The 125,097-nt window shown below is 39.1% G+C and overlaps 7 protein-coding genes and 1 non-coding gene across 11 annotated transcripts; 1 reads left to right on the top strand and 7 right to left on the bottom strand.

Annotated features, from left to right (window-relative positions):
• Positions 1 to 47,964: 47,964 nt before the first annotated feature.
• dhps (deoxyhypusine synthase) lies at positions 47,965 to 56,808 on the bottom strand. Its single transcript, XM_084743714.1, has 10 exons — positions 56,669 to 56,808; positions 54,115 to 54,314; positions 53,655 to 53,810; positions 53,439 to 53,560; positions 52,335 to 52,431; positions 51,841 to 51,927; positions 50,538 to 50,643; positions 50,337 to 50,440; positions 49,756 to 49,881; positions 47,965 to 48,214 (listed from the first exon to the last, which is right to left on the bottom strand). Exons 2-10 carry the CDS (start codon positions 54,307 to 54,309, stop codon positions 48,119 to 48,121), a joined length of 1,089 nt encoding a protein of 362 aa, XP_084599840.1. The 5' UTR covers positions 54,310 to 54,314; positions 56,669 to 56,808; the 3' UTR covers positions 47,965 to 48,118.
• A 1,789-nt stretch (positions 56,809 to 58,597) lies between these two features.
• On the top strand, positions 58,598 to 59,956 carry LOC146310054 (guanine nucleotide-binding protein G(I)/G(S)/G(O) subunit gamma-7-like). The gene is made up of 2 exons (XM_084744561.1): positions 58,598 to 58,743; positions 58,869 to 59,956. The coding sequence occupies exons 1-2, from the start codon at positions 58,651 to 58,653 to the stop codon at positions 58,992 to 58,994; spliced, it is 219 nt and encodes a 72-aa protein (XP_084600687.1). The 5' UTR covers positions 58,598 to 58,650; the 3' UTR covers positions 58,995 to 59,956.
• A 102-nt stretch (positions 59,957 to 60,058) lies between these two features.
• fbxw9 (F-box and WD repeat domain containing 9) lies at positions 60,059 to 66,003 on the bottom strand. The gene is made up of 7 exons (XM_084744560.1): positions 65,301 to 66,003; positions 64,053 to 64,200; positions 62,452 to 63,463; positions 61,723 to 61,871; positions 61,397 to 61,600; positions 61,240 to 61,305; positions 60,059 to 60,228 (listed from the first exon to the last, which is right to left on the bottom strand). The coding sequence occupies exons 1-7, from the start codon at positions 65,411 to 65,413 to the stop codon at positions 60,154 to 60,156; spliced, it is 1,767 nt and encodes a 588-aa protein (XP_084600686.1). The 5' UTR covers positions 65,414 to 66,003; the 3' UTR covers positions 60,059 to 60,153.
• Positions 66,004 to 67,657: 1,654 nt separating this feature from the next.
• On the bottom strand, positions 67,658 to 73,412 carry LOC146310052 (deoxyhypusine synthase-like). The gene is made up of 10 exons (XM_084743715.1): positions 73,275 to 73,412; positions 71,761 to 71,954; positions 71,027 to 71,191; positions 70,736 to 70,857; positions 70,456 to 70,552; positions 69,444 to 69,530; positions 69,091 to 69,196; positions 68,905 to 69,008; positions 68,100 to 68,225; positions 67,658 to 67,947 (listed from the first exon to the last, which is right to left on the bottom strand). Exons 2-10 carry the CDS (start codon positions 71,947 to 71,949, stop codon positions 67,864 to 67,866), a joined length of 1,080 nt encoding a protein of 359 aa, XP_084599841.1. The 5' UTR covers positions 71,950 to 71,954; positions 73,275 to 73,412; the 3' UTR covers positions 67,658 to 67,863.
• A 3,219-nt stretch (positions 73,413 to 76,631) lies between these two features.
• On the bottom strand, positions 76,632 to 84,045 carry LOC146310051 (deoxyhypusine synthase-like). Its single transcript, XM_084745209.1, has 9 exons — positions 83,691 to 84,045; positions 81,530 to 81,694; positions 81,272 to 81,393; positions 80,784 to 80,880; positions 79,138 to 79,224; positions 78,961 to 79,066; positions 78,779 to 78,882; positions 78,538 to 78,663; positions 76,632 to 77,282 (listed from the first exon to the last, which is right to left on the bottom strand). The coding sequence occupies exons 1-9, from the start codon at positions 83,880 to 83,882 to the stop codon at positions 77,190 to 77,192; spliced, it is 1,092 nt and encodes a 363-aa protein (XP_084601335.1). The 5' UTR covers positions 83,883 to 84,045; the 3' UTR covers positions 76,632 to 77,189.
• Positions 84,046 to 84,737: 692 nt separating this feature from the next.
• On the bottom strand, positions 84,738 to 108,662 carry LOC146310049 (transportin-2). 3 transcript variants are annotated; one of them, XM_084745206.1, is made up of 26 exons: positions 108,514 to 108,662; positions 105,423 to 105,522; positions 104,919 to 104,994; positions 103,918 to 104,067; positions 102,731 to 102,837; positions 101,219 to 101,352; positions 100,701 to 100,782; positions 100,043 to 100,165; positions 99,688 to 99,806; positions 98,740 to 98,800; positions 98,453 to 98,624; positions 97,812 to 97,964; positions 96,922 to 97,147; positions 96,557 to 96,728; positions 95,820 to 95,906; positions 94,444 to 94,551; positions 94,132 to 94,290; positions 93,958 to 94,045; positions 93,300 to 93,398; positions 92,627 to 92,662; positions 91,681 to 91,776; positions 91,506 to 91,581; positions 90,358 to 90,457; positions 90,198 to 90,272; positions 89,017 to 89,165; positions 84,738 to 88,648 (listed from the first exon to the last, which is right to left on the bottom strand). In XM_084745206.1, exons 2-25 carry the CDS (start codon positions 105,519 to 105,521, stop codon positions 89,058 to 89,060), a joined length of 2,706 nt encoding a protein of 901 aa, XP_084601332.1. In that variant the 5' UTR covers position 105,522; positions 108,514 to 108,662; the 3' UTR covers positions 84,738 to 88,648; positions 89,017 to 89,057. The 3 variants fall into 3 exon arrangements, with proteins under 3 accessions (XP_084601332.1, XP_084601333.1, XP_084601334.1); XM_084745207.1 differs by having other exon boundaries at positions 108,439 to 108,585; XM_084745208.1 differs by lacking the exon at positions 92,627 to 92,662 and having other exon boundaries at positions 108,514 to 108,661.
• LOC146310050 (small nucleolar RNA SNORD41) lies at positions 105,646 to 105,713 on the bottom strand. Its single transcript, XR_014772541.1, has one exon. It is a non-coding gene; the product is annotated as a small nucleolar RNA SNORD41 (small nucleolar RNA).
• A 2,706-nt stretch (positions 108,663 to 111,368) lies between the features above and the next one.
• On the bottom strand, positions 111,369 to 123,814 carry il12rb2l (interleukin 12 receptor, beta 2a, like). 2 transcript variants are annotated; one of them, XM_084744214.1, is made up of 15 exons: positions 123,684 to 123,814; positions 122,505 to 122,603; positions 120,133 to 120,286; positions 119,884 to 120,035; positions 119,566 to 119,702; positions 119,189 to 119,330; positions 117,421 to 117,497; positions 117,069 to 117,306; positions 115,815 to 116,009; positions 115,508 to 115,612; positions 115,264 to 115,398; positions 113,657 to 113,818; positions 113,408 to 113,474; positions 112,987 to 113,065; positions 111,369 to 112,045 (listed from the first exon to the last, which is right to left on the bottom strand). In XM_084744214.1, exons 2-15 carry the CDS (start codon positions 122,575 to 122,577, stop codon positions 111,668 to 111,670), a joined length of 2,094 nt encoding a protein of 697 aa, XP_084600340.1. In that variant the 5' UTR covers positions 122,578 to 122,603; positions 123,684 to 123,814; the 3' UTR covers positions 111,369 to 111,667. The 2 variants fall into 2 exon arrangements, with proteins under 2 accessions (XP_084600340.1, XP_084600339.1); XM_084744213.1 differs by lacking the exon at positions 115,264 to 115,398.
• Between the last annotated feature and the right edge of the window lie 1,283 nt (positions 123,815 to 125,097).

The following is a 125,097-nucleotide window of genomic DNA, read 5'->3' as shown; positions in this document are numbered from 1 at the left end:
TGAATACAACAAGCAGTCCTTAGTCTGCTCCGCCTGTGCGTGTGTATGTGTGTGAAACTCTTTCTGCAGCTCTCAGCAGAGGAAAGAGACCAAGAATGCAATATAACCGTTTGTGGCTATGTTTTTATGGAGTTCAGACCTCAAAACATGCACATTTTATTGGCCGGTAGCTACACACCACTGCCAAAGAAACATCCCAACTGAAGTAAAACATTACAAAGTAAGGAAATACTGGCAGAAAGCTGCAGGGTTTCTGCAGATACAGACACCAACACACACTTCTAAGAGGTCATCAGTGATGATTTATAGGGATTATATATATATATCAGTGCACATTAGGAGTCTGCGACCTTTACTATCCAAAGAACTGAAGTCTCTGGAGATGCAACTATTAAATTCTATCTTTTCCTGAGAGACTTTTATTTTATTTTGGATTTGGAATCCATAAAAATTTAGAGGAAAAGCCACTGGCTGTAAACAAAGGCTATAACGGACATTTTAGTCGATGAAAATTATTAAACTTTTTATTTCACTCTGTGTAGACTACAGAATGTAATTAGTGAGGAAAATTAAAACAATTATTGTACATTGCAGTTCAGTTGCTGTCCACCCATCCACACATTTTTTTTTTTCTTTTTGGAAAATGTTGCATATTATGCCTTAAAATAATGATGCAAATTAGGCATCTGATGGTAAATCTCCAGAAAAAAAGAAAAAAGACAACTTACGGAGTAAAAATAGCCCAAAAATCTCATGACTAATGTATAAAAAAAAAGACAATCTTTTTGCCTGTAGTGTCTTGTCTTAAGCTAAGCTAACTGGTCGCCCACAAAATTACAGACTATCTCTTTAAAGGACCAGGAACTGGGGCCAGGAAAGAACGATACAGCTAACATATCTGAGGCTCAGGTTGGAGTGAAGGGACGTGATCAGTCACAACATGAGCAGAGAGTCAGCGGGTTGCGGGCGGCGGAGGGAGCGCGGGAGAAGCACACAGTGAGGTCAGAGATGCTCCAGCGGATCTAGCGAAAGAGACTGTGGGAGCCATGGAGCTTACTGAGGATTATTACACATACGGGGACAGCTGTCATACACATGCTCGCACACATTTGGAGCACAATGTGTGTGTGTGTTTGTGTGCAGAGAAGGTATACCACACTGCAACTGAAGCTACGTCGAAGTACCGCAACGAAACAACAAGAGGAACTGCAAGTTGGAGAAATGTCAAACGTCTATGTGGACATCTTGTCTCTTTTTGGACACATTCACACAGTCATTTGTACTCACACACTAACAGAAGTGTCTTGATTCATCTTTGAACCCAGTGTGCAGTCGGGCTCATTCTGTATGTTCTGACAGTTGCAGCAAAAACACTATGTTACCATGGCTGATGTATATACAGTAAAAGCATACAGTATATATGGCAGGTTGCATTTTTTTCAATAAAGTGTGACAATGGCGTTTTTGAATATATTGAATTCTTGTTATCGTCTCTCATGACTTCTCTGTTCTGTCCCCTGTCTCTTGCCTCAAAATTTTACTCTCCGTCGCTCTCATTTTGCATTTGTATTTACTTCTTTACTTTCTCTTTGTGTTGCTACAGAATCACTCATTTGCGCTCCCTCTCAACCCCTGCTCTGTCTGTCTCTCTGCGTCTCTGTCTGTCTCTTGCTGAGGATTATGCCGGCGTACAGTTTCAGTTTCAGCCTGTTCTCAGAATTCTCCACCAGCCAGCTGCTGCTGTGAGCTTTCGGGCCACACACAGGTCAAACAGAGGTCAAAAGTGTATTTGCGTGCAAAGACAAGTGTGTGTGCATGTGTATCTCCATTGTCTGCACTGAGATGTAAGATATGTGGTATTTTTTTGTTTGCGTCTGTGTGTATTTATGCTTAGTGGTGAAAAAAGTACAGCAGTGTAAAAATACTCCATTACAAGCATATAAAATCCCACTTATGTAGAAGTTTAAAATTTTATCAGCAAAATGTACTCAAAGTTTAAAAAGTAAAAGTTAAAAAATGTCCCCTTTATTGATATATTTTGTATGACTTTATTCACTAATGTGTTAGCAGCATTTTACTGTTGTAGTTGGTTGAGGTGGAGTCACAGTCCAACTACTGTACAATCTGAAAGTTTAGTCCAGTGGTTTTCCACCTATGGGTCGGCCCCAGTGGTGCAGACTTGAGTCACGGGGCATTAATTATAAAATGGACTTATGATCAGTTTTAGTATAAGCAGTTATTTAAAAACCTTACTTTTTGATCTTATATCTAAGCAAAATCTAGACTTGACTTACATGATCTTGGTTATGTTTTTGAGGTATTGAAGTCTGGGACAAATATGGGTCCAAGCCTGGAGTGGACTTGCAATAATACGTGCTGCTTGGCTTCAAGCCCTTCCACCAAGAAGCTGTTGACAAAACCCTCAGTTGTGCTGCATCTTATCAGGGGAAGTCACTGATTTTAAACCAGGTGCCAACAATTTTAAGTTAATTTGAGATTTATAGATCACAGGTGCACATGGGCCCTGCTTCAGCCAGGTTTTTATGCTCAGCATCTTTTATGAATTACAATTTAAGCACAACATTTTCCCCAAAATTGTCTTCAAAAAGACTTGTAACTTGATTTGGACTGGAGCCTTTTGACTTGGAAATACATAATACCTTCCACCAGACCCAAACATCAAAAAGAATGTTATTTTAAAAAATGTGTCACTAATCAGTCAGTTTATATTTACACTATTCTCAGCAAGTTGGCATTTAATTCCACAGATCCGCTTTCTGTCCAATCCAACAGCATCCAGTCAAGTTGCAGGAGAAAACCATGAAGCGCCACTTGAAAGAAGAGATACCAAAGGTAAATTTGTTGGATGGATACACATCTTCCAACTAACTTTAACAATTGAAGTTGCACAAAGAACAGTAAGTTGAGGCTCTGTTGTTCAAAAGGCATTAAATTTGATGGAGACTGCATTATGACTTGTTTATGACTCAACTCAAAGTTTATGACTTGGGACTAGTCAGTCTTGACTTGAGACATGAATCAGGACTTGCTTGTCTTCACTTGGGACCTCACTCAGGTTTTGTGAGTCTTGCCTTGAGTCTTAACTTGGGACTTGACAATCTTGACTTGGGACTTTAGTCTTGACTTGTCAGTCCTGACTTGGGACTTTACTCGGGACTTGTCTGTCTTGACTTGGGCCTTGACTCAGGATTTGCCTGTCTTGACTAAGGACTTGACTTAGGGCTTGTGACTTCCAAATCAGTGACTTGGTCCCACCTCTGGGAGGAACCCTCTAAAGCCAGGCTGAAAAAATCTGAGGGGCTCAAAAACACAAAGTACTGTTACACAAGTGTGAATGTTTGTTTTGTAGTTTTCTTTAATCTTAGTTTTATTTGTGTAGTATTGCGTGATTTTAACTCCTTGTGCCTTGAACCATTATTTAGATGAAACCAACTAAGAAATGTTATTTTGGTGGAACAGCTAACAAGTCAGACATCTGACATGTGTCTGTGATCAGTGGGTCACAGTCATCACATACTAGTTCACATGTGGCTCAGTAATCCAATTGCCTTTATATAAAAAAAATGACAACAAAAATACCTTACATCCACTAGGTGGTGCACCACCAGCATTTAGCCTCCAGGAAGTAAGCCAATCCTGGGTAGCGTGAGGCTGTGGGTACATCCAGTGCCCTACCTGATCTTTGTCAAAATGTAATGCCACACGTGTGCACATTATCAAGCTCCCTGGAGGTTATGGCAAGGCCGAGCAGTGACGCCAGCACATCAAAGGACGGGCGCAGTTCAAAGCAGTCTGCAATTTCAGAGCAGTAAAAGCAAGAGAACAGAAGCAGAGAATAGAGCCACAGGTGGGCACTTTCTGTTTCGCCTGTCTCAGCCAATGCAGGGATTTCTACTTACTATTGATGATAGATGATTGCTTGCCTTGCGCCCAAGGTTTCTGTTCTCCCGCAGGCTCCTGGACTTTAATTTAAGTTTTTCACACAAACAATTTTTACCTGTTTTTTTTTCCAGCCTTACTTTTATTCTGTTTTTGTGTCTCTCAATCTTTACCCTGTCCACTGAGCCCACTCAGTATCCCACCCAAGTTAAAGTGCCACCCATGTAACAGTGCCAGGGCTGCCTGGGATGCAGCGGTTCCCGCGAGGAGAGAGAAACCAGAGACTGACAGCAAGGGAAAGGGGGTGGGGGTGGGGGGGGGGGGGGTGAGTGCGTCCCCATGGCAACTGTGTGTTTTTGTTAGCGCTCGTGAGTCAGACAAGCAGTGACTCACAGTCAGGAGGAAACACACACACACACACACAGTCACATTCATACTCACACTCCCACTCACTCCAAGGGAAGCCAAATAAGGACAGCTACACCAACATGCACAGAGAGGCAGAGCGAGAGGGCAGGAAAAAGAAAAGAGAGGGGAGCCAGTTGGATAATTTGTGCTAACCCAGAAAAAAATCAAGAAAGAAACAAACAAAAGGAGAATGTTGCAAGCAAGGAAGATGAAAGGAGTGAAGACAGAGAGCTGGGACAGGAGAGTGCATGTGCCAAAATGGAGGGAGGCCGATGAGCCAGAGGGCACGAGTGCGGGCAAATACCCTCTCCCAAGAGCACCCTTCGCATGGGTGGGGGTAGCGGAAACACACACAGACGCACCCAGTTTGTGCACACCTTGGCTTAACTCACTAAATCACCCATTTTTGTCTGACGCCTACACATTTAGGAAGGCCACCTGGTTTTGCACAACAAACTTTCCTTTTATTTGATTTTGTAAATCTTCTAGGTGGGAAAAAGGGAAAAAAATTACCCACTAAACAAAGATGAGCTGGTACAAGGTTTATCTTTAAAGTTCCCATGAAGTCAAAACTGATGTTTAAGTGCTTTTATCATATGTATTGTACTATACATCACCTATAGAGCCCAACAATGACAAAAAAAAGTTGTTTTGTAGATATTTTCAGGTATTGGTAATGGTATTTCAATCTTTGTCTTTTCCTAAAAAATGATTAAACCTGTTGCTGACAGTACACTTGGGAGTGTTACTAAATTGTCATCCAATGAAACGCTGCCTTGCTAATGATGCTGCTGGAGCAAAGGAGAATAGAGCTCAACAGTGAGGTTCCAGAAAGGAAAATCCCATTCATATTCTGCATAGAGGATTATTAGTCATAATGTCGTAACCATCCAATGTGGATTTGCCATGAGCAATGAGACTGTCAAACAGTGGCATGTGCTCCTGTAGATGACACAAGTCTGCATGATATCAACCTTGTTTTAAGAAAAATTAGTTTTATTCATGATGTCATGGAGAAGTACTACACTACCCGCAATCCTAAAGTCTAACAGCAAGGTCTGTGATTGGTGGAGCTCGCTTTTACCATGGAAACCTTCCCTGAGAACAGGTATTTCCGCGAGCAAGCTGGCTAGCTTGGTAGCTGAGATGAATCATACTATTATTGTTGTTACACTGCAGTTTATATACACCCACAACCCAAACTGCAATATATTACAACACTTGTATTAACAGTATGTAATAACCACAAAAGTTTAATTTAAGAGGAAGCAGTATCAGTCACAACTGAGTAAAATAGTTACAATCTTGTACCTTTGTCTTTTTTCCATTCCCCATCTTTTTTTGCTCCGAATCAAATGTTTTTATGGTCAGGGTTCATCTTGGATGGTTTGGTTCCAGGCTTAAAACTTGCTAAAGTAGCTTGCCATAACTGTTTGCTGCTGTTAGCGGGCAAAAGAACTGGGCTCAAGATTCCTGAGACCGACAGGGACAACAGTACAGAGGTCATTTGTGGATTTCTCTCAATGGGAAGATAGCTTTACTTGTTGCTAACGTAACTTAGCTAACCATTAACAGCAGTTGGCTCAGTTAGCTGTGAGTCAGCCATGGGGTGCTGGGGGTAAAACCCTGAGAGAAAACCACCTCTGTACACTGTAGCCTATTCCCTGATGTCAAACTAGCCTCTGTTGGTCTTGGAGGCTGCTTTGGTCCCGGTCTTGCCGTGTTCACTGAGAGCCCGGGAGGAGTCAGCTAAGGGGAATGCTCTCCTTCCTCCATCCCTCTCTAGCTGTTTGTTCTACAGGAAACACGTAAGCAATAAGCGCTCTGCTAGCCGTTTCATGGGAACTTTGACTACAGAGAATGTTTTTGCATTTTGAAAATGAGCAGTTTGATTCTTGTGTTCGTCATCTCTGTCCCCTCCTGACTAATGGGTTTATTTTCCCACGGCCTGTTGTTTTAGCAGAGGAGTCCTTTAGGTGGTGGAGAGAGTGACTTTATTTACACTGACGAGTGATGCACATACAGTTACAGACCATCGCTCATCCCACACTAAATGTGTGTTTTGGCTACCGCTGACCCTGACAGAGTGGTTCTTTGTGTGAGTGAGACTTCCCCACATATCTTGGACAGCAGCGGAGCACCACGCGGACCCCTCATCCTGCAGAGATGTATCTGTGTGTTTTTACAGTATCATAAAACCTGATATACTGCAAGTTCCCAGCGCTGCACTTCACAAAGCTGACAACTAACTTCCATTCAGTGGCTTTATGGCGCTGTCTGTCTCCCACCTTTTTCTTCATTCAGTTCAATTCAGTGAGCTTCAGTGACATTAAAAAGCATTGATACTAATACAGTAAATAATGACCCAATTTAGTTTAAACCCCAATTTAAAAAAAGTTGGGACCCTGTGTAAAACATTAATAAAAACAGAATGCAATGATTTGCAAATACCTGAAGACCTATATTCAACTGAATACAAAATCTTAAAATATAATAAAAAATATTTATTATTAACTGATTAACTTTAATGTTTTAGCAAATATACACTAATTCTGAATTTGATGCATGCAACATGTTTCAAAAAAGCTGGTACAGAAGCATGTTTAACACTGTGATACATCACCTTTTCTTTTAACAACATAGCCAGCGTTTGGGATCTGAGGACACTGATTGTTGAAGTTTTGAAAGTGAAATTCTTGATATTCTTGCTTGATATACGACTGCAAGTGTTCAACAGTCCAGAGTCTCTGTTGTCGTATTTTTTGTGCTTCATAATGCATCACACATTTTCATTCGGAGGCAGGTCTGAACTACAGGCAGGCAGGTCAGTCTAGTACCTGAACTCTTTTACTATGAAGCGGCACTGTTGGAACACATGCACACTTGGCATTGTCTTGCCGGATGGGAGCATATGTTGCTCCAAAACCTGTATGTACCTTTCAGCATCAATGGCGCCCTCACAGAAAAGCCATGCCGTGGGCACTAACACACCCTCATACCATCCCTGGCAACAATCTGAATGGTGCTTCTGATCTTTAGCTCCAAGGACATTTTAAATGTGGACTGATGGACTAATTTGCGTCAGTCCGTCTCAGATTAGCTCAGGCCCAGACAAGTCGGCGGTGTTTCTGGATGTTGTTGATGTTGTGGTTTTCTCTTCGCATGGCAGAGTCTTAACTTGTATTTGTAGATGCGGCAGCAAACTGTGTTGACTGACAAAGGGTTTCCAAAGTGTTCCTGTGCCCATGTGGTATCCTTTATACAATCATGTGGGTTTTTAATGAAGTGCCGCCTGAGGGATCAAAGGTCATGGACATTTCAGCCTTTCCTCTTACTCTTCTCTGAATCTTTTAATGATGCTATGGATTGCAGATGGTGAAACCCCTAAATGCCTTGTGATTCTGTTTTTTGAAAAGTTATTCTTAAACAGCTGGACTATTTGTCCACGCAGTTTTTCACAAATTGGTGAATCTCACCTCATCCATGCTTGTGAACGTCAAGGACGCCCCTTTCATACCCAATTGTGATACTGTCACCTGCTACCAATGAACTAGTTTACCTGTGGAGCGTTCCAAACAGGTGTTTTAAAGCATTCCACTACTTTCCCAGCCTTTTGTTGCTCCTGTCACAACTTTTTTTGAAAAATATTGCAGACATCACATTAAGAATGAGTGTATATTTTTACCAAACAATAAAGTTAATCAGTTTGAATAGTAATTATCTTGTATTTGTATTGTATTCAATTGAATATAAGTAGCAAATGCAAATCATTGCATTTTCTTTTTAATCATGTTTTACACAGCCTCACAACATTTTTGGAATTGGGGTATGTAAAACTTAAATATGCAGTAGAAAGTATACTAACAATATCTAAAGTATGACAATGGAAATTCAAAGCAAAACAATGTCTTTTTCCGTCTCACTTTCGTTTGTGTGCAACTCTTGCAGACTTTCAGTCTCTCTCTGTACTTCTCCAACAACTGAAGTTCAGTTCAAAACAGCCAATCAGAGGCTGGTGTTGATAATCTTTCTTGTCAGGTTTATCTCCGCAGAGATAACACTCAAAACATCACCTGTCCTCCAACGGCTGGGAGCTGTTACACGTACTTTTTAATTTTTTTTTGAGGGGGGGAAGAGAGTTTCACAACACAGGTGCAGGAAAACCACATCCCACATTTCAATATCTAATAAAAGTACAATTAAAAGCAGGATGTCTTTTGCATTTTTTCTCCAGGCATGTTTGAAGATTCTCCCTCGTCTGATTCCCTCCATCTCTACTTTCTCTCCCGCCTCATACGGCAGGTGAGCAGCAGGTGGAGTAAGCGTGGCACGGGGATTTTACGGGGGGAGAGGAGGGTCAAAGGTCACCGCTAAGTGGGCAGGCCAGCTGGGAAAAGAGAGCTGGAGCCGGGAAGCTAACGAGGGCGGGCGGAATGTGGTGCAGAGCTGTAAAAGGGTACAGGAATTGGGGAGAGTGTGTGCGCCTGTTAACACACAAGTGATTAATGAGACGCAGGAAGTCACCCGGCCGTGTGTCACTCCAGATGATGTCAGCGGTTGAATGGAGGAACAGAAACACCATATGGCCACAGATAGGCTTCCTCTCTCCTCGACCACCACAAACAAACACAGAGGATTACTGTCTCATGCGTACAGTATGCTACTTGTAATCAGTTCCTCAAAATGAAAAAGACAAATATATTAACAGACCAGTTGCACAACGATATTTCATTCTCATCAATCCTCCCTGATGTTTCACTTCTGTTTCTTCTTATAGCCACAGTGCCATTGACATCATGGCTACCAACATTTGATTCTTAATAACTTGTTACTGCAGACCTTTTTCAATCTTTATCCTCCAACTGACATTGAAGGGTGAAAGACAGAAGACACTGTGATGATAATTATTGGTTTTTAAAGGGATAGTTCACCCCCAAAAACAAAAATTCCCATTTTTCTATTCCTATTTATACATCTAGATAGTTTTGGTGTGAGTTGCTGAGTTTTAGAGATGTCTGCCTTCTCGCCAATATAATGGAACTAGATGGTGCTCGGGTTGTGCTGCCCAAAGTGGCAAAAGGTCCTTTTAAAAAACTCAACAGCAACACCTCTTTCCAGAAATCAGAACCTGGTTGCTAAAGATAATCAACAGAATTGGTTGTGAGCAGTTTCTTTTTATTTTTCTACCATCCCACAACCGTATCACCAGTCAGAAGGAAGTGCGCATCTCCTCATGGATAAGAGGCTCATGCTTGTAACAACATGGAATATTAACATTAATGGCGTCCTCCTTGGCTGAGCTGCAGCTTCTCGTCCATGAGTACATGCATGCTTCTCTCTGCAGCATCATGCAGTTTGTGGGTATAGTTCTGTAGAAAGAAAGTAGGTCCTCTGTGGATTATCTTGAGTTACTGGGTCGTGACTTCAGGAAAAAGACATTGACAAAACTCAGCAACTCACAACAAAACAATCTAGATCTTGAGTTTTCTGAAATACACACTCACTTAGTCACTTAGTTACTGTGGCTGTGCTTTCCTTTCCATACTTGCACTGCACATATGCAGTTTACAGTGATAACGGGGGCTGATTTTACATCAAAATTGGGAGTAATTGTTGAAACACACTGTCTTTGATTCCACAGAGAAGCAAAACAAAAGCAGTTCTTCATTTTTACCCAGTTACCATGGATTTTGTTGGCTAAAATGATGACTCACGCTAACAGATTTCATAAGTGTAACTGGCTAATATAAGCTAAGGCTCATGCTTAAACTCTGAGTAAGCTGAGAAGTCCTTATCCAGCTGAGTTTTTGATGTTTCCATAGTACAATTTAAAACAAGAAGACAGTAACAGTGTATTAAATATGCAAAGTTACTCAATGGCTGTGTACATGTGATATAACATTAATGCTAAAAGACTGAGGCTAAAGCTAGCTCTCAGCAAACATTGGTTGGATGGTGAAAAACGACACGTAAATGTATATGATAGAGGACAGAAACACACTGATTAACATGACAAAAGGAAGCGCTAGGACTGGACTGCCATCGCCTTCGAAGGAGAGACTACAAAAAAGACGCCACCGTCCAGACTCATGAGACTCAGAGAATTGCTTGTCTTAGAGCCCCATGCACACAGCTTCAACATGTAGTTAAATGCAAAGCTTGACAGGCCTCTGGTACCCTAGTAATGGTTGCTAATCTACAGTTACTGTTTGCAGGAGGGGCTTAGCAAAGGGACAGTTTAACTGTTAGAAATATCTTCTCCTTCTAAAAGTTTATTAACAGTTCCTTATGACTCAGAAACATGCATTCAGCAAATAATCTGCATTAATTTGAACTCTAATTAATGTGAAACGAGCAAACAAAAAATGTTAATCCAGCCCGAAATGGAAATTTTCAATTGACAAAAGGCTACCCAAGATGGCAAACTAGTTAACTGCATGGTATTGAAACATGTTGGCTACTCTGTGAGCCACAATAGATGTTTTTCTCTTCATGAGAACCACCAGTAAGGGAGCAGAGGGTTACCTAAAGGAAAGGAAAAGTTCTCAGTAAGATCTCGTCTTTGTCTAGCCATTGTCTCCTAGACATAAATGAGCTCAAACTAAGACTCATACTTCTTAAATTCAGCTCCTGAGATAACAGTGAGATCAAAACAAAAACTTGCTTTTCTTAAACGAGATCTTAAATTTGTCCCAGTGATCAAACTAAAGTCTTGTTGTTCTATGCAGTTGTCAAGGAGAAACCTCTGAGGCACTTATGAGCTCAGCAAAAACTAAAGATCTCCTGCTTTTCTTTTGTTTGCTCATTTTTTTTTTCTCCTGAGGGGGCGTTTAGGAGAAACAGGTGAGACTTCAGTAAGCTCAGTATAAGAATTTCATTTATTTTTCATAAGACAAAGAAGAGACGATTGTGACCTTGGGGAGGCTAACTAAACCCCAAAAATATTTAATTTATGTACTTTTTTATTTTTGTTGTAACCTGTCGCTTTAATCTTCCCTCCCCTTGATTTGCTGGATGAGCTCACTGTTTCTTCTGTGTTGGTGTGTCCCGTGAACTCATCTGCTCACCGTGTTTCACCACCGCCCAGACCCCATTAGCTGGACCGCTCTTCATCTGGCCAGCTGGGTGGTCAGCTGGTTGGTCAACAGACTTGTTGGCTGAACGTCTGATTGGCTGTCTCGATGGAGGGATGGATGGACGGAGGGATGGATGGCTGTCTGTGTCAGCAGAAATGCCAAGCAGCCATGAGGGACCGGAGGGAGGGAGGGAGGAGGAAGAGTGAGAGGGTGGGAGCAGAAAAGGGAGTTAAACGATAGGAAAAAGAGGAGTGAGTCGTATGAGATAATTAACTGACGTAAAGAAGTGAGAGGGGCAGCAGTCAGGCAGACAGAAAGAAAAGTGAGCCAGGAGGAGAGGGGGGAGTGTAAAGGTGGTCTTGGCTGGATATTTTTAGCATGTGGAGTGGGAGAGGGCGGTATCTTCTCAAGGGGTTTTTCCAGAGGAGTATATTTAGAGCCGGGATGTGTAAAAAAGACAGAGAGCAGGAGAACAGGAGGGATGTGCACTGTACACTAATGCCAGTCTGATGTAAGAGTCTGCAATAAGACCACACACATTCCTTTGATTCCCTCTGTGGCCCTGCCCTCGCTATATCTGCCACTTACTCACTCACTTCATATATAATCAGATCATATAGAAAATACACATACAGAATGTGTGTAACCTTATACCCTCATACATATAACCAACCACAAATCTACACTCTTAGAAATAAAGATGCTAACTAGAACCATAAAGGGTTCTTTGTCCTGACCTTTTTGGTTTCTGAGAGCTTTGAACCCTTTTAGAAAGTTCTACACTAGAACCCAACATAAATGGTTTTACCTAGAAACATCTGTAAAATGTTACAACCAGAACCTCCTACTATAAGCTCTACCGAGAACCCTTCTATGGTGTAATGGTTCCACCAAGAACCATCTCTGGGGGTTTGATCAAGATTTGACTTTTGACCTTCTAAGGGACACTAACAAGAACCCAGCAAGCTTTTTTTTTTTATATATTCCAAGGGTTTTATTTAGAACACAGCGAGGGGGGTTCTATTGAGAACCTTTTTGTGTTCTAGTAGTTTTATCTAGAACCAATCAAGGGGGTTCCTATATTCCAAGGGTTTTATCTAGAATACAGTCAGGCAGTTCTACTGGGAAACTTTTTGCATTCCAATGGTTTTATCTAGAACACAGTCACAGGGTTCTACCAAGAACCTTTTTGTATTCCATTTGTTTTTGTCTAGAACACAGTCTGGGGGTTCTACTGAAAATCTTTTGATATTCCAAAGGTTTCATTGAGAACCAAACAAGGGGGGTTTTAGATTCCAAGGATTTTATCTAGAACACAGTCAGGTAGTTCTAATAAGAACTTTTTTATATTCCAGTGGTTTTATCAAGAATACACTCAGGGGGAAGAACCCTTTTATATACTAGCACAAAGGACCCTAAGACTCTAATGAACCCTTGATGAAAAAGTTCTTCAAGGATTGTTGAAATTCTTGGGGGGGTTCTTTGGATGAAAAAGGTCCTTAATGGAACCCTGAGTCACTGACAAACCCTCTATTCAAAAGGGATTCTTCAGAGGTAGCTGGCTGTGAGTAGAACCTCAGTCCTTCAGGAAGAACCATGTTGGAACCCTTATTTCTAAGAGTGTAACACACGCTGACTTTTCTCACCTTCACAGGCCTCTCACAAACTCCAAAAGCATACACTCCACACACACACACACACACACACATTCTTGACCCAGTTTTGGAACAGGGGAGTAGCTTCTCGACAGTGAACGCCCTGTCGACAGGTCGAACATTTCAAACGCTCAATGCCCAACAGCTTTTCAGCACATCAACTAACACCAGGCATTCCAGACACCGCAAATCAGACAGCGATTTTCCAAATACTAAAGCAGCTAATGTGGTATAAAGTCGAAGAGAGGGAGACACAGCTGAAAAAGCAATGCTAATAATAATGAGAGAAACGAGAGAACAGAGAGAAAGACAGAGCGGTGTGGTCTCCATTTAGCTTGCTAAGGATAATAGCATGCACGCTGGCCGGGGCAGACACAGGGAGAGAGAGGGAGAGCAGAGCGAGCGCAGAGCCGCAGTGACGCCATTGTGGTTCCGCAGCACTTCCTGTCTACCGCCACAGTGTTTGTGTGTCTTGTCTCCATGGCAACTACCAACACATAAATACCAGAGAGGTAGGAGAGAGGGGGGAGAGAGAGAGACAGAGAGAGAGAGAGAGAGCATAGGAAAGACAAAATAAGGACAGAGCAGTCAAAGTCAAGTGGATCTTTTCAGAGCCTCCTAGCTGGCTGCTCTGAGCTCGGTTAAGACATGCTGGTCTCTGGGTGGACTTTGTGACCGTTGCTCTGGACTGGTTTCCAGTGGCATGGTCCAGCATGGATGAGGTGGTGTAGAAAAGTTATGACCTCAACTGTCCCAGGACTGGGTCAAGGGTGGAGCTGAGGATGAGGAGGAGAGGGAGGACAGACTGGCAGGTTAATTCCAGAGGCCACCTACTAGCCGACAGGTTGCTGGTTCAGTCGTCCCCAGCAATCCTATGCTACAGTATACTGCCACCAGGGCCGACAGCTCTATTAAAGTTCCCATGAAGTCAAGTGTTTTAATCACATCTTTATTACACGGCTTTGTTAAATACTCAGTTCTGATTGGTCAAGTACAGCATTTTAAGGTCTGTTATTTCTGAACGTTGCTATGTATAACAGACTGTTGTTATGAAGAACAAACAGTGCTGTGAACACAGTGCTGATCATAGACTCTGGAGGAACAGTAAAATCATTGTTAAATCCCTAAAAATCATTTTAAAAATAATATTTTTTGTACACAACCATGTCACAAGCAGGATAATGTACAGTGAGCAGGTCACTGATGCAAGAAAATCCATAAAAGCATTTTAAAATATTAATGTTTTGGGTCATATAAATGTGTGCCAAATATAAAAACTACAATCTTTGAAAGCTTGTAGTTTTCTGTATTCGTTTGATAACTAAGTTCAGAGGGAAATATTTGAATTTTGCATATTATCTGTATGAGGTGAAGGTGTGCTGGATTGTGTTGCGCAGTGTTTGGCTGTGAGAACAGGCAGAAGACATGCACATGTACTGTTCTCCTTGAATGCAATAACTTTTTGAGTCTTTGGGCAAGGCAGCAGGAGAACACTTACATGTGAATGTGTGTGAGAGCTGTTCTCCCTACACAAACTGCTGCTGATAATAAGAGAGCGCTCTGAGACGGCGTGTCTGATTAAATAAGAGTAACGCTGATACCTCACAGATCAGCTGGCACAGACAGCAGCTCTTTCTCTCGTTCTCCCGCATTTCTTTCTTTCTCCAAAACCATTTTCCACTGCTTGTTGCATAATTGGTTCTGACTCACCATGACAACCAAATGGGAGTTGATTTTTTTTTTATGTTGTTGTTGTTGTTACTCCCAGGCCCTGTGGCCCTGATTAGAGTCGCTTACTGTTGTCTGACTCATTGTCTAAGATGGTCACTCGGCCGAATGTCCTGTGTGACCGGTTGACGCACGGAATTCTACTCATGCACATGCACAAAAGTTACGTGACGACACATTTTTACGGACATCTGTATGAAAGATCAAACACAGAAAAGCATGTTTGAAATACAGCAGAGGAGGCAAAAGTGCACATATCTTTTCTCAAGTAGAAGGACAAATCTTAAAAAAGATTAAGATAAAAAAAAGATTCAACTTCTTTACTGTAAAAGTGAAAAACTACAGGCTCTGACTGCACCTTCTCTCACAGTCAAGTCTTCCTCCCTTGTCTGTTCAATCTTGTTATGTCTTTTATGTCATTTTTGTCTTGTTTTATCTGTTGGCCATGATATGCACTGATGGATACAATCTATAATCGATGGAATCTATATTTTATTGTCCATTCTGTTCAGATTGAAATCGGTCTTAATTCTGGGAAAGTGGTGCGCAGTGATCCATATTCTTTATTGGCATCCATACAATAACCTCAAATAATATATGAGAATAAACTACTTTCATTTGGCTAATGCAGGGAACTACTGCAAAACAAACTGGCAAAAGTTGCATTGTTACAAGCCAAAAATGTGTTATTTTACTATTTTTCACCAGTAATGAGTTATTGTTAATGTCAGTGACTTTTTCCATTTGATTCCTGGTGGCAATATTATATGAAAAAGCGGGTTCATTTGTTCAGGAGTTTTACAAATCAGCATTTTTCGTGTGGACATCAATTTAAGATGGCCTTGGCAACATCAAATATTCACAATTAGACATCATTAGGGTCCTGAAAAAACTAGACTAGATTAACCCTTCATAAGTCTTTGCTCTACTGATTGTTGAGTAAATTTGGTACCTCAGTCAACTTTCTACTTTCTTGTAAAAGCAACATATAGGGTCACATCTTCATTTAGCTAATGTTAGCAAAATGCTAACAACAAAATTAGATAGCTAATATTCAGTGTAGTACTCAATTAGCTAGTTGTTTCTTTATATTTATATTTTTTAAGATGTGATTATATGCTGCTTTTAGTGTTTAGTTTAAACATACACCATGATGAGTGTGAAGTTAAGAAAACTCCAAATTTCAAGGAAACTTACTGCAATAGAAGCTCAAAGAAAAATTAATTTTCTTCTTTAGATAAACTTGAATCTTTGAGTTTTAGAAACCCCCCAAAACTGTTTCAAAATTATTGTGTAAACTCATTGAAGTGAAAGTGAATATTCTTCATTATTCTTATATTCTTTATTTTAGGCAAATAAGGTTCAGAGCTCACTGTGAATTTTTGAAATACATTTTCTTTGACTCAAAGATTCAATCTAAATCTAAAAAAGAAAAATAAATTCAACAAAAGAATACGTTGCCAAAACTTTCTTTTAGTATTTTTCAGAACTTAAGAGTCTGAGTTTAGCTCAAAGCTCATCACAGTGATTTTTTCAGTGTAAAAAGCGTAACACATAACATATTTAAGTACAAAAAACAGATCAGAAGAATTTAACATTGCTCAACTGTCATTGCAGCACATAGCAAAAAGTGGCAGGACTTAATAAAGTTGACAGAAAAATAAATTCTCAAGTACAGATACCTGAAAACTTAAATACTTAAATACATAAAATAAACTTTCTATTTACGACATAGAGAAGGACACAAACATACACACTGTACTCTGACCTCTGAGGTAAACCACCAGAGCAGAACATACGATGGTGCATATTTCTCAATGAACTATTAACCATGACACATGATGACTCCACAGATTCACACACTGAAGCTCATGATCTGCAGTCCAGTGAACTAAATGTTCACGCACACTGCACACAAAAAAAACGTATATTCTCGCAAATGCAAATACACACACTGCTATGTGTTCATCTGTCCCTGTTATCTTTTGAAAACTGACTCATCACACACACACACACACACACACACAGAGGGGGACATTTACAACCATGCTTACATATCATTACACTTTACATAAGTAAAGTTGATAATGTTTTACAGAATCATAAAGAACAGGCCTTAGGAGAAAGAAGAAGCACACTAGCAACTCTTTCAGCACTGTTTTGCACATACTGCTACTCTCACTGCCAGTAGGAATGATTGCAGAACATTGCACACCAGAGTTCGCTCTCAATAAATTGGCATTGGTGGAAATGTTGCAAGATATGGCCTCCTCTTTTTACAGTTTCATACCAAGATTATTTGGATCATATTTCACTCAGACTGAAAGGACTGGTGTTGGTCTGAACCGAAAGCTGACTCAAGTTTTCTCATGATGAGTAGTTTTTGAGAATATCTTTGTATCGTCTCAATCATTACAGTACTTGTGTTGCGTGCGGCTATGCTAATTGTGATCTCTGTAGGGAGAGTGCACGGCACGCATCGAGGTTTAGACCACAGAATGAGATGGAAAGTTTTTCTTTTTTGTTACAAGAGACAAGTTTATCACAGACGACCCAGTTAACTCTGTCTAACTCTTGATTGCTTACATAGACCTTTTGATTTGAACAGACATACAGATACACTGTAAAAATAAACTATTTGCTGTGTCCAGGCAACAAGAAATATGTGTTCTGAGTTTGTCACACCAAAGAAATGTGTTATTAACCACCTAGCTAAATTTAAATGCTTAAAAAAATCAGTAGGTGTACAAAATTAGGTCTCAAAATCATGAAAAAATGAGCTGTTCTCTGCTCTGAAACACTGGGGGTGTGTCCACTCTGCTGTCTCAGTGTCAAACACCGCTATGACCTGAGAATGACCTTGAATATGGACTCTCCATCTAGCAGCTTTGTTGGACATGTCAACACATGTTTGAACCACCAGAGCCAGAGGACGGTGACAGGACGATTTTTGAAGTGAGCTGAAGTGAACTGCTGGGCTGATTTGGACTGAGAGGGACGCTGAAGGTACGTTTGTAACCGACCATTAGGGAAGGTGAACCATTTGTGTGTCAGTTAGTGGGGCTTATATAGTGTTGGGGGAACATGGCTCCGGCACGTCACCGAGCCATCTTTCATGTCCACCCAAAAAATCCAACACAGAAATCGTGAGCAGCAGTTTAACAGTCAAACTCCAGAATCCATTCCTACGTAATTCTCAGTGTTTTCACATGTTTTAAACTACTATGTTCTAACATATTTCGAAGAATTTTTTTTTTTTTTTTCCATTACAAGAACTTTAAAACTTTAAGTTGACAGAAAAGTCAAGTTGAGATAATTTTGTAATGATTTCAAACAAACAAACTGGGTGAAAGGCCTGCGTTTGACCCATCCCTTCCTACACAGGCTTTCTTGCTCTATAAATTTCGCCACCTAACAAGAATGCAAAGAAGCTGCCTGCACAGACGACCTATACGGCCATTATTCTGGTGAGGATGGGCTGAAACCCCCTAGCATGCAGCTCTGAATTCGCAACCTCTAAGATATCCTGATTGGCGATTTTATGATGTGCACAGTAAGACTTGGGGCAAAATGGATTACATGTAATGGGATTATGTCATCAGGATGCCAAAAAAGGGTAACTGTAATCCATTAAAGTGACAAGAAAAAAACTGATTACAGTTACATTTATTAAAGATGGAGATCACATAGCAGGATTATTTAAAATACATTTTAAAATAAAGAATAACATACTATCATGTACAGCGCACACACATTACAACACTTATGACACCAGTCTGGTCTTAGTGAAACCACCCAGTCTTACAATCAGTTCATCATGGCCTCTTGTGAAATTTTGCCATTATTTTGTCTTTAAATCAACAACCTCACGGTACAGTGACGTTCTGCCTTCAGTTGTGAAAATGCTGTCATCATTCAATGCAGTCAACATCTAATTAAAATAAACATTTACGGGTAAGACCAACAGCTAACATTAGCTACAGAGAAATCCAGTTAATATAATATAAAATATTTGGGGACTGAAGGTGGTGATGCTGGTGACCAGGATGGTGTCAGGGTAAAAACACAAACGCCAGACTGGAATAAATTTATGTCAGTTTACTATGAATCTAAATGTGCGTTCACACACAAAGTATAGAATATGTAGAACAGCAATTAACAAATTATAAACCTATTAGGCAAAACAATTTCAGCATTTGAGGCAATACCAAAGTAACTAAAAATAATCAATTTACATTACTTTAATATTGTGATACTTGAATATTACATTTTTAACAGGTATTCAATAATTGTATCGGAATCTATTTTAAAGGACCAGTGTGTAATAATTACAGGAATTTATGTACATAAATGAGATATATTATATATAAGTATGTTATTATTATTATCAATCAACGTAAACTCATAATCTATATGTTCCCGTTACTTAAGAAATAGCCATTCATAGTTAAATACTGTCGGGTCGACTTACGGAGATCATCATCCTGCGCCGTCTACGGCAGCGCAGAGCGGACAAACTGCACTAACGGTGAGTCTTGGGAAGCCCATGGCGACCTTACGTAGACGCCGCAGCGTAAACACGGAAGTAGACGGGGAGGATAGACGCGGGTGAATGCTGGCAGACCATTTAGCGTTGTGAACCTTGACTGGCACAGTTTTGACAAATGGAGGATCATACATACACTGTACCAGAACAGAAAGCAGCGGACAGTGAATCCCCGTCATCCAAGAAGCGGAGACGCGAAGAAAGTAAACGCAAGCATGACAGGAAATGGCAAAAACACGAATCAACATCGGCATAGCGTTTACATGATGGAAATCGCTGATGGAGGACAAATGTTTTCACAGTGACGCCGAGGTTGCCTGTTTTCTGCTGGACAGGTAATTCATCCTACACACATAATTGTAGTTTGTTGTGAGATAGCTTTCGCTCGCCATTTTGTCCGCTGACGGCCACCGTACTCTTGGTGAGAGAGGGGCGGTGTCGGGGTAAATCCTCTTAGTTGCAATCTAAGGTTTGAACGCTAGATGCCACTGGAAATCACACACTTCTCCTTTAAAGTAACCCTCCCAAACATGGATGTGGGAAATTAGCATTGTCGATGTAGGGGGGGTCAGAGGAACAATAAGTGACAATTGTGTGTCCGAAACTGAGTACAGTGGTCCAGATAGTGAGTTGGAGTTATAGACTGTATATTAAATGGGTTGACATCCTATTTAATATATGATATATGATTGAATCAAGGTGCTTCCCGCCATGCACTCCTGTCCAGATTCAAGGAAGCTGAGGCAGGCTGCAGGAACACTGCAGGAGCGCAAGACGAGAGCAACATTGTAATTCGACAATAACAAGTGAAGACGAGTCTTCAACCGTAAGTTGATCGACTGTTTATAACTGTCAGTTGTTTCTTAATGTAAAGTTAAACCTGTTATCCTGAAAACAAAAGCCCACTGCTGTGAAATACACACTCTGGACTTTATGTCCGATAACTGCCTGCCAGACTCCATTAACATATTGCTCAGTTTAACTGTTATAAATACCTACTCAATGTAAAAGATTGTTAAGCATTTGCTATGACTCAAAAACAAACACTTACTCATTCATTGAACATTCGCCATGAATTTGAACTATAATTAACATGAAAAGAGTTAACAAAAACACACGTCACGGGCTGGAATAGAAATTTCAAATGAGGGCACAGTGGCTGTGGTGGCATTGTTGTCATGTTGGCATGTTGTCATGTTGGCATGTTTCCTTAATATCTGAAGACATATCATGTTCTGTCCTTTAAGGTCAGGCTACTAAATGCCTAAAATGCAATTAGTTTGTACATAATATACTTTTGTATTTTCAAATCACAAATTACCTGCATTTTAATGATATACATTTCCCGCACCAGTAGTTTGTATTTTATTTCAATACATTTAATAAGACAGTATTTGTAATTTACTTTTTGATGTATCTGTGCCCATCTCTGTCCACTGTATCATAACCAAGGTCACTCATACCACAAGAGGTTTTTGCTATAACTAACAATCAAAAAGTGAAGGTATTCATTATGTTTCATTTAACTTTGGCTGTTATGCAAAGTTGTAAATCCCCTCTGAAGACAACATAGAAACTGCGTTTCATAAACAAAACATTATCCCATCAGAAGATAAACGATGTGTCGGCGGTCATGTGTCTTACTGGCACAGTCATTTCACTAAGCTTGGAGTGTCTGCGTTGCTAAGAGACGCACAAGTGTGTATGTGTGTGTGGAATGTGTGACGTCCGCTCTCTCACAGGGGCGAGGTTGTCTGTGCGGCTCTTCGCCACTCACACACACATACACACACACTTAAACACACACACACCCAAAGGCTTCAGGGGAAGAAGGGGAAGTCATAAAGCCTCTAATAGCCCGTCTCTGAAGCTCATGTTACTGTCTCTCTGTGAGTGTTGATCGGGGGGGGGGGGGGGGGGGGGGGGGGGTCCTGTGTTTGACAGGTGCAGATCAAACCAAGCTTGGACACAAATACGTCACACATGCACACAAAAAGTTGCAAATGTGTGCATGTGCTTCTGCTGTTTTCTTCCTGTTAGGAGTCCTGAAACCGCCATGACCGCTGAATGCATTATTGATGACTTAATATTCATTGTCAGTAAAATGCAGGGAGGAAGACTTTATTTTGCTATGACAGGGGCCTAACGTCACCACAACAAGAGTCCCACAAACCAAACTGTAACTCAAATTTACACTTTTAAGCACATCACTTGACTCACAGCTGCGGATCTCTTTCGCTCTGAGAATTATTTCCATATTGAAATAGTGTCTAGCTTTAAGTGATCTGGAAAAATCAGCCGCGCTTTGTCTCGTTTCGCTCAGATTACTGTAACCCTGCACTCCTGCCCCAGTTAAAGTCCCTGTCTCAGCATAAAAAAAGAAGCTTGAGGTTTCACCAAAACAAGAGGCAAGACCACTCTACAACATTACTACACTGACATTAGTGCACAGAAGCGATAAGGTGTCAAACACTGTTTCTGCATGGATGCACATGTATGTGGTGTTAAAGCATCGGCTTCTGACTGACAACAGACACATTTAGATTCAAAGCAAGATTCACAGCTTTTATTTGACTTTAGCTAAATATGCCTTCTTTCAAATCACTCCTTAACACTCAATTTAGAGATGTGCTTTAGTATAACAAATTTCTATTACTGTTTCGGGGTAAATGAAATTACTTTCACCATGGTTTTATATTTGCTCTCTGCCTTTGGTCATCATTTTCTCCATTCAAGTACTTTTAAGTGGTTTCAAAGTGCTGTAAAATAAAAAGAAATTTCATTAGATGAATACACTCTGCACTGTAAAAAAAATCAATAAATGAATTACCTTAACTTAAATATACAAGTGTTCTTTGTTCAGTTTAATTAAACGTATTGGCATACTTACTGACATACATATTGGCAACTTATAAACATGACTTCTTTTAACTTGAAGTCTTTTAAGTTGAAAGGCTGTGCTGAATGAATGTCCGGAGTTCAAGCAACTCATTAAATTACATTTCTAAAGTTCACAATCAGCATATTAGATTTCCCAGCATGCATTGTGTCAGAGTTAATATTCACCTGACAGCCTCTTTTTTTATAGTTGGAAGGAAACATACTGAAAACTAGTTGTGTGTCTTGTTTTGTTTTATAATAAAACACAGTTGCCTGTTTTTTAAGATAATGAAATGCTGCAAAGAAAAAATGATGAGGGTTAGCATTGAATTATTAAAATATCATAATTTTACTGGGAGCAGTTACACATGTTGTCTTTGTGCTGATGTTGGAACAAAGTAGTAGAGAAGCTGGACATTCTTTACAAGAAATGAAGAACTGACTCTTCAAACTGTGAAAGAAAATTAATATTAAATATATATTTATATAATATAAATTTAATATCAACTTAATATCTTAGGCTTACTGAACATGTTTTCTCAAGTGTGACTGAATTAATATCCAGTTCATTCGACTAAAAAAGGTTTATTTGTTTTGAATTTATTTCAAAATTACCTTAACTTGTCTTTTCAAAGTCAGTCAACTTAAAATTTTAAGGCAGTAGTAATAATTTGCTTTGTGTTAAAGTAAATTTTAAAAGTGGATTTTTACAACACAGACGTGTACACACAAACATGCTGTCTTGGATTAAAGCTCAATAACAAACATCTCAAAAAAAGTTTTAAAAAGCAAAATAGTAGTGAAAGCATGTTCAGACATCTCAACAGCTGCTACACTGGGAAAAAATGCCACTATAAACATAAGTTTGAAAAAATGAATACAAGGCCTGTAATAAGTAGAAAATCTGCCAAGAAGTAAAAAATTGAGATATTCAAGATCCATTGTTTTAAAAGGAGAAATTGTGTCTTATATGAAAGGGACAGTTCACTTCAAATAAAATGCATGTTTATTACTACTTTATCACCTGTAGTAGAATTTATCCATCAAGATATTTTGGTGTGAGTTTTGGTGATATCAGCCATAGTGATGTGTCCCCAGTGTCTCTTTTTAGAAATAATCCACATACCTTCTTGTGAGTAGTTTCATGTAAGAACTAAAGTAGTTCCAGTAGATTTTACGTCAAAAAGAAAGCTCAGTGCCGACTAGTTCTATCATATGAGAGGTCTCTAGGGCCGATATCACAAAAACTCTGCGACTCATCGGTGGAAAATTGTGTTTCTCACAATCATCTTTTATTTGTCTTATGAGGAATAAATGAGATTCTTATTTTGAGCTTCTCGAAGTCTCATCTGTTTCTCCTAAATCCTGGCAAAACAAAAGAAAAGCAGGAGATCTTTAGCTTTCGCTGAGCTCATAGATATTTCAGAAGTTTCTCCTTGACGACCGTTAGCAACAAGACTTTAATTTGACCACTGGGACAAATTTAAGATTTAAGACAACCGAGTTTTCTTTTGGATCTCACTGTTATCTCAAAAGCTGATTATGTAAGACAAATTCAAGACAAGTGCAGTGAGGCAAAGAGAGAACATTCTAGGATTTTTAGTTGGGCTCAAAAAAGTCTCAGGCTGAGACGAGACAGGAGCCGAATTTAAGAAGTATGGGAAAATGCTCAAAGTCTCATACTGGTCTTAAACTGAGCTCACTCATCTTGAATTAACAGTATCTTCAGGCTAAATGTGTTCACTCTGATCACTGTCAGATGAAGAGAGGAATGATCACTATCTTCTGGGAGGGATTATTTAAAACATGCAACAACTCTGCACAGAACATCTTCAGCACACAAAAACAGCGTCATAAACCAGCTCAGTGTGTTTGTCCACCAAAACACTGCACATTTAACTCGGCCCTCTTCCTGCCTGCTATTGACTCAAACAGCCTCTGCTCATTTATTAGCAGCTGTGCAGCCAATTATCTCCCTGCCCCCTTTCCTGTGTTCTAGCAGCAGCAGCAGCAGCAGCAGCCTCAGCCATACACAGGGGAGGGGAGGGGGAGAGAAGGAGGCAAGGAAGGGGAGGGCCTCGTCTCCTCTGACATCGTCATAAAGGAATCCCCTGCATTGGGGCTGGGCCCGCCCACTCTCTTACTCTCACCCTGTCTGGCTCCCAGACACACTCGCGTCCACACACACTGCCGTCTGCACAGTCGAAGGAGGAACAGACCCACGAGAGAAGACGGGGGAGAGTGGGAGACACACTGGGAGAGCAGAGAAGGGGGGGACGACAACTGTGAAGTTCAACTTCGACCATGAGAGCAAAGTAGAGGAAAAGTGAAACAGAGACAAGAGGAAAGGAGTAAAAACTGTTGTCTCAGGTAGGTGCAGCATCGCCTCTGCCTCCTCTCGCAAGGCTTTTTACTGTTTTATGACTTTATGACCTGGCAAATCTGTACGCTTTTCTTTGACTTTCTTCTCCTTTTTTGTCTGGTGTCCCACAGAGAGGCACTTCACGCTCACTTCACAGCAATTCCTGCAACCTGTTGATCAGGACAGACATTCACACGGAGCGACAGTAACCTGTGCCTGCTGTTCTAATGTACTGTAATATTGGCACTGGAATATTGCCCTCATCTGCGGTGTGCCACTGTGGACCGGCTCCATTACAAAGGTCAGACGTAAATAGTTCCTTTGAATGGGATGGCTTCGTTTCTGTCTGTCCAGTACGTCTGTTTGATTTATATCCGCACCCGTCTGAATGACTTAAAGTGCTTTGCCTCTACCTGTTTGTCCGCCTTCCTCTCCAACCGCCTGCTCACAGTATGTATGTCATCCAGCCACCCGTGTGTGTCATCTATCTGTCTTCATGTCCATCAGTCTGGCAGTGCAGAGTGGGAACAGAGGTCATAAAAAGTTCTAGAAAAGCAGCTGTAATGGTAGTGGCGAAGCGAGGCCGGAGCCGCTCAAACATTCCTCTCATTGTTCAGAGGCCCTGTAAGTCTGCGAGCTCCCAAACCTCCATGAAAGGAAGGGAATCCAGCAGCTACTGTAGCTAACCCACTTTCAGCTGCAGTTCAGTCCAGGGACCGGCCGTGTGTCTGTCCTCTCCTGTCTGCCGGCCGGCCAGCCCGTCCTGTCTGTCAGTGTTGGTGTGGACCTCATTGGGCAGTGGAAGGCGAAAAATAGAGTAAAGACGAGAGAGGAATGATTTGATTTCTGACTTTAGATTGACCTCCATGGTGAGAGAGATGGGAGTTTTGTTCATCTGCCTTTTACAGTGAGGAATCATTAGATGAATGGATGAATGGATGGAGGAAAGAAGGAACAGAAGGAGGAGAGACTTCTTGGCTTTTGTGGGGTGGGTGGGTGTGCCCAGCAGCAATCTGTAGGAATGGGCCCCGGCTCAGGAAACCGTGGCGTAGTGGAATAAAAGTGTGTGTGTGTGTGTGCGCGCAGAGTTTCTGCATCCATTTGTGCATGTGTGGTTCAGTGGCAGCAGGGCGGCTGTACACTAAGTACAGGGCTGGTGGTGGTAAGGGTGTTTGGCAAAGAATCAGGCCGAGGATAGGGTTACACGCATTGGTCTACAGGGAGCGGACCACGGGCTTTGGGCTGGGCTCTTCACTGCTGCTGAGGCTAGCTTTACAGCCCGAAGAGACTTTGAGCTTTTCTCTCTTTTTTTTTTCTCCCCCCTTTCTCGATCTGGAGCTGGAAATACTTTTTTATTCTCAGACTAATGTCCCACATGTGGTGGTGCGTTCCATTGATTCCAGGCCAGCCAATGAACGTTGGTCTTTGATTCAGGAAAAAGTACAACAGAGAAAAGGCCCATAGTAGAGCGCAAGTCCTTGTTTGAATGTCACTGAATGTCACGGGCTCAGCAATAATTACGCCCTCACACGAAACACGAAACAAATACAATCTCACATACGCACACATACCCAGACGCACACTCTGTCTGGTAGAGACACCGTCAGGGTGTGGTGCTATGCAAGGTGTGTGGGTTCAAAGTGTTCTGCGTTTTCACTACGGTGTTTGCAGAGAAACTGACAGCTCTGAATAAGCATCCATCCGTCCAGATTTTAGAGAGTTTAGCTCGTTCTGCCACTCTGCCATTGAGTCTGTAATTGCTCAGATTAAAGGGACGGTTCACCCAAAAATCATAACTACATATTTCTCCTCTTACCTGCAGTGCTTTTTATCCATCTAGATAGTTTTGGTGTGAGTTGCTGAGTTTCGGAGATAACAGCCTCCTCTCCGATATAATAGAACTAGATGACTTGTCAATCAATCAATCAGTCAAACTTTATTTGTATGGCATCTTTCATGCAGGTTAATGCAATTTAGAGTGCTTAACAAACGACAGAGCAAGTGAAAACTGTAATAGAGCAGAATAAAACTAAAAACTATAGAAAAATAGATTTAAAAGCAATATTAATAATAAAGAGTTAATCAATAGATTACAACAGACAAAACAAAACTGATAAAAAAAGGGAAAAAACAACAATACTGATAATAATAAAATAAAAGCATTCTTAAAGGTTGAAGAGTTGGGTTTTAAGTTTGCAAGTTTGAGAAAAAAGTACATTTGAAGAACCCAGCAGCAATGTTTCTCTCCAGAAATCATGACTCAGTTTCTCAAGATAATCCACAGACCGTTGAAAGAAAGAAAGCAGTTCTGGTGGATTTTACTGCAGAAAGAAAACAGCTCTTACATGAATCTGCCCGCAACAAGGTCTGTGGATTATCTTTAGCAAACGGATCATGATTTCTGGAAAGAAGCAGATTTTTTTGGCGCTTTGAGCACCACAAGCTGAGTTCCATCGAGTCCCATTATACTGGAGAGAAGGCAGACATCCCTGCATATCCAAAAAAAATCCTCTGCAACTAACACCAAAACAATCTAGATGGATAAATAGCACTACAAGTACAAGGAAAATATACATGTTTTATTTGGGGGTGAACTGTCCCTTTAATATAAGACACGATCACCAAACAAGTACCATTTCAGTGACTCATTTTTAGACGGATCTTGGATTAATTCTTCAAACTAATTTTTTACTTAAGTGGCGTTTTTCCAGTGTAGCAGTTGTTTCAATGTCAGAACATGCTATCAGTTTGCAAACTTTGTTATTTAGCTTTTATCCAAGAATACACACTTGTTTGTGCACATGCGCACTGTAAAAATAAACTATTTGTTTTAACTTAAAAAGGTTAGTGTTTGGGGTGCCTTAAGTTTTTACAATGACTGGATTTAAAGAGGCAATTTGAGGTAACTTTGTAATAAATTCAAACAAATAAACCTTTCTAGTGAGATTTGATATTAATGCAGTTGTACTTGAGAAAATATGTTCAATAAACCTAAGATATTAAGTTGAATCAACAACTGAAATGAAGAGACGTTCTTGATTCTTTCAAATGTATCACATGCTGAGTGCTGTTTAGCTCCATTATACTGGAGAGAGGGAAGAAAACTCCAAATCTCAGCAGCTCACACCAAAACTATCTAGATGAATAAATAGCACTACAAGTAAGAGGAAAAATATGTAAAGCTGCCCCTTTAAAGACTGAAAAAATAAGTTGCAGAGGAAATGCTGCCTCGGTTTCTGCTGCGTCAGCCATCTTTCCTCACCTCACGTCTCTCCACCTTCTTGGACTCAGGTGATCTAGTTGACACGGTCACTTTCCCCTCCACGCTCCGCACCTTTCGGGGCGAGACTGTAATGGATACGACGGCAATTATGAAAAGCAAATGTGGCGTATTTACACTTGACTTCAGGTGTTATTATAACCCCTGTGCTCCAGTGTTGACATAATGTCTTGAAGCATCAGACTGATGTATCGATTCCACGCTGGAAACAAACCGCCTTCTGTAAAATTCTCTGATGCAATGGAAAGATACAAAAAAAATATGGCCTCAGTTTGATATATAATTATTAATGAAGTGCACAATACGAGCACACAGCCAGCCTCCCCACTCACTGTTTGCTCTGTGAAGCAGTTCACAACCTGGGGGTGTGAATGATGTCAGACTGGTATGTATTTGTACTATTCTTGGTTTATGAGACAGGGTGAGAACCCAGCTAACGCACATGCCATGTTTGCCGGGCAGCCCACTGACATAACTGTGTTTGTTTATTGATAGCCGGCATATTATTGCCTGCGAGCATGTGTGCATTTCTTAGTGCATCTGTGTGCGCGTGCACACACATACAAGGGCACAGGCAGAGAGAAGATATGTGTTGAAACAACACGGGGTTGAGATCCAGCTGTCTCAACAGAGGCTTTTCCACTTAACTGTGTGCCCTTGTGTAAACGGCAATGTCAGCTCTGAACTGCGGCTGAAGGGGAGAGAGACGGTCTGAGAAAACAGCCAGTGGCCACGTCCACACTTGGGCCTCCATACGTCGCGCGCACTAGAACACACACATAGCATCAAGCGTACACCCTAAAACCATCAAAGCGCCCGCATGCAAGCCCGTGCGCCCTCTCTGAAAACATTTTGACTTCACCAGGGTACATCTGCTGGCGACCATCACTCTGTGATACTAATTTTCCTACTCTACGCCTCCGTCAGGATGCAACACGTTGGCACAATTATGAGCTGCCAATAAGTCGCGGCCCACATGGCAGAACCTTATGATTATTCTAAACCAGAATAAACATCCAATCTGAGTGTAACAACAGGATCGCCTCAAAAAAAAAAAAAGCACGACTGCAAAAGTGAGACATGTTGAGCTCCTTGCAGCGAGCGTTTGAGGTGAGGTGTTGGACAGCGTGCGTCAACCAGAATGCCGTCATTACAGGGAAAGGGAAGGAATGAGCTCATGGACATTAACGGCTGCGGGTTCGACGGGAGGAACGCTGAAAGGAGGGGGGGAGAAGAGAGAAACCGATGGAAAAGATGAAAAGGCAGAGAAAATAACACACGAGATGAACCGCTGCCAGATGAAAGGATGGCGGGATGGAGGGTTTTAGGTTGATGGAGGAGAGGAGTTAAAGAGGAGTTAGCACGCTGTCTTTGATGGGTGCTGGGACCTTAAATGACCTTCGTTCTTGCCTTATTGTCACCATGTGGAGGACAGAGGGGTTCAATGCACATGCCACAAAACATAACTGAAGCTAACAGGCTGCCTACAACTAAAACCAACACAGCATGTGTAAAGATTCACTTTTATGCAGATAGCTTAGTTTTCAATGACAGAAAAGAGAGCTAAATCCAAGAGGAGATTGTGTCTTTAATTTATCACAGATGCAAATTAATACTGAGGTGATGCTTTTTCTACTGTTCACAAACACTCAAATAATGTTTATCGCTCACTCTTGAGAATTGGGACAAAACCGTATTTTCAGGGGGTTTGGATTTTTACTCTTCAATTATGCTGGGAAAAAATATTTTAAAAGATCAAACTTTGTAAAGGGCGAAACTCCCTGTGATTTAATTTTTTATTAAATGTAGACGTCAGCTCTGTCAGATGGATTTATTAGCCATGATACACATAAACCACAATTCTAATTTATTTTAGGATTTAGAAGGACTACGGTGTTAACAGGTTATGGTAGCAACATTATTAATGAATTTGTTGAAAAATAGAAAGACTACCAGTGCTCGAGCAGTATTCCTGCCTTTCTTTTTAATTAGGAAGTGAGACAGGGGTCCCTAAGGTATAGCTAACCCTTTTCTTATATTAAATTATTATTTTTTGTAAAAATCTGAGGGAGTTGAAAGAAAATCTCAGAAACAACTTTAAAGGGTCAACATTTTAATTGATTTTAAAGCAAAGATGATCATAATAACACATTTTATATCAATGTTATTAGTGGTTGTTGTTGGTTTTAGATTTTGAGGGATTTTAACACATTTTTAAATTGTTTGAAACAGTGAATTCTTGTCTGGGACAAGGCTGTTAATAATTATTATGAATACACTACACATATATAAACATATAACATATATATTATAAACCATACAAAGAATCATAAACACAAGTTCAGCTTTACAGTAACCTCTCAGATAATGTTCATAGACAAGACAACATGTTCTTCACTCCCACCTCGTAAAAAAATATGGCGGCTCGGTCAATGGACCTACGCTTCAAACTATGACACTGTAGATAAGCCTCGAGCGCCAGTTCTGCACATACAGGGCTCCTCGGTCGAGGTAGCAATAAAAAAAAACATACAACACCCAGGTAGACTTTCAAAATAAAAGCACAAAAAATACTTGGGTAGGTTTAGGAAAAGAACACACTTTAAAATAGCTACTCCTCTAAGTTCACGTACGTAACATAATGTACTTATTATAATTATGAATTGCAACAGCATAATAGCCATCCAAATATAGACGGTGAACAAACTTATTGACATATGAAACTAATGATAAAATAGCATGAATTATTAGCATTGTTATTAGAATGACTAATAATTAGTAAAAAAAAATTGAATTTTATTGTTCGTTAACGGTGAAATAGCTATTAACCAAAGTCATCATCATCATCATATATCTACCAATACTGTCATATTAAACAACCGCCTTTGTATTTGATATCATATAGTTTTAGAGATAGTTTAGTAATTAATTACTCTGGAAGCAGAATTCTAGGAAAAATAATGTAGTTTATGTCCGTCTGAAACACACCATAGAATTGTTTTACACCAATTACATACTTTTCAACATCTCGCAGGCCACATGAAATGAGGCGCTGGCTTAAATTTGGCCTGCATGCTTAGAGTTTGACACATATGTTCTAAATGATCTTAAATTTGTCTGGTATAAGTCTCCTGGACCTGAGACCACAAGATCAGAGAAAAAGCTCTAAGCCTCTGTTTTCTCATGGTGACTCAGGAGAAACAACCACATGTGAGCTCATCTGTGAATGCTTTTCTTTGTGAAAATAACACCTCTGAAAGCCTGGCCCTAAAATTATGCTAAGCTAGCCGGGGCCTCAAAAATTCCTCCTGTGCCGTAATCTGAGTGTGTAAAAGAGACATGTTCAAGTATACAGAGAGAGCAGGCAGAGGAGGGAATATGTCAAATCTGTAGCTCTAAATCAACGTCAAATAGGAAATCTGGTCTGAAAATGTGTATTTTGATTTGCATGAGGAGAACTATTAGCAACTTTAAAAAAAAATAAAATGGCTACTCACTACAAATATGCTGTGAAATGAATGAATGAAAAAAATTGTCAGACATTTCATCAGAGTTGACATCTACGCAGACGGAGGTGACATAACTCTCAGTTCTATTTAATAATTGCATAATGTGTTTGAAATGAATCCGTTTTGGACCACACACTCAGACTGGCCTGAAGGAAACTATAAAGCATCCGCACACGAAACAGGGTTTTTATTCTGTGTGAGGTTTACCCAGAGGAACATTTAGTTTCTCACAATCGTCTCTTCTTTGTCTTATGAGAAATGAATGCCATTCTTATTTTGAGCTCACTGAAGTCTCGTCTGTTCCTCTTTAAAAAAAAAAACCCTTAGGAGAAAAAAAGAAGCAAAACAAAAGGAAAGCAGATCTTTTGCTGAGCTCATAGGTGTCTCCAGAGCTGACTATCTAAGACACATTTAAGATCAGCGCAGTGAGACCAAAAAAACATTTTAAGATCTTCAATCAGGCTCAAATTGGTCTCAGGCTGAGACGAGACAAAGGCAGTTTCTCAGGCGCCGAATTTAAGACGTATGAGAAAAAAGTCAAAGTCTCATATTGGTCTTAAACTGACCTCATTTATATCCAGGAGACACAGGCTAGACAAAGATGAGATGAACTTTTCCACTCCCCTGGGCAGCACTAGTTGCTTTGTTGAGTAGTAATCTTACTTTCTTAAAAATACAGGATAAGAAGACGGTTTTGTACTATTTTGGGAAGCTCCTTCCAAAGTCTCAGACCTGCTGCAGCAGATTAGTGACAACAATGATACAGCGTTAGTGAGTTCACTGTGTCCCTGGCACAGCTCTCTGGCAGGCCTTCAGTGACAACAGACAGCCGGCTAAAACTTATTTAGAGTCTGGAGTTCCCCAAAAGTGTCCCACTGACTCATACCTTGAACATGGTGGAATATTCATGCTGCTGAAAATAAAGGGACTTGAAGAGAGGATGGTAAAGTAGCTTTCAGTGTGGATCTGAGGCTTGGAATGACATTCAATTATTTAAATCCCGTCCTGTCCAGACAAGTCAAATTCAACTATAAGGAATTCATAGTAATAGGTTCTGCTCCAGGGGTGATGGGTGTACGTCTTTAACTCGTGTAGGATGTGTCAGATATCATTTGACAGGCAGTAATGAGCAGCAATAGCACATAAATACAGTATCAACTTGCACAACGTGAAAATTCCTTACAATTTCTGACAAGATTTAGCAGTAGCTTAGCAGCAGAGAAAACACAGTCTTTTTTTTGTCTTTTTTTGTCCACACAGCGAGCACAGATAAAGGGGCAGAGGGAGAACAGAGCGGGGCAAACGTCTTTAAAGGGAGTGCCACTTGACTGGCCACTTCCTTCTAACCTAATTCTCCATTCTGTCATTGAAAAGCTATTTTTATAAGAGGCCACGGGAAGTCTGGGAGTTGACGAGAACCATGCGCATACAGCGCACACAGGGCTGAGAAAGCGAGATGACTCTGACCAGTGAATGACAAAGATGTAGCACATCAAACCACGGTGATAATTCATATTAAAGTTACTACAAGGGGTTTTTACATTAAAAAAATTGCTCTTTTGATGCAGTAGTCATTACACATAATCACATAAGCATCATTCTGTATCTTTCCACCCTTCCCAGCATCCCTTTCTCCACCTTCATCCGTCCGCTAATGTCTGGAAATAATGAGTTACACAGGCAGGTTAATATGAGACATATGAAAGCAGGAAAGGAAGAGAGATATAAAATACTACAAAAACCAAGAAACAAACAAATAAAATTAAAAAGAACAACTTCTTACAATCCTTCTATCCAGTATCTCTTCTACTGAAATAAGTACATCTTTCAAATACCTATTTTTAATAAAAATATATGTAAATGGTCCCCAGATTTCTTTAAAAATGTCTTTTTTCCCCTTAAGAATATGGGTTATCCTTTCCATTGAAAAAGACAATGGGGCATTTCTCTCAGTCGCTTGATCCATTCGAGGTTGCAAAGTTTTTCCAATGTCAAGAAAAAAGTTGAGACAACTCAAAATTTCAATGCAAGGAGTTTTCAAAACCTTAATTTCTGAAATAAACTAAAAACAAGTTTTGCCAACCCATAATCTTTAGTTTGATCGTTTCAGCTTTTCTTGAATCTTTGAATTTTAGATGTAAGATGTGAACCTTATTTGTCATTATTTGGGTGCCTAAAAATTAAATTATCTTAATTATCTAAGTTTATCAAAAGAAGAAGTAAATTATCTAGAAAAGATAGTAGTTGTGGGTAAACTTTTTCAAAACTTAAGAGTTTGAGTTGGACTCAATCTAGTAAAGTAAGATGCACTGAAATTTTGAGATTTCTCATGTTTTTTTGTTTTTACAGTGTAATGGTTATGAAACTGTCTCAGTTTAACGTTTATGTCTCCATATAACCTACATAAGCAAATGAGAGCAGTGAGAAAATCAGCAGTTTCTATATTGTTGGTCTTAAGTTGAATTCTCTGTGAAATCAGATGAAACAAGCTGGTGTTTAAATTTCTTCAGGCACTCAGTAGTAGCCAGTAAAAAAGAAACAGAAGATGTTTTTCTGCATAATTTTATTTTTCACGTTTCACATTTTGTGGTTATTACGGTGGAAAAACTACTGCTTCTGTCCAGAGGGGCCTCCAAAATCAACACAGTGTTAAAGTTTGTTGTAGTAGCTTTAAGTATCAGATGGTACAATGACGGAGGTGGTCTATGGTATTTATTATTTATTTGTTGCATGCTTCGACAGCTTCCTCTCACCACAAACTGTCTGGTTGTGTCTGTTGGCCAGGGGAATTCCTGGCAGAGTGATTTTTGAGACTACAGGACTGAATCACATTGCCAGGGATTTCCAATGGCTGACATGAAGAAAGCAAGCTCTTTCTCACAAACACAGACGCACACTCATTTGCTAACTCGCGCATGGTCACACCCATGTTTCTGATTTGCATAGTCACACACACAGTAACATATCCATCTCGCTCTGTGTCAGGAACGGATGCCCGTGTAACCTGGCTGTGCGGCGGCAGGACTTAACCCACATGTGAACAGTGAGTGTGTGCCATGTTCACAGTGGTTAAGTTCTGCCGCCACAGGGCTGCAGCCTGCAGGGAGGAGGGGAGTAAAGGTCAGGGAGGGGCTGCACTGCATCAAACCGCCGCTCCTCACAGCAACAGACGAGCAAAAAGATGCCCGCCATGGTCGACCTATGAGCCATTTTATGCCCTCCAAAGACCCCAAAATATGAATCTCTTGGTTGAACCAACAAGGATGAATTTAATCTAAGATTAGTTCTAACCAGATTTAAAATCATGCAGAGCTCTGTTGCACAGTTAGCAAGTAATCTCAATTTACTGAATTAAATCCAACTTTATTGACTATTAAATTAAAATTAAATTGAGTTTACTCAATATGGAGATGCTTGCTTACCCAAATTAAAATAAATAAATAAATACATTTGCATGTTTTCAGGATTTAGTAAGTCTATAAAAGAAGGGAGAAAGCTGCTAACTTAAAGCTGCTCGGTATTATTAAAGCTGCTACAAGAAGCTTTTTAATTGGTAATGAAACAGTCTCAATTAATTACTGATGCCTCTATATTTTTGACATAATATTTTCAGATTATTCTGGTAGGAACACTATCACTATTGTCCACATAGGACTTCAAAATCAACAAAATTCCTTGTAGCAGCTTTAACCAAATATTGTTTGTATTGTTTGCTAGCTATCTGAAAAATTAACAACACATTACAGTTTGCTAGTTAGCCAAAGAGTTAACAAAATATAATATTTTTTGCTAGCTAGCTCAGAAGTTATTTTTTAAAAATGCAACATTGCTAGCTAAAAAGTTAACAAAACATTACAGTTTGCTAGCTAGCTAAAATGTTAGTTAGCCTGCTCATGATATCTCAGCAGAGAAGCTCTAATTTCTCTTTTAGTTAATTAATAGAGCAGCAGCATAAGGAAAAGAAATAGCAATTTAGTTTAAAGAGAGGCTTAAATTTAATCTCTTTATTGTAAACTAGTTTAAAGGTTTGGTGCAAACTAATTATAATATTTAACCAATTTAAAAATGAATCCTTCTTGAAGACATAAGACATAAAGTGTGTTTCCATCCACCTGTTTTTTTTTAAAAAAAAGGACCTGCACCTGACTGGAGGATTAGCACCACCAGCTGTTTGTCTCAATCCATCTGGTAGTGGATGGAAACACGCATATATTTGCATTTACTTTTGCAGATTTTCTGTAAATTGTAAGTTGAAGCTTGTGTTTAGTTTGGATGGAACTTGACTGTAGCTCACTGCCAGTTGTCAACATGTGAAAACTGTGTGAAACTGTCAAAAAGGAAAAAAACAGAGGCAAAAACTTCTCATTTGCAAGACCGATTGATTCTTTGACTCTCTCTTTTTCTGGACCCATCACACCTAATCACTTCCACCGTGACAGCGTGTGTTGAAGGTTGAGTACACATGTGGTTCACAGATGACTCACTATTGTCTTTGTGAAAGCCTAAAGGTGGTGCGCTGCGGCAGAGACAGGTATCACTGTCTCTAAACTTCTGGTAATAACTGGTAATCTGTTGGACTGGCTCAAATTGTGCGGCTTCAGTGTGTCCGTGTCTGCTAAATGTCAGCTGTCTCATTAGCGCCGAGGACTGCTCCTGATCCTGTAGTGCGAGCAGTATGTCATCGTATGTCGTCATTTGTATCGCTGGCTGCCAGGGTGTGTGTCAGTGTGTGTAACTGTGTGTTTGTGTTCATATTTTCTCCACTTGTTGATTTCTGCATGAGCATCAGCGTCTATTTGTTTGACTTCTGTGTTGTGTGTGTTGTGTGTGTGTGTTGGTCTGACTTTCCTCTGTGTGTGTGTGTGTGTGTGTGTGTGTCTGTCTACCCTCACCCCCCACCCCTCACCCCCCTGCTGGGTCGGTCTCCTGTGCCTGCTGTGCTGATAATCAGTGTGTGACGTCGGCTGGCTCAGTTCAGCAGGAACAGGGGTCTGGTCTCATTTCCACACACACACACACACACACACACACACACACACACACACACACACACACACACACAAACACACACACAGACACAGCTGTAGCTGTAGCTTGTTATATTGTCTTTTGTGCACATTTAAACACCTTTATTTTGAAATGACTGACAATATCAGTTTAGTCTGTTTGTCTCAGTGAATTCCTCGTTGCAACATTTTTTCCTCACATTCTGTAATGAAACACTTCTCTTGGATTGATGCCTGCTCTCTTATTACATTTACAGACCATTAAAAGCGTCAATTATCATGAAGCCATAGAAGCTATTTTAAACGAAACTATGTGGAAATCTAAGTAAAAAAAATAATTGCACGCTGGAATGCATAAGTTGCTTGAAATAAAATATTTTTTAATGAGGTCTGCTGCAATATTTGCTTTAGTGTTTTTGTATGTTGCTTTTATTTTTTGATGATTCAAAGCTACTTTGTGTTGTTTCTGTTTCATCATCTGTTGTTGTTTGGTATCATATCTGTAAAAAAAAAAAAAAAGGTTTATACTATGTGTGATTTCAACAATATTAAAATTAAATATCTTTGAAAAAACAGTTTATGTGTCTTGTATCTTTTTTTTTCAATAATGCCTTTAATTGTATTGTATTATTGTGTTAATATAAAGCCTTTTTTCTTTACTATTTTACTATTTGTAAATATTACAAAAAATATATAAAACAGATTCTTTTTTATTTCAAACTCAGTTCTTTACAAACACCAATCTAACATGTTCCCAAAATAAATAATAATAGTAAAAATATTCCATTGTTGTGTGTTTATTGGCCATTACTTTATAATTTCAGAATATTTATCTTCACTAAACACAATTCTGTGTCTGTCACTTAACTCAGTTCCTGTTTGCTTTTTGTGGTTGCAAATGCCCTAATTCAGCCCTTCATATTAGTTTGCATGCAACAAAGCACAGATGATAATGTTGATACCTCGTACCAGAGAACACAACAAGAGGTCTCTTTACTTTTCTGGAGTTAAAATGTGTGATCTAGTCTATGATACATGACTGGATGTGTATGAGAAGCAGAAAATTGTCGCCTGTGTCCTTCTGCTAGTTTGGTGATTTTGCTTCTTGTTTTTTGATTTTGAAACAGCAGCCTTATATTGTTGTTATTGTTATGTTACTAACAGTATTAACTGTCTGTAACAGTGGAACTTTTTTGCAGGTAACCTGAAACTGACAGCGCTGTCACACACTTCCATGTGTGCACACATGACATGTTTTAGCCGCAGTGTGCACTGGAAAACAGCTCTCCCAAAAGCCAAATGTGTCATTCAAACCCTGGCTCTGCTCCAGCTGACTGACAAAGTTAAAGACAAAGATAGTTAATATGTTTTTCCCATATTCTATTAGGGAAGCTGTGTAAGTGTGGTTTTCATGACACCACTGACAAATGGTTAAAAAACTGTTTGTTTTAATGGTTACTATTCTAACAAAGCTAGATTGCTATGTGGTGTTCCACAGGGGTCCATTCTTGGACCATTATTAATTCTTATCTATATACATTATGTGTTTAAAGTCTCAAACACCCTTTCATCAATTATGTTTGCAGATGACACAGTCCTAGTTCTTGCTGATTCAAATTTCAGTTCACTAAGGATAATAGTGTTGATTTACCCACCTATGCTACATGGCTAAGATTACATAAATTATCCTTGAGTATATAAAACAAATCACACTAAAACGATTTATCTAAAATTATAATTGAGTTTGTTGAGATGCCCGGAGTATCAACCACAGAGTTCCTAGTAATTTTTGTTAATGAGAGTTTGAGTTAGAGAGAATAAACTGTGCATTAGCACATAAATACATAAATCTATTGATATAATAAGGAGGCTTTGGTCATCTTGTCACCAGAAAATGTCTCCTAACTCGTTATTATAGTCTAATTTTTCCCTGCCTTAATATTGTAATACAGTTTGGGCAACTTTCCCCACTAATCTCAACAAAATTTTGTTAAATTAAAAATATTCTTTTTCACTTTTCTCTATCTTCTTCTTCTCTTGGTTCACGAACAGGAAAGCAAAAGTTGGGTTTTCATTCCAAACAAAGATTACACCAAAAGTTTTCACGGAAGTTCCACCTCACATTTCATGTTCAGTGGAAAAGTTCACTGACTTCTGTCGTTGGTTGGAATGAAAGCCTGTTTTCGTTGCACCTGGTTGGTAAAAACAACATGCAACAACATTAACTTTTGATCTCTCGTGAAATCTGCACAACACTTTTTTTTCCACACATCATCACATCACTTAAAGTCCTTTTGAGAAGCCGACAACAACAAAAAAAAAAAAGAAAATCAAGGAAACCGAGAGATGAAAATTGTCATTATGCAGGAAACTTCATCACATTCAAATCACAGAAAATCTACAAAAATAATTGGATATTAAAGGTCAAATGAAGACTGCAAAATTAATTCAAAATCTTAAAATGTTTCTCTATTTCCCTCATTTTTTATATTGTACATTTACATAGTGACCATGAGTGTCCATGTTGTGACCACGATTCCTTCAAATCTGTATCTCGTCATTAGAACCCGACTGATATGAAACTTCTGAGACTGATACTGGTCCAGATTTTGGAGAGTAACCAAGTCACATATTTCCAATATGGTGGCCAAAATGAACATTTTCTATATGGATTGGTCACCGATGTTGTTGGACTCAGAAAGCTGCTTTCTTAAACAGATAACTTTATTCAAGAAAATTTAAGTTGAATATTCTTTAACATGTTTCATAATTGTCAATTAATTCTAGAAACGAGCACTGAGAAAACAAAAAGTAAAAAATATAATAAATAAACATCAGTACTGTTCAGTATCAGGCAATTGCTGATTATTTTAACACTGCCAGTGGTTTAAGTTGTCACTATTTACACCTGTCATGGAGCTCCTCTTGTCCTCGCAGACGTGTCCCATTGTGCAAAATCTAAAGAAAACACATTTGTAAAACAGAACCAACACTGAATAAATGTTTCCTTTAAAGAGAACCCATAAAAGACTTGAAAAGGTCGCTGTCGATCCTTTACTTCCTCTGACATTTGTTTCACTTTTAGCTGCACCATCACATCATGCAGCTGTTTGCAGGTAGTCCAGGTGGATGTTGGTTCTTTGTCTTGTTTTGGCACATTTAACTAACTTTATACTAGTATGAAAAAAACAATATCATGACTGAAAGAAAAAAGTCCCCAACATACAAAACAGAATGTTTTTCTTTATCTTTTCTTTAGTGAAAAACCTGCACACAGTGCTGAAAAAATAACTTAACACTGTCTGGTTTGTCTGCAAGCCAAATTTCACACAGGAAAATGAAGACTGAACAGGACTGAGGTCTGAATATTGTGTTTTTTTAATTTTACTTTTGAAAACTTCTTTTTGTCAATTTAACAGTATAAAGCTGCTGGGAATGAGGCAGGTGCCTTTAGAAATGTAAATCTTAGTCATATCTAGTCAAACTATTACAATGCAATAGTTACAGGCTGTAAAAAAATGTTTTTTTTTTCCATTAACAAAGAATGTAAGAAGCAAAACTAAAATGCATTATATGTACATGCAAACTGCTTTTATCCCAACTTGTTTTTGTTTCTTTTTCATTAAAAGTCAATGTATGCCTGTAGGAAAAAATTAATATATATTAAATGTTTTAAAATGTTCTCTCTACAATATTTTTTGAGGGTAAAGGTAAAGGGAAACCTGTACATCCTCTTTATTTTTTCTGTCACCATGGTAACCAATAATAATACATAGTGGTTAAACCACAGTTCTAATTTGTTGAAAAATGGTGACATGGCAGTAGACAGTAATCCGGATGTTTGTCCTTGCCGAGTGGTTACTATGGCAACCCTGACACATGGCCGTCATCAGCGTCAGCCAGCTGCGTCAGAGGAGGAGACGGCGGTTCAACTGACGACTTCCTGTTTCTAAGAAAGCAGCGCCCGGTGAGTCGCTCTCACTAGTCTGCCCCCCCACCCCCACCACCCCACCCACTCCATTTGTCAACGTCTTTACCCGCCTGCTATACATTTATTGCCCCATTGTTTTCCTTCTACATGCCAGTGTTTATCTTTGAGTCCCAGTCTGCCCCTCCCCGCTCTGCAAACGTCTGCCCTCCACGCCCACGCAATGCACTCCCTCACCTGTCTACCTCTGCAGGTTGGCCAATAGGCTCCCAAGGTGGGGGGTTCCTATGGCAACATAACAGGTAAACAGAGGTGGAGATAAGGAGCAGGACGATGCAAGAGGACAGAGTATTCACCCATGAACACAAGGGCGGAGGTTTGGTTTCAGAAACAGGGCAGCGAAGGAAAAAATCATAAATGAATATAAACTGAAATAAATGCATCAATATAAAAAATAATGATGATACACACACACACACACACACACGTATACGTGTGTGTTACTTCTAAAGCCCCGACATGCCAAATTGACTAAAAACATGTTATTTACACCGTGTTTTTAGCCTGAATCGTCACATCATGCACATGCACACAGTCTGAACTGAGTGTATGTGGTGTGATGGTGTGCAAACGGCATGTCAGGACTTTGGGAGACTTAAATTACGACAGACAAGCAGTATGGAGACATTTAATGTTTTTTTGAAAACTGGTCACCATTCACTTCCATTGTTTGGGAGATTCTGCAACGCCGTTTTCCTGTGAAACTCCAGCGGACTAATAAAACAAACCCAACCCTCAATCGGCATGAGGGTGAGTAGATAATGACAGAATTTTCATTTCTTGGTGAACTATCCCTTTAAGTGATGAAATGAACCTGAGACATTAAAAGCAAGTGGGTGGAAAAAAAGGACTTTGATATAAATATGCAAATGTGCACAAATCTATCCGCTGTGTATTTCCTTTCCTCCACAGATCCACCCCACCCTGCAGCTGTGCAGCAGGTCAGCTCCCTCTGACTTTTCCTTCTCTCTCTCTCTCTCTCTCTCTCTCTCTCTCTCTCTCTCTCTCTCTCTCTCCCTCTCTCTCTCCCTGTCTGCCTCTTTGGTTCTCACCATAAAAAAAAAAAAAAAAAAAGCTGCCACTCTGTCCGGGAGAAGACATAATTGCCATTATGACTGCTGTGGCCCCGCACATCACACAGTGTACTGATTGTTCCGCAGAGGAGGAGGGGGCAAACACTGTCTGCTCTGTGCAGACGCCACACAATATTATCATAGCGTGACTACAGCTCATCCACACACACACACACACACACACACACACACACACAAGGTCTCTATCTCACTCTTTTGAGCCCTCAGTGTCTCCCTGTAATCTTTCTGTTAAGCACAGAGCAAACATAAGTTTCTATAGGGCTGAAAATTCATACTGCCTTTTTAAAAAAAAAATCTTTTAACTGTCAAGCCCTGGGTAAACACACTCACACAGTGCCACCGCCAACAGGAAATGATAGAAGGACTGAATGGAAAAGCAGTTTGTACAAAGACAGGAACGCCCAACTCGTGTGTGTGTGTGTGTGTGTGTGTGTGTGTGTGTGTGTGTGTGTGTGTGTGTGTGTGTGTGTGTGTGTGAGACACATGAGGCTGAGGTTTTGGGAAAGTTGACCTTATCCGAGTTCCAACTCCACTTCTCCATCTCCGTTTCCAAAAAAGAAAAGGTCACCATTCCCGCTAAAAAAAGACACTCTGACACTTTAAACACCTCTAGGAAAACAAAGTCAGGCTTCGATGAATATAATATATACTCACACTTGATACAAAAACTACCCACATTTCCACTGCAAAGTCTGCAAATATCACAGGGTTGCACATGTTAACAGTGACCCTGTGTGGAGGACGTGGAAGCAGTGATTACCCAGAGGAAATATCTACTCCCACAATAACAGACTGATGTATTGTGATGGGAAATGTCTTCATCATCGTTACTAGATTAGGTGTTTGATTCCACTGACAGCAGAGAGCGAAGCAGAGAGTCCCACTTTTATGGCACCGATGGACAGAGGTGGCAAAAGAAGAAGTATAAAAAAAAAACACACTAGACTGGACTAGTACAAATGGACTAGACAGGTAAAAAGTTGGTGACATTCTTTTTGTCTTGTTACATCTTGGTTGTTTTCATCTGGTTACGTCCTTTTCGTTGTTTGTGTCTTCTTGCATCTTCTTACATTCTTTTTGTCTTGTTACATCTTGGCTGTTTTCATCTTGTTACATCTTTTACGTTGTTTTGTCTTCTTACATCTTCTTTTGTCCTTTTTGTCTTGTTACATCTCGGATGTTTTCATCTTGTTACGTCTTTTACGTTGTTTTGTCTTGTTACATCTTCTTTTGTCCTTTTTGTCTTGTTACATCTTGGTTGTTTTCATTTTGTCCTGTCCTTTACATTGTTTCCATCTTGTTACATCTTTTACATCGTTTTAATCTTGTTACGTGTTTTGTGTTGTTTTCGTCTTGTTACATCTTTTATGCTGTTTTAGTTTTAGTTACTCCTTGTTACACCATTTTTGTCTTATGTGTTGTACATTGTTTGCGTTTTGTGTTTTACTTTTTGTCTTGTTACATCTCGTACATCATTTTAGTTTGACGTTGTTTGTGTCTTATTACAAGTGTCATTTTCATCGTTATGCTTTTTACATTGTTTTAATCTTTGTACGTCTTATTGCATTGTTTTCGTCTTGTTACATATTTTATTCTATTTTAGTTTAGTTACATCTTGTTTCATCATTGTTTTCATCGTCTTATGTCTTGTTTGTGTCTTCATCAATTTCATCTTGTTACACCTTTTACACTGTTTTCATCATTACATGTTTTTTACGTTGGTTTAATCTTGGTATGTCTTACACCGTTTATGTCTTGTTACGTCTTTTACATCGTTTGTGTCTCGTGTTTTACTTTGTTTTTATCTTGTCATATCTCATACATCATTTTAGTCTTGTTACATATTTTTTGCCTTGTTACATGTTTGTTGTTTTCGTCTTGTGATGTCATTTTCATCTTTTTACGTGTTTTATGTCTTGTTACATCTGTTCTGCAGATATTTGACGGAGACACCAAGGAATCGTTTTTGTGTTACTGTACCACCCATTTAGGTTGAAATTAGTCTTGATGTTGGGAAGGAGGCGCACAATGATGCAAAAGTTAAAATAATCAATAATTCCCCTCAAATGCATGAAAACTAAAGTACAAGCCCATTCCAACAAGTATAAAGAGTGTAAAGCACATATTTTTTATTGAGATGTAGGGAGTAAAAGGAATAAGTTGTCAGAAAAATAAACACTAACTCAACTCTACTTAAATACAGAAAGTGTTTGTACCAGAGCCACATGTGTAACAACTGTTCTGCAGTCCTAATAATAAGTTGGAGCCATAGAATACATGTATATATTTTTTATTTTATTTTATTTTATATATATACATAGAGAAAGGACACCACAGAGTAGTGAGTATTTCAACTTTGCATGTTTCCTTAACCTCTGGTGTCATATCATGGTCATTTTATGATTTATGTCAGTAAATATAATACAGGAACAGACATGTATAAAGGTTGGAAGTTGGAAGGAGGGTTTACAGAAGGATGTTTGAGTCTCAAATTCAAGAAAAAAAATAGAAAAATACACTCAGTGTTCACTTTATTAGGAACACCTGTGCAGTCCAAAGTCAATCCAAAACAATTGTTCTGCCAAAAAGTTTACTTTTATGATGCCTATAATGTTTAGTGTTTATTGATGCAGTTTGAGCACTGAGGTCTTAGTTGACTGCATTATATGAAGGCATTTTTCTAATATTCTGCTCTCCCTCATGTATCTAAATGGGAAAGATTAAAAATAAATAAATAAACACCCCTCTAAATATAATGCAGCCCTGTTCTTTAACCCTGTCTTCAGTAATAGATGTGTAAGTGAATTTAGATATTTCATATGTCACCAAAAACTACTGCAGAATTACAAAATCATTCCTATACAAATGTTGTTTAAATAATGTACTCACAGTAATCAAGTAGTCTGTTTACAGGGTTCATTTTGGGACGTTTTGTACATCACAACATATGAAAAACAATTTTAAAACTACTGTAAATCTTTTCTCCCATGATACTTTGCCTTATAGTGACCCCTCTGCTGTGTGTACACTGCAGTCACAACAAAGAAAATAAGTATTTTTCTCTCAATTCTATGTTTTATATACAGTACTGTACTTTTTACTATAGAGTATTTGAAGTTGTCCATTTCATTACTTTATATTCATGTAATAAATATACTGATGTCAGCTAGATGGTAATCTGCATGGAAAACAAAATAAAGAAAAAAACAAATGAACAAAAAAACCCTGATAATAATAATTATCCATTAATAATAGTTGGTTAATACCTGAAGATATCAGGTTAGAAACTGTGTCTTCTTTTAAAAACTTATTTTTATAGAAAACCTTCCTTTAGTAAACATTTAATTTATTTTACTGTTTCTGTTTTTAATTATCTTATTATCTTCACTATTCCACAAGTCTCTTTGCTTTTACCAGTTATATTACTATATGAACTCTGTCTTTAAAATCTTTTTATGTTTTAACTGTGCAGCGCGTTTGTAAAGGATTTTGTAACTATGTTTTGAAAGGTGCTATATAAATAAAGTTATTATTATGTTATTATTAATTTGATGTAATCACAATAAGAGGTTTCCCCTTTATAAAAAACTATTGCAAGCTATTTGTATTGAACTGAATACAGAGCAGTGTTTTCAAACTTTTTTCCTGGGGACCCAGTTTTTAAAAAATGACTAACTTAATATGAAATACAGAAAAACAGAGAAATAAATGCATTTAAGTGGGGTTAACAGGCTACCTCACTGTTTTTATTTCCTCTCCTCCAAAAAACAAACATTAAAAAAAGGTTGAGAGCACTCAAAATTTCAATGTAAGTGGTAAATTTCTGAGCTTTGAGCCAAACTCAAACTCTTCAGTTTCAAAATGAACTAAAAAAGTTTTGCTGATCTATAATCTTTATTGAAATAATTTGCTTTCTTCTTTAGAAAAACTTTAATATTTGAAGCTTAACTGTGAACTGTGAACCTGATTTGTCATTATTTGGGTGCTTGAAAATGAATTGGTTTTAACTGAAAATATTAAATTATTAACCAAGTATTCACTTTCAGTTCTATGAGTTTCCTCAATAAATTGTTAAATACAATTTTGGGGGTATCTAAAACTAAAATATTTCATTTTGTCCACAGAAGAAAAATATCTCAACAAAACATTATTAGTTAGCAAAACTTTTTCCAATCTTAAAGGTTTGAGTTGGGCTCGAAACTTAAAACTTAAAAAAAGGAAAAATTAACAGGCTGTTGTTTTTTCCTCTCATCAGTAAAAGAATAAACACATTTTAATACTTTATTAAAGTTGTACAGCAGATATAAATCTGAAATTTCCAGAATTCCTACCATAGTCTTTTATTTATTTGGTGACCCAAATAAAATCTGGGTCATGACCGAGTCTCTGGGAATGACTGCAGTGGACTGAACAGACAGGCTACTTAAGAAAGTGGACAAAAGTGCTGAAACTATTAGTGGTTCACTTTTCTGTTTTTATAGACATATTTCAGATGCAACTGAGGAGTTTCAAACTCTATTTAATATTATAAATATTATTTTTCATCATACGTCAGCTTTGAAGTCTTGTGTGTAATGCAAAACAAATGTTTTGTCCTTTTTAGGTCTGAAGCTTCCGAACTTGATTCATAACACTGACATTCAAATTCCAAACCAGCATCTGAACGCTGTCCATTCTTTCTGTTAAAACCCATTATTTCTGCACAGTCACTGATAAAGAAAAAAGGCTACACTAATATTATTAGTGTTATACAATTTGTAGAATTAGATTCCAGTGTCCGTCGCACAGGATTGTTTCCAGCTCGTGTGATCCAAACATTTCCAGAGTGGTGTAAAGTCCACAAGGCAAATTTTATTGAAAAAAGATTGTCATCATCATGTCCAAACTTCATGTTGTAACTGAACAAAGTGTTGTGCTTTAATCTATATTTGTTTTCACTGTGCTGTCCTTTGTGCACTTGCTACACACAAAGGACAGCACCTGCTTCAACTGGGTGGTCCAAAAAAAGCTGATTTCATAAAAGACGATTTAATCTGATGAATCACTTTATATAAATTGAAGATTTTAATTGAGGATATTTTATAGGGTTCTTTTTGTGGAGGGGGTGGTGATGACATCATAAAACCTAAACAGACGCTTTGAACGTAAAAGAAAAAAAAAAGACTGAAAACGTCTATCCCTAATCCTTTTATACAACAAAGATCACAAACACAGACATGTGAAATAAAGTGTCACAAAGAAAAAACTACTGCACAAGACTTTTTGTAATATTCCCCTAAAACCCCATTTAATACAGGCCCAAATGATTCGGTTATGATTTATTAAGATATACAGGCACATCCCGTAACAGTGACAGTAAGGTAAAGGCTCGGATAATATAAAAACTGACGAGGAACAGGGAAACATTCGAGTTCTGTGACTGCGTGTCGTGCCACAGATAGACTGAAATAAATAAACTCTCAGCTAAATAACAATGCATCGTGAGTTTGTATCTGTTGTCGCTCTCTTTCTCACACAAACACACTCGCAGCTAAAACCTGACACATTACAGACAGTCTCTTTGGTACATGCAATAGCATGCGACCCATGCTATTCCAGCTCACAGGAAAAGAGCTGTGCTTGTTTTAACAAGTAAATATTGTTATAAGAAAGCATTAAGACAATAAACTAGGGCTGCAAATGAATGATTATTTCCATTTTCATTATTGACTGGTCTGCCAGTCAGTCTCTCCAGGACGCTGTGATGTTGCCATCACAACAATTAAGACGAATTCAACCAATCTCTGTTGTTTCCTGTGAGTTCCACCAATCAGAGCAGCAAACGTTATACATGTACGTCTCAATGAACTGACTCAATGTTTTATTGTGTAATATATGTGTATTTTTTTTTATTTTGTCATGTGTACTGAAAAGAGCACAATGTTTGTCACTGTTATTGACATTTATTAATGCCCTGTGCACTTTTAGATTTTATAATTTTGTGCTATTTTAACTGATTTTCAGCTCCAACATGATGCTGCGTCTTTGTGGAATAACCCCCAGGAGCACTTCTTCATTCATTTACAAATAAAGTGGATTTTGTTACAGCTAAAAACATTCTGAGCTTTTTTAGCACAGTTTCTAAGAAAACTCAGAACAGTGTGGTTTTATTCTCTCTGGAAGAAGTTACCTTTGATTTTTAATGAACTAAACAAAAGTGTATAAAGTTTTTTTTTTGTTTTTTTTTCAAATTCTCACTCTCTCAATCCTGGAGGGACTGACCAATTATTTTCACGCTTAATCATTTACTCTGTTGTCAAAGATTGTGAAAAATTCTCACAATTGCCCAGAGCCCATCTTCTTTTGTTCAACCAACTGTCCAAAACTCAAAGAATATTCATTTACTCTCATAAATGACAAAGAAAAGCAGCAAATCCTCAAATTTAAGAAGCTGGAACCAGCTAATGTTTGACATTTTTGCTTATCAAAATAGTTGGCAACTAATTTTCTTTTGATGGGCTAATTGTTGCAGCTCTACCACCTCACCAATCCTCACCACCGACCCCCTGAAAATAAAGTTTTCAACGACAGCATCACTGCTTCTTAAAGTCGCCATGCCATCACCATGAATATTCAACAGAACTGTTTAGAACATCAAACTGCAGTGAGTTATTTCGCTGCTTGATGTGTCTGACAGATAATCTAATTTAATCTGTTTTCTTGCCAGCAGTCAGCTTGTCAGCGTGGAGAGCGAAGGTCTGGGCCACGATCAGAGGGAAGACTAAAGAGGCGTCTGCATACACCTGAGAACACAGAGCAGAGCAGTGGATCACACTCAATCCAGTCCCTGTTTTTTCATATTTATGTGTTGGTGCTTTGATGCCACTCTGCAGCCTTGGATCAAACACTGTGGAGTCAGACGCTGCCACCTTGAGGCTAAAGCAGGAACCACAGCTTGTTTTTTCCTAACAGTGGAAAATTAAAAGCAGAAATTAAATGCAGAAAGTTGATGTTTATCAGCTGTAGGTTATATCAGAATGGAGGTCAGCACCAGTTCTCATAGATGTTATTTCATGGGTATTTTTAAAGTGAATTATATTAACAGCTGCTGACATTCAGTATAACCATTATTTTCATTTTAATCTGTGATCCAGTGTTTACTTTGAAGTTACACTTGATGAGGTTTAACTTTCAAAATGGCTGAGATCGATTGAGCAAAATATTCCTTGAACAAAGTTAAGGGACAGAATCAACCCAGTTGAGTTTTATGAAGTGTCTTTTCTTTCTGTCACTCCAGTCGATCTGTTAAAACAATCTGCCAGTTGATACAAACCAAACTCATTTTTCCTTAAAGCACTGTTGTCCACTTTTTAATACTTTATTATTTGGTCATATTGTTTCATTAATTCAGCCACCAAGTTTTCTCAAAGGAGCCGAGCCACCAAGAGCACGCTGACAACCAAACAGTGCAGGTTAACTTTTAATCTAGCTAGCAAACAATTAGGGCTGCACCATATGGTAAAAAAGTCATATTACAGTTATTCTGATGGAAATTGCAATTGCAACACGATTACGAACATTTTGCTAACTTTTTAGGAGCTTGCAAACAATGTAATGTTTTCAGGGGTGGAAGTAACTAATTACAAATACTCAAATTACTGTTTTTTTTTTTTTTTTTGCATATTTGTATTTTTATGAGTAGATTTTCAAGTCTGTACTTTTACTTGTACTTGTATGCATTACAAGATGTAATCTACTTAGTTACTTCTAGAATCACAGTTGAGTACTGAGTCAATTTGAATTAATATCCAAACTTTTCATCTGCGTTTTAGTAGCCAATCAGGTGATCTGATCACAAACAGGCCTATGAAAACCAGGAGATACAAACAAAAAAACATTATCATTAATCAATTAATTGCAGTTGAGAATTTCACCAATTAAAAATGTATTGATGGATATTTAATCAGTAGACATGACAGTAACTGCACCTCATTTGACATTGTTTTGTCCAGTGGAGTCATTTGCTGAATAAGGAAACTTTAAACTAAACTTTTAAACTTTAAAATAAGAAAAAAATACAAAAAACAAAGAAAACAAATTTAAAATTATGAAAAAATGTATTTAGCTGGAAGGAAGGAAGGAAGGAAGGAAGGAAGGGAAAATCCACATCTGAAAATACTTTTATCCAGGAGCTGTAAAAGGCATCTGGAAAATATGTGAAATAACTAAATGAAGCTCTTCCAATAAAAGGCTATCTGAGGATCTAACTGTAATAAATGGAACATAATGTCGACATTAGTCTTGGTCTGGTCATGGCTAATACTGCTGGCATAAATATCGGTACCTTCACAGGTTTGGCGTCCGTTCTGATCTTGCCCCAGGATACGGCTTCATCAGGTCTGGCCCCTGAGTCGGAGCCATCAAACTCCTGACCCGTGTTCACAAACACCGCGTAGTCAGCTCCGTTCCTCTGGAAGGAGAGAAAGGAGAGACGGTACATCAGAAGAGGAAACTCATTTTCCATGTTGGTGTCGACTGGAAACTAATGATGCTCGGACGTTGTTTTGAGAATTCCACAACTTTCCCGGTCATTTGCTGCCCCTGCATCAGATTCAGAATGAGTGAATATTTACAAAATCAATTAAGTTTATCAGTTTGAACATCAAATATTTTGTCTTTGCGATGTATTGAATTGAATACAAGTTATAAAATATTTAAAAAATCAGTGCATTCTGTTTTTATTTATGTTTTACACAAGATCCCAATTCAAGTACCTCGAAATCACACCGTTTGAGTGAATTTTACATTCTACCACAGAAGCCCAACCCGCTTCCTCAAAATGTTGAAGATTTGTATGTAAAACCTGATGTGAATTCATGTTCGAGTAACAGAAAGTAAGACTAAAGATCACATAAAGTTGGTTACCATAAGATTAGCGTTGCTTATGTGATGTTTGACCAGCCCTCCTCCCAGGATGATCATTCCCGTCCTTTTGGCAAACACCGCCTGGCTGTTCAGCTTGCGAATATCTGAAACAAAGTCCCCATTCGTGATGTAAAGATATCATTCAGATGATGCTGAGGCCACTGAGGCAGTCCTGCTCTGCAGCAGTAATGTTGCTTTTACCTTCCACTATGTCCAAAATCAAGCCTGGGTTCCTGTAAGAGTGGAAGTAGATCATGTCGCCCAGAGAGCCGTCGGTCAGAGCAGGACTGAACACTGGGATGTTATTCTGACACAGAATAGAAACAGCACATTTATCGACCGATGTATAGACAGAAATACACTGCATGTACAATATGAATGGAGTTAGTAAAGCTGGGAAGCAGAATTCAAATTCAATCATCATTTCAAACTGATTCTTTTAGAGACACAAGAACAACAATTCATTCATAATCCATAAATTTTAGGGATGTGCCATAAATTGTAGGAAAAACTTGGATGCAGCGCCAAAGGTTTCTAAAAAGTCACTGTAAAGCTCAGTGTGGTCACTCCAGCCTTCACCATCTTAGCACAGGGTTTCTGCAGGTTTAAGTTAAATTTAACACCTTTGTATTCACTTCAGTTTTGGCCATCAGGGCAGATATGGGATGGGAGTTTCCAAACATCAGTGAAATATAAATGTGAAAACACTTCGACTTTGAAATAGACTTGTGAGGATGTTTGTATTACAAAACTTTGAAATATTGCAGATTAGAAGAAAAATGTTTCTCATGTATAGTGAGAAATGGTCAGTTGATATAAACCAAAATTATGAACTTACTGTCTCATAAAGAATTGGTATGATGTAGAACTTTATGTGAAGTATAATCTAAACAAAAGACAAATATTGTTATGTGCACAGTTGGAGACTGGCAGGTTTAATGACACTCCAGAAAAGGAAAGAGACTGTTGTGTGAACTTGATTAAACTGAGAGTGAGGTTCATTTTTTTGTTTTGCTGTCCTGCCCATGAGGACTTAAGGGATGTACTTTTTACTAAAATGTTCTCTATTTATGCTGACTTCTTTTGGTCGGATGAATATGAGACACTCGAGTTGTGCTTGTGTAGCAGATTTTATTTGTCAAGCCTGGGAGAGAAGGCAGGATATTCTGTTTAAGTCTGAGCTATAAAATGGACTGGAAATTTATACTGAAAGGAAAATGTTTGAACACTGCAAACGTATTTGGTGTCTTATAAACCCATGAAGAATCTTAGATAATTGGATCTTAGACTGTTTAATACTTTTTAAAACCATGTGAGCAGTGCCTGTCTCTGCCTAAACCACAGCCTGTGATGGTACCCACCTGTCACCACAGCCATTTTTGCACCAACTTGTCTGCATTGTCAGAATTTCAAGCAAATTGATTTTGTGTCTTGAGTGGTTTAGTTTTTCTAGTGTCTTGTTTCCTTATGATGTCATACAATCCCAGTGTAAACCATGTGTCACCTTGTACGCCCAGTAGTAGACAGACTCGGTGTTATTGATCTCCTTGCCGAGCCTGTGGATCATTTTGGAGGGAGTCCAACGGGTGCCCTGGAATGAGAAAAAAAAAAAAGAACGTATGTTTTAATGTGAGACATCAGAGTGACTAGTTCTGCTCTGTCATACTTCAGGTTAATGGTACTCAAAAATTTTAAGGTATAGATTAAAGAATCCGGTACCAAGTAGTATCAAAACTTCTCCAGTTAAGCAATACTCGCATTCAATCCTTTTTGTACCCAGATCTAGAAAAAAAAAAATTATTTATTTTGTTTTGCTCGCAGCCAATCACTGCAAGCGTTCTTCATAAGGAAGAACCTTCAAAAAGAAGTATCAAATGAAATAATCTACTGGTTTTGGTATCACTTTAAAGGTACCGGTATTTTAATTTTTTTAAATGATACCCTGTCTTAGTCCTGGGTGACAACAGACAAACACCCTAATCACTCAGACACACCCACCTCTGTGTTCTGCTCCAACAACATCTGGTCCAAGATCGGCATCAGCCAGTCCTCAAACTTGCAGTAGTTGTCGTTGGGCACCAATAGATTCCCTATTCTACATCCAGACAGGACAGAGGAGGAGGAGAAGTGTAAAAATGACTATTTATATTTTAGTATTTATTACTGACATGTTAATTTAGAGAGCTTTAGACCATTTTTACACCAAATTTAGTGTGTATATGTGGTTTTGTTAATGTGGGTAAACATGCTACAAATAAGCAACTGACCCTTTTCCCAGAAGACAAGTTTGTCTTTGTTTTTTTCTCTGATGTGCGCAGGAGAGCCGAGAAAGTGTTTCTAAAAGTGTCTGTGTTCAACTCTCAGTACTTTTGTATCTTGTAACTGAATCTCTGTGGTTTGAAGTTTGTACTTTAAGGTATCTGCATTTTTTAAAAAACATGTTAAGCGACTGCTGATGAAAACCAAACATTTCCTGATTTTGCTGATTCACAATAAAAGCAAAATAACTGGGGATTTCTTGTGAAGAATGTCAAGGAAGTAAAATATTTATCCACTGTTCAGACGCTCCACTAAAGACAAGTCAAGCCAAGCACCACATGTGTATGGATGGAAAAGGACCAAAAGAGTCACAAAAGTTAGAAATGGAGGCAACAAACCTTTGCTGTCTCTGCTGCAAAGGGGTGAAAATTAGCATGTCCATCTGTGTATCATCAATGCTGATCACAGCTAGAACTCTCTTTTGATTTTGTGTATGTGTGGCAGGTCAGGGCAGGTTACATCAGCTGCAGCCAAAAAGCTAAATGAAGGATGGGAATGAGGAAGAGGGAGAGAGACAGACTTTCTACAGATGGAAGTCTTGTTATTATTTTGAGATTGTCTGGCTCCTCCAGAGAGAATATGTGGTGATAAAATCTAATTTGAAGGCGACACTCAGAGAGGTCGACTTTGTTTCCACCAGAGCCGACATCTAAATAGCTACTTTCTAAGTTATATTAATAACTATTAAGTAAAGTAATATTATGTTTTAAACAAGTAATAAGTAAAGAGTAACTTATCACACATCCTGAGTAACTTGCCCAATACTGATCAGTGGCTGCCAACCTGTTGATGCCCCTCTGGCGGAGCTCCTTGCCAGGCAGGCTGAAGTCTCCCAAGTAGGTGTGAGCCAGACACTTAATGAAATCCTCCTCTATGCCTCCAGCTGTGGTCACGATCACATCCACCTAACACAGAGGAACACCACACCATCTGATTAACTACACATTACTTGTGACGTAACTGTGACCTGGATAATTGCAACAACTCGACAATGCGCACCATCTTGTGCTCTGCCAGGTAGCGGATGCTCTCTCTGACCCCAGAGCTGATGAGGTTGGAGGTGTAACCCAGGAAGATGGTGCAGCCCGAACCACTGGAGGCTTCGCCGGACTCGTTTCCTTCGTTCGCCTCCACTGGCTCGAGACGCTTCTCAATCTGTGGGTGCAGAGTCATCAGACAACAGCAGTCACTACAAATGATCATAGATTAGGGTTGCAAACTGTAGGCACCTACCTTAATAGATCATTGGTGTCATTAATGATCAATTACAGACATGCTAATCTGTTCAAGGAATTCAAAGAGCAACAAGTTGGTTTTCAAATATGATAGATAACATAACGCCCCCAAATATAAGTAAAAAAAAATAAAGTGATAATAAAACAAACTTATTGTAAATACCATCAAAGTCATACTTTTGGTTTTGTGACAACACTACTTGCTACACAGCCATTCCTCTCACCATGGTGTTGATCTCCTGGATAGCCAAGCCCAGCCTGGTGGCCTGGAAGCCCGTGGTGAGGTAGGACTTCAGCACCCCCTGGAGGTCAACCCCTTGGTTGAAGTCGTAGCCTCTGATCTTTGGCATGTCCTCTGGGAGCTCGCAACTGGGCTTGAGGACAGCCTCCATGGCGACGGAAGGAGCATGGTCTGCCATCCTTTCTGCAAAAACAAAGAGAACATCACGGAGACGAAGCAGTGGAGCCCTGATTGAGGAACAGTGGATGTAACTGCTTCAGTCTGTGGTGGCAGAGATGCACAGAGAAACCATGAACCCCCCCCCCCCCCCCCATCATCTCATTTGATTTCACTAAACATCCCAAAGGACAGGTTCTCTGGAATGATTTTGCACAACAGCGCAGATCAATAAACAGGATTGATATGAGGCGGTGTTGATGGAACTGGTTTTCTCTGGATTTTGGCATATTTCATAACAGGGCTGGGCAATATGGACAGTGTCAAATATCACAATATTTTTGACCATGTACTACTGTAGACAGCATCAGCAGCAAAGCTTATTTTAGCCACTTTAAAAAGGTCCACCAAAAGACTTTATTATATACTTATTTATTTTTTTAATTTAGTATTCAAATTAAGATGAAGAATTTAGCAATATAATTTATTTTGGCCTGCAAATATAAATTATATACATGTATAAATCTGCAAATAACCTCTTGGGAAAAAAAGGGTCAGATACTTAAATATTGCAGCTGAGAACATCACAATAAAGCAACATAACATGGAATCAATATCAGTTTATTTTCACCTCTTTACCTTGCCATCAGACTGGGATAGCTGGATTATTTGAATTGGACCACAGCCCCAGTTTGGCGATGCTGAGAGGAGTAGCAGCACAGGAAGCTAAGCAATGTCAGGGTTCAACATTAAGTAGGTAAGAAATCTACTTGCCCAGAGTCAATTTCTACTTGGCTCTGTACAGTTTGGCTTAGAGGTTGTCAAATAATAACAAAGACCAAAGTTAATTAAAGAAAATAGTGAAAAATGTCCATCTTCTTTTGTCGGTCCATAACCAAAGATACTCAGTTTAATAAGACATAAAATAGAGAAAAGCAGCAAATCTCCATATTTGAAAGGCTGAAAGTAGAATTTCATGCCATTTTTGCACAAAACATCACATCAATGATTAACTGATGATCAAAATAGTTAAATAGTTCAGCAGTGTTGTTATCACTTGCCCGGGCCCAGCCCTCTCTCATGAGTATAATTATGTCACAGACCACAACTAATCATGTGGAATGAATATCCAGTTTAACCAGTTGAAGGGAGCCAATAAGCCATTTCTTTGCTGCAGTATTTGCATATACAGTGCAGTGGCTTCAGAAAATTCAGCATATTCATTCATTTTATTGCATATTATTTTAAATACTCAGGCTGAAATCGAATACCTTTTTAGAGTGGGAAATGTGGCACTTTTCATGTGGATGTCCAGCCAGTGTTGATGATAAATGTTGTCAACTGAAGCAATAAACTGCTCAGTGCTGCTATACTGACAGAGAAAGTAGTCATAATGCTGCAAAGTCTGTTGTTCTTCCTGCGTCTGGTGACATCGCTACTCGGATTTCTAGTCTATTAATCTGGACAGCCAGGGGTTAGCTTGTGAAGCAGCTGGACTTCCGAGATCACAGGATCACACAAGAATCCATCTGTTCAGGCTTCAAGTTGTCAGTTTGTGTCCGCACCAAAATTGGTACAACCAATTCATTGGAACCATCCATTGAAGCAACTCATCTCCAACAAACAATGGCGGCTCCTGAAGAGGTTAGCATAGATACTGGGATGGCACCAGAAACCCAAACAGTGACATCACTGGATGCACAACAACAGATTTTGCAACATCACAACTTTTTTTCTGTCATATGCAGCAGCACAAAACAAATTATTGCTTTACCATCAACACTGACTGACACTGACATTAACATGTAAAGTGCCACATTTTCCCTTTAACACATTTCTCTTGTGTTGTACTTTCACATAACTAAACAGAAGTGTCAAACAACAGGCTACATTAAATATCTCCAACATACATGAGGTAGTGTAGTTTATTTTCTATCTTGTATGGGGCTCCTTGGCTGAGGCCCCTCTTGCCTGTTTACAGTGTTTGACTCGAAGGCCAGCAGCTCCAGGTTGACAGCTAGCTTAAGATGTAACCTGATGAGCCGTTACTCCTTTAAGACAAACGAAAGATGTTATAAATAAAACGTGTCTAGCTGGCTTGCTTTTATTTTTGATAAAACGCTAATAACAGCAACAGAGACAAAACAAAACAAAACCAAACGTTTAAGCCCTGTTGTCTCTGTGTTGTTCATAGGACAGGAAAAACCTTAAAATGAAGCACTTAATCTAGTGCTCTTCACAGATGCAGGACAGACAGCATCCATGATTGCATGCAGAATCAATGCGGTCTGATGCTAGCTAAGAGACAAGCTAACTGTGGACAGTTTCTATCCCGGCGACAGACTTCTGTCATGACTTTGAAGACAGACATGAAAACATACCAGTTCTTGGAGAGACGTTAGTTAATGAAGGTGGTCCAGCAGTTATTAGCTGTTACTAGATAAAACGAAAACCGTCAGAGACAACTAGCATGTCCGTAAACAACACATGCAACGCCTGCTCCGAGCAAACTCAGACTACGGAAACAGCAAAGGGACAAACATGACCACACTGTACAGTGGCGCATATCCAAATATTTATAGTAAACCATTATTGTGTCCTTCGAGACACACAATTATGACACATTTCAACATTTCAACATAATAATTTAATTTCAAGTAACAGCACGGAAAAACAGGGCCAACCACAAATATCTGGATACTATGTCAGAATCAATGAAGGTGTTAAAAATATTTAAGATGTTATTATTTTAAACATTTTATACATATACTGTATCCTTTCATTTTTTTTTTTTTTCAAAAATCGGTTTCATTCTTGTTACAAAATAAATAGATCTGCTTTTTCGAAATGAACTGTTGAACCAGTCAGTGTTTTAAAATAATATTTTATGCAATACTCACACAGTTCGCACCAATAGCACTGGTTTATGGATATAATCTTCAATTATACTTCCTTGATATTGTTTGGTTATTTCAATAATTAAGCAATCAAGCAATCAAGTAAGGGTTATTTTTATCAGGGATGAAAGAAGTATCCAAATTCTTTGTATTTAAGTGTCAATACTACAGTTGATTTACTCCATTAAGTCAGGATTTTGCTTTTCGATTTATATAAACTTACTAAGTATTAATTATATGGAGTAAATTATAATTACTTACTTATATGTATATATTATAAAATGACTCATTGTGAAGGATGGTTTACTATTACAGCTTTACATTATTGTTGTGTTTGTCATGAACATTGTGATATTCAAACCTGCAACCTGTGGGCTCATTTGAGCTGGACAAAGGTGGTTTAAATTACTGACCTTTTTGATATGAAATACTAGATAAACACAGGTGGGAATAATGATAATAATCAAGAATCAATAATCAATCAGTAATCAAAGTTTCATTCAGGTCAAACAGAGTCAGGGTGCATTAGTAACACCTGTGCTCACCCTGCTGTTTTATATGGCTGCCAAGCATGAAAAAGGTGTATTCCACATACAACTGGCTGTTTAAACTTTGACAGTGCATGACATCATTTGTTAGTATTTAATTTATTACATTATTTTTTATTTCCCTTCCTAAAGATTATTATTACCTCAATGAATTTCAGTGTATTTATTACTAGTTTATTACTAGTATTTTTTCTCACATTTAAGAAATATTGGTATTGGATGTATATATGATGCTTATTTATGGTATGTTCTTTGTCCTGCTTGCACGATGTACAAAAATTGTGCATGGAGAACAAAGTACATACATGGGTGAAATCAACAAATAAGTCAACAAATCAAAAGTAAAATAAAAGAAAGAACTATAACTATAAACATTCAACTACATAGCAATTCTAAATCTAAACTAAATAAGAATTATGGTTTAAAATTTTGTATTTTGATTAGCATCAAGAGAACTCTGGGCAACCTTAAAAAATAAAATGGTTGCTCACTACAACTATGCTGTTAAATGAAAAAAAAAAGAAAAAAAAGAACATTTTGTCAACTCCATAAGACGCAAACTCAACTTGCCCCAAGTCAGTGCCCCACTTGGGCCACCCAGCCCCTGAATTTGGCTTATTTGGTTAGGCAGAAAGGAAACCTGAACCACAGAATAACGCCCATAATCTTTTCATCAGTTGTGGCTGTGAAGTGATGTGTGATGTTTGTGACATTTCCAACACTGTGTTGTATGACCTTTTATATCACAGATCCTTTGAACTGCCCCAGCAGTGAATAAAAAGGGGGCTACAGGTGAGAAAAGAAGGTCAGGAGCTTCTCTGACCAGACTCCGCTGCACAACCGAGCTCAATTTTGCTGTGGAAGGAAGGAAGGAAGGATACCAAGTGAGATTTTTGCTGAGTCTTTCTACTGAAGGTGATGTCAGGAAAGATGTGCAGCAGCAACAGTGTTGTTCAGGCACAAAAACTGGTGGATCAACTTCAGGTGGAGGCGGGCATGGAGAGAATCAAGGTACGTAGGGATCTGAATAATCTATTAACGTGTGGTAGCTTCACAGCATCACACAAATCATTTTTTACATCTTTATTTTAGTAGTACAATGTGAAATGCCATCCTGTCCACTTCTGCCCCTGCAGATCTCCTTGACAGCAGCAGACTTGGTCCGGTACTGTCAGGAACACAGGCGCAGTGACCCTCTGCTCACCGGCATCGCTGCGTCGTCCAATCCTTTCAAAGACAAGAAGACCTGTGTGCTGCTTTGACAGTCCTGAGCAGTGCTGACCAGCACCAGGGCTGGGAGGGGATACTTTAAAAATGTATTCCCATACTGTTACTAATTACCTGTCAGTAATATAATTCAAGTATCACAATATTGAAGTGATGTTACTTCATTATTTTCTGTTATTTTTGGATTACCTCAAAACAATTCGATTAATTAATCCTGTCACAGTCTGAAACAGTTGTTTTCATTACTGATTAATCTGTCGAACATTTTCTCAATTGATCAGCTGTTTGGTCAATAAAATGTCAGAAAATTATATTAAAAAAGTCTAAGATGACGTCCTCAAATGTCTTGTTTTGTCCACAACTAAGATATCTTCAGTCTGCTGTCAAAGAGGAGTAAAGAAACCAGAAAACAGTCACATTTAAGAAGCTGAAATCAGATCAATTAAATGTGTATGGACTGATATTGGCCACATTTTAAAGACAGTGTGAACAGTCAGACAAAAAACTCAGATCTGAGCAATAAATCAGAATTGAGCACTGAGGCTAGCAGTGAAGAAACCAAGCCAATACTTCAAACACTCGATTTTCAGGCCATTTAATAGTCTTTCAGTGTGTTTCAATTAATTTATCCATCAAGTATTATGTAACGGATTTATAGTAACATTTATCAAAACAGTTAAATGGTTATATATTGTTAAAACTAACAAACACAGATACACACACAAGGAATATTTAGACACGCCTACAAAACGGAACATAATGATTAGCACTGCTGAGTGTTTTCAAATAAATAACTTCACATATACAATCAGTGTGTCACAGAGGGTTTGGATAGCTCAAATATTTCACTGCACATGACAAGTTCGTACTGTTTAGATACACTGTCAGTTACTGCAGAGGATTCAGTTAATTGTTTCCACACCGTTTGAGCATACAACTAGTTTTGAGTACTGGCACAAAATGGCAATTAAGTGCATGGGATAAATATTAACAACATGTTGACTGATTGTAGACAACATGATTCTGTTTGTAGAAACAGGATTGAACAACATTTTAAAAAAAAAAAGGTTGAGGGCTTTTGGCTGAATCAACACAAGTGAACAGTTTTTTCAGTTATGCACTTCGCTCTGTGTACGCAGGAAAGACCAGCTTAGTGTCTTCAGGTCCTTTCAAGTCTTGCAGGTCTTGCTCTTGTCATTTTCTGGGCCTCCAGACCTCCACACACGTGTCCCCTGAGGCTACGGCGAGGACTCCAGCCTCCACGCTCAGCTGACGGTTGAACACAGAGACGGGCAGAGATGAATAGTGAAAACACAAGGAGAAAAAAGCATGTCAGAAATGAGAATGAGCAGGTAGCTGATACTGATACTATTGATTAGGACCTTGTTATTATGTATTTGGATGTTATTCTTTTAATTTTTTTTCTTTAGTTATAAGCCTCCTTAAATAAAAGATAATCTTTATATAAAACCACCAACAACCACCAACCACATTTCCAAAGCAGTTTGGATGCTGTGTACAAAGTAAATGAAAACAGGATGCAATGATTTGTAAATCCTTTTCAACCTATATTCAATCAAATACTGAACAAAGACAATGTATATAATGTTCAAACTGATAAACTTTATTGTGTTATTTTGTAAATATACACTCAATCTGAGTTTGATGTGTCATGATTGGGGAGAGGCTCAGTCGTTCACAAGCATGAATAAGGTGAGGTTCACCAAACTGTGGAACATTACATGGGTAAATAGTCAAACTATTTAAGAACTCTGTTTCTTAACACAAAACTGCAGGCATTTAGGGATTTCACCATCTACAATTTAAAAGTGGAAAAAGTGTGCTGTGGTCTGACGAGTCCACATTTCAATTTGTTTTTGGAAATCGTGGATGTCGTGACCTCCAGGCTAAACAGGAAAAGGACCGTCCGGATGGTTACTAGCGCTAACTTCAAAATCTGCATTTGTGATCTGTCACAGCTGACAGCTGGGCCCCTGAAGTTGTAAATCAAGCGAGAACTTCAACATTTTGTGTCCTCCGTTCCCAAACGCTTACTGAGTGTTGTTAAAAGAGTAGGTGATGTAACAAAGTGGTAAACATGCTCCCGTCCCAACCCAAATTCATATTCAGAATGAGTGCATATTAACAAAAGACAATAAAGTTAATCAGTTTGACCATTAAACATCTCGTCTTTGTACTGTTGTACTTTGCAGTCAAAATACAAGTGGAAAATGAACATTTTGACATATTAATTATCTATATGAGGTAAAAGGTACTAACCCCATTGACTCCGGCTTTGTGATGCAGTGTGCATAATGTCTTTGGAGGCGCACAAGGAATATGCACCTGCAACATCGAGAAGACATAACAACTTAAAACTGTTCAGTAGTCGAGTGAACTAGTTCAGTGAAGTAACAAGGAATTTACATCATCCTACCTTGAGAGTGCCATCGGACGAACAGGTGTAGAGGCTTCCGGGGGACCTGTGGATGCCAGTGACCAGCGCTGTGTGTCCCACATCGAACCGGGACAGGGGTTTTAGGCTCCCAGCCTGCATGGAGAAGGAGTGGAGCATGCCACTGTTGTCCCCTGCCCACACTTCATAGCCGCTGTAGCTCATAGACAACAGGTAAGAGCCCAGCTAAAAATGAAGGGTTTGCTTGGAGTTAGTCTTGATACCTATGCGTCTGCACACGAAAGCAAACTTCAGAAACTATATGTGTGTGTGTGTGTGTGTGTGTGTGCCTGTGTGTTTGCATCTACCCGGAGTCTCTTCAAGCCTTTGCCTGCCCTGCGGTCATAGACAGCCACAGTGCAGTCTTTACTCCCAGAGATTATATACTTGTCGTCTGCAGCTAGGCACATTACAGCTGTGCCATGGAGATGGAGGCTTTTCACCAGAGGTTCAGCAGCTGTGGACAAAATTAAGACATATTAAACCTCTTTAGTTATTTGTCTGTGTATGTTAGAATCATTTATGAGCTATTACTAGAACACAGTAGGTAGAGTAGCGCAGAGTGGCAGCCACTGTACCACAATGTGCTCTCATCCAGTGGCACAGCACACACACCCTCAGCTGGACCATGAGTTTGCCAAGATGGGTGAGGAGTGAGAGGAAAACAGCCTGCACAGTCAGACTCTTCGCACTCTCTTCACAGTGAATTAAGGATTTAATTCAACCAAGGTATTGATGATAGTGATTGTTGGAAGAGTGGACAGACTAACAAAGTCAACAGTTCCTCTGTCGAGCTTGTTAAGTTTGTTTGTTAAGAGTGGTTAATGAGTCTTAGTTCAGTAAAAGAGAGAAACTTAAACTCAGAATGTGACAATCTGACTCATCTGAAAGCTGATACAATATGTTATGTTATGTTATGTTATGTTATGTTATGTTATAGTTAGGTGTCACTGCTCTATCATTACATTTGTAAAACTTGTGATATTTTATTTGCAATTTATGCCCACTCAGCGACTAAAATTAAATGTTAACCTCACCTCTGGGATCATACATGCTGACCCTCTTGTCAAATGTACCAGCCAGCAATAAATCCCTCTGAAAGGACAAGCAGAGGACAGCAGCCCCGGCCCTGATCAGGCCCCTCTCTGCACCCCCTGCCTGTAGGTCCCACAGCCTCACCGTGCTGTCGAAGCCCCCTGAGGCCAGCAGAGGTCTCTGAGATGCAAGGCACCAGACCCATCCCCGATGAGTGCTGAAGTCCCCCTGCCGTCCCAGCGTGTGCAGCAGCGTGCTGCCAGAGCCTGCCTGCACGTCCCACAGCTTAACATTCCAGTCTCTGGAACCTGTGGCACAAACAGTCCCCTCTCCACCCACGAGGAGGACTGAGTTGACCTGGGCAATGTGGTCTGAAGGCAGTGTGACGCACTCCAGCGCGGGGGGCGGGCTAGGACTTCTGGGGGGAGTGCGTTGCTCCTCTACCTGTCTTCCATTACCCAGATTCCTGGGGGGTGCCATGTCCTCCTGTTGATTCGGAGCACCATCCTGCCCCTCATCAGCCATCCTGCGGTCCCTTTCTCCTTCAATTCGTCCTGCTGCATCATCCTCCAGTCTCTCTTCTAACGCCTCTCTCAATCTTGCCAGTTGGTCCCCACCTGCAAGGGGCTGGATCTCACCAGCCTCACCTTCCATTGCCACCTCCATCCCCTCATCAGCACCATATGCAACCTCCTGCGCAACCACTCCCACCCATTCTACCTCATCCTCTCTGCCATCTTCCTGTCCTCCTTCAACTAGCTCCCACTCCAGCCTTGCCCCTTCCTGCTGTCTCACTTGTTCTCTCTCCTCCTCATCCTCATGGTTCTGCCTGGCCACAAGGTGTCCTTGGCCTGTCCAGCAGGTTATCAGCTGCTCCATCTCTAGGCAGGCAGAAGGCCAGTCGAAGTCCTCCTTCGGCCCCACTGGAAAGCTCGCTCGGGATCCGACTAGCCTGCGTGCCCGGAGCTGCCATGCGGTGCTGTCCTTGCCCACATTACCCAATGCATGACAGACCTGAGGGAAAAGAAATATCAGCTTTGGAACAGCTTTGGGGAAACAATTTGCTTCAACACAGAGTGTATATTAAATAATTGTCAAGCAAAAACACAAAAAATGAATGTCTACAAAACAAACTGAGAACAAATGGAGTGCCTGAGTCAAGAGACGAATTGTTTTTTGATTCCGCTTGAACTACTGTATGTCACAAATTACACATACATTGTTTGTCAATTTAAAACATAGCTTTTGGAGGGAGGCAATCATAACATCAATTACATGACTTCTGAGTGTGTAGTCTTTGTAATTTATGTATCTTCTGTCTTATACTTCAGCAATTTAAGGACAGACTGCAACTGTCCTCACTTGAAAAATTATCTTTTAAATCGCCATTGACTACAGTTCTTTTTTTGTCTCTGAAATTAGGTCTCATGAAAGGGAGTGACACACACTATACCACTATTACTGTTCCTAGTTCATTTTGGGAGAATACAGAGAAACAGGGAAATGTGATTTAGTAATCTAGTGACAACACAAGAAAATCAGACTACAAGACATGTTCAAAGGAATGTTATTGAAGTGATGAGTCCAGATGTTTAAAACTAACCTTTGGCAGCACAGTGATGACACAATGAGCAGGAAGATGTGAGGCGATGTGTGTTACCATCTCCCATGGCAATGACAACAAGCCACTTGTCTCAGCAGAAGGTGAGGGGCTGCCATCTGCTGAGGCTGGGTGACCAGCTGGTGGGACACTGGAAGGAATATCAAGACCAATGTGACTCGCTTACTAATCTCAGACTGTTGTGCGACATGAAAGAGCAGGTAATTGAAGGTAAGAGACAGTCTTCCTAGTGATGACAGTCACACACCAATGACATGATACCTGCTTCAATCTTGAAACTACATTTCCACTGTTTCAGTGTTTGCTTTGGTGCAAAACAACATGCCATGACACCCAAAGCAGCAACCGGTTTGTTCCCATACTGAATGGAGCTGAGTGGTTTGCGTTCCCACGGATCCATTTTGACAGGTAGAGACAGGTCTGAATTTTTAAAGGACGTCCCTGCTATATATGCAATCAACACAATGCAATGTGGGTTGTAGTAGCAGTGCATGCAAAAGAAACCACCTCAGTCCAAGAACAGTTGAAAAAATATTGTTCCTAAACGAAAATCCTTGACTGTTCCCCATCCAACACTCTGTCATATGGCCTAAATATATGAATACACACATTTAGGGCAGCAACTAATGATTATTTTCATAGTTGATTAACCGGTCGATCATTTTCTCGATTAATAGCTGTTTACCTATGGTGACAATAGTGAAAAATGTTCCCAAGATGATATCCTTAAATCCAGAAACCAGAAAATATTTACATTTAAGAATCTGAAATCTGATTATTTAGAATTTTCTCTTAAAAAAATGGCCAAACTGATTAACTGATTTCCAAAACAGTTGTTGATAAATTTAATAATCGACTGATAATCGATGACTTAATTGTTGCAGCTCCACACATAGCCATCAGTCCATCTCTATTTGTACATTGAACCTACTTTATATTTTGTGTGTGATACACTGCTGTATAGATATATCACTGAAACAGTTTACATCCAAACAAAATATTGTTAGCTACATTAGTCGCATATAGCAATGTTATGCTGACTCTATGGGCCTTTTATTTAAGCTGATACATAGTGTGAATTATTACTCATAATTAAGATAATTATTTAGATAAAATGTTTCAAGATTGAAAGGCATATAATGTGAAGGTGTGATCACGATGATCTATCTAGTTCTCTGCACTTTTCCAATCGAGTTCACTGGTTTTCACCAAAGCTTCGTGAAGTCTTACCCCTGCAGGTCAGAGCTGACAGACTCAGCACTCGGAGATGTCTCAGCGTCAGGAGACTGTCCATCCTGGTCACTGTGTGTCCCTGCCTCTGGGTTTACCCTGACTTTAGACATCACCCTTTTCTCCTCTCAGCACAACACAACAATGAGTCATGTACTGTAAGACAGCATTACTTTAAACTCTACCTCTGTTTTGTACTGCTGGCAGTAAGGGTTTCAATGCACAAAACCTAAAATATTGTGCCAGATAACCTAAACTTCAATAAAACGTTAGCTAAGCCAGCTCTGCAGGGCTCAGCTACAGCTTAGCTACAGGGCGTTAGCTACATTGGTACATAAACTTTAGCTACCCATGAATATAATAGTTTTCTTTGCGGTATTGACACATAACTGTAGCGTTATCTGAACGTGTATCTATTAAACAGACACATAAAAAACTGTTAGTACAGAAAAAAACACACTAACGTAGCGTAACTACCATCACAGCCGTGAGACAGCAGGTTAAGGTTAGCTCCGAGTATTGTTCAGTAAACGTTACTGTCAAGCCTCTGACAGTGCTGGCCGCCGGCAAAAACACTTTGCTCGACTCACTGTACCAAAACTGTAACCCACTGTCGCTACAGTGACAAAATTAAGACTGAAATTTCATGTATTGCAGGGCTACTAACTGCCCCGTTTGGCAACTCTTCTTGTTCTTTGCGTTATTTAGCGGACAGCGATGCCAGTCTGTAGGTGCACACCGCCACCTACCGTACCGGAGTATGTAGAACGGGCTCTATTTAATTTGATCTAGATATACCTTTATATATTTTACCCAGTAACAATATGGATATATGTCTTCAAAACATATAAAGATGTCTTTAACCTGAAACTGAATTGTTTGTCCAGTTTTTCTTCCTATATAGTTCTAAACATCCAACCAAAATATTCTGGTATACGTGCAGTGATAAAACAAAAAAACTTTACTTTATTCCTTTACTGCTATATTATTATTATTATTATTAGTATTATTATTATTATTATTATTATTATTATAGTAGTAGTAGTAGTAGTATACAGTAGTGGAAAGAGTCCTGAATATCTGCTACTCAAGAACAAGTACTGTTACATAACTAAAATATTACTCAATTACAAGTAAAACAACTGGTGACTTCTTAAGTAAAAGTACAGTACAGTAAAGTATTCTTGTCAAAACACTGCTCAGAGTGTTAGTTACTTTTTGACTGTTGACATTCAATGAATTATCAGTAAACACTCCTTTTTCTGTCATTTTACGTTTTCCTTATTAAACAAATGTGATATAGTTATCACAATTTCTAGACCATTAATCAAGTATTGATTAATTCATTTTTAATTTGTCAATTAATCAGTGAATAATCGTTAACATCCCTATTCCAAACCTGTGCCTGCTGCAGTATTTTGGGGGTTTATCATTCATATGTCTGATTTTAATTGGTACGTTTGTGATCAGATCACCTGATTGGCTACAAAAATGCAGATGAAAGGTTTGGATATTAATTCACATTGTACTCAGTAGTCAACTGTGATTTTAAAAGTAACTAAGTAGATCACCTAGTGTAATGCATACTTAAGTACAGGTAAGTACTAACTTGCAAATCTATTCAGTACAAATACCCCCCACCTAAAAAACCCTACTCAATTACAATAATTTAAGTATTTGTATTAGTTACTTCCACCCCTGGTATTTTAAACTTCCCCTTGACATCAGAGCAGCTGAGTAAGTACTCCAGTTTAAAAAGCTCCTAAAAACCCACCTGCATAGACTAGCATTTGTATAAAAAAGTTTTATGTAAAGTCTACTTATATTTAAATATTCAATGTTCTTTCATATCTTGTTTTCCTGTCTCTGTTTTTAGTGCATTTTCTGCATATGATGTGCTCTTAAATTGTGGTTTTATTTCTCTGTATTTTTAACTTGTGGAGCACCTTGTAACTGTGGTTTTGAAAGGCACTGTATAAATAAAGTTTCATCAGAGAATATACCACCACTGAAGAATAATTCAGGATCTTGCAATATATTGAGATATTGTGAGCAAGGTAACATTTTTAAAATGTTTTCAGAAAACTGTCAGAGTATAAATAATGCACCAACATATGAACTAAACCTGAGTTTATTTTTTTATGCAATCAGAACAGTGAAGATAGATAACAACACTGCTATCTAGCAGTAAACACAACACAAAATGAGCCACTGTCATGAATCTTTGCATGTATCATGATAAGACAATAAATTTCCACTCAGTGAAGCATTTTTTAGTAGAGGTCATGATAATGAATTGGCAGCTGTGTGTGCACTGTGCATTGTTCTTTATTTTAAAATTGTAATCCTACTAATAATCCCCATTTTTACTAAATGTATCTATAGTCTGATTACATCTTTTTGTTCATAATTGTAAGTTAGTAGTTGCCTTTTTTTGTATCCAGATCATGTCATCAGTTATTTCCCAAGCCTTATTATTGTGCATGTAGCCTCATTTGGATGACGTCTCAGTGTCACTCGTAACTAATACAGGGCTTGAGGCGGTCATGACAATTTGGTTTTTCTAGGCAGTCGTCTTCTTATCAGCATGAAGAGCGAAGGTTTCTGCCACCAGCAAGGGGAAGATTATGGTGGCATCTGCAAACACCTGGAGAGACAGAACAACAGGCTGTGTATTAAATCAGAGAACAAAACCTCAGTACCCATCTTTATATGTCTATGTCTTATATCTTTATATTTATACCATTTCGGACAAGCATGATACTAGTAAATAATATCCAGTATTTGTGTTAAAGCTACCTTTACAGGTTTAGCATTTGTTTTGATCTTGCCCCAGGTCACGGCCTCATCAGGTCTGGCTCCTGAGTCACAACCATCAGACTCCTGAGCCGTGTTCACGTACACCGCATAGTCAGCTCCTTTCCTCTGAAGGGGAGAAAAGTTAGTTTATCAAAACAGAAAACTGTTGTTTACGTCTTTTACAGTATTTTTGACTTATGCCTTTTTTATCATTTAGTCTTTTATGTTTTTTTTGACTTGTTATGTCTTTTACATTGTTTTTGTCTTACTACAACTTCTACATCATTTTTGTCTTGTTATGTACTTTATGTCATTTTCATCTAGTTAAATCTTTCACGTTGCTTTTTTCTTGTTACATACTTGATGTGATTTACTTTACGTAGTTTTTGTCTTGTTACATCTTTTGCATTGTTTTTTTCTTGTCTTCTTTCAAATTAAGGCCAAAATGCTCCCCTGCACTCTTAGAAATATGGCTTCCAAAAGGGCTGTTTTTACAGTGTACTGTATTCTAATTATCTATCTATATTGATTATATATTAATTTGCCTCTGTCTGCAGATGTCTTGTACGTCTGTGACTGTGCGCCCTCCCTCATGCCTCATGCTGGACTGTAACAGGATTGACCTCTTTGCTCCTGTCCAGCCAAACTAAAAACAGCAGCATATTTCTGTGCTGTTCTAAAAGGCTTTTTCAAAAATCAATCCTAACCGCTCACTGTTCCCACACCCGTCTGAAAGAAAACACAAATCCATAAGAACAAAACCTATTTTTGGCTGGGGGACAACATCAAAGTCAAAAATATTTACCCATGCATTGGCATTGCAGATGTGGTGTTTGGCTACACCTCCTCCCAGGATGATCATCCCAGTACTGTTGGCAGACACTGCGAGGCTGTTCATTTTTGCTATATCTGGAATCAAATATATTGTGTAAGACTCACTAACAGCACAAAGACAAATGAGGGTTAGGGCTAAGACTGAAGACGGTTTTACCTTCACTTATGTCCAATATGAAGCCGGGGTTTTCCTCTGACAAGAGGAACAACACGTCTCCTATAGCGCCGTCTGTCAGGGCAGGGCTGAACACCGGGATGTTATTCTGAAACACACACCAGGTCACTGCTCAGAAACAGCACAATCACTGAAAGGTTTACACACAAAACACACTGGCTGGATGGTGAAGGAAAATCCAGGAATAACTAATTTAACACTAAAGTTATATAATCATTCTGTTACATTCTTCCATGACAGGTTATCATACTACTGCTTATGTAAAAATGTTATTTAATTTGTACTAATTATAAGAACAGATCTCAGACACTAGCTTGATGTATACCAGGACTCACCTTGTAGGCCCAGTAGCAAACAGATTCAGGGTTGTTGATCTCTTTGCCCAGTCGATGGATCATCTTAGATGGAGTCCAGCGAACGCCCTGACAGAAGAAACGTTACAGAAAAAAAGAAAGATGATGCAAGCTGAGGACAAAAACAAGGATCAGGACATCTCAACTGCCACAATGATTAGAAAAGTAGAAGAATAGATTCTTGTGTAAAAAAAAGACTCTGGAAGAAGTAGAAATACTGATTCAGCTTCTTTACTGCAGTAAAAGTGGAAAAAGTACAGACTCTGAAGTGTACGATTTTTATTGACTGTTTCTGTGCAAAGCTAATTGAATGTCAACCTCTTCTCAGCAGTCAAGTCTCCCTCGTAATGTGTCGTAATTTTTGTCTTGCTTCATCTTTTACATCATTTTTGTCTTATTACATACTTCATGAAGCTTTTGTCTTTGAAGCTGTTTTTGTCTAATGTCTCTAAAGTTGTTTTTGTCCTGTCTCTTATGTTGTTTTAATCTTGTTATGCACTTTAGGTTTTTGTCTTGTAAGGCCTTTAAGTTGTTTTTGTCTTATGCCTTTTGCGTTGTTGTTGTCTTGTTACGTCTTTTGCGTTGTTTTTGTCTTGTTACGTCTTTTGCGTTGTTTTTGTCTTGTTACGTACTTCACGTTGTTTTTGTCTTGTTATGTCTCTCATGAGTGATTATGCACTCATGGATACAACAAGGAATTGTATCCATTTAGGTCGAGATCAGTCATGATGATGATGTTTTCTGACACACAAAAAAAATAATCAATAATTTTACCCAAATGATTTAAAACTAAACTAATGAGCCTGTATGAAAATGTAAGGATTAGAATATTAGTGTTCAAATGTAGGGAGTAAAAGTAAAAATTTGTAAGGTAGATACCCAAGTAACATACAGACACCTGAAAATTCTACATAAGAACATTTACTACGCATTTCTCACCTCTGCCTAAAACATTTTAGGAAAACAAGTAGACAGATGTTCAACATCCACACACCTGAGTGTTCTGCTCCAGCAGCATCTGCTTCAAGATCGGCGTCATCCATTGGTCAAATAAAGAGTAGTTTTCATCAGGCATCAGAAGGTTCCCAATCCTGCAGCCAGAATGACAAGAGAACTAAATGTCTCTGTCCATGTGCAGCATGAAATTAGATCACAGTTGCAATTATTATAATGCATCTTAAAGCTTGCTCAGCTAGTTCACTCATTTAAGATCATTCTAGATTCTGTTTTTCCCAAATTTTCAAGGTGTCATATGCTGTCATATGTTCTCTGACCTGTCAAGACCTTTCTCATATAGATCCTTGCCAGGCAGAGTAAAGTCTCCGATGTAAACCGGGCCCAAACACTTGATCAGATCCTCCTCTATGCCTCCAGCTGTGGTCACTAAGACATCCACCTACACAGAGACAGAAATATATAGTATAGGAACAAATGTAACATGGTGCTCTGTAGTAGCTTAGACTGGACTGTACATTGCTCCAATTCAAATGTTGCCTTTTATAGACAAGATAGCATTTCTCAGTAGCACAGCAACATGTTTCTAATGTGTTTGAGGAGGGTTGTACCATTTTGTGTTCTGCAAGGTAGCGGATGCTCTCCCTGACTCCACTGCTGATGAGGTTTGAGGTGTAACCGAGGAAGATGGTGCAGCTCCTCAGGCAGGGGCAGTTTGAATGGTCTTCCTCAGCAATTCCATTCGCCACCTTCATCGGCTGCTGACGCCTCTCAATCTGTGGGTGTGGGGTAGGTTATAAATACCGACGGAAACCGGAAAATAATAAAACCATAGTCATCTGTGATTAATTTATCACATATTCAGAATGCATGTAGTTCATGAAGAAGGACTTGCACCCGACATCACTGTAACTTTGTATTTTGGGCTTGATTTTGTAGGCCCATTGTAGCCTCTATATAATCCAAAAATAGATGCTGAAAATTGGGTGGTGTTTTTTCTGCCCCATTTGGTCCGAAATTTGGGCTTTGTTTAGTCCATCTGTTTGTTTCAATCTAGCCCAAAAATAGTGGCCGTACAATAGATGTTGAAATTCAGACTGTGTTTAGCTTGTCCCTCTCTATTCAACCAATTCTGGACATCTCTTCCAGACTGAATTTAGCCCTAATGAAAATCACAAGTAATCAAGTGGAGAGCTACACGTCTGTAAAAGATAAACTCTCTATAAAACACAAAGGTGTTTTTAGACCCTGTACTACTTTTTGCATCAAAGGTCAAATATATTTTTACTGTAAAAGTGGGTTTAATATTTGCACAGGCTCATCAGACGTGTACCACCAGTCTCACCATGCTGTTGATCTGCTGGATAGCCAAGCCAACACTAGTGGCCTGGAAGCCGGTGTTGAGGTAGGACTGCATCAGGGCTCGGTGGTCCACTCCCTGATTGAAGTCATAGCCTCGAACCCTTGGTACATCCTCTGGTATAGGGACGGTCTTCCTGTAGATATACTCAAGTTTGTGGACGTGTTGTGCCATATTGTCTGAAAAAAAAAACAAGAACAAGATGAGCCTTTAAGCCAGCCCTTTGCTAAACAGTTTCTAAGAACAACTTCCCAGATAGTTCAGTGTAACAGGGTCCAGCAACCCTGGCATAGACAGTACAGGCATTTTTATTATTCTTATTTTCAGTTATGCTAACAAAAAGGTTCTTGTGGGCCTCCAATGTGGCCGTTGCTCCAGGACACTCTTGGTGCGTTGAATCCCGGGACGGCAGGCCAGCCTAGAGGAATAAGCCCACTGAAGGACGTCTAACCTCAGGGCCAGTGGGATGGACAGTTGTTGGGGCCGGGTTCCTCCTTGAGAGCTGCCCTTACCCTCTCCTCCACTTCCCAGGTGACGGCGGTGACAAGATGAGGTGCAGGGAGGATGGTGTCTGGGTCGTGGGACAGGTTCCCCTCTCCAAAGGACTGGCATGACAGAACATTAGGCTTGATCTTGTGGGACCCTGGGCAGTAGGAGAGGGTAAAGTTGAAGTGGGTGAAGAATAGGGACCAGCAGGCTTGGCAGAAGTTGAACCTTTTAGCTGAACAGATGTATTCAAGTTTTTTATGGTCAGTCCAAACAAGAAATGGGATCTTGGTTCCAACTCCTCCAAAGCCACCTTCAGTGCCAGTAGCTCCCAGTTCCTGATGTCGTAATTCCTTTCAGTAGGAGACAGGCGACGGGAGAAGAAGGCACAGGGATGAGGCTTGTTGTCAGAGGCTGAGCGCTGGGAAAGCACAGCCCCCTCTCCAACATCGGAAGCATCTACCTCTACCACAACCTGCCAGTCAGTGTCAGGCAGTTGCAGGATAGGGGCAGACGTGAAGCAAGACTTGAGTTCTTGGAAGACGCCCTCTGCAGCCAGAGTCCACCGGAAGGATGGAGGTCAAGGCAGTGAGAGGGGCAGCCGTAGAGCTGTACCTCCTGATAAAGCGGCAGTAGAAATTGATGGGAGAATGGAAGAGTAGAATGCAGATAGTGACAATAAAAATATCTAACAGGGGCAAGTAGATTGGAGCCTCCTAACTAGTTAGACCAGTTGTGTCTCAGCATGTTTGCCGCCGTTCAGGGTCTAAGGCGTCTGACAGATAGATGAGTTAGAAAACTTTAGTGGTTAAATCTCCTTGACCTAAATTATTTTATTTCATTCATCTGCTTCTCTGGACATTGTCAGAAAAACAGAAGGAGCCACACTAAATCACCCCCTCAATTATAAGGCAGTAGAAAATGTGACACAAACATTTACAAATATTTTTCACACCCACCACCTGCCTAATCTGATCTATTTCATGCAGGATAAAAAAAAGATGGAACATTACCTGTCCAGTTTGCTGATCACCAAACTCTTAAGGTTGTTACCCACACCACTGTCACCAAAGAACTAGACCTGCTAATGGAAATTCAATTTTTAAAGGAGGAGGGCGGGGTGAGGTGAGCGGGTAGTCCCTGCACTGCTGCTATTGGCTGTATAATGTTGTTATTTACAGATCATAGACAATGTTTGCCTGAGGACGATGTGTTTGAACAGAAACCTGTCTGACTGTTGTACCAGTTTGGTGGGTAAGTGAAAATTTTAAATGCAGTGTGTAAAATACACAGTGTATGACTGAATGATTTTAGTGTGCACTTGTCAAAATGACTGACTGCTTATCTAATCACTTTAAGTAACCATTTATCACAGTTTATCTTATAACTAAAGTTAACATGGTGTACCACAAGGATCAGTTCTTGGACCAGTTTTGTTTTTTTTTAATTTTACAGGTTGCCACCAGGGGTACAAGTCTTTAATTATAAATACGAAAAGTAGTTTTTTGGGGGGTACATTTTCAATTCTGTACTGTTACTCATCCTTAAGTATGAATTACACCGCAATCTACTTAGTTACCTTTAAAATCACAATTTAGTACTGAGTACAATTTGAATTTAAGCTGCAAGCAGCGATGGACAGGCCCAACTGGATCGACAAAGCTTGGACATTACAGGAAGGAGGTCAGAATCACTGCTTGTCTCCACTTGTTGGTGCTACAGGACACCCAGTAATTGTACATTCAAGTGTAAACCACACCATGAAAATGCCATGAAAATCAAATGATTATTGCCACACAAGGCTTACTTCCTGTTGCCAATCCTGGTGCTATGACTCCTATTTGGTACATGGATTCCTGCCTTGTTCCCTTGTTTCCTTCCTCCCTTGTTTCATTACTTGTTCCCTTCATTACTTATTTCCTTGTTTCCTTCATCCCTTCAATGTTTTCCCCCTTGTTTCCTTCCATGTTTATTTCCTTCCCTGTGTACACCATATGACATCACTGAAGTGACTCGCAAAAGTCTTAAAATATTCTCAGATAATGCCATAGTTAATCTATGCCCAAATAAGGTCAGACCCAACACATCTACAGTATATAGAATGAACCTATTGGTCTGCAAATCCAAGCATCAGAAGTATGAATGAACAAGGTCTAAGATCACAGCTCAGCACCCTTTGCTCCCATCAGTCAGGGTCAGTGATATCCGAACCAGATTACAGTTACGTCTTCTCTGTTCAGAGTAACAAGACAAAGATATGTCCAACCTTAGTTGCCATAGCAACATGATCAGGTTGTCCCTTCTTTATGAGAAAGAAGAAGACAACTGCATCTACTGTCTAGAAGAAAGACAGTGTGTCTATTAAGAGTTAGTGACCTCAAGGCTTTAGGATGATACCTAAAATTGAAAAATTGCCTAAAAGTTATGAGAGTTATGACTCTAAAAATGTATCATAACATTAGTTAATATAATTTTAGCCTGCCTGTTCTAGCCTCATTTGTATGATCTCTTGGTGGCACCATAATTGTTGTCAGGTACGCCATTTTCCAGGATGATAAGTCAAAAAAAAATCCACCATGACAAAGGTTCATCAACCATCCAATAAAACTAAAATGATGAATAAACATTACAAGGACAACAGAGAGAAGTTCCTGTAGCGATTACCTGACCAGCTGTCCCAGGCAGTCTAGCAAGTTTCTTTATTTATCCTAGGGGTAAATAAAAGCAGCAGTACAAAAAATGAACCACACAAGAGCATTGACATCCCTTAAGAACCAATATTAGTAACCTATAGTTTGATCGTTTGACATTTAACTGAATTCATTAGCATGTGATTCATATTTCTCTTGTGCTTTGGCTCATTTTGGATAATTATACACATTTTTCTGTTTCTTGGAGGCCCTACCCCCAACATGACCTAGACCATCTGGCAAAAAAAAACCAAAAAAAAAAACCAAGAAAACAAAAATTGCAACTGGTCAGAGCAGCCAAACAGGGTTACTATGCCTCTGAGGGCAGTGTTGAGTTTGTGATTGCAGGTAAGGAGGAGGAGAGTGGTTCTGCAACACTGGAATCACCCCTAACTCAACAGCACACCACTTATTGAGAGGTTGTGATAAGTAAGAATAACTACACAAAAATAGCCGATCTTCTTGCTGATGTTCTTGTTAACTTATGCAGCTCAAATAGAGGCTTCAGTAATACATTGAGGCTGCTCTATAACCAGTTATAAACTCCTTGCAGTGGCTCTCACCACCTTAAAAATGTGTTTTTCTTGACAACATAGACAAGCCTAGCACATAGCATATGGGAAACAGGAAAGGAGGCAGTATCATAACATTACTTAATATAATTTTAGCCTGCCTGTTCTGGCATCATTTGTATGATCTCTTGGTGGCACCATAATTGTTGTCAGGTACGCCATTTTCCAGGATGATAAGTCAAAAAAAAAAAAAATCCACCATGACAAAGGTTCATCAAGCATCCAATAAAACTAAAATGATGAATAAATGTGACAAGGACAACAGAGACAAGTTCGTGTAGCCTGACCAGCTGTCCCAGGCAGTCTAGCAAGTTTCTTTATTTATCCTAGGGGTGTAAAATACACATCACAGCAGCAGTACAAAAAATGAACCACACAAGAGCATTGACATCCCTTAAGAACCAATATTAGTAACCTATAGTTTGATCGTTTGACATTTAACTGAATTCATTAGCATGTGATTCATATTTCTCTTGTGCTTTGGCTCATTTTGGATAATTATACACATTTTTCTGTTTCTTGGAGGCCCTCCCCCCAACATGACCTAGACCATCTGGCAAAAAAAAAACAAGAAAACAAAAATTGCAACTGGTCAGAGCAGCCAAACAGGGTTACTATGCCTCTGAGGGCAGTGTTGAGTTTGTGATTGCAGGTAAGGAGGAGGAGAGTGGTTCTGCAACACTGGAATCACCCCTAACTCAACAGCTCTCACCACCTTAAAAATGTGTTTTTCTTGCCAACATAGACAAGCCTAGTGCATAGCATATGGGAAATGGGAAAGGAGACAGTTGAAAGAGTTTCCACTGGGTACCAAGCAGGCTCAAGTGCAACCAGACATAAAATAATGGTGGCCAGATGACTTAGCTGGCCACAGCATTCAGATGAAACTGTCTCTCAAGCCTGAACTGGTAAACTATTTTTTTCCTGAAATAATGGGTCAAAAAGTCCACCAAGGTAAATCAGTGAAACATTTTGGAAAAACCTAAAGTCTTACTAAAAGATGTAGAAAGAGACAATGAAAAGAATAATAAATGACATGGATATTAATATCACCATTTGCAATGATTCTATTGTAGTTTGTGATAATGAGAGATAAAAGTTCAGAAACCCCGTCCACAGCTTTGGAGGGTGGTATACTGTAAGAATGAGTATCACCGGCTCAGCCTTTACAGTAAATACAATGTACTCAAATGAGGAAAAATCACCAAAGTTAACTCTTGCACAGCTAAAGTTGTTTGAAAATCCCAGCCTCTCTTTTGTTCTCTCTAACTGAGTGGAAGAAGCTGTAGTTTGGTGGACAAGTTTCAATAAGGACAGCAGCACCATCAGAGCTAAGCCATGTCTCAACAAGTCTAGACACATGTCGGAGATTAAATCATTAATTGTAAAGGACTTTGTGGTGAGTGATCCAACATTAAGTAAGGCCATGTTGGTTGTGGCTGGAACTGGCTGTGATTGAATTTGGCGAGGTACAGCACCAATATTATTTGGATGTCTGAGACTGTTCTGTGTACATGCCCTGCACCTATATTGTGATCTCTGACCTATGATTGGAACAGTTGGCAGATTTCCCAGAGTGCATCTGGGCACAAGGGGGAGCTATCAAGCCTGTACCTTGATTAGGTAGAAGTGTTGCTGCCCCCGATAAAAGATGAGAGGCAGGCTTTCATTCTTTTTTATTGCCAGAAGTTGCTTTAGCGTGAACTGCGAAGGTTTCTGCCACTAATAAGGGGAAGATTATGGTTGCATCTGCGAACACCTGGAAAGACAGAATGACAAGATGTGTATTAGATCTCAGAAAACAACAGGAGCAATCGATCCCTCTTTGTCAGCATGATCTGTATTGACTGAGATGAGGCGTTATCATATGAATAATCTCAATGCCATTAACATAATACATTGTTGCATTTGTGCACCAATCTATTTGTAAAGAATTATTTAAAGCTGTAACATTTCTGCATTAAAATGATCCCAAATGGTCAGTGGCCAAACGCATAAAAATCTGTAACATATTTAAGGTAACGGTACGTTTTCTATTAGCCGCTTGTTGCCATGAAATCACAGGATACATTGAATATGTCAGAGAGTGAAGAAAGAAGGTCGACAAACATGACAAAACGTTACTTGAATAAAACTTCTGGCACATTACCTTGTCCCTAAACGTGATTTCTGCCTGAGTCACGACAGATAGATTTTTATCAAAAATGGTGAAGAAAACTAGAGAATGCAATTTCTGAAGAAACTGCAGGTGTGAATGCTGGCTGTTGAAAAGCTGACGTCAAACTGCAATACTGGCTCTGTGAGTTGAATATCTAGAATGTTTGAATAATGTGGAATACTTTAACATTTGTTGAAAGGTCAACACCACACTGAATTGCTGTTGAATAATATCAGTAATGAAGGAATGATGTAGAATATTTTATTGTTTGTTGAAAGGCTGATGCTAAACTGAATTACTTTCTCTATAATATAATGTTTGAATGATGGGGAATACATTTAATATTTGTTGAAAGGCTGAGGCTAAATTGAATTGCTGTTGAATAATATCAGTAATGTGGGAATGATATAAAATATTTCATTGTTTGTTGAAAGGCTGACACTAAACTGAATTGCTGCCTTTATCATATGATGTTTGAATGATGAGGAATGTTTTAATATCTTGAAAGGTTGATGCCAAACTGAACTGCTGTTGAAAAATGCAAATAATGTAGGAATGATGTTGACTATTTGAAGATTTGTTGAAAGGCTGAGGCTTAACTGAATTACTATTGAATAATACCGATAATGAATGCTGAGTCAGCATTAAACTCCCACTATGCATGCTACTTCACAACGTCACCATCAGGTTGTGTCTTTTATTATTGTTTTAGTGTGAAAGAGGCCCCTAGGGGCAAAATGTACATATTGTGTGTTAAAGTATAAAAGGCTTGGTGCAAGTTTAAGTCTTTAGGGGTAGTAAATGGAAAATAACCTTGACAACAATGTGTTATATCAAATATTAGTATAAAGGACACCTTAACAGGTTTAGCATCTGTTGAGATCTTGCCCCAGGACACGGCCTCATCAGGTCTGGCCCCTGAGTCACAACCATCAAACTCCTGAGCCGTGTTCACGTACACCGCATAGTCAGCTCCGCCCCTCTGGAAGTAAACAAAGCAAAGTTCCAAAAAGACAAACTGAGCAAAAACAAAGGGAGAACATGTGTGCTGGTGGCAAATCTGTTTAGTATCAAACTCTTAAATGCAAAATACTTGCCCATGAATTGGCATTGCATATGTGGTGTTTGGCTAGTCCCCCTCCCAGTATGATCATCCCGGTGCTGTTGGCAGCCACAGCAAGGTTGTTCAACTTGGAAACATCTGAATTTAAAGGCATTGTGTGAGACCAACTAACATCACAAAGACAAATTAAGTAGGCAGAGATGAAGACTGTTTTACCTTCAGTTATGTCCACGATCAAGCCAGGGTTCTCCTGTGAGAAGAGGAACAACATGTCTCCTATAGCGCCGTCTGTCAGAGCGGGGCTGAACACTGGGATGTTATTCTGAAACACACACCAGATCTTTAATTTGAGTTTGCACACTCGCAACAATTGCTGATCACCGGATCACTCACCTTGTAGGCCCAGTAGCAAACTGATTCAGGGTTGTTGATCTCTTTGCCCAGTCGATGGATCATCTTAGATGGAGTCCAGCGAACGCCCTGACAGAAGAAAGAATATTGTGTGAGCTGAAGGCAGAAACAGGGATCAGGGCATCTCACCTGCTACAATGATTAGAAAAATTCCTCCTTCATAATGTGGTTAAATATTTGGAATTAGTTGCTCTGTCCTGATGTGAAGCCAAGGTAATTCAAGACGGATCTGAAAGGGATTTTGATTAGTTTACCAAAATTATTATTTTGTTCTGCTTCAACATATTGTTTTTTACATTTTGTACCAACCAGGGCAGGAATTTTACAGCAACCAGGATGGCGTCGACGTCTTAGCTTACTTTGATCATGAAGTGTAATGTTACTCTACAATTCTGTGGTTTACACTGCAGGCTAGAGTCAACAATGACACACAGCTAGATCTGTTGTACAACCATGTTGTCCCTCATTGCACTGCAGGATGCACTGTTTCTCTTTGGAAGCCCATTACTGCTAATGTGATGAAAAAATATTGTCTAAGTCATTATAATGAGAAACTTTATCAAAACAGTGGCTTTTTAATCCCCCCAAAAATGACTTTTTACCTCAAAATAGCGAGTTAGCATGACCTCAAAATATGAGTTATTAACTCAAAATAATGATTTATCTTAATAACAACTTATTATCTAAAAGGAATGTGTTATTATCTCAGAATAATGAGTTAATGTCTCAAACCAGTGACTTACTATCTTAAAATAATGACTTATTATCTAAACATGATGACATAACAAGAAACATTATGACTCAGCAAAAATTTTGAGAAAGTTTCTCATTGTTTTAAGATACTAACTCATTATTTTGAGAATGTTTTTCATTATTTTGAGACACAACCTCATTATATATGGCCTCATTACATAGACTGACCTCTGATTGCCTTCCAGTGTTCCTGTACTTAGTGCTGTATAAAATAAAATCACTCTTAACCCTAAAGTTAAATTCATTACATCAGTTTCATGGACACAAAATCATTGTTTTATTTGATGGCCTTGCTGCGCTGTCATTTGGCTTTTGTGAAAAATTTGAAAAATTTCCAACATGAAAGGCCAGTGGAATGTAGGGAAACAGGTAGACTTCAGACTTTATAGCGTGAGTGGTTGCTTGTCTCTATGTGTCAGCCCTGAGATGAACTGGTGACGTGTCCAGAGTGTGTCCCATCTGTCACCCAATGTCAGCTGGGATAGACTCCAGCTCCACCATCAAGGATAAGCAGTTACAGACAGTGGACAGATGGATATTGAAACTGAAACTGATAATGTAGAATTGATGTGGAATATGTGAAGATGATTTGGAGGGCTGAGGTAAAAGTGAATTGCTGCTGAATAATGCAGATAATGAAGGAATAATGACTTGAGTATGAAAGTTCTGTCTTGTTATTTTTTTAATGTGAGAGGGACCCCTAGTGGCAAAACTTGAATAGATGAATTTTAATAAAACATCATGTGATGTTGATGTTGCAATGACCTTATTTGGTTGGGTATGTGGAGACAAATTATCCTGGCAGCGGTGTTGGTTATGCGTGTGAGTTTGGCCCAAATTGTAATGGACGTTAAAGAAAAATAGAGGCCACACACCTGAGTGTTCTGCTCCACCAGCATCTGTTTCAAGATGGGCAGCATCCATTTGTCAAACCGAGCGTAGCTGTCTTCAGGTATCAAAATGTTTCCATTCCTGCAACCAAAGTGAAGCACCAGAGAAATTAAAGCTGCAAGCAGCATTGGACACACACCTGTCGGCTGTGGTTGGCGCAGGCTGCATCATTTACACTAAAGTTATAGCAGTTTTGTGTTTCATGGTGAGACATCAAACTTTGACGCGATCTTTTAATAACTTTTGATCAAAAACTAGTCTAGATGGCACAGACTGATTTTGAGGTTGTTATGATGAATTTGGTAGGAGGAGTTCTTTAAAATACAACATGTGGAAAATTGACCATGAAATTCAAAGTGGCCGACTCCATGTTAGGTTTGTTAGGTTTCCATGTTGGTACTGATTTGGGGGCTGCTGTTCTTATTCAAATTTGCTAAGTACTATATTCTGGTAATCAGACATGTTCTCCAACCTGTTAAGGCCTTTTTTGTACAGATCCTTGCCAGGCAGAGTAAAGTCTCCAATGTAAACCGGGTCCAAACACTTGATCAGATCCTCCTCTATGCCTCCAGCTGTGGTCACTAAGACATCCACCTACACAGAGACAGATATACAGTACATTGTGCATGCAGTTTTCCATTTCTAATCTCTATGATAAAGGGTATTTTGCTTTAACATAGTGCATATTATCATATATTTCTCAGTGACTCATATTTGAGGAGGGTTGTACCATTTTGTGTTCTGCGAGGTAGCGGATGCTCTCCCTGACTCCACTGCTGATGAGGTTTGAGGTGTAACCGAGGAAGATGGTGCAGCTCCTCAGGCAGGGGCAGGTTGAAGGGTCTTCTTCAGCACTTACTGTCACCGCCTTCACCGGCTGCTGCCGCCTCTCGATCTGCGGGTGCGGAGTGGATTGCAAAGTTAGTGTTTAAGTTGGAAGGCTTTTTTGTGTAGTGCATAAAAAACAATTCAAAATCAAAATTGCCCACTTGGCAACACACTTGCCCAACCAGGCAAGGGGTAAAAGAGAATTCATCGATTAAACTAATTTGATTCTTGATTGATCACTAAAGAATGAGAATGCTGTTTTTTCTTCCTCTCCAAACTTGGGGCGTGTTGACCGCCATACTGTAGGTAAGACGCTGACTTTGGATAAGTACCTCATACAAGCCCAATTCTTATAATCCAAACGATCCCAGATCCCTTCAGAACAATCCTGTTGGAAAAGGCTGTCTGTGAAAATATTCTAAATATAGCGTACACTTAAACTGATATTTATGTTAAGTTAAATTTATTATTGCAAAGTTCTCAGATGTATCTGCAACTTTTTGTAAGAGGCTATGTATTTATGGAGATGAAGTTGTAGATTTAAAGATGAAGTCATTTCTATTTGCAGAAGGCTAAATCATCAGAGGTCTGCCCCTGCAACCCACAGAGTGTTTATCTGGGTCATTTCTTTACAGCAGGAAGCAGCTTTTTTGAATTCTTGCACGACTGAGCAATGTTTATTGGTACGCTTTCCTAAGTTCACCCTATAGATCAGTGTTTCCCAAACTTTGTTTCTGGGGACCCACTTTTTAAAAATGCATACATGCATATACACCTGTTAAATACTTTATAAATGAGAAATAAAGCTTAGTTAAGAAGCTCATTATTTCTATTTCCTCTCATTAAGAAAACAAACCCTAAAAAAGTTGAGACAACTCAGAATTTCAAGGCAACTTACTATAATAGCTTTTTAAATAAAACAACAAATATTTTGCTAACCTAGTTGGATAATTTAATTTTATTCTTTAAATTAACTTGAATCTTTTAAGTTTAGAAACTGTAACTCAAATTTTTTTCAGTGAGCCGTGAACTTCACTTGAAATTATTTGGGTGCTTGAAAATTAAATGTTTTTAATTTAAAATATTAGTATTAGAGTATTAACTATTATTCACTGTCACTTCAACAAGTTTACGCAATCATTTTTAAATCCAATTCTTAAAGTCAAAGATTAAAGTTTATCTAAAGCAGAAAAGTCAATTATCTCAGCAAAACATCTGTTGGTAAAACTTTTTTTAAACTTAAAAGTTTCAGTTGGGCTCAAACTCAAAATCTTTTGCAGTAAGTTGCCTTGAAATACTGAATTTTCTCAACTTTTTCATTTTTACAGTGTAGGACATTTTAGGCTATTTCATGAGACAAAATAAGTGCATTTAGGTGGAATTACCAATTACCTCTTGTTTTTTCCTTTCATCAGTAAAACTATCTACACATTTTAAGTGCTTTATTACAGATATACGGTAGATCTTAAATTTCTTGTATAGTCTTTTGATTATTTAGTGACCCAAATAAAATCTCCCATAACCCATCTGTGGGTCACAACACACACTTAGGGAATGACTGCTATAGACCCATGATGCAGGGAGTTATGGTCACGCAACTAAATGCCTAAAATGTGATATCAGTTTTGATAGAATGTATTTCAGTTTAAAATTCCAGATAACTTTAAATACATTTTCCAAACCAGTATTTTCTACTTTGATACTTCTGATGAGCAAGTATTTGTAATTTGTAACAAGATATTTTTTGATGTATTTGTGACAGTAGTCATCCTTGTGAATAAGAGTTCATGTTCTCAGAAGAGAGTAACTGTGTTTGCTGATGATAAAGCCACACAGCAGCAAACTGATTAAACAGAAGACGTCCACCAGTGGACCCTGTGGGACTCCGGACACAGTCCTGTGGTTCGGGTTAACAATCATCCATTCAGCTGGTTGTGCAAACATACACTGCAGCCAGTAAATAAAACAACAATGCCTGTAGACCCTACACTGACAGGCAGCAATGCTGATAAAAATTTGAACAAGCTCATTGGCCAGTCTCCCTGTGAAGCATCACGTCTCACCATGTTGTTGATCTGCTGGACAGCCAAGCCGAAGCTGGTAGCCTGGAAGCCCGTGTTGAGGTAGGACTGAAGCAGGGCTCGGTGGTCCACTCCCTGGTTGAAGTCGTATCCCCGGACCTTTGGTGTATCCTCTGGTACAGAGACAGTGTTTCTGTAGATGCTCCCAGTTATTTGATGCATGTGGTGTGCCATATTGTCTGAAGGAATGATGACTTACACCATCATAGATAGGTGATGGAAGTGTAACTATAAAACAGCTAAAGTACTTGAATGCAAATGAGCTATTTCCCATCAAAGTGAAGCGGCCTATAGAGCAACGCTACACATGAATGAGGCCGAGAGATAAATGCAGCTCGGCTGACAGGCTGCCAAAAATGGGCAGTGACACCCCAGATAAGTGGTGGGCAAACCCAAGTTTCTTTAATATACGCCCCATTAATGCTAAAAGGCACATAGAGGTTTTGGAGCAACATGCGCTGCCATCCTTAAGACTTTTTCTGGGACGCCCCGGTTTATTTTAGACACATTCTGTGTTACAACAGCGTGGCTTCATAGTAAGAGTTCAGGTACTAGACTGATCTGGCTGAGGTCTAGACCAGTCTCATACTGAAATGTGTGGTGCATTATGAAGCACAAAATACGCCAAAGAGACCCTGGACAGTTGAGCCCTTGAAGCTGGAAATCAAGCAAGTATGGCAAAGAATCTCACTTTTCAAAACTTCAGTTTTTGTTAGTTCCCAAACATTGACCGAGTGTTTTTAAAAGGAAAGATGCAACAGTGCTAAAGATGCTCCTGTCACAACTTTTTTTTGAAACATGCTGCAGGCATCAAGTTCAGAATTAGTGAATAAATAACTTGTCTTTGTACTGTATTAAATTGAACATAGGTTGAAAAATCTTTGCATTCTGTTTTTATTGACATTTTGCACTCCCTGCATGTAGTTTCATTCAAATGTCACATTAGCGTGGGTTTGTTTTTTGCAAGGTCAAGTTTCAAATGTTCACACAATTAAATAAAAAAAAAAAAAAGATCAGTTGACACAAAGCTTAATAGAAAAAAAATTTATTTTCCCCTATTCACAAAAATTAAATAAAAAGGGATACATCAGATAACATCCCACCTGCACCACAGTTGAGCAAAAACTACATCAAATTCAATTGCCAGCCTTGATATCAGATTGAAACAGTTATGAATTAGTTTTCCACATTCTTCCCTAAGGTATGCACCAAGCACCGACTCTCCTTCAGTCCAACCACAACGTAAAATTTGACATAATCAAATGGTCCGCTATAAAACAACGAAAACAAATGATTCTTTAAATAAAAAGAATAAAAAGAAAAAAAAACTTTTAAAGTCCGAAACAATTTGTGCACAGGAGCACAAAAAAAACATTAAAAAAATAATAAAATCAAAAACAAAATAAATAAAAACAAAACTCACATGAGCATCAAAATAAAAAATTAAAAAAAAAAAAACTTGTGGACAACTTGCATTTCATTTTACTTCTGTATATAGCTTAGTGTGTCATAACATAGCGAGGAGTGGTAAAGCCTCAACTTTAACCAATTCATTGTGGCACAGGAGCTGCAGTCTTCTGAAACACTTTAATCAATGTTTCTCCAGATGTTGCTCCAACAAGATCAGTCCAGCCCGTGAGCATCGAGTGGCCACTTCATATCTCTTTGCTTGCACTCACGGGCAATACTGGTGCTACAAAAAAAAAAAAAGTCCTGTCCCAGTGGTTGAGGAAAACTCACAGTCGTATTTTATAAAATACAAAATCTCTTGATGTGAGCCGATATTGAGGAAAATGTTAGAATAGATTTGGGTGTTTCCCTTAGTAAGGATCAAACTGATGTCAACCGGCAGGCAAATTGATACTCCCAGTGGCCACGTGAACTCAGGGCACGACTCACACTACACCCCGAATACAACTTTATTTATTGTAGGGCTGGTGCAACATTACATTTAAAAAGGGACAGTTCGCCCTAAAATCAAAAATACAAAATTTTCCCCCGGCTTGTAGTGTAGTGTTTATACCTTTTTTTTGGTGTGAGAGTTTGAGTTTTCGTCCATCGAGATGTCTGCCTCCCTCCAATAAAATGGCACTAAATGGAACTACTTTCTTTTTGCAGTATTCTACCAGAAGTTCCCAGAACTACTTGCTTTCTACTAGAAAGAAAGTAGCTCTTACATGAAACAGCTTTCAACAAGGTCTGAGTTATCTTTAGTTGTGAGAAGTTCCAGTAATATAGACCTTGCTGTGAGCAGAACTACTTTCTAGTAGACAAAGTAGTTCTGGTCTGGATTATCTAAAGTAGTTGTGAGCAGTTTCAAGTGGGCTCTACTTTCTTTTTGTAGTAGAATCTACCAGCACGATTTCAAAATCTACAGGAACTACTTTCTTTCTAGTAGAAACAAAGTAGTTCCTGTTCACAACAAGGTCTAGATTATCTAAAGCATTTGTGAAGTGTAGTTCATGTAGGAACTACTTTCCTTTCACAATGGAACCTACCAGGACTACTTTACAATCTACCAGACCTACTTTCTTTCTAGTAGAAAAAAGTAGTTTCTACATTAAACTGAACAAAATCTGGATTATCTTGAGTAGTTGTGAGTAGTTTCATGTAGGAGCTACTGTCTTTGTAGTCTACTAGGAAGAAAGTAGTGCTGGTAGATTCTAACGCAAAAAGTAAGTAGTTCCTAACTGAATCTGCTCGCAACAAGATATGTGGATATCTTGAGTGACCAGATCATGATTTGCAAGAGACACAGGTTTTGATTTTTTTTTAAAAAGTATTTTTGTAGTGCTTTAAGCACCACAAGCAGAGTGCCATCTAGTTGTGTAATACTGGATTGACGGCAGACACCTCTAATGCTGATATCTCCAAAACTCTGCAACTTGCACCAGAAAAAAAAGTCTAAATGTATAAATAGCACCACCGCTGGGGGTAAAGCACACATTTTTGATTTTGGAGGGAACTGTCCCTTTAAGCAGTACTCGCGTACATACCTTTATAGTAAAACACCAACAAAGTTAACTGGCAACGCAAACAGCCATACACACTTCCAATACAACCGTCCACTGTGGACAATGACTAAAAGATAAAGCTGATAGGGACCACCACTCTTGCACGTAAGCTAACCAGTGTCAGGGGAGAACTATTAGGACCCAGGCATATCCTACACAGTATTGACGGGTGAATATATGGCAACAACCATCACTAGTTTGATCAGAAGCTGGAGAAGTACCTTGTTAGTCCAGCAGCGAGTTGCATTGCCATCAACAAAGCTCTTATATGGTAGATCCCTCCAAACGGACCTCTTATAAAATTACTAAAAAAAAAGGAGCAAGACTTGTTGAAAAGCATGCAATGTTCATGATAAGGAGAAGCCTTGATGGATCGAGCAGCCATCATTTAACAAAAAGATATACGCAAAACACATATGGATTGACAGGTGCACTGGGACATGGATCCAAAATACTGTAATTAAGATGTCTCCCTCCTCTTAAATCCTATTCAATCCATTTTAGAAAGAGCTACATTATAAAACTATGTTAAGAGGCCTCAAGTCTTACCCTAGTCATTTTTTACCATTGCTTAACATGCTTACTTTAGCAAGCCATTAACAGTCCTAAAATCACTTATCAAAAAAACTAGATCTCAAGATCAGTATAGTATTACTTTACGTCTTACATTTGAAATTCTAAATTTCTTACAAAAAGAAAAAAGTGCATTTATATCAGTAAGAACCGATTAATTCTTGGTGATGTCTTATCGCTCTCATTATGTCTGTTTCGTAAATACTCTAAAAACGAAGCAGCAACAGCAGCAAAAAGGATTCTCAAGTTGCCTACAGTATTTTTTTTTTTGCAGTGAGTGATTCTCCAAACGATCAGACGGGAGCCAATTCCTGCATTAATCCACCTGTAGTTCTTCAGCCTCCGTTAAAACTACGGGGGACACTGGACAATATGTATGAATGGGAGGACAAAAAGGACCACTGACAGCTTCAAAGTTATGGCAGCCTCCCCATACTGACGACGCGTGTGACAAATCAAGTGAGCAACAAGACAGACATTCACTCAAACATGCGGTACTTAAAGAGGTGAACGTATGCCATGCAATAACTCTGTACTGCGGTGGGAAAACCTTAAGAGGACAGACCTACTGCATCTTTTTTTTTTTTGGCCTCGAAAGAGGGCGGGGGAAAAAAAAAAGAAACCTATGATTCTAAAGGAAATTCAGCAACCACAGGCAGAAGAAGGAAATTAAACATCAGCTAAATGTACATGTGAAAAGAATAAGACCCATGTATGTGCAACCCAGATGGTTTTTGCAAATTCGCCTTAAAGGTGCAAAAAAAAAAAAAAAAACGTGTGCACATTTCCTGCAGTTAAAAAGCGTTTTTTTTTTTTTTGTTTAGCCTCTGGCACGCACCTTTTTAAAACACCTACATGTGCGAGTCATTCCGCAGACTACGTGCATTGTGGTATTTGGGACTGTGGCACCCTATGCTGGTTCAGATAATTCCTTTTTTTTATGTACCTATCTGACAAACCCCCCTTCCTCTCCCCCCTCCCAGCCGTCTTCTATCTTAATCAAATCGAGGCGGGGAGGTCAAAGCCAGCCCCTTGTGTGTGTGTTTGTTTGTTTTTAATTGTCCTCGTCTACCTAAGATCCCTGCGGTGCTGTTGGCGAAAGTCACTTTTTGAGCGTGTTGGATTTAGTGAGGCGTTTAATCCAAGAGGTATATGTATATCCCCAGTTTACCCTCCCACACCCACCACCCTCCTCCCACCCTTCCCTCACAGAGACACACAGGGCGCGGGGGGAAAAAGGGGCGCCGTCCGCTGAGTGGAGGGTCAAGGCCGGTCACGTCCCTCCAGCTCTCGTTTCTCCCCAACAATCTGGGCAGTGCAATGAGTTCCCCAGTAACCCTCCCCTACATTAACCTGTAGGAAAAACAAACAGAGGGATGGAAGAAAGACATTATACTCAGATAACACTGTAAAAAATTAGCCGATTTAACTTAAGTAGGGCTGCAAGTAACAATTATTTTCTTGATTAGTGGACTAGTTGTTTGGTCTATAAAATCTTCACATCTTCAAATGTTTTTCCCACAACCCAAAGATAAATGTAGAAATGCAGAGCTACAGCTGATGTGGTTGGTTCAGCGGTGTGGGTGAAAATGTGCTTCTGGATCAGAAAATTCATTTGGGAACAAAATGTATCATTGTTTATCAATGAGCTGGGTGTTTCATCATTTCCAGAAGGGGGTCTGTGGGGGGATGGATGTGTTGCAGACGTTTGCTGGACGTACCCGACAGGTCAGTGTCCTGTGTTGACCAGGGGATGGTTGGGTTAGACGCCATAGCAGGCCGACAGGCGCTCCTTCAACAAAGGAGGAAACTGCTCTGAAAACTGCTGCCAGTTCTCCTCCCCGACCTGGTCCTTGAAGCCATGCAAGATCTTGGAAAAGAAAACAGAAAACCATCATGAGGCCGACTCACAGGAGGAAAACCAATTGACTGTTTGCTAAACCCCGCCCACTTAGTCAGGGTTTTCCCTGGACTGTTTTAAGACAAAAGTGGCAATGCTAAGGAAACTAAAAAAAATTCTCTGCTTGGTGCCAGTTCTATTGAAGCCTATAGGAGAAGCACACCACAAAACAGGTTTGCTACATGCAACCGACTAAGTTCACTTTTGAAAATAATAATGTTCACTAATATGTGCACTTCAGCACGAAGGTATTGAAAATAACACTGGTTTTGTGTCATACAAATGGCCCCTAAGTGAACTGATAGAAGTTTATGCAGGACTGCATCTCATCAGGCAGAGACACGACAAAAAGGAGTTGTGTTGTACAGCAAAGATTTGGGGCTTATTACTGTGGGATCACTGTCACACACTTGCACTTTTAAACAAAGCTAGTTAGCAGCACAGGTGAACAAGTACAGCTTGAATTACAATAGAGCACATGAACACTGTTTAATCCGCTACTTGCAGTTTTATCTTGTGCTTGTGCTAACTGGAATTTTAATTTGGTCCTCTTGGACATTTTGAAGGAGGACAGGAGGAACTGATGTCTGATCTGTTTATTGTATTGAATCTTGTGTTGCTGTAACAATTTGTAAGCCATCATGGACAATCGTGATTCAGGGGAGGAGTTTAACAGTCGACTGTCAAAATCCCCTTGACGCTTTGTTTGGTTGATCAACTTTAAATGGGTGATGCTTCATTATCACTTATGCTGTCTTGTCCCTCCCCTAACAGAGAGCTCTACCCACACTTCTCAGACTCAAAAGTCATCCGCACCATGGGATCAGATTTCGAATGTCTGATAAATGATCATCACAGAGTGTGGTGAGCCAGCACTGCACTCGGGGAGGGAACATTTTAATAACCATAGTGATCTAAAATAACCAAAGCCCCATCTATCAGATTAATATGTTTGACAAGATGTGATCAGTGGCATGGAATTCCTTTCGATGAAGCGCTCACCTTATAAAACATGTCTCTCAGGTCGTCCTTGGGGTTGACCCAGGAGGCCACAGCATCACAGAAGAAAATGAAGTCCTGGAGAGAAACAACGTGTTACTTTATTGCACAGTGATGTAGAGATGCCCCAGCCCTCTCACCCCTTTAAAGCACATCGCCGCACCTGCACCACTCCTGCAGGGTTTACACCGATCATCACACAGATTCCCCGGAAGGCTGAGTCCTTCTCCTCATTATCTCTGATATTCCTCAACGACGTGCACCTGAAAAGACAGAGACCAAAGTGCAAAGTGTTTATTCATCAATTCAGTTGCTGCCACTTTAGTTTCCTCTTATATTCATGATGAGCTAAATTAATATTTGTCCTTTCCTCCTTTTAAATACAGCGGAGGACTCGACAAAGAAGCTTTAGACTTCTCATTAAATTCATCATACAGCTGTACAGACAATGACAGTATCCAAAATCAAGACTTAAGTCTGAAACTTCTGTGTTCTGTGTGAATGTGAGTGTAAAAGACCAACAAAGGACAGTTTTTTTTTATGCATGACTCAGTTCTTGTGAAACACTATTTCTTTCAAGAAAGAATGTTTCCTCTTTTCTAAATTGTATTTTTCCTCTACATAGTATGTAGAAGAGGACTTTGTGATTTGTACTAGAACATGAAAAAGATAAATCTGTGTATTTCGCAATATCTGAAAGCCTCAGTACAGAAACTTCATTTCAAGTCTATATAAGCTTAGGATGACATTTAGGATCATTGGTGTTACAGAAACATGGTTCCTAACAGCATTTAGGGAAATTAAATCTTACCTTATGAGACAAGTTTAACTATTAGAGAATTGTCTGAAACTAGGATGGCATAGAATCTGGTCTAAATGTAATTGTAACTGAAGGTCTACTCAAACCGCATGACACTTTAAATTTCCCAGAATATTGTATTTGTGGGTATATAACTGCCTGACAATTTTGAATCTGATCGATTTGATTCAAATCTTTACCTTGGGTCTGTTTTGTCCATTATAGCTGCTAGCTAGTTACAAGAGAAGTGATACAGCTGTTGTTGAGGATACAGGCAGTCACATGCACATTCTGGACGCAGATACAGGCATGACAGGACATATTCTGTTATATTTTTTTAGGATATGATACAAGGTCTAAGATAGAATAAGACAGGAACAAAGCCATTAATCTGGGAATTGCTTCTGTAAAAGTAAAATAGGGTTTTTCCCATTTTTGAAACTTAAGATAGGCCGAGCAGTTAGGAGATTTTTCTTTAATGAGGCTCAAGATGGTAATCACACATGACTCACCATGGCCGAATGAATTGCTGCAGCTGTGGTGCCACTTCCTGGGGACAGACGTAACCCAGTCTGCCAATCGTAATGGCTGCACAGACAGACAAAAATGATGCACCTTAGCTCTATACGTGTCCCAACATTTGACACATGTCCAACTTATTCTGTGTGTGTAGTGTCTTGTGTGTACCTGTGTTTTCAAGCAGAGTCTTGGGTGTATTGGGTCGATTGATGATCTCAACCAGGTGAGGCAGAACCATGCCTACGTAAGGCTGCATCTCTGCACCTAGAAACACAGAGAGAGCTCAGCTGTGAGGAAAATGGGCAGCATGCAGCGTAAATGTCATGGTGACAGCTGTCAAAATTTTTAATTTGATGCTATTCAGGCATGAGAGACAGCATGTCGCCCACTTTAAACCAGGAAGAGGAGCACAGACAAATCCTACATACAGAAACTCATGTGGAACTAAGCAGCTCACCAACTATCAGTCAGAGAAAGAATCAGATTGAGAAAAGTTGGATTTATAACAAAAGAAATTTAAGCAATGCAGTTTATTAAATGAATATAAATTTAAGGAATAAGACTTATAAACTTGATCCTTTATGTTTTCAATTTCTAAACAGGGAAAGTAGAGAAGTGTTCTGATTAATAGATATGTTCAACTTCAATTATCCAGACCAAACAATGCCATGAGGCACAATTACTGTCATTTCCAGACAACTGATTAATATGTTTGGAATCGTTTAATTCTTAACATCCTGTTCAAATTCATTAACATCCTTACTTCCAATGACCACTTTTTTTTGTAGAAAAACATTGTTGAGATCGCTTCACTGCATTTACTATGAAACATGAACTTCAAAAAATATGATACTAACAAGTAAAAATTCTCACATCACATTTTGCAGTTAATGGTATTGTTAAATTTAACAGAATATTTTGTCTGATGTCCAAGGCTAATACTTCATAATTTCATTCTCAATGATGTGCAAAAATCCTTGTGCAAACACATAGAATGATGTTGCATTAAACTACTTTTAATCCTTCTGATAACTTCAGCTGGTTGGGGGCAACACTAAACATGTCTCAGAGAAAAATCTGATCTGATTTTACACTCTTTGGTCAACACGCTCACCAGGACAATCCCTTGCTTGCTGCTTTACACTTGTGCCTGCAGGGAGATCACACAGAGTGTCACTGGGCTGACTGAATCGTGCACAATGGCTGGCCAGGCATGCACGCACGCACGCACGCACGCAATGTTCACACACTGTGCAAGCGCAGTGAGGCTGGTCTTCGGTGCTATGCCATTTCATGTAACAAGTGTTACGACAGGCAAAGGAGAACGGCACACTCCATGACCCACTTCCACAATCAGGCAAGTTTTCCAAAAATTTTAAATAGCATATAATGATCTGAAAAATATTTCTATATGACTACAGCTACAGACAACTTTCCTGCCAGGAGTAATCTGAAGAAAACATTCTGCCAAGTTCCAAGAACCACAATGAAAGGCAAAAGGACAGACAAGAGCCGTGTGGTCTGCGCAGACCTGCAGCTCAGTTTGCATTTGTTACAAAGAATCACACACACGAGCTTCCACGCACGTAAACCTGCATGCGAGCACTCAACCGTGCCACCCTGAGCAACATGAGGTGTACGATATCTGGATCAGGAAATATTTGGGAACAAAATGTATCATTTTGTGTCAATGAGCTGGGTGTTTCATCATTTCCAGATACTGGGCACTTGTTTATAGTGAGCGCAACCATCTGTTTAAAAAAAAAAATTAAAACAAACACACTCACCCATTTGCATGGAGATCTCTCCAATGGCCCAGGTGGCGTTGTTACACACAGAGATAAACTCTGGGTTTAGGTTGAGTCCCAGGATGGGCATGAACTCAGCTGGGGGAGGAAACAGACACACACTGGTTACAATACAAACAGTGACATCTAATCATTTAGGCCACATTGAGATAGAAATGCCAATCACAGGGATCCGACAACCTTTCCAAAGAATTTTTAAGGTGCATTTTCAAGCTTTTCCAACACCGCCATATTGCAGTAATCCTGTGATCTTGCTCTGCTAATTTAGTGAGTTGTCAAGTTTTGTACGATAATGTGGAAGCCATCCATTATTAAATATGATTTGATAAGTGAACAATGTGAGTGTTTTCTTACTTTTACTCCAGCTGACTAGTCGAAATTTCTGTTTAATTGACAGGGAAGTAGTCGGTAGGAACATCTCTACACCCAGCCCCGGATTGTGTCTGAAATGTGGTCCTTCACACACCGACACATTTCCTTTAAACCCTCTTATCTGTAAGAGTCCCATCTATGTCTACAGGAAGGATCACAATCAGTTAATGCTGGGTGCCCCTGTTAGCCAGAGAATAGAGGGCGGGTGATGTAATTCAGTCTACCTGTGCCAGAGTTACTCGATGTTCTGATAAAACACACTCACCAATGCAGGGCTTGACATGGAGGAAACAAGCCTTGGTTAGATCACCCAGCAGAGCAAAGGAGCTTTGTCTGACCTCAGGCATAGTATCCTGCAACACATACACACCGTAATGTTAAACTTTTACATTTAACATTTCACATGAGTAAAATCAAGAAGTGCAAAACTCTTTCATACCTGCATGCACTGGAAAAGCAGGGTCATGATATTAGAGCGGGCCACTAGCTGTTCCACATGACCCCCCAAACCCTCAGCCAGGCCGCTGAGCAGATCCAAGGCCACAATCATAAAATCCTTGTCAGGAGCCTCATACTGGTCTGGATGCTGGTTGTACATCTGAAAAGACAGAGCAGGACAGACATGTGTCAATGTCTCTTCTTTAACTCTGAAGGGCGAAATCGCTAAACACACAACACATTTATTTCGTGTGTGTGTGTGTGTGTGTGTGTGTGTGTGTGTGTGTGTGTGTGTGTGTAGTGGCATTCTCACCATAGCCTGAGCTAGTGTCTTCTGGACTAGTGTGACACAGCGTTGATAGACAGGCTCGCAGTAAGGCAGGAACCCACTCTGCAGGGCGGTGGCTACAGACGAAAGACACTGAAAGAAACACAAAAAGGACTTTTATAAACAGACATACACAAATTGTCACTTGGGATTGCCTGCCCAATAAATGACACAAAACACAGCAGTCAAAAACTTTAAGCATTGTAATTTTTTGGTGGGAGAGACTCATTGCAACCACAATTCTTTATTGTGTAATTTCAGTGTGAAAGAATGCTCAAAAAAAAAAAAAAAAAACTGACCACGTCCACAGCTACAAACAACTGTTCTGCCAGATGTGCACCACAACTGACCCTTTTGCTAGATTAGCAACTGCACCACGGGTGCTGCAGGTCTGTCTAGCTTTGCATTTCTCTACACGTTTTAGTGGTGTGCCTGGGGGATCTCCAAAACAAGCAATACTGTGTTTCTGGACGGTGGCGTCTTTTTGGTCTTTCCAAAATGTAAAATTAGAGAAAACATGTGGAGAATGGATTAAACTTTGTCTGCTCTGACATACACTGTGACATTAGCATATCCAGCTATCTAATGCTAGCTTAACAGCTGCAGCAACTTAACCTGCAGCCAAACTTGTGTTAAATCCCACTGCTTTTGCCAAACTAACGGCTTATTCGCAGGGGTTAAACCAGGATCAGCTGTGTTGGGGTTTGAGGAGGAGGATGTGCAGTAGTGCAGAATCAAAGTGGTCTGATGACAGTGCATCTCTCTTTGGCTCGGCTTTAGTCTGAGCCGGGTTAGACTACACACAAATATACGTAGCTTTTACCCCAGTCTGTTAGCATTAACATTGTATCAAGTAACTTTATACATTTCAGAGCCTTTTACAAAGTTTTAAAATCTGTCAGATGGAAACATTAAAAAGCCAGCTGGAGATGGGCGTCTCAGCTCACTCTATAAGTTCCAAGCATTAGCTTACATTAGCTTGCTACACTCCTCATTAAAATCAGCAGTAGTCTGAAAAAAAAAAAAAGGAGAGAAGCTGCTTTTAATTACTTTTCTGCAGCATCAAAGACTTTGTAAAACACTCCCAATTTCGTGCACTCAACTGTGCCGCCAAAAGCAACATGAAGTGGTATCTGGATCAGAAAGTATTTTGGGAACAAAATGTATCATTTTGTGTCAATGAGCTGGGTGTTTCATCATATCCAGATACTGGGCATTTGTTTTCAGTGAACACAATTTGTAAATGGTGTGAACAGCATTTTGAAAGAGCCATTATTTTAGAAAATGATTAAAAGAGGGCAGCGTGTCAGGAAAATGCACCTCCTGTAGGACAAGTACTGCTTTAAAAACTAGTTTTGCACCTCTAGTAATGGGAAGAGATCCTTGTCTTCATCCTTCAGCTCGTTCCACTTGGCAATAAGGGGGGGCATCAACTTCTGAATGTACTCCTGAGAAACAAAATACAATAAGATCAGGGTTTGAAACCCGAAACAAAGGTTGTTTTGTTTCCTAAGTTAGATGAGAAGATTGATACCAATGTATCTGCTAAATGTGAGGCTAGGTCCAGCGGCCAGTTAGCTTAGCATAAAGACCACCACCGGGAACATTATATCTTGCTGTTTAATCCACACAAAAAATTACAAGCTACAAGCAACTTTCATATCGGTGATCATGGAGGCCCCTGTGGCAGTGTTTCCACCATAATTACCATGAAATTTTATGCCAAAATTAAAATTATCTAAATAAAAATCTCTCTGTGCTTCTGTTGAACTTGCTAAGGTACTACTCACTGCAACTTTGCCTGTGAAAATGGAAACAAAGGCTTATTTCACCTGATTTCATGGAGAATCTGCCCTGATTGCAGGCAGTAAGACTATATGGAAATAGCTGATCTTCTAGTGGAAGGTCTTGTTTACTTATGTAGCTCATAAAGAGGTATCAGTAATAAATTAAGACTATTTCATAACCACTTAAAAAGTCAATCTTCTAATCCACCTATCAGTAAGAGAGTTGATTTCCAAACAATAAGAAAAATAGGGGAAGAAATTGCATGTGATGAAAAAGGCAGAGTACAGGTCTAAATTTCACAGGCACTTACAGGCTGATTGAGGTGGTGACCCACTGAGTCTGCCAGAGTTCCTATGGCATCGTAGAGAATGAGGAGATTCTTGTGCTGGTACTTTCCAAAGGCAAACACCAGCGTGTCCAGGATAAAGCTCAGGTAGGGCACCAGCTCTGTGCATGCCTCCTCCTCCAGGGTGGCAAATGCACTGAGAGAAATCCAAGATGGAGGACATTATGAATGTTTAATCTAGATATATAGAGTTCTTCAACCTAGGAATGATGCGTGCATGATGTGGATCAGAAAGTAATATGGGAACAAAGTGTATCATTGTTCATCAATGAGCTGGGTGTGTCATCATATCCACATATGAAGGAGAGGGGGAGAATGAAAATGCTCACCTGCATGCGGCCTCCTGCACTCTCTTGTTGCCGTCCAGGATGCGTTTCAGAAGCTCTGTCATGAGGGGTTTGAGGTAGGAGTCGGGGGGCTGGGAGACCACCCAATGTGCATAGCGACTCAGGGTCCAGCAGGCAATGGAGCGTACCAGGGCCTTTTTGTCACACAGACACTGGATGAGGTGGGGGATGAGCTCCGGCAGGTAGGGCACCATGCCCTGCATGCAGCCTGATGCACCAATCAGAAAAGATAGGTTGCGCAAAGAGTACAAAGTGATATGTGTTTGAGACTCAACTATGATCACAACATTAAATCTGTGTGGATTGAGAAAAAATACTTTTGTGCAACAGCATAGCACAGAGCTATTACATCTGGATCAGATATATAGGAACTATGGGTATCATTGTAAAATCAATGAGCTGGGTGTTTCATCATTTCCAGATGCAAGATGCACGCTTCGAAGTCCACTTAATTCTGAGTGGAGTGAACATAAATGTGGGCCACATGTTCTCACACATCTAACCACATGGATATACAGGAGGCCCACACCTGACTACAGGGTTTAAATTCACAGATGTAAAATCAAAGTGTTAACATCTGTGAGACATTCTGACTACATATGCTATTATGAAACCAGCTGATTATTTTTACACAAAAAGTTGGACCATATTCTACCGTCAAATATTTCTGCACAAAGTAAACTAACTGGTGCTACCTGTACTCATAGGGATTTGCAGAAATTAAGATACTCAGATTGTAGTGCATCTACTCAGCTTTTATGTAATGCAATTTTTGGGGTCTGTGCCAGTAGAGTAAAAAAGTAATTAAAAAAGAATTAAATATGGTTAACTTCTTGCAGTTTTTGTGACAGCTCACGTCCTGTGAGTCTTACCCTCAGCTATGGCCCCCAACACCAGGATGCCAGACTCTTTGATGACCCAGTCGGGGTGGAAGAGGAGACCTTTCAGGAGCGGCAGGAGGTGGGGCAGCAGCTCGTCGCGGAAAACATTGGCCAGCACATCGAGTGCTGCGGCAGAACACTTTCCTACAACAATAACAAAAAAACTCTTTAACTTCGCACCATCTGGTCATTTGCTTTACAGGTAACTTGACAGCACAATAGGGCTGCAATGATTAATCGATTAGTAAATTAATAGCCAACTATTTTCATAATCAATTGATTTGAGACTTTTAAGAAAAAAAATATACTGATTTCAGCTTCTCAAATGTAAGTATTTTCTGGTTGCCAAGAAAAAATAAGAAAAGCTAGGCTCTGATTTATTTGATTTCTTTATGAAAGAAATGCAATTACAATTTTAAGCTTTTTCAAGCATTATCTGAAATCAAAGCACTTTTCACAACTAGAAAATATTAAAATTCAAGTGTTTACAAGGACTTCCAGGACCTCTAAGACCCCTGCAAGGTGGACTCAGACCTAAAGCCTGACAAAATGTGCAACAGCCTGCAAAGTCACCAGAATGCTCCTTTACACATAGCGACATGTCTCTGTAACTGCATGTCTCCATCACTTACGCAGGTTCCAGTCAGACAGCGTGTCGTCATCATCGTCATCGTCATCTTCGATGTCTTCGCCCTCCTCGCCCTCCCCTCCTTCGTGCTGCAAGGTGACCGTGCGGGACTTGTGGAAACGGGGCTTGATGTCCTGATCACTATCTGGAACAGCCTCGTCCTCCTCCACATCGCCCTAGACGCGCGCACACACGCACTTGACTTCAGCTATGTCCTCAGATGTACTTTGTGATATATAAAAAAGGTATATTTCTAAATGAGTACCTATTAAAAAAAAAAGTAGCACTCACCTTTAATAGTATGATGTCTATCTCTGAATACTTCATCCCATTTACCAAGATAGGTATCAGTCTAAATGAAGGGAAGAGAAGGAGAAGACACGCTTGGTGAAACAGAAACCAAACATTAAGTGAGAGTTGATTCTGTGTTAAATAAGGTTTTATCATGCCTTCTCTCTAAACAACTAGTTCTAGGAGTAACGTCTATTGTGACAATAATGGTTCAGTGTAGTTGGCAGCCAACGGATTTTTGTTTTAAAATGAGACCAAAATCAAGAAACAAGCCTATTTCAATTAACATTTAGAAACAGGTAAACAAAACAAAGAAAAAAAAACAACCTGATATATTCTATTGATTTGAATAAAAACAGGGAGAAGTAGTAAATAAAACAGGAAAGTAGTAATAAAAAGGGGGAAATGACCTGTTATCCAGTGTTCATAAACATTATAATATGCTTATAAATGCCGTATTCAGCCTATCAAACATGGAGATTTCCTTCCCTTTTCTGTTCATCATTATATTAAATTGAATATTTTTGGGTTTTGAACTGAAAAAAGAGATTTAAAGACATCACCTTCAACTTTGAGAAAATGGACTGGACATATTTCACTATTTTCTGATAATTTTAGAGGTTGCAACCCTATATTAAAAACGGCAATTAACTTGAGTCTTTGTTGTTAATTAATAACTGCAAATAAATAAAAAAGGAGACAATTAGCAAATGGGCAAGTAGATTTCTGACCCACTTGCCCACAAAAAAAAAAAACACATTAACATTGAACCCTGACATTACTTAGCTTCCATGCTGGTAATTCTTATTAGAATTAACATAAGGAATTATAATTTTAAAGATGAAAATTCATTGGCCACCAACCACATTGACCTATATAATATATCAACAGAGGTTAATGCTGATTATGTGCATTATCAACAGTAACAGTAGTTAACATTGAACTCACTGCACCAGGTGTCCAGACAGCATCTCCTTACAGATGGGTTGTTCTGCTAAAGTGAGCCAAAACTCACAGGCCTCCAGAGCCACGTTCTCATCAGGGTCCTGGGTTCTCTGCAACATGTACTGCAGGAGATGAAGAACACTGTGTTAAAGACTGTGGTGGATTTGAAATAAAAAACACTGTACAGCACAGAGCCAAATCTGGATCAGTTATATAGGAACTTTGGGTATCATTGTAAATCAATGAGCTGGGTGTTTCATCATTTCCAGATGCGTGGGGGGAAATACAAACATGGTCTAAATATTTTCCCCACATCCAACTGAACAAGAGATCCACGGCTGATTGGGCGCACACTTACCTGGATAATGCTGTGCATGTGGGGGATAAGGCGGTCGATGCGGACCTCCAACAGCATGACCAGGGCTCGGCACACGTTCTTTCGAACCTCAGAGTCCTCATCTGCTGCCAGCGCAAACAGGCTCTGGTAAGGGAAAGGAGAAATGACACAAGAAAGAAGTGATTTATACTTGAGGTAAAAAAAAACAAATTTTGGGAACAACAACAAACTTGGGAGAACAAAGCCACATTTCAAAAACAGGGAATCCACTTTTCCAGTTCTGATATCTGAATTGATGATTATCATCATATGTAATAGTAATAGTAGGATTACGCTGAAAATGAATCAAGTTTAGTGGTGAAAAGTTTAGTTGATGCACATCTGGTCAGAATCTTCAATATCTAGAAAGCTTGTTTAGCTTGTGTAATCTAACTGTGCAAGTGGTGGAACACTGATTGTGGCTTTAATTGACATGTGGTGCAGACAGGCCCTCATTAGCATAATATCCCATGATGCATTGCTGATTGTGTTTGTTTGCTATTTTACGTTCCAAAAATACGTTATATATATATACACGTTATTTTGTCAGTGTTTGTACCGTTTGTTCAGAAAATGGAGGTTTATGGTAGCTTATGTAAGATAACGTAAGCTACCTTTCTGGTCTGCTACTCAAACTCACCTCTATGAAGGTGTCAATGTTATCCATTAGGGCCTGGGCTCTGCCAATGATGAACTGGTTCACACAGGCTATGGCGTGGGACCTGCAGGGATGAAAGGAACATAACTGTCAGGTCAACCAGAGAGGTGGATTAGTGTTAATTCAGCAGGCGATTTGCGTTTTCTCAGGGGAAATCAGGGATCTAATTAAACCGAACACACTGCAAGTTTATTTACAGCAAGAAGAATCTGCCGTGAAAGTAAATAATTCTGTGGCACATTCACTGTTTCCAAAATTAGGGAGGTGTGATCAACCCCACCCCAGCTCCACGTACCATCAAAAAATATTGCAGCGAGAAAATCAATTCCATTAGCAATTAATGTAACTCTTTAATGAAGCCATATGTCAGTGTTAGGGATGAAGTGAATATCTGGATCAGACAGTATGAATACAAACACCTTCACAGTCATTCAGATGTTATTATGCATCACACCCAGATGTTAATGACAGACAGAAATGAACCACTTCCTCTTCTGTACCTAATCTTAGGGCTGCAGTGCTTGAAGAACTGGAGGAATTTAGGGATCATAATGTTGAGGGGTCTGTTCAGAGCGTCGCTGTCCAGCAGCTCCGACGAGTCCTCGCAGATCTTCTGCAGCGCTCCAAACGAGCCCTGAGACACGGACATACACAGAGAGGCTGTCAAATCAAAACGCAAACGTACAGGGACACAGAGGAGAGAACGACACTGCATCAGAAAATACAACTGAAGTTGAAGGACTGAATGCACTGTGCAGACTTCATTCATCAGCTGAAGATTTAAAAGAAATTTTAATCACAAATGCAAATCCCATTACGGTCAGAGTATTTTCATGTCAAGCACAGATAGTTTTATTTGTCATTATTTTAATTAATGTCAGTGACTCCTATGCAAAGTAGAGTAAACTAAATCTACTAAACTAATCATGTCTATGGTGTTGGGCTGGGACAATGTACTTTTCTTCTAATTCCATACCACCATGATACTTGGGTGCTGATTTGACATGTATTGCGATTCTAGTAGAAATATTGCAATTTGATAACAACTGTGAATTTTCTGTTTTTTTAAACACTAAACCAAGGAAAAAGTTGAATCATCATATAAAAGAAGTAAAAATATTTTTGAAGTAAACTTCAACATTTAACCCTTCCTGCTCAGCAAGCCAGAGCCATAACACAAATAAAATTAATAGAGCTGCTGGCTGAATTTTCAAACCCACTGTTCTGACCCTTTGAGGTTACTGTAGCTCTGGAGGGTAGCTGATTGAGTAAATGTTCACGTGAAGTCACCAGCTATTTCCCTGCGTGGAGGAAAATATGCTTCAAAGTGTGCTCCTTTGTGTTAAGCATGTGAAATAAAATGGATCTGTATAAGACAACATTATGGCAATCGGCATGCTAATGTCCATGAGCAGGCTAATGGTAATTTTCATTATGTGTAAACATTGAGCTAAAGGACTATGTGCTGGATATTTATAAATATTAAAGACTACACAAACTCCATATTGGAGAAGCTCAGCCTGCAAAGAGGACTCCTGCTTTCCCAGTAATATTTGAAAAATGCTTCCTGAAGTTTCCCTACAGTGTCACCTTAAAGCTTTTAAAACACTGAACATAAATCATTTCAAACCATAAAAAAAAGGGGATCACACTGAGCCCTGCTTTTACATGCCAGTATTAGAAAAAATAATAAATAATTTGGATGTGTGTTACAGCTTTATAAGGCCCTGCACACCCACACAGGTGCCTTCCAGAACTGCATAAACTATGTTTGACTGACATCTCCCACACTCTCCTGCTAGCTTTGTTGCACCTGCCAGGGTGGGGACAAATTAAACCGTCATTTTTATCTGTACTTGACATTTGGTGACATGTTATTCTCAGGAGAGCTGTGCTCGTATCCGCACTTATGTGGGTGTGTAGGGCTTTAAAGAAAAGTGACAGCCCTGCTTTTTATAGCATAACAAAAAAAAACGAAAAAACAAGACAGGCAGAGCAGGGTATGTGCAGACCTCGCAGGTGTTGTAGTCCTCCGAGTTGAGCAAGTTGCAGAGCTGGGGCAGCAGCTCCGGCCATGTTTGTAGCTCTCCCTTGGAGGCGATGGTAGTGATCAGGATGCCTGGAGGACACAGAGATAGCAGACTTCAGATAGTGATTTATAATTTACAGGAGTACAAGTAGTTGCCTTTGCAGCAGCTCTGGATCAGACAGTATGAATACAAATACCATCACTGGCACTCAGGTGATTCTTTATGCATCATGTCCAGAGGAAAGAAGAAGAAATGCAGGGCGGGGTAGACTTGCAATGATAGTAGGTGTAACATGGTGATTGGGTAAACACGGATTACATTACTTGCCCATTATTCCCTGCACTACCAATGCTTTATCAGTATTTAGTCAGACGAAGGCTGCAACAATTATAAATTGAGTGTTTGTTCCTTACAAAAGCACAGAGTAGCAAGATTCATTCTGGACAGCTGGACACAGCTGTACAGACTGAAATCTACTGGAAGGAATTAAATGTGGCCCCAACATCACCAAACAGCTGCAGGGGACATGTAGACATTAAAAGTGAATATTATATATATATATATTATATGAAAGGTTCTGATAGCTATACTGGCTGATTCTTTAAACACATTATATACATAAAAAACATATTTGCAGTTATCTCTCAAAAATATATTACAGAATAACAAAAACTTTTATTGCCCAAAATGGTATCAGGACACTGAAACAGTTAACTGTTGTGCATACTTTTTTGTTTACAATTATAAACAACTAAAAACACCAAAAGAGCAAAACATATGTATATATTAAACCTTTTTTTTAAAAAAAGGATCAAGATACATAAAATGCTCCCTGTAAAGCTAACAAATAAAAACTGTATGACTAAAAAAAACCTTTGTTTTTAACAAAACATAATTCACATACTGGATAACATATATGCTGAAACAGACAAATACATTCTAATTGTATGTTTTAGAAGGTGCTCAAAGACAGGTTTTGTTCAAATAAGAGGAACAGCTTAAGATCTGACGTTAAATATATCAAGCGCACATTTCTTTGTTTGTAAAATGTCTGCTGTAAACTGTAGCGCTAGGGTTGTCACAAGTTTATTAACCAGTGGGAAGATTTCCTCATAGTGGTGATGGAGAACAGCATTCATGCCAACACAACACCCACAAAGTTTACTCACCAATGGTAGCACGGATGAGTGGCGAAGGGTCACCGATGTTGTTGAGACATTCCTGCTTGATGAAGTCGGCGACAGTCGGGGGGAAGTTCTGGTAGTGGGCCTTAACATTGTTCTTTAGTATCAGACCACTCAGAGAGCGAGTCGGCTCATCTGAGGAGTTAAAGAGGAAAAGTACAAAATGAGTGACGACCGACAATTAATCGTGTGGATTTGGAACACGGCTGTTTTAATAGAAACAAGAGTGAACAACGCCCTGAGCTTTTTTTAACCCCACCCATGTTGCAAATGTATCTGACAGCCAATATGGATTCACCAGTCTAACTTTTTCCTGTCCAGATTCCAATTCTGAGTTGTACCCAAACTCACTGTATTGGGAAATACCAACAACAGATCCAAAACAAATCAGTGCTCTCTCTTTTTTTTGGTTTACAGCAGTTACACGTAGTGTTCATACTTTGGAAGAAGCTGAGGAAAAAAACATAATAACCACCAGCTCATGTCATCTGATTATAAAGACAATCTGGCCGGGTGGCAGCCATTGTGAACAGGTACAAAGAAATACTTGACCTTCTTGCTGATGGTCTCATTTACTTACGTAGGTCGTATAAATGCATTGGTAATAAATGATACTTTCATAACCAAATAAAAACTCCTTGAAGTAGCTTTAAAATCCATATGGCTCAGTGTGAGGAAATGACTGGCATATTATGTTAAGTATCTCTAACCACACACATTCAACATATTTTTAGGCTTGTGCAAGTCTTAGCATATTGTTGCACTGTTAAGCTTTTGTAACACAAGTGTAAAATATATATATATATGACAACAGTGTTTGGCTATTACATACATCTAGACATCGAGCTGAGCCACACATACTGAAGTCGAGCGTGACACAGCACAGTCTGCTTACAGGTGTATGGACAGCATAGCAGGCACTTATATAATTATTGTGTAGCAACAATCAAGGTGTTTTAAATGTCTGAGAGTGGAAAACTACTCACCTTCAGTTTTGAGTCGTGTGAGGACAAATATTAGGTAGTTGTTGAAGTCAGGGAATTGGTTGAGTTGTTCAAGTTTCTAGCACGGCAGTTAAGAATCATTTCACTTTGAACTTCCAACTTAAGCACTTATCTCTTGTTTGACAGTTATACAATGGTCAAAACAATAAATAACATGCTCCTCTACATGGAATCACCAGTGATTTCCACATATACAATATCGTCTAGATTTTCCATGCATAAAAAAATATATAATTCAGTGCTCAAATACAATTTAAAGTGTAAAGAGGTTTACAAGTCTATCATGAAAAATTATTTATGTGCACTTGGGGAAAAAAAACTGACCCAAGTGTCAAGATATTGAAGCTTACCCCCAGCACATGAACATACTAAAATAACACTGTACAGAATAAAATTCCTTTGCACTAGCATAAACTCATGCATGTCATATCATCTAGCAGCTTTACTAGAACCCCCCACCCACCCAATTACAGTGTTGTAGGATACTTGTTGGACAGCTCTTTGTGTTACTGTGTTGGGCGACTGTGAGTCTTTGAGTAGTTGGAGGACCTGCTGAAGTCCCTGCTCATCTGGCTGCCACTCCATCCTGAAACACACACAAAAAACAAATTCACGTTCATTTAACTCCATACACGTTATCCAGTGTATTCTTATAAATGTACATAAATTACAAAGCAGAACTAAGGGCAAATAGGTAAGCAGGTGGTCTCTGGATCAGACAGTATGAATACAAACACCATCACTTAAGATCAGATGTTTCTGATGCATCATCTCCAAAGTCCACATGCATGTGTATGGTTAGGAAAGGACACTGATATATACCATTTCACTCATTGAAGACCCCAAATGCAAATGACAAATTTTAACTCATCTGCAGAATTTCTTCATGAGACTTAATAGCCAAATAGTACCAGTGTGCATGATTTAGTGGCATCTTGTGGTAACGCTTGAAGTCTGCAAACACCTCTTCTCACTGGGGCTGCACAAAAAGTCATATTTGGATAATTCGACTGAAACTGAGATACAATTAGTGGGGATGATTATTTTAACATTACAATTTTCATATTTACTGATTAAAAAACTATTTGAATTAATATTATTTGATGATTGTACCAAATAAACATGGTGTCTTTAATTTGAAGAACAAGATTTTTAGACCAGGCAACATGACAGTACTTCATTATATTTTCTCGCACATTAAAAAAACAAACAAAAAAACAAACAAACAAAAAACAAAACAAAAACAAACACAATTTAGTTCTGCTCCTACTATTTGGATACTGCACATAGCCATGTTGCACTTTTGATGGTGATCAATTGCGCAGCCTTACTTCTCACCCTCCCCTTCCAGGTGTGTAGTAGGGCCTACAGTGACCACTTAACTTGTGCAAAACATGAAAGGGTGTTTAGTTTAGTTAGTCCATTCTGGACTACTGATCTTTACCAGTCACTGCAATATAGGTGGTACTGATCAAATCCTGTATAGTATCAGGGGCCTATTTTGATCTATTTCAATCTTTGGATATTGTCACCGGTCCTCGGGCCGTTCCAATTTCTAGGTCGTATGCAGTCCAAAACTATGCAGTGCGAAACAAAAGACAGAGGTTTTAACATATAATAGAGGACACTTAACAGATTCCCAAGGCAAAGTTCAGCTGAACTGAGGAAATGTACCAGCCACCCTACTCATGCTTACAATGACGAGTCAGCACTAAATTGAGAATTACTAACATCTGCCACCAAGTTCTGAACTAAGAGTTACAACATATAACATCTGCATTTTGGAACATAAAATAGCAAGCTTGATCTTTTTGTTGCCATGTAGTGCATCATGGGAAAAGAGGGCCATCTCTCAGCACTATCTGTAGCATGCACACGCGAATGTCACAAGCATACAGTCATGCAACACCCTACAGTGGTTGCAGGAAGTCATTACATAGGTCCAAGCCTCATGAATTTAGAGACATCAAAACTAAATAAGATTTCCAGTTGGTAAAAACTGATTGAGCGTGAATCCAAACAGTCCATTAACAACAAGTGACAGAACTTTTCACCACTAAACTGGAGTTCACTTTCAGCCTCATGTAACCAGACACATAATACCAATAATAAAGATATTTGTATCTGTGGAATATCTATATCGACAGATACCTAAATTCAGGCATCAGGTTAGAACTGAGGAATTAAGAGGAATGAATGAACTGGGGACTAAAGAAACAAAAAATATTCACAATTGAGAAGCTGAATGAAAGAAGTCTGATTTTTTTTCTCTAAAAATATCAAACTGATTAATCAATATCAAAATATTTGCAGATTAAATAAATAAGATAATTTTTTCAGAATTACAAAGTGGGTAAAGGCAAATAGCAGAACAGATAGAGCAATCTGGTAAAATATCACTTTAAAACTAGGAAAAGACACTTATGCCATATCACAATATGCACAATCTGAGGTGATATATAAACAGTCTCGTATCACGGTATGGATATATTGCCCAGCCCTTCGTCAGTGCAGCTCCAGTAGCAGATAGTTGGGGAAGAAAGGAAATAAGATAAAGGGTGTATGTAAGAAGTTGCGGGTGCACATGGTTCAAGGTGGCCTGGGGGCCCACCGAAGTTGGGAAAGAGGTAATATGAACGGGCAAGTAAACACGCGGGAATCCCTGCATACCAACACCTAAAATTGTGATTGGAAATCGGCTTGCGGCACAAAAACGAGGACATTAGACAACACGACCAGCTAAAATCTCTGTGACCCGGCTTAACCGCTCCAAGTTAATCCTACCCCCACCCCCACGCCACCCGGTCCGCTGGAAGTTACAGACATGCTTTGTGTCTCAATATTTCTGGTTTACAATTCAACACGGTGCTTTACAGCATGTGGGCCCGACGCTTGCTGTGTAGCTGAGGGATCGTGTTCAACTGCGGCTGGTGGAGTGTGAGAAAAGTTATCAGGGAACAAGTTAGCCATGCAGCAGGGCCGCCTTTCCCAGCTCCAAGCTAGCAGTGCGACTGGCTCGCCTCAGATAGCTTTAGTTACATTAAACTACGCTGGTTAGTTTAGTCCCATAACATCATCAATTATCGACTAACCTATCGCTTGGTTACTTGTCATTTTAAATGTCTACTTACAGTTGACCTGATGCTACCAAAAGTTGCCCTTCTTGCTCAGGCCTGGTCGACGGGGCAGTTCCAGGCTGGGTGGCCACAATGTGCCCGGCATAAAAATAGTTAAATACCGCCGTCTACCACCCATAGGAAATGCTGTACCAACTCAGCCTTTTAGAAAAGATTAACGTCTGAATGGACATGTAAGCAATCGCGGCTAACACAATGTTGGCAGACAATATTAAGTACAAACTTGGTGAACACGTTTTGCAAGCTGGCGTTAGCCGCTAAGCCCCCTGAGCGTAGTGTTTGACTGGCAATGCTAATGCTACTAGCCAGGCTAATGCTATTTAACGGGCCGTAGCTCAGATATTTGCCTTATCAGAACACCTTACCCGAAGAGGCGGTCTGATCGTTGTAATGAATCTACAATGTTTGTTAAAGTACAAGCGTACAAATACTATACGTACAATATTGACTTGAAAGTTGAATTATCAGTACTAGGCCGCTCCTCTCCCGTGCTTCGTAGCGGTTCTTCTTGTTCAAATGAGCACGCCGACTGAAATTGACCTATGGCGGCTTCCGTTCAGTACACATTTCGCTAACTACGCGAGATTACGAAAATCCCGTTGCACTCGTCACGTTATTAAAATACCGGTTAATCCAATACACATAAACACGCATTAAAAAATAAAGTTGGGCTAAATATAAACACATAAATAAATAAGGATTACATGACATAACATTAAAGTCATACGTGTATAAATCATAGACATATCTATGTGGGTGGTAATGTTCTGAACATTTGCAACGCACCAAAATAAATTTATAATAAACATGTCCACATCTCTTGTCATGTTATTGCAAACATTATGTTTATGTTAATAAAATGGTATAACTAATATAATTAATAAAATCTAAAAGGAAACATGAATCCCAGAACTTCACAAGATCAATTAAACATGTTTTTTTTTTGCATTTCTTTTATTTTTGTTGAACCTTTTAGTTATTAGCTTAGAGGTTGATCAAATGATCACATCATTTTTATTAGGGAGAAGAATCAACATACTGTATCAGTGGTTCCCAAAGCAGACAAAGCCTCGGGGACCTCCTGTGATTTTTTGGTGGCCCCTGAGGAGAAGCCCAGATCAATGCTATAAAATGTTTCAGCTGTTTTCTAGCAAGGAATTAAGTATCTTTACTATCTGACACTGTTGTGTTCTTCTATATATGGCATTCTGTTGGATAAGGTGACATGAGTCATCCATTATGGCTCTATGTGTTTAATTATTAGGTGCAATACTTAAATTGTAATGCTGTGTGATATTTGTGAGGAAACTGTGCTGTGTATACTTGTGTAGACAAGTGAACTGAATTCAATAAGTTAGGAACTCTGCAGCCAAATCCTTAGATATTATTTTTTTATTCAATCTTGTGTGGAAGTTGTACAAATATCAAATCTACATTTTACTCATTAAAAAGTTCGAAGGTCCATCAACACAAACAAAAAATATGCATCTAAATTATATGCTTACATGGGGGCTAACATTTACATTCAGTGGGTTCAAAATAAAGAGAATTCTTGTAACTTTGTAGTTTTTAAATCAGTTTACAGCTTATAGAGCAGGGGCTCTCGAAGTTTTCATGACAGAGTGCCATTTTAGGAAACCGGCATATGATTGAGGGCCGCACAGGAAAACTCACAAACTTGTTGTGGGATTTATGATTTATCTCATAATGGCGCTTCCCATCAAAGGGACAGTTCACCCCAAAATCAAAAATAAAGATTTTTCCACTGGCCTGTAGTGCTATTAATGTCACCTACACCTTTTTGGTCTGAGTTGCAGAGTTTGGGAGATATCAGCCGTAGAGATGTCTGTCTTCTCTGCAGTGTAATGGGACTAAATGACACTCATCTTGTGGTGTTCAAAGCACTATAAAAAATACACTTGAAAAACCCAAAACCAGTGTGTCTTTCCAAAAATCATGACCTGGTTACCCAAGATAATCAACACAACTTGTTGTGAGTAGTTTTACGCCAGAACTACTTTCTTTCTGCAGTAGAATCTACAGCAGCTCCTTTCTTTATACTATCTTGAGTAACTGGATCACACTGGTTTTGAATTCTTAAAAAAAAATAAAAAATAAAATTGTGCTTTGAGCACCACAAGCCAAGTGTCATTTTGTCCCATTACACTGGAAACAAGGCACACATCTCTATGGCAGATCTCTCCAAAACTCTGCAACTCACACCACAAAAATCTAGATGGATAAATAGCACTACAGGCTATAAATATGTACTTTTGATTTTGGGGGTGAACTGTCCCTTTAAATTCCTTGAGCACCAAATTAGGTAGATCACTTGATCTGTTCCCTGTGGACTAAAAAAGTGAAAGAGAAAGAGTTTATCCATTTTTCATGAAACCTCCTTTTTTCCGTGGTGGCTTTTCCATCTCATGTCTACATCAAACTGGTCAGCTGTCCGCCGAAATCACTAGAGCTGCAATGACTAATCAATTATGAAATTAAGCACCAACTATTCTGATAATCGATTAATCGGTCTGAGCAATTTGTAAGTGAAAAAGTCAAACTTTTCTGATTTGAGCTTCTTAAGTGTGAATATTTTCTGATTTTTTTACTCCTCTCTGACAGTAAACTGAATTGTGAGTACAAGACATTTGACGACATCATCTTGGACTTTGGGAAACACTGACTGACATTTTTCACCATTTTAAAACAAACAAGTATTTAACAAGAAAATAATCAACTGAATAATCAACTGTGAAAATAATCTGTAATTGAATTGAAATCACTTGGACACTAGGACTGATGACAGGACTGTGACACTGAGTAGTGCATGAAGTGTAGGCTATTGAAAGTAGAAAATTTATGGATAATTAAATTATGATGCAGGTGGCAAAGCGGTGCAGTGGCTGGCACTGCTGCCTCACAGCAAGAAGGTCCTGAGTTCGATCCCCTGGCTTGCTGGGGCGGGGCCTTTCTGTGCTGAGTTTGCATGTTCTCCCCGTGTCTGCGTGGGTTCTCTCTGGGTTCTCCGGCTTCCTCCCACAGTCAAAAGACATGCATGCTAGGTTAATTGGTGACTCTAAAATTGCCCAGCAGCCCGTGACCCTTACGGAATAAGCGGTTACAGAAAATGAATGAATGAATGAAATCATGATGCTTGCATCTAATGTCACATACAGAGGCCACACAAGATCGAGGGCCACCACTAGCCTGTGGGACGCACTTTAAGAACCCCTGAGTTTCTAATTTACGAATGTACACATCCAAAAAACAGCACATCTGGGAGTTTGTCTGTGCATTTTTGTTTTGTTTTTTTTTCTTAAAATACTACTCTGGGTTTATATTCTCACCACCAGGGTCAACATAAGTACAACTGAGGTCTCACTGAAACAGGAAATGTGAGCACCATATTGTGAAACAATAACAAAATGTGGCCAAACCAAATACTAAAATCTCTCCAATGACCTGAATCTGTTCTCTGAGTCCCTGCAGAGAGAAGCTACACAGGCCTGTTCAGAGGGTCATCATTTGAAAAACGATATAAAAAAAAAAAATACAGCACACATATCAGAATGTCCATGAGTCAAAGTGGAGACATCATGAAACTTCCAGAATTTCCAAAGCAGTGGGCATAAAGTGCTTTTCGTAACCTGACGGGCACTGCTCCTCCTCTGATGAGCTCAGGCAATCCCCCTCCTCCTCCTTGTTGTCCCTCTCCTCATCTGAGTCAACCATTTTGCTGTACGCCTCTCTTCCATATTTGCGGTCTGGCCTGTGACGCCCCTCTGTGACATTTTGGCAGTCCATCTGTGAGTTCCCTTCTTCAACCACTGGTGCAATTAATCCATCAGTGTCTGTGCTTTTCTCCGGGGAAGACTCGCAACCCCTGGGTTTGGTTTCTAGAATCTCCAACAGGGAGATATTTGGATGTGGCTCAGAGACAGGAACGCAGATCCAAGCCATGGGGTCATTTATCTACAAGGAGATCAAACACAATTTAGCATTCTAGTAATACACAGTAAAAAAAAAGGATTTGACTACATTATGCTGTTTTTACACCACAACTGGCACTTTTATGCAGGGTTTTTAAATGCAACCAAGCCCACTAAAAATAGACAATTGCCTTTTTCTTATTGAGCCGAGACTCAGCTCATGTCTGTGCAGAAGAGCAGGGAGAAAGATGTTTTTAAAAGTGTCTGTGTGTTCACGTCTCAGTATTTTTGTAACTTCTAACTGAATGTCTGTGGTGTGAAGTTTAGTTTCTCTCCTGCCTCGCTGTTTGTACTGTCAGGTATCTACTTTATTTTACTGTTTCATGTTAACTTTTAGCCAACAGGAGTTGTGTCACGTTACCGACGATAAAAACAGATTTCCTGATGTTGCTGCTTCATGATAAAAGCATTTAATAACAAAAGAACAGAGGACTTTTAATGTGAAGAATTTATAGGAAAAAAGATTTTTATCCACCGTTCAGACGCTTGATGCAACAGTAAATATTCACCCTCAAGTGGGTGCAAACTCCACTGTGTTGGACAAAGAGTCAAACCGACTCAAGTCAAGCAGCACATTTGGATGAAAAGGCTAGAGGGTTGCAAAAATTACTGATGGAGGCAACAAGTCCTCAATGCCTCCACTAAATAGGGGTAAAAATAGCACCCAACCTCATGTCATGTTTATATCACTGCTGTCTGCTGATTGGAGCTGATAAACACCCGTGACAACTGCAGAGTCATTTGACTTGGGAGCGAATGCAGACTGTACCCTTTCCCCTCACGCAGTGTGAGTGGGTTTTTGTCCAGTGTAAAAGGGGGCTTAGGGAGCGTGTAGTTGCAAAATAATGGCAACAATCAGTGTAAAACCCGCTCCGAGATTAGCCCGCAGCTCAAAGAAGACAAAGAAGTCCTATCATCTCTCACCTGGTGCTTCATCTCTCTGAAAATGCGGCTATTGCTAGGATCTGGCACTTTAACACAGTAACCTTGAGGCACCAGTGGACTGCCGGACACATATGAGCAAGAAAAAGAAAACATAAGACACCCATCACAATTTTGAAGATCAATAAAAAATAAACATGCATTAATGTATTCTTATATATATGCTTACACTGCACACAGCTTTAGCATCACAGTAGTAATGATCAAATTTTTTTTCTTGTTAAAGTATTAACAGTCTTATTAAAGATTACTTAAGAATAGATTACAGCAAATTTTTGTGTAATAGTTGAAGAGTTTCCCAACAAAATAGAGAACAATTGTATACATCAGAGAGAGACAGGCAAGGAGTGTTTCCAAATTACAACATAAATCAAAGATGACTTGTTTAAGATGATTATCTCACCTGGCAAAAACAAGAACAGCACATATTACAAACAGACAGGTTAGTCCAAACAGGACTGCTAAGTATGCTGAAAGAGAGAGGGAGGGAGAAAAAAATGTGATAAACTAATTAAGCCAGTAATAACATCGGTTCATCTAATATGTTTTAGAAAATATCAAATTACACCTCCTAAAAACTGTTCATCTTGCAGCTCATCCTAAGCTCATCACACTGAACAAAGAGAGAAAAGAGTTAAGATGTGACACATACTAAAATCTTCACTGTGGTTCGTTTTGAACCTCGTCGTCACATTTTCTCCAGGCCCGGCTCCGGTCACAGCTCTTATCCACACCTCGTACTCGTGTCCTGGACTGAGATGCTGCAACTCAAAGGTCATATTTCTGTGCTGTGAGGATGGACTCACGCTGTGCACTAGAAGAGACAAATTGCATGAAGTGACGTTACATAATCAGAGAATAGCTGACAGAATATTATAATGTTAATTAATTATTCAGCATTATTTTGCACAAGCATAGTGATTTTGAAGCAAAATAAAATCATAATGTAATTTAACAAAACTAAAATTAGGCTGCAACAACAGATTAATTTGATCTAATATTAGTTCTCATAAGAGTTTAGCTAAACTAGGTTTAAGATGAGTAAACTGAGATTTAAAATTAAGCAGCAGCAGATTTGTTGCATAATTACAAACTAATCTCAGTTTAGTAAATCCAAGTTTAGTCATTTAAACCAGAATTAAATAGAGTTTAATCAATGTGGAAATGCTTGCTTACCCACATTCAAATAAATAAATAAAAGGTAAATTTGAGTGCTGTGAGGACCTAGTAAGAGGGGTTTTATTAAGGGTGGTATTGGTTGCTAGCTAACTAAAACATTAAAATGTTGCATTCTTTGCTAGCTAGCAAAAAAGGTTAGTTAGCCTGTCAGGCCTGGCTCGGTAGACAGGCTCTAATTTCTCTGAGAAAAAACCCTAATGTTCAAATCATCAAATGAAGCGACAAAGAGAAGAGACGCATCATAAATCTCAACTGCACTGAGTCTGTGTCATAAACGTTTTTGAGGAACTTGATCAGAAAGGCAGCACTTTTAAAAGTTATCCTCCTCAGTTGTAATTTTAAAGTTAATACTGGATCGCATTTTAAATTGGAGTTTTAAGTTTTGGTGTAATGAAACTGAGGTTTGAGGGAAGGTTTAAAAATTTCTTCATTTCAAAAGTTTAGTCTAAAAATTTGATGAAAGACTTTATAAACCCTGTTAAATCATGTTTTAGCTTTAAAGTAATTATTGTTTTGCAACCCAGCAAGAGTCTAATGCGAGGTTGTACTGAGATAAACACATACAAAGTACAGCTGAGGCTGATGGGAATGTCATTAGTTTTGCAGGTATTTAGTTATTAGCCAAACACATAAATAACTTAGAAAGTTGAACAAATGATGGTGCTAGATGAAAAGGTAAGTTTTCTAGGGCATTTCATTCAACTCCACAAATGTGAAGCTCATGGTGGATCACCAAAGTACAACCTCTGGGAATGTCTGTGCCAAATTTAGTGCCAGTCCATGTTGAGATGTTTTCACTGGATAAATTAACATTTTGACCTGCTGGTGGCGCTCTAGAGAAAAGGTCAGGGGATCATTAAAGTCAGTTGGAGAGCTATGAATGTCTGTGCAACATTTCATAGTTATTGAGATTAACTAAAGCGGTGGACCGACCAAATCAAGCCATGTCACTAGTGTGACTAAAATGATCTAATGACAAATATACCAGATCCATTGTTATAACATAATCTTTGCAACAATCTGTGTCCTACATTTCCTTTACTGATTACTACAGCTGTGTTATATAATGTGGATATGTACCGTTTTGTGTGTCTACCCCTATTTGGTAGTACAGGATCACCCCATTTTGCTTGAGCAGGGGAACAGGCTCCCAGAACAGGGTCACATGAGTGGCAGCAATGGCAGACACCTTAAATAATGGCACTTTAGGGGGGGCTGAAAAGTGACCAAGAGATCGACACAGGGATTACACGTTTATCTTCCATTTAATATGAAGAGAGATGAGAGGTAACTAGAAGAACGAGAACAATGCACAAACACTTACTTCCTTCAAGAGAATATGCAATGACTGATAACAGGTGATGGACGTCATTGCTGTGCGATACTGTGAACAGTGACACTTGGTAGGGTGTGTAGTTTTTGAATTGACCTGTAGGTGGAGACAAATGTCAGTAAAATAGCTGATGACATTGATATTGATAATACGGAGCGATGATTACTATAAATGCATGTTCTTTAACACTTTGTAAGGCTTCTCAATAAGATGTTAAGCAGTATTGTAGTAAGACTGTATATGTAATCTTGTCTAATTAGCTCTGGCATTGCTATCAAAGCATCCAAATCAAACAGACCTGTCATAAATACTTCTGTATGGCTTTTGTTCACTTTGATCCAATTGAACGCCTGGCAAGGGGGGCGTCCTGCTTGCTTGTATTGCACCACATATTCCTTCAGGTTGTCGAGGGGCTGAGAGGGCTGAACCCAGGACACAGTGAGGTTGTCTTCAGTCATGTTGAGGCGTAAAGTTTGTTCGTTTTTCTCTTTACCTTAGTAGAAGACACATGCTTTGTTAGTTCTGTTGAGCCAAAGGAAAAAGAGAGATGTAAAGGAAGGATTCAAACAAGTATCACTCATTCTCGAGGACTGGGACTAGTAAGGATATTAAATACGCTGGGAAAATATATTTTAAAACTTTCAAATTCTTGGCATTAAACTATGTAACAGACCAACCTATTTGTGATTCAATTTTTTAAAATTACATAGCAGTTTTTGCAGCTGAGCCCACAAAATCATTTATAACACAGAGAACACGCATTAGGTATACTTCGTTTTTTTGCTGACATAAACTAATTTTATTCATCTGTATAAACATATAATTAATGAATCTAATAGGAAAAAATTTTCTTTGACAGTACTGGTGTCACATACAGCGACTTGTCTTTTTGACTGGGTGGCTCAAGTGGGGCACTAACTTATTTATTTTTTTAATTAATGTGAATTGAGAAAAATGGTAATCAAAATACACACTTTCTAAACCATAATTCTTATATGGCTCTGATTTAAACAGGCTGGGGTTGACATTTATAGTTGAGACACATCTGAAAGCAGGTTTACTTCCTGGTTTCGAAAAAGGTGTGAGTACTGTTAAAGCACCAATAAGCTTTTGATTTCTCGATAAATTCAATGAGACGGGATTAACAAAATATATTAGATGATTATAATGGCACATTTTTATGTTATCATTTGGTAATGTTAGATTTAGATTTTGATGGCTTTTAACACAATTTTTAATTATTTGAAGTTCTGAATTCTTGTTGTGATAACGGTGTTTTCTGACACAGGGTAAGTTTAGAAATCTAAAAAAATTAAAGCAGACCAACACATTTTATAAATTACTCATGTTTCATATATATAAATCCTCAAAGAACCAAAAACAAAATAATTAGAGTGCTAGTAGTATTCATTTTAAAGTTTTTTTGCTCAAGAATGGGTGACAAATGATTACTGCTGTGCCATTGTCCAGCAAGACCATTCAGTTTGAAACACTGACTGTAATGTTTAACGAACAGCTCTGCATACTTTATGACAGTCTGGGAAACTGATACCTGTTACTGGCATAGTGAGGTAAGAAGGCTCTGTGGCACCATGAATGCTGTAGGCTGATACACTGACTGATGATACATCTTTCAGAGAGGTATTGAGGTGGCACTGTGTGTCATCACACACTAACTGGTCCGTTGGCTCAGCTGTAGTCAGATTCACCAACACTGCATGGCCTTCGCTGTCAGACAGTCGGACTTTATATCCCAGAATGACACCACATGCCTGAGATATGGGAAGTCTCTGGTTGGCACGAAGAGAAGGAAGAAATAGCAAGGGGTAAGTTTGCATAAAGTGAGATTATGGTTCATTACTTCAATCAGGGAATAATGATTGTGGGTAATTTGTTTTACACACCTTCCAGATCAAAACGCAGTCAGAGCTTGCAGGGGATATCCCACAGTCCCTCCATACATCCAGCTCTCCAACAGGCGCTGAACAAGAGAGGGATAAAACAGAGAGATAATGGCAAAATCAGGACAGGTTTGTGTGACTGAGTGCTTCATAGTTTCAGCACAGAATTTTTTTATTTTGTTTAGGGGGTTGGCAACACCTTCTGCCCTTTGTTTCATCTTTGCAGAGTTGCTGTCACTATAGTATACACTGGGTCTCAACTGATACAGGATTTTTGAAGCCGATGCCAATACTGGTATTAGGAAAAAACTGATATCAAGTTACTGGCCGATATTCTTTAGAAGAATATATACATAAAAACTAGGGCTGCACAATTAATCAAAATATTACCAAAACTGCAATATAGCCAAGTGAAATGTCCAAATCAATACAATTTTTTAATAAAGGAAAAATGTGTGTACTGCAGTGCTGCAGAGGTGTTCTGTTCTACTAATCTAATTCTCCAGATGTTGAACATTAACATTTCTTCAGTTAAAATCAAAATTGTGATGCAAAACTAATTGTGAATCACACCGTTATTGCAATATCTGTCAAAACAATACCAATATGATTTTTTTTACCATATTGTGCAGCTCTAATAAAAACACATTTTCTGCAATAATCCCCCAATAAGTGGTGAACACTTGTGACGAAGATAAGTGATAGAGGCACAATATTGTAGTTTAACAATAAATGTTATTGTCCAAAATGACATCAGGGCACTGAAACAGTCAGTTTCACCAGTACTTTTAATAACTATAAATTACTTTAAATAAAACAAACAGAGCACAATACATGTATATATCAAATATGAATGAAGAATGATCAAATATACATAAAATTCTACATAGATGACGCTCACTCATTTTAGGGAGGACTAAGCCAACGGTCTGGGAGGAGTGTGCAAAAAATAAGATTTTGATCAAACTGAGAAAAAGTTATTAACGTTAACATTTTTAAAATAACTAAGTTGTTTTAAATACAGCTGCAAAAACGTGAACTTGGTTGTTACAGTGCCACCATGAAGTCAATGAGAGTCATATTTGTTGCCAGGGTAGTGGGTGGAAAATGCAATCAGCCTGCAAATATTGGTGAATTTTTAGGTGAGAACAATAAGAGGGAAGGAAGAAGAAAGAAAGAAAGAAAGAAAGAAAGAAAGAAAGAAAGAAAGAAAGAAAGATATAATTTCAATAATGTCTTTAAATGAGAGAGGCTAATTAGCCCAGTCACTGGTTACATCTGTTGTCAGCAAAGAGACACTTTTAAAAATGTTTTCACCAAGGCTGTTAAAGCAGAGGGAATTTAGGAGAGTTAGCGTTGTGTTTATTAAAACAACAAGCTACTTCTAATCCAGGAACACAAGGGTGTATTATTTTTTCCTGCACTTTTGGAGCACATTGTTTGACAGTTTTAAGTTCCTAATTCCACATGGCAGACGTAGGAAATGTAAACATCTTGCCCATTGTTACGTGTTCTCGAATATGGCCATTGTAAAAAGTAACTGAACAGGCTTGGTTTAGCTGTTGTTCCTTCCAAATGTAACAATATCTGCCTCTATAATCTACACCTCAAAGCTCAATTCTTATCTAACTCTCAGCAACAAAGTGAACAAGCAGATTTTTGAAAATGTCAAATTACTCCCTTAATACTTTTTGATCAACAGCTTATAACAAACTACTAACATTTATCAAGTATTTCAAAGGTCCGGACCACATCACAAATGAGGACTCACCCTGCTCTGTCCCTTGTATTTTGTGGATTGCAGTCCAGTCACTCTTCAAGCTTTTGCCACAGGCACAGCGAACTTGAAATTCATAGATTGTGCAGCTCTGGAGACCGGTGAACTTATACTCAGCATTGAATTCACCCTCGTCCTGAGAAGAAAGGGTGGGGAAAAGAATCGCTTGAACTTTTTCAGTTGATAAGTTTTTAGTCAATCAACTATCTCATTTTTTTCCCCCTGACGTTTTTTCTTTCAGGACATGATTTCATTTATTCATTCATTCATCGGGACTGTCCCCTCATTCTCCACAGTCAATCACACAGTGTGGACTATGTCAAAAGGAACAAAAGGAAAAGAGTGGAAGACAAAACCTAAAGGAAAGATACCTCAGGCCAGACTTGGTCACCCACAGTACGATATCGCACATCACACTCTATCATAGAGAGCTCCTGCTGATCACACTTGGAAACCACGCTTATCTCTTGTGACCCCTCATTGATCACTTTAGGAGGGGGCGGCTTGACTAGAAACAGAAACCCAAAGACTGTTTAATAGGAAATATCACTTAAATCAAAACTAACAAATTAGAAGTCAGTACCAGTTTTTCCCATCTACGCAGGACATTTATTTTTATTCTGTTTGTCTAGTACTACTACTATTATTATGACTGCTGTTTTTGTCATTGTCTTTGGTGTCTGACTTACTGATATCTGCTGTATTGAACTTAACCTCCTCAGATTTGGTAGAACCATACTGATTTGTAGCCTGGATCCAAACGCAAAGTTCACCATGGTTGACATACTGTTCCCGAGGGATTTTCCCATTCAAACTGGTCCCAATGATCCCATCCTCACTCCTGGAAGACAAGACAAGTAAAACAAATTCAGAAAGCTTCTCCCAAGGACATGACTAAGGAGATGACTAAGACAAGGAATATTTTTGGTTGTGTTTACTCGCTATATGCTGGCATCCAGTGCAGGCTATAGTTAGTGGGGACCTGAGGCTCCTGCTTTGGATGCAAGGTGCAGGAGATATCTGGCAAACAGCTCCCATTACATGGGATATGGCAGTCAGGAGGAGAGGGAGGAGCAGGAGGACCTGGAGGAACTAATAGGGGAGAAAAATAAGACATCATCCAATAAGTTTCAACTACAAACCTCAATTCCAAAAAAGTTGGGACATTGTGTAAAATGTAAATAAAAACAGAATGGACTGATTTGCAAATACTTTTCCACCTGAATAGAGTACAAAGACAAGAGATTTCACATTTTCACTGCAGTGCTGCCTGAGTGGTCAAAGGTCACAGGCATTGAATGTTTTTTTCTAGGCCTCGCCCCTGATGTGCAGAGACTTCTGTGGACTCTCTGAATTTTTAAATGATATTATGGATTGTAGATGGTGAAATCCCTAAATTCCTTAGGTTTTGCATTGAGAAACATGCTTTAACTGTTGGGCTCTTTGCCCACATCGTTTTTCACAGAGCAGTGAACCTCAGCCCATCCTTGCATGTGAAGCTGAGCCAATTGATCCCTTTCATTACCCAATTATTTTATCAATTAACCTGTTCCTGTGGAGCGTTCCAAACAGGTGTTTTTGAGCATTCCACACCTTTCGCAGTCTTTTTGTTGCTCCTGTCCCAACTTTAATGTAACATGTTGCAGACATCAAATTCAGAATGAGTGTATATCTACAAAATAATAATAATAATAAAGTTATCAGTTTGAACATTTTGTATCTTGTCTTTGGGCTTTTTTTTAGAGTTTGGGTTTGTAAAGCTGAACATGTACATCTTCATGAGAGCAGGATTAAAATGCTGTTGTGTTAGTTTTAAGTAAGTGTATAAAATGGTATTCTGTCCTGTAACCACGACATCTGAAGACAATATGACTTTGGATTTTTTTTTTTTTTTTAAACATGTTGTATTAAAAGCTCTTTCATTGTCTGTTTTACTGTCTGAGACAAGACATCCAGGTCCATTCAATCATTTAGGCCTAGTGGGAAACAGAGAAGAAAAGTCAGGGTATGTGCAGTAGCACATTCTGTACCTGAAAGCCACCACTATGAGTCACAACATGGAAAGTTACTGATCCACTGCAGGATATTATGAGTCACAAAAAATATTACCAAAGGAATAAACAGCTACAATAAAAACAGTTGCAGGTAAGTAGCCTGAAGAAATTAAAAGAAATAATTTGCTGTAAGAAATCTCTATTTTTTTCCCCAAACTCATTTCACTATGAGCTTGCACAGCTTCATACTGACGTCAAACAGGGAAGTGAAACAAACATTCAGTACTAATTCACAGAGAATTCAGTAGTTTTGCTTGTGCAAATTAAATATAAGTTCTTATTACTATTTATAAGTTTTTTCTTCAGATAAATTGAACTGCAATAATAAGAGAAGAAGAGAGATGTTTTAAAAGATTCAAAGTGAGCCATAAAGTGATAGAAGAAAGAGCTTAACCACAAGAAAAAATACCAAAAAAGTCCTCTGCACTCATACAGTACATGCATCCGCCCATCCACACACACTCACACACAGCTTTTTTTTTTATATATGATGGGTAAGAAAAAAAGCTGTGTGACTGTCACTTTTACCAACTTCTCGTAAGCCTATACACTTTAAGCGGTGATCAATTTGATGCCTGCACGCGGTGCTTTGCAGGGAAGCATGCTGACAGTAATGTTAACAGGAAATGAGCCCTTTGATACGTCTGGGTCTAGATGACTGCACCCTTTCCTTGTCATGACTTCCTCTTGAAACACACAAAGTACTGAATCACAACAGGGTCAGTAACAAGGGAGGAAAGCCTTTTACACACTTTTTATGCACATTTTAGCACAAAGAGCCCTTTGACAAAATATATTAAGCTTGATGTAATGCTGTGTAAGCAGAACACATGCTGCACACACACACACACACAAAAAAAACACCCAGTTCATTCATTATTACAGATAACCCTGTTGTGTATGAACCATCTACTGTATACAGTATTATGATGGACAGCAAGACTTCAACTAATGATTATATTCATTATTGATTAAGTTGGCGACCATTTTCTCAGTTAATCAATACATTATTTGGTCTTGACAATGTCAGAAAATGGTGAAAAATGTTGATCACGGTTTCCCAAAGCCCAAGACGGCATCCCCAAATGTGTTGTTTTGTCCATAGCCCAAAGATATTGATAAAGTAGTCACATTTGAGAGGCTGTCATGTGAGAATTTTTTCTCATCTTCTCTTTACAAATGACTCAAAGGAATTCATCCACAATCAAAACAGTTGGGGACTAATTGGGGGCTAACAGGAAGAGGAAGATGCCTACCTGTGAGAGCCAAACTATTTGGCAGGTTGACCAGCAAGATGGACAGAAGCCACCTGGTCTTAAGTGTGGCCATTACATTTGGACCCAGGCCTCACATGCCTGTAGGAAACACAAATATACACACAAAAAGCCAAGGTAGAGTTGGAGTTTACATACCAAGCTTGGGTTACATTCACACAATCACAGGCAGAAGAAATCTAAACTGAGATCTTGTTTACCAAAAAGTCTACAAATTTGAAAACTATGTTAAGAATAATTTGCCCAAAGGTCAGACACCACAGTGTCCCCAGTTAAGATGTGGCATACCACTACATATTGAAACAGGAAGATACAGAGGTGTTAATGAGGAAGAGAGAATTTGTGATTATCGTAAGCTTAATGATGTTGAAATTCATTTTATGTTGCACAGTCCCTTATGATTTGAGTGTATGCAGATGTATGCAAATATTGTATGCAGAGGTTCATGGTCCTGACTTTCATTTGATAAATTTGGAGAATGGAGCTTTAATTAATTTTTTTTTTTCAATGTTTTTGCATTTGCGTTTTTAAGTTTGTTTTTAAAGCATGAGAATGCAGGACACAAGTAACATATGCAAGAAAAATGAATTTATTTTACTGTGGACTGTGGATACTGTGTTTATGACCTGGATCTCTTGTGTTTCTGAGGCTGTACTTGTATATTTGTATTGTGGGATATCTTCTAAAGTGATATTCGAGAGAGATTCTAAGTTATGTTGCAATGATATTGATGAGTTAACATGCGGGAATGTTTTGTTTGTTGTTAATGTTTCATAGATCATGTGTGAACGACGGAAGCCACGACTTTATACAACCACATCGCTTAAATTTAAGCACTTTCTTACTGTTTTAATACATAAACGTAGTGAGCGACCCACATGTGCAGTCACTGCTGCAAAGGCTCCTGTACCCTCGGCACTTTGGCATAAACAGCCAAAGTTAGACGCCGACAGTCCACCTGCCAGACACACATTCCTACTAGATATACAGCTAGTTAGCTGTTAGCACATGAAAACACACTCCAAATACTCCGCATGAGAGAAAGAGAGCTAAGTTTGTCAGTTCGTATCTGAATATTATATCGTGTTATTATAACAAGCTGTTTTATACTACAATTTTAGCCAACTATCAATAGTTATTCAGTATGAAATATGTATTTACCTCATTATGAGACACGCTGAGGTTCCCATCAGTCATTCTGAAGTGATACCACAACCGGCTGACAAAGAGTTTGTTGTGAAGTTGAAGATATCAGTCCAGTCAACCGTTGCCCCGCCCCGCCCAACTCTTACAACCACAAATGACGTCAGCACACACGCGCCACACACGTATACACTAGTAGTGTATTCTTTTAGTGTGGGAGACCGGAACACGTTTTCACACTTTTGTACTTTTACTGCAGTTTCTTGGTATCAGACTGATACCAGTCTACCACTTCACACACAGTTTTTCTAGAAGCTATGTAGGGAATGGTTAAGTAGAAAAAAACACAACAATTACTGTTTTAGTTCATAACAGAATGTTTTGGACCTGAAGATCAATGCTTTACTTATTTAAGACACTTTTTTTTTTAACACAGGAAGGTACATTCATTAAAACCCCATCAATCTTCACTTTGAAGAAAAAAGGAGGAGAGGGGCTGCTGCAGAGCTTAAACAGTGTGGGCCAATATTGTAATTTTTATTATTTGTAGAGAAAATAATAGAAATAAATATTGCTTTGGTACTACTCTGTAAAAAAAAAAAAAAAAAAACATCTATAAAACTGTTGAACACGACACCTCAAACTGCGAACAAGGTCAGTTACAACTCTTTCTATTATGAATTTTTGAGTTTTTACAGTATTTGTTAAACTTTCCTCAAGCTGGAAAAAAAAAATCTAAAATCTGTGACATCTCCACAATGTAAAGTCTGTGGGCCGAGTGGGGGACTTGCATGCAGGGGGAAGGAGGAGAAACACTTCTGCACATATTCAGTAGGCTGTATAACAAGGAAGTGAAGCTGGTTTTAGCTTATGCAATGGGCTGAATGGGTGTCATCTTTTCATTCACTATCTAGTTCATTATAATATATCTGTGGTTGCCAACTGTCCTGTATAATACAGGATAGTCTTATATTGAAAAATAAAACACACTGTCACTTACTGAATAAATGCAGGACACAATTTGTCCCTTAGTTTCATGCACACCCTGAAGGAGAAGTGTAACAGTGTGTCAGGCCCAGTGGTGGTGCTCACTTGAGTGTTGTACATTTGCTTTTCCTTGCAGTGTGAGTTGCAGTGCACATGGTGGTAGTTCTTGGGGTCTAAACATAACATTTTAATGGTGAACTGAATGCACGTCTCCTGCTCTCCTTGAACCTGTAAAGTTGTATTGTGTCAACACGTATGAAGTTGGGACCTATAATGACCCATAGGTTTATATAGACATCGCATTGGTTTTAAATACCGCGTTTGGTCACACATATATGCACAGGTCAGTGCCATGTTATCTTTGGTAACACCTGTGTTTACCCTACTATTTCTTGGTGGTTAAATTCTCCATTGTTTCACAAAAAAAACAACTGTAAAAATGAAT

This window comes from Lutjanus erythropterus, chromosome 19, assembly GCF_056507025.1.
Source record: "Lutjanus erythropterus isolate fLutEry1 chromosome 19, fLutEry1.hap2, whole genome shotgun sequence".
Taxonomy (NCBI): domain Eukaryota; kingdom Metazoa; phylum Chordata; class Actinopteri; order Lutjaniformes; family Lutjanidae; genus Lutjanus; species Lutjanus erythropterus.
Note: the sequence above shows the minus strand (reverse complement) of the source record. Positions and strands in the feature narration are given on the sequence as shown.

What these genes read in the sequence shown, in the direction of transcription:
- LOC146310049 (XM_084745206.1), bottom strand. Translation starts at nt 105,521, where the DNA reads ATGGAGTGGCAGCCAGATGAGCAGGGACTTCAGCAGGTCCTCCAACTA. An exon ending in ACTCATCCGTGCTACCATTG is followed by an intron (nt 102,838 to 103,917) that starts GTGAGTAAACTT and finishes TGTGTCCTCCAG; the next exon opens with GCATCCTGATCACTACCATC. An exon ending in GCAAGCAAGGGATTGTCCTG is followed by an intron (nt 91,777 to 92,626) that starts GTGAGCGTGTTG and finishes CTGTGTTTCTAG; the next exon opens with GTGCAGAGATGCAGCCTTAC.
- LOC146310052 (XM_084743715.1), bottom strand. Translation starts at nt 71,949, where the DNA reads ATGGCACAACACGTCCACAAACTTGAGTATATCTACAGGAAGACCGTC. An exon ending in TATGAGAAAGGTCTTGACAG is followed by an intron (nt 70,553 to 70,735) that starts GTCAGAGAACAT and finishes TTCTGGCTGCAG; the next exon opens with GATTGGGAACCTTCTGATGC. An exon ending in TTTGCTACTGGGCCTACAAG is followed by an intron (nt 69,197 to 69,443) that starts GTGAGTCCTGGT and finishes TGTGTGTTTCAG; the next exon opens with AATAACATCCCGGTGTTCAG.
- fbxw9 (XM_084744560.1), bottom strand. Translation starts at nt 65,413, where the DNA reads ATGTCTAAAGTCAGGGTAAACCCAGAGGCAGGGACACACAGTGACCAG. An exon ending in CAGCATGTATGATCCCAGAG is followed by an intron (nt 61,872 to 62,451) that starts GTGAGGTTAACA and finishes TTTTGTCCACAG; the next exon opens with CTGCTGAACCTCTGGTGAAA. An exon ending in ACAAAGCCGGAGTCAATGGG is followed by an intron (nt 60,229 to 61,239) that starts GTTAGTACCTTT and finishes TTCAACCGTCAG; the next exon opens with CTGAGCGTGGAGGCTGGAGT.
- il12rb2l (XM_084744214.1), bottom strand. Translation starts at nt 122,577, where the DNA reads ATGGCCACACTTAAGACCAGGTGGCTTCTGTCCATCTTGCTGGTCAAC. An exon ending in CCTCACTATGCCAGTAACAG is followed by an intron (nt 116,010 to 117,068) that starts GTATCAGTTTCC and finishes TCTTCTACTAAG; the next exon opens with GTAAAGAGAAAAACGAACAA. An exon ending in GCTGTTCTTGTTTTTGCCAG is followed by an intron (nt 113,066 to 113,407) that starts GTGAGATAATCA and finishes TGTGTCCGGCAG; the next exon opens with TCCACTGGTGCCTCAAGGTT.
- LOC146310051 (XM_084745209.1), bottom strand. Translation starts at nt 83,882, where the DNA reads ATGGCACACCACATGCATCAAATAACTGGGAGCATCTACAGAAACACT. An exon ending in ACCTCGCAGAACACAAAATG is followed by an intron (nt 81,394 to 81,529) that starts GTACAACCCTCC and finishes GTCTCTGTGTAG; the next exon opens with GTGGATGTCTTAGTGACCAC. An exon ending in TACAAAAAAGGCCTTAACAG is followed by an intron (nt 80,881 to 81,271) that starts GTTGGAGAACAT and finishes CTTTGGTTGCAG; the next exon opens with GAATGGAAACATTTTGATAC.
- LOC146310054 (XM_084744561.1), top strand. Translation starts at nt 58,651, where the DNA reads ATGTCAGGAAAGATGTGCAGCAGCAACAGTGTTGTTCAGGCACAAAAA. An exon ending in CGGGCATGGAGAGAATCAAG is followed by an intron (nt 58,744 to 58,868) that starts GTACGTAGGGAT and finishes CTGCCCCTGCAG; the next exon opens with ATCTCCTTGACAGCAGCAGA.
- dhps (XM_084743714.1), bottom strand. Translation starts at nt 54,309, where the DNA reads ATGGCAGACCATGCTCCTTCCGTCGCCATGGAGGCTGTCCTCAAGCCC. An exon ending in TCCAGGAGATCAACACCATG is followed by an intron (nt 53,811 to 54,114) that starts GTGAGAGGAATG and finishes CTGCACCCACAG; the next exon opens with ATTGAGAAGCGTCTCGAGCC. An exon ending in TCTACTACTGGGCGTACAAG is followed by an intron (nt 50,644 to 51,840) that starts GTGACACATGGT and finishes ATTCTGTGTCAG; the next exon opens with AATAACATCCCAGTGTTCAG.